Here is a 144,179-nt window from a genome sequence, read left to right as displayed (position 1 = left end):
TTCTGACAGGATGAGGAAATGAAATGTTTACAGTGAGGGGGCTGATAAGTGGGGCCACACGAGACATTCGAGAGCACTTGTTCGGACTGTCACTTTTTGCTACAGATGAGAAGCGGTCATTCTTAAAACAAGTGTCATTACAGGGCAGTGAAAAATGGCAAGTTGTGCACTTCCCCATTTAATTTACCCCATCTGTATGTCAACCAACCCCCTACAATTTCAATTCAATGCAGCACTCAGATCAGCAATTTGTTTCGTCTTTACAATGAAATAGAAATACTTTCCCACAGCATACCAATGACTTTTACCACTACTAAAAGATTTGCTATAGAAATATTTAATGTATAGACTGATTTCACTGGAGCCACATAAGATGCTATATCGCCTCTATCATGCAAAGACAACCTGAGGGGGCTGAGGACATTTGAATTATTTACATCAGTTGTCACACACTGGTGTGATTTCAAAGAATGCTCCCAGAGGCCCATTATCCTGCCCTTGTTTGCAGGGGGAGATGAGACATTTTCTCACTGATAGGCTGCTTTTCTGATTCCTGTGGGGAGAAAAACACCATGTTAATTTAATGTGTCCTGGCCCTACGCAATACACAAGCACGGAAAAAGATGCTTGTTCTCATCTTTGTAATCACAGCGGCAGGAGCAGAGGGCACACGTCCCCCGTGCCTCATTTCAGGGCTAATCTTTCATTTCATAGCCCATCTCTCCATATCAAACAACACAAATGGCTCAATTTGCATGACAGGATTTGTAACATGGCGAATCAGGTGTCAGACTCGATTAAACATTACACCGGCACACTATCATAATCAGCCGTCTAATGAGTGTGGCCGCTGGTGTGAGAGGCTTGGATGGATCAGGGAGAAGGGTTTCTCCACGCTGCCCAGCGGGGGGTGAGTAACTGAGGGATTAAATCGGAGGTGCGGTCCCTCTGGCCCTGACAGAGGGGCTCCTCTGGGTGGCAAGGCTCGAGCCCTGTGATGCTGACAAGACACAGCGACAGGCCCCACACATACATACACACACACAAACACACACACACACACGTCAGAGGGACTGGAGGGGAGAGCTGCTCTTATGGCTGAAACACACAGACAGCAAAGAGGCAGCACATCTAAGGACTGCTTACCCCTGTGTATCTTCAGCTGAATACTAATGCATGGGGCCATTACAGGAGGAGAGAAGCCCCGGCAGAGTTACCCCAGCCCTAGATCACATCAGGCTATCGTTGAAATGAGGCAACAGGATCATTAAGATGCAACAAGACTCCGGACCAGACATCATTTGTGTGAGAGGGAGCTTTGACAGTGCTTTCTGATGGTGTTTTTTTGTTTCTTTCCAGTATACAGTAGGGCCTACATTTACATACAAATTGTGAGGCTCATTACCCTGGACTGTTTTCAGAAGATTACTTAGATAAAAAAAAAAAAAACACACAAACATTTTAATAGTGAAAATATTCTCAATTAGTAAAATAAAAGTCAGGTTTTCAAATATACTCTAATAGATTTTTTTGGCATGCATTGAATTTTGGTAAAGTGGCAATGAAAAATAATACTGGTTGTGTTTTTGTTTCATGTAAACATCAAATCACATGATGGGTTGATGTCACTCAGCCTCCACAGAGCTGCCCCCTGCCCTTCCCACTGTCATCGTCACGCCCTCTCCTTGTGTACAGTTTGCACCTCCCATTGTCCAGCCCTTATTGTTATCTGCTGAATATACACTGATGCTAATTCCACTGTTGGCTGTGTTGATGTGCAGCTTTTGGTTTCTGGTCCACAGAGACTTCCCTATTGCCACCATCCTACCACCCTCAGCATCAAGGTCCCCCTCCCCCTTACTCCTTCCCCCACCCTCTGCCCTGCTCCCCATTTGGGGTGACCCGGGTGCTGTTCTGAGGGTTCCTCACACCCCAGAAGCTGTCAGTGGCCTCCTTCCTTCCCATGAGCGGAACACACAATAGAGAAAGGGCTCCGGCTGAGAGGTTCAGTAGCCATTAACCCCTACCAGCTGTTCCTGCCGAGGGTATTCTGTGCCACAATACGTGCCCCCGAGGGGGCCCTCACGTCCACTAATCTAGCCATTGTTGGCCAGGAATGCTGACAGAAGAAAAGAAATTTTTCTTGTGTCCATGCAAGCGTGTGTATCCATGTGTGAGAGCCGAGAAACGTAGGGCTAATTTCTATAGTTGCCTGTGAAGAAGGGAGACCATGAAGAATACCCTATTTAGCTGCTTGACAAAATTCTTTTGCTTAAAAATGGAAAAACAATGGCAATTGTTTTCAAGTGGACTCCTTTACACTGTCCAAGTCTCTGAATTTAACTAGAAAAAAATCTATTAATGTCTGCTATGCAAAAAGTTAAAATAACTTTATGAGACTTGAATTATTTAGTTATCTGCAATTCATTTTTAATGCATGGCCAGACAAACATCCTGAAACCACAATCAGTTCCAAAGCAATTTCTAAATGGATTAAATTTTGGGAAAATTATTCCATTTTGGTACTTTGCTCGCAGAATATATTAACAATTAGTCCATTTCAATTAACATGGAAATTAAAACAGCATTTTCCAGTCAATTTAACCATGATGCAGCCATTAGGGGCTTCTGGTGTGCTGAGCATGTTTGTTACTCTAGTCTCCAGGCTATAAATGAAACAAAAAAGAAAGAGATTCCTGCTGCATATCAGGTGAGCAATTTTGATATTCCAGTAAATGCACATCTTAGCTAATTTATTCTTAAAAAAGACTCTACAAAGTAAATATCCACAAAAAAACAAGATGAAAAAATCCAACCATTCATTGCAAAAACTACCTACAAATAAAATAGTGCTGTAATTTAACTTGAATTAAATAATGAAAAATCTAAATTTTGCCCTCAATTTTGTTGGATTCTTTAATGTAGAAGTCTTAGGGTGGTGCACACACACACACACACACACACACACACACACACACACACACACACACACACACACACACACACACACACACACACAGATTGTGATATCTGTTTTTCTTTTCCCACTGGGTAAAGTCAATAGATGTGATATCAACAGTGTTGACAGCAAGAGGAAGCAGTGCTCCACAGCCGTCAGTAGGATGCAACATTTGCATGAAGGAAGTAAACACAACAGCACCTACAGACAGGGGGAGGGCAGCTCTAATGTAAACTGTTAGGTAAGTTTTGAAGAGGATAGGTATTTTTCTGTATGTGCTCTGTCCCACAGCCTGTGTTGTGTTGTGACAGGCGGGGGATCTGTGTCAGTCAATTATACGTCCCAACAGACTTTTGTGCTAATGAGCTGGTCCAGCCATCGGCAGACTTCCCCTGTCGTCCAGAAAAGATCACTTTCATTGCTTGCAGAACTAATTCAGGGCACAAAAGTGGGAGCTTCACCATTGCAGCCTCTTTTACTGCTCCTTTTGTGGAAGCTTTAGAAGTGCGCTGAAGAGAGGGCCTAGCGCTCAGGCCTCTTCATCTCCAGTCCATTGCCTGTCATTAACATACATATCCATATGAAAAGTGGGGTAAGGCCGGAACAGCTGTCCAGTAAAGAGGCAGTGATTCCCAAATGCTGACAGAAGCCTTTAGCCTTCCTTGGGCAATAATAAACCAAACCATTTAAACAGTCTTTCAGGGAGTGAGAAAGAGATTGGGCCATAATGCTACATTCACAGGCATCTGTGGTCCTCATTGGCTTGCAACAGTTTCTAGAAGATTCACAAAAGTTAAAGGACAAACCAAGGAAAGAATCACAAATCTAAAACAATGTGAATATCAGCACTATATTTTCCTCTTGCTGTGAGAGGACAAGATGCAGATCAAAGCACAAATTGACTTCAAATTTTTTGTTCAAAACATCCAACCAGCACAGGAGCAATTGTTGCATGTTTTTTTTTTTTAAGTTGGATAACCAGTAGCAATCATATGCACGAACGCAGCAATTTCAGCAAAATTATTTATGTTTGCTTTAGATGAGACTTCTAGGGGTAGTCAAAAGTTGGGTATTGTAATAAAAAATGGTATGTTTGTTTACTCTGAGAGCTGTGTGTAGTGGGCTTTTCACCCTGAGCAAAATGATTTGGTGTAAGGGGACCCGAAGAGTGTATGGGGATGGAACTGAGCAATCCTCTTGTTTAAACTTGGGTGGTGGGCATGAAGACAGAGGTTAAGTGACTTGCCCCAGGTCACATGGGAAGTCGTTTACTTAGGGTGGATTTTCTCATCTAAACCCTCATCCACTTAGGTCAGAAAGGTTTCTAACTGAATCCCCACTGTGGTTCATTCACCAAATTATGGGAGAGAGAAAAATAAATCATTATTTCTTATTTATGCTTTTTATTATCACTTTTTTCTTTCTCTGAAGTCTAAAAATTACTGTTTGATGCGTAGAAAATCCGAAATTACGTTTTTAAAGTGTTTACCAGAATGAATCATATATTTTGTATAATTGTGATTTGTGCTTTTATTTGCATCAGCTTTGAACAACTTGGATTTGATTTGCAAAAATGTGAAAAATCACTGATAAGGAAACTGTAGCAAAACATCTGAGGAAGACACTGATTAAACACTGACAGTTTGTGAGCCGTTTAAAGAGTGTATAAATTGCACAGAGTGTATTTCATTTTTGCCAGTTATTTTGCCCTGACTCAGTTGTGATGCTGGTGAAAGTTGTGTCATGGCGACAGTTGTCTGGATGCTGGCGGAAAAGGTAGTTTTTCACACTTCACTTACTGAATCCACATTGTTGTTTTAAGTCTTTCTCTGTTTCACAAACAGAAAATTGATATTTGCACATGTTTTATGTAAAATATATCCAAAAAGAAAGTGATCAACAGCAAAACAACATTGGGTCGCTAATGATGAGAGGCTATTTTATAAAATAGGATTTAATAAAAAATACAATTTTTATGTTAATCCTTTTATAACTACTGTGGCAATATTTTTCTACATTATTGCATTTCAACATTTGTGAACTTTTTGTTTGAAGTGTTATGATAAGTGAACAAAAACATCTCATAATAACAATTATTATTATTTCCCCTCGGTCAGCCATAGAGGGAGACTGTCTATGACGTTATCCTAAACCTTAGTTCATGGATCTTTTTGAATTTTGTCTCCTTCCACTGACTGGTTTTCTATGCTTGAGATGCCTCCTTCTCTAGAAAAGGAGGTAAAGGGAGAAGCCAGAATCCGGATCTAATGAATAAGAAAAGCCTTTGGTTAAAAGGGGACTGGTTTGTCTCTTCATGGGTCGCTTTTTATTCAGCTTTAGAAAGACGAGGAGTCCTGATTGATAAATCCCCTCCCTTGCCCCCCTGGTGCCTGTGACCCCAGAGTCATCAAGTACAATACACAGCACCTTAAGTTTCTAAATCTGCAATTGAAAAATAGAAGGAGCGAATTTGTGTCCATTGGGGGAAATTTGACGTGCTTTTACAGCAATGATTATTCAGAGGCTGCATGCCCAGCGGGCTACCGGCAGCTAGCTGCATGCAGGATTTATTTTCCATCTAATCTTCCTACCCCCCACCTACATCATCCAAAACCTAGTGTAATGGCACTTGTTGCAAGCGCTTAAATCCAACGGAAGTGTTTTTTCATAGCTAACCAGCCAACACCTCAGGCCCTTACCTATCAGACTCCCCCTCCCCAGTCTATCCTTTATTTATCACGGTTCTGCTGTTTGTTGTCTCTCTAAAGTTCCTCAATTCATTAAAAAAGGAAAAGGGGGTGGGGAGAAGAAGAGAGGGAAAGAGTATGGAGAGGCAAAGCTGGGGCTGTTGTGAGGGAGCAGGGGGTAAAGGGGAGGGATTAGGATGACTTCTTGAACACATTTTCTCCGTTTTGCTGCAATTAAACAAAGTAGGCCTGTGATTAGTGCAGCGCAGGGAGCAGAGAAAAAGACACCCTTGAATCCCAATGGAGGGACCTGACTGAGCATTATTGCCTGACAATGCCTGAGTTTATTGCTGAAACCTGCTTACCCTCCTGCATGGCAAACCATGGGAACTCCAGTCAGGTGGAAACTTTTTCTCCTTTTCTTTTCCCGCTCCTTGTTTTTCTCCCCCCTCTGACCACGGAAGCCCTCCAGGAGCTCACAGTGTGGTTGAAGCCACACAACTCCCCCCTGGTAACTGAGATGTTTAGGATAAGCTCTGCCTGGTTTTTGTGCATGAGCTCACACTTGTCTGCTGTTGTTCGAACACAGTTAATGATGAGCTTCCTCTGTTTTTTCCACACCCCTTCCCTCTCTCCTGTCCTCCTCCTCCTCCACCTCCTCTCCGCTCCTTTTCTCCTTTCTTATTTGAAGCTAAGCGGCTGTTTAAGTGGAGTGCCTCCTCCCTCTGGCTCTTGGGAATGCTCTCAAGGGGCCCTTGCCTGGCACTGTGTGCATGACACATAATGAAAACAATTTTACGCTGCAGAGGGAAGTATGAGGCAATTACGGATGTGACAGCCACCTGCAGACTCACCCCCCTACAGTCTCCAACTGCACTCTCCCAACCACCGCACCATTGCCACAACCGCCGCACAGTGTCACCGCACTGGTAACCCCCCACCCCACCCCACCCCACCCATCCCTCACAAACACACACTCCACCAGCCCACAGCTTCATGAATAAGTGATGGCTTGATGATGTTGTGAATGGCTGGGGCAGGTGAGGGGGGGGTGAGAAAGACTGGGGCTGTAATAAGTTGCCCAGCTGGAGGTGGTGTTGTGGCCCTGTCGCTCTGTGGCAGTCCATAGAGGCATCTCTCCACAAGCACTGACCCTGGGATCGGCCTCCTGAGGGGAGCCAAGAGATGACGTGACAGGGGCGTGCAAAGCGCTCCCCCAAATCTCTTGTTGGCCAATTTTACACATGAAGCCAGGCCCAAAAGCCCAAGTGGCAGGCCTAACAGAGCCCTGATTTAATTTGATAACCTGCTTAGTGAATGCGAATTAAATGAGTATTTCACATACAAATTATCTCCTTTCAGTGCTATGGTTTCAAGAATTACTCTTTTGGTTTGCAAAACACAGATGTCGCTGAACCTCTTGGGCATTTCTGATTTGCTTTGTTTTATACATCCAGATAAATCTGGTCTAGTTAGTCTTGCTCATCTCAAGTGCCGTTGAGATATGAAACTAAGAGCAAACACTACACATTGTCTGTACGCGAGGTAACGCCTCTGAAAAAGCTCAAAGGCCTGTAGACAGAGAAAGCTGACCCATACATATGATGTGTGACTGTTTAAGTCTTCAGTCTGTCAGGTTTCTGTCCCACAGCGCTTGTTCTAAAGCCTCCAGCTATACACAAAGCCCCTCTGACCTGAAGATTATTCAGAGTGAGGCCAAAGGGTGTATTTTATGCCTGCCAGTCCCCACGAGCTGCCCCCTGATAGCCTGATGTGTCCTTAATGGCCCTGCTGAACAGTGGCGACAGCGGCGTGATGAGTGGATCCTCAGCAACAACTGACACATAAGAGACCAACTGATAAAAGCGCACACACACACACACACACACACACACACACACACACACACACACACACACACACACACACACACACACACACACACACACACACACACACACCACACACACACACACACACACACACACACACACACACACACACACACACACACACACACACACACACAGCCTCAGACAATGATGTCCCACATGACACAAAGCACAAGGGTATAAACAAAGACACTAGCTGGAGCTGTGAGCACCAAGCGCATCATGAGCGCTGATCAAATGAAACATAGGTGGGCACGTGGTGAAAAATGGCCCACTGAAAGTTGATATTATGCAATGGTTTCTGTAACCATCAATTCAATGAGGCAATGAGGACTATATTCTCTCAGTGCTCGGAAGAAGTGTAATATAAAAGATGAGAAGATCAAGGTGAAACAGGAATGAATAAGTGAAAACAGCATATCTAAGCATGAAAAATATCACAGGAGACATTGCAGACAGTAAACTGAGGAGCTAAGAGATGAGAAGTAGTAAATTAATCTTCCTGCAATATCTTGCGGAAGAGAAAAGTGCACCAGTCTTTATTTCTTATAACAACTCAAGACAAATGACCACAGCCGGTACATTAGTTCTGATAAGGGACATGGAAGAAAGACAATGGCTTTCAATTCCTGATTTAATCAACCCCTGGCATGATATACCTCTGAAAATAACAAAATAGATTCATCAGGAATCAAGACATGGAGGAGTTGCAAGGGCAAGTGTCTTATTCCTCTGCGTGGTTGTGATGAAATATACATAGTCTAATAAAGGGCCTGCTGCTGCCAGCGTAACCTGCCACTGCTAGGCACCTGTGAGATTGAAGCTGTGGATGCAACATTACCAAAATACAGACTGCGCTGAATTAATCAGACCAAAGCTCCAGTTTGTGCACATCCAGCCAGATCTGGGGAGTCTTAATTTATTTTCTCTTTCCAACTCATCCTTTACAAAAATGACAGTGTCTTCCTATTGATTTTACACTCAGAGATCAATCAGCTTTGCCCTGACTAAGAGAAAATTTACAGCCCCCTCCCCAACCTCCACATTCCCATTCAGTGAGCTCTGGTCTGCTAAAATGGCAGGAGGGGTTATATGACCCCCCTCCCTTACTCACACCCACATATACACACACTAAACCCATCCTCTGTCGGTGTAAAAGCCTGACCGCAGTTAAAATAAGCTAATCTACAGGAGAGGAGGAGACTGATTCCTTGTTCAGACTGATTTGAGTCCTCTCTCTCACCCCCCCACCCCCCACCCGCCTGCGTTACACTCCCTCACCTCAGGCAAAGACATGAGCACAAAGAACAGAGGATGAGAGCTGTTTATATACGAAAGCGACTACACGCAGAGAGCTGCCAGAGCAGAATATGACTGGACTGAAATAAAGCCTGTCATAGCCTCAAAGGTGCCAGTTTCCTGTTGTAGATGATTGACTATAACATCTCAAAGTCCTGTGAGTGTTGAATCGATCTGAGATATAAATGACAAACTGCTTCTCTGTATCTGTACTGTATCTCCATGTACCATCCATGTCCTCCTAAAGGATACTTTCCCATGTTTGTCAAAATGGACACGAGGCCAGAGAGCAGTGCCCCTTGTGATCCTAGTGGGATGGCAGAGCTGAGTATTATCCCTCCCTGGCAGTGGCACATGGACGCCAGCTGTACAGAGATGGCCATGCTGTCATACTGCCCCTCAGATGGAGCAAACGGTGCCAGCGAGAGTCAGTGGTACCTGGCATTGGTCACACACAGCCATTAGCCAAGGCCATTACCTTCCACTCAGGCCTGGCGGGTTAATCCAGGGTTAATTCTATTGGCCTGTCTGGCAGAGGAGATGCGAGCAGACTGACAGCACTTCAGTACATTCAATACAGGAATACTAAGTCTCCATGGAGGGAGGGAGGCACTTTCTCATAATCATGCTTTTGAGACAGTAATGAATGAAAATGGAAGTTTGTAGCTGACAAGCCAACTGATGAAACATTTTTTGGTTGAAACAGAATAAAAATGTATTTTCTCAGTGTTCAGGAGATTATCAAAGTTCTGGGCATGGCTGTGATTTGAGATATAATTTCTGGACAGCGTTCTAAAGCCACACATGGACACAAATAATGCTGTAAATATGCAAAAAGTATAAGAATAGTGTTGGAGTAAGTGCGTCTCAGAAGTGCGAGTGAAATCAGGATCTTAGCATCAGGAATCTTGTTGGTGAAATTTAGTTTAATGTCAGATGTCATTATTATCTCCACAGTCACTTGCTATAAGAACAAAAAAACTGCCACAAATGTTCAAATCTAAATGGCCACATCCAAAGTTTTATAAAGCCTACACAGTAGATAAACACACATGATTGATAGGGTGACAAAATATTTCTATATTTAACAAGTCTCTCACATGGACAAGGTTATTATCGGCTTATTACTGTCACATGGACAGGGTATAACTAAAACAGTCCATCTTTTTAACAGTGCTTTCTACCAAAAAAAAAAAAAAACACGCTCAACAACATCATATCAAACAAATGACACTTTGAAACCAGAAAGTTCATTTACAAAGGACTAGCTGTTGCAATCACAGCTCTAATGTAGTAGTGAGGAGAAAAAAGGGGGTAATTGGTTTGGTAAAGATCGTTTTCCATCGCACCATAAAGCACTACACAATAGAAAAGGTCGCCAATTAAGCAATCATGAATACCAAGTACCATAGCTGATGAAAATAGGCCAGTGGTTTAAATAGATTTGCAAGCAATTTACCTTTTCACAATGTTGGCAATCTGATGCAATTTGCTTGCAATTTTGTCTGCTTTCAGTAGCACTCTGAGCTGACACTACACGGTGCAAATGGCAAAGAGGACCACATAGAAAATGTAAAACTATCTTGGCCACATCAAGGTATCAGAATGGCGCTTCATCAGGAAAATTACAACAATTAGCATAAGTGCTCCAAAATCAACACTTTAAATGTCAGCGCCAAAGGTTGGGCCACAGATGAGCAAGGGTGCGCAATGTCCTCCAGGATGGACTTGCCGTGGAACGCAAAGCAATCACCCATCATCTCTTGCCAGTGATGACCCCACAATTGCTGTGACATTCTCTCAGGCCTGTCATTCTTGGTCACAGACTGTTTTTCCTCTCTGCCTTGATTTGCTCGCAGCACAATTGCGTGTACTTCAAAGTCTAATTTTTTTTTTCCCCTCCAACTTTTTTCTTCATCATCTTTCCTCCACTCAGAGGAGGACTATTATGTATCTCAAGGTCAGGTCTAGGTTTAGATATTTTTCCATTTCAATTTTGTGGGTTCACTGATTTCTCACATAAATGATGTGAAATTGAAATACAGAAGCAATGGGAGAAAACATTGTGGATCCCATGATGACCTGCCACACTTTTAGCTAAATATGAATAAACAGAAACAATATAGCTATATTACTTATGTTTAGGAGTGAAAAATACTAAGATATTTTTTCTTTCCTACACAAATAAGTTATCGAAAACCTTTCTTTTCTTTTCTGTCAGTGTGAAATGTGTGAAAAACATATTCAGTTTATTTAAAAAGACAGAATATGACACACTTATTCATATTATGAAAACATTTAGGTAAATATGAAATACTCTTTCTCGAAACAGGTCAAATTAAGAATGATACTAAACAGATTTGAAACGTGTAGTTAAAAAAAATCTGTATCATATCTTTCCAGTGTTTCATCTGTTAGCCACAATACGATGTGGCTAACAGACAGAGCATGATACAGATTGGATTAGTCAATCATCAAATTGTCTCAGAACTGATGGGAAGTTGAGTGTTTGAGTGTCTGTTTGAAGAGCACAGCTGATGTTTCTGACACCTGAAAGAATGTGAATTACTAATACTCCACTCTACATGACAGGCCGTACATGTCAGCTTTCAAATTAACCATCTGATTTTAAGGTGGCATGGCAAGGACGTCTCTCAGTTGTGGTTAAGTGTCTATGATAACCACTCAACATTATCTTTGTGTCTCGTCTGCTGCCTTAAGGCACCACTCCAGCAACTTCTAGCAGCTCCTCCCCTCCTCTTGCCGGCTCTCCAGCTGAACTTGTCAGAGATTGCCAAAGGGGACAGATGTGTATGCTGTCTGACGATGTCATGACAGAGCATGAGCCAGACTGAGAGGCTTGGGAATGGAGAGAGGAAGTTTTACAGTGTTTCAGCACTTTGGTGTAGAAAAGATGCAAGAGTTTGTGGACTAGGTTGCTTTTTCCTTTTCATGCAATTGACTGAAAAAGTGTAAATGGTTCTGATAAATAATCCTCAAAGAACAACCAAGGTGCCATTGATGGCAGTTCTCTACAACAGAACGTTTATTTATGAGTCACCCAGATGTAGACTATATTTGTCCTGGCAGCGGTAAATACAGGAACTTGATTTCTTTCTTTACTCAATTTATTACTTTCAAAGGCTGGTTGGTGAATTCAAAACAGTTTTAAAGTGTCTGGAAAACAGCACTGTTGGTCAATGCATTTGCTTCTAAATTTACTGTTCCTACTTTAATCGTAATAGTTTTGAGAACTCATATCCGTTTATGCATTTTTACTTACCTGTTTGTGTCGTCCCTATTAATTGTTTAAAAAAAAAATTATTGTACCCTCTTGGCCAGGTCGCTCTTTAAAATAGATATTTTAATTTTAACAAGTCTTTTACTTAATTACATAAAGGAAATAAATGACAATGGAAAAAAAAAAGACTTGAAGAATTTGATGCATGAAACACAAGAAGGAAAAAAAAGACAAGTATTGGCCTTCGCTCTGTTTTTGTTTTTTCCATTGTAAGACGTAAACAAGAATTATTGATTAGCTGCTGAAATGAATTACCTGACACACATTGTGATGACTAGTACTGGAGTTGACCTATAGCAATGGCATATTATGTACACAGTTAGTAATGAATGGAATGAAACTGATGCCGTCTAGAAGGTCAATGGGATGTTAAAAAGGAAGGAAATATATTCTTTAACATTTTGCTAAAAATAAACTATTACAGGTTTAAGAAAGTTGGGTTTGGTGCTAAGATCTTAAAGATATATTGTATTTAAACAAAAAGGCACAAAGTGTGTGAGTGAAAACACCATTAGTTGTGAGTGTCTCTTTGAGGCTCCTGTGTCTGTTAATTTGTCCATATAGATTTCAGCTCATTCCATCCCTCTAATGCTGTGTTTTGTCAATAGCTGGTCACTGAGTTGTCTGTTCCTCGCTGTCGTGCATTTAATATTTACCAGCATCTGAGCCTTATTAAAGCAAGATGAATTAGCCCGGTTGCAATAGATTTTCTTTCAGTGCAGAGCGAAAAGAGAGCAAAGTGGAAAAGAAAGATAAAGGCAGGGAGGAGGGAGGCAGAGGAAGAAAGTTTGTGTGCTCAGATGATCAGCATGCGGGGGCCCGGCTCGGGAGCGGCCCCCAGCGTTGGAGGAGTTGTGAGCTCGCTGATGATGGGGTTGCACAGATGGGCTCGAGCCTGGCTCCCAGCTCGCTCCTTTGTATGGACCCTGCTCTCTAATTACAGCTGATGAGTGTGTATGTGAGGGAGAGTAAGGGGAGAGGGGGAGGGAAAGGGTGGGGGGTGGGGTTGGGGGGGTTGGGGGGGCTGGAGTGGGGGGAGGTGGAGTGGGGGGAGGTGGGGAGGTGGCACACAAGCAGGTGACAGGACGAGGAGAGGAACCTGTGGCAGATCCTCGGCACCATCAGGCACAACGTAGCCGCAGCCTGACAGCTAATTAGAAACGACACGGATTTCTCCCAATGTAACAGATGTTGCCTAATCAGTCCAGCTCGGGAGAGCCCTGCGCCAGCAACATTTCATGCACAATTTAACCATCTAAAAGGGATGAAATACTTAATGCATTGTAAGGCCAGCACAGCTGTTTCTCTCGTCAGAAAATTTCCCAGTCAAAAATATGCATGTTTTATGTAACTCTAACCGAGTGATTATAATGCTATAATAGCTGAGAAAAAATTGCTGCCACACATCTGCCAAAGATTTCAGCTCTATTGGTTACCATAACATTGATGGAGCAAAAGAGCAAATGCAGATTTGACTTTGACTTGACTTGAATAGGCTCTCTCCCTCTAACAAATAATCAGCAAACTTTCATAGAACAGAAAAGATTTTCTCTGCAAGAAATCAGCAATTGCCATTTTAAATAGAACATAAACAAAGATAAAATAAACATATTCATACATTGTAAAAAAAAAAACACACATATATATATATATATATATATATATACACACATCGTTTTGATTCTCACTGATGTACAAATAGTAATAAGTTTTAAGCTTCAAGACACTGAAAAAAGAATTATAGTTTCATAGTATTTTGTATTCTAAGGCCACTGGAAGCTGAAGCTTGAAGACCATACAGGGCAATTCAGGGAACAGCAGCCCCCCCCCCCCCCCCCCCCGCACACAGCTAATCATATGTGTATGTAGACTGTACACCTTTTAAACCATGTAATATAAATCACAAATCCGTATGCCAAGAGGAAACGGTCTGTGATTGTGATGGTAATAATATGTTCTATTTGCCACGCTACCAGATAAATGTAAATGTGTATCCTTACTGTTTCTTTCACATCCAACATTCTCCATCCAGATCTTTTTCTTCCTATCTGCTCCAGTATTGGCTATATCTCCTCAACTCTGCATTTTTATCTGATGCACTGGATGACAGGTAATCTAGCTGAAAGTTCCAACAATTGCACACAAAGAAAAAAAAAAGCCCTGGCTGATGAAATCTGAGCAGTTATCACACTAACCATTACCTGTCAAGCCCTCCGCTTCAATTTAAGGGTGCATCAATTTTCTGAAGAGGAAATCAAGGGCGAGGAAGAAAAGCAGTCCAGATAAACAGTGACAAAGGCCTCTTTTCTGCTGCTTTTATTTATGATGGGATGTTGCTGCGTGGGGACCAGGGCAAGGGCTTTATCAGACCAACTGATACATCTCTGATAGCCCGGGAGTCTTCACCCTTGATGAAGTGTTGCACTTGCCAAAGAAGATTTCGAACTCAAATGACTTTCCTTCGAAAAACCTGCAGAGATAGGGGAGTCCCTGAACGGCCACACGCGGCTATGTGGGATGACAGACTGAACAAACAAAGACACAAGCTTGTGTATGTGATGTGTAAAACTTGTGTGAGAAAGCATGAATTCTACGGTAAATAAATAATCCCCGAGAATGGGGCACCGATGTTTATATGACATGTTAGCACCACGTCACTCTGTAATTCAGTGGCACTTTGCCCCTGGCGCTATATCTCTATGTAAAGGGCCAAACTGTTCATTTCCTCCCTTTGTTTAAAAAGGGTCTTTACGTGAAGCAAGTGTGCACAGAAATACAAATATACTGTTTTATCAAATACTCAATCTCTGTTCAATAAAACTGACAAACTACTGATATGACGCTCTCATGAAAATATAGAGCTGGAGAGGCCACATAAAAAATTCCAAAATCAAGAAAATTCATTGGTGCCGACGAGCACAAAGATACACAGTAGTACAAAAATACACAAAGTAAATATAACAGAGACAATCCACAAAAAGAACAACATAAAGCACTAAATCACTGTATAACTTATCCCTAAATGCCAATCTAAACTGAACAAAAATACCCCCACTTTTATTCTATCTCGTATTATTTTAGTTTTGGAAAATGATCGCAATTCTTCTCTGAGTGAAATAATAATTTCTTTCATTTAATTTGCATATTGTCTGTAAGGGGGATACAGACTATAGGCCTCCTTTTAGTGGATGCGTTAAACAGTATTGGCTCACAACATCCTATGCCGTCATCCTGTGTCATATCCAAACACAACCTGAGCTATAGGCTCCCAGTGAATTCATCTTTAAAGCATCGGTGAAGGGCGGTTTCAGATCATAAGAGTGACTTTGCTGTTTCTCCACAGAACAATATTTTTTCTCAGAAGATATCCAGAAGAAATATCAGTCAAAAAAAAAGCTTGTCGAGGAATGTCAACTTCAGTTTGCGGGTTAATTTCTATCCATATATGACAGAGATGTATCATATGCCATCATCGCCACTGATGCTTTAGCACCAGTGTAAAGGCTTTGTGGTGGGATGTTAAGGAAAGAGGTGGGACTCTAAGTCAACTGCCCTAATGTTGTGATAGGTCCGTGTGTGTGTGTGTGTGTGTGTGTGTGTGTGTGTGTGTGTGTGTGTGTGTATGAGCACATAAGCACATACAGGCTAAGGGCTCCCATGCTGACAGTTAATTGAGTAGACAGAGAGGAACTATAATTAGATTCATCTACTGTTATTGACAGACGTCACAAGACTCCAGTCTGATCAATACACACACTCACCATATTGTTCCAAATACCAATAACTCTGAATATCTGTCTTCACTGCATTAGTTACAGTCAAATAATTAAATGTACCCTTTTAAAGTATGGATGATCCCATGTGTCAGTGTAAATACAAAAAAAAAAAAAATCTATTTTTGGTTCACATGAAGGCGAGATCCTTACATCTGGTATATCTGAAAAAGATTACCTTTTCATTGGAATGATAAACAATCTAATCAATAAACAAGAAAAAGTAAAGATTTTAGCTGAATACATTTTCCGTCAAATTAAAAAAGGTACTGTCCAAAGAAAAACATTTAAAAAAACAACTTAAGTGCTGGAATGACACAGGTACAGCAGCTGGCTACTTTTACAGAGAAAAAGCTTTAAAAAAACAACAAAAAAAAGCTTTTAATTGTGACCAGTTGCACAGTCACATTTCAACTGATTTGAAGCTGGTGGGTTTTTGGTGAATATTTTAAAATCACTACTTTTAAAGATTAAAAAACCAAAATAGTCAATTTTGTAAAGAGAGAGACAGAAGCTCACATTTCTCGTTTCACAGAGGAAAGGAAGACACGATATCCTTCATCTTAATCATGTGTTTGCTCTGCTTTATCAGTATGTACATGATATAGTGTTGTTGCATGAGTGATTTTGGCCCACCACATCCCGCCCACCAAAAGCTTTTCGCTGTGAACGTCCCACACTCGAACAGAGAATCCATTATTGACAATACTAAACACTCTCCTACTCCCTGCCATTGACGTTTGACCCCCCTCAGTATTTTTTTCTCTATTCAGAATCACTGATAGCTTTTTGTTTGCCATAACTGCCCCACTTATATTTCCACAGACCTAGTCCTGCATTGACTGACTGCCTGCCTGGGAGTAATGCAGATAGCCTAGCAGTGCGTAGCACATAATCGCCACCATCTTTTAGCCTTTAACAATGCTGTTGAAATCAGCTCAATGGTGACATCTTCGCAGCTGTCAAGGATGTCAATATATATTTTGTGCAAGTCAAGGTAGAACTTAAGTTAATTTGCATGCACCAAAATGAGAGCCACGTGATAATTGACACCAATTAACCAACAAGAAGCGTTTACTTTCCAAGCCACGTTGGACATGTTGCTATTTATTCTCAGCGATCATTTGTGCCTTAACTAATGACTGAGATATGCACCAACACATGAAACTGACAAACCTGGTTCTGTTGAGATCTTTCACTACTGTGCATATCGACTGAGCCACTCTTACTTCCAACAGTCAAACAACAAGCCATTTGAAAACTACCGATACTTCATAAAAGAAATCTACAATACACAGCACTCAAGAGCCTGTCATAAACAATTATGTGGCAATTTGCAATGAAATAAAGGTTGAAAGATCAGTGTGAAGAACACAAATTCAAAGTGTCATATTAAAGAAGTTAGTGGTTCAGGAGAAAAGATGAGTGAATATGGTCATTGCCGACAAAGTTGGAGCTTGATGACTCTCAAGTTGTGACAGGTAATTACTCACGCTAAGCGGTCGCCACAAACAGAGGAGACGCTCATATTTGATGAATGATTCACATGTATTTTAATTTCGTCTGTCCTTTGACCTCCGGGGCTGGCTAATGTCTTTTGGGTCACACTCACACACAGACACTGCCGCCTTCACTCGCTCCGAAACACACACACACACACACACACACACACACACACACACACACACACACACACACACACACACACACACACACACACACACACACACACACAACACACACACACACACACACACACACACACACACACACACACACACACACACACACACACACACACACACACACACACACACACACACACACACACACACACACACACACACACACACACACATTAGGAGAGAGGGCTACAGGGAGTCACAGTTAATGGGATTACCCCAGCAGTCCTGAGCCATCCCTAACCTCACCTCCAGGTCCCACTGTGGCAATCAGAGGCATCAGCATCCTTAACGCATCATGGAGAGTGCTTGTGATACCACGCCGTGGGGACCTCTGCTCTCTAACCTCTTAACACAGCAGCACTCTAACTTAAGTGACCTCTGCTGCTTTATAGAGCTACCCCCAGAGGAGACCTAAAGGCAGCATCCACCGGGTCACAGTATAAGACACCATTAACCCGAAACCTCTAGGTTGGACTCAGTATGTTTAAAAATCTCTCTTCCGGCAATCACAGCCGCATCAACACCTTGTTAGCTGACCCTGTCACACAGCAGTCCAGATACTTGATCTTTAATGTGAGGGTCACATCTCTAATGGATCTGTACTTGTGCGTCTGTGATACGTGTAGCTGAAAATAAAAAAGAAATGCTAATTCTTATGCTGCTTTGATACTGAAAACACGGGAACAGGTACACATTCCTTCCTATCCACACTCCCAACACGATTACTTAGAAATGAAGCGGAAAATGGAAGCGATTTATTAACGAGACATTAGAGGCACTTTTAATAACCTTCCCATCCTGCTCAGCGGGGAGCTGCGGATTACACCACACAGGTTTCGGTGACACCAGAAAGGAAGTCCCCCGCCGGGTGTGTGAAGAGCGCAGAGGGACACAATACCCAGCCTGGGGTTCTCACATCCCGCTCTGGGCCCTCACCCCAGGGGGAAGGACAATGGGTTAAAAAGGCATGAATGTCCTGCCTATCCAGGATATAATGTAGGTGGCTGCCACTGGGTCTGAATGGCCTGACAGAGCAGCGGAGGGAGAGGCACAAAGAGCCCATAATAAAAGAGATTCCTCGGGTCAGTAAAGCATTGCATTCACTTTGGCCTCCACAGCTCACAGCCTCTCCTCTCACATTCACCTTTAGTCTAAACTGCAACAGCTAGCTATAGAATATATTTAAAATAGCAAATATAGCGGAGAAGTGTAAGTGTTGTTCTATAAATCTAAGTTAAAAAAAAAATAATAATTTCACTACTTTCAAAGCTACTATTTATCTCTTTTTTAGTGGAGGGAAGGGAAATTGGTTCAAAAACATTGATGCTACTGCTGATGGTGTTTTGCCGTGACTATAATAAGAAGTGGCAGAAGTTGTACTGGTACAAATTGTACGTGATAATTTTAGTAGGAAATGTAAGGTGTTCATCTGAGCTTGTTTGAGTGCACTTAAGAAAAAGGGATCCAGTTTAAAAGGAAAAGCGTCACTCCCACTACAAGTAGTGGAAGGATTAGAGGAATTCCACAGTATCAAGTGACATATGTTCGTGCAGAAGTGTGAGAAATCAACAGCTTGATGATTTCCTTTTAAACGCCTGCGTCGAAACCAAAAAATTATGCAATATGTTCAGGTTAACTTAAATAGTCAGAAAGCGCATTGATTGATATTTTATGTATAAAAAAGGAAAGAAAAGAATAGAAAGAAAAAAAAAACACTTATCCAATATCTGCATGCGTCTCCATTGACTACATCGAGTGAATAACCATTAAAGTGCGTAACCATTGTCCAAGTCACAGGCTGGGACAATCAGATAATGCAAGAAGACAAGGGATGATGCCCACACAGACACATGCCTTTACTGCACCCTTAATCTAATTAAAGTAAATAAACTTATAACTGATCTCCTCTGTGACAAAACACTGCTGAGGAAGCTAATTTGCTTCCTTGTTGTGGCTCCAGAAACAGATAATACTGTTTTATTACACAAAGGTCACCAGGGAAATTAACTTCTGGGCCAGCAAATAAAAGAAAGGCCCGGCACTCAGAATAACAAGTACATACTGATTACATTCAATCATGGGAGTCCCAGTTGGATAGGACGCTGACCTTTCTGCTGTCTTGTCAGGAAATAAGATATGTAAACGCAGGATGGACCACTTACACAGGCCCGTCTCTATGTTGTATTGTGGTAACAATCTAGCAAGGCAGCCACCACAAGGCAGATTGTGCAAGTTATCCGTTGGAAAGAAGTTTAATTTTAACAGTTGAATAGAAATTCATGGGTTTTTTTCAGACCCAAAGAGCACTAAATTGGATTAAGAGCACACCACTGAATCCACAATGAGTGAACAAAAAAAGTTTCAGTTTCTTTGTCTCCTATTTAATACAGCCAAAGTCTCAGGGTATTATTACCCTCCATTAAATTGATAAGACAGCTCCAGTTTCTTCTGCTTATGTGTGATAATTTACCATAAATCGACAAACCAGCAATCATTCGATGATTATCTTCATTAATTTCTGGTATTATTTATTTCAGTTTCTGAAACAAACAACAAACTGGATGTTTCTTTTATTGTACACTTTCATTTAATTTTGTCCCTCTCCTGCTGGTGCAGTTAGTCACTGTCTCGCTCTTTCTCCATGATTGATGTTTACAGGTCATAGCAATACTCTTAACTCATTAGTTAGAAAGGGAAAGATGGGAGCACTTGCTGGAGTGAGATATTGCAGAGGAACAGAGGGAGCTATTTCAATGGGGAGACAGAGAAACTTAGCATCAGTGTGATAATAGCCCCTGAACTATTGCATGTTTCAATCAATGGAGACAGAAGTAAATAAAAACCAGAGGGGAAGATTCACCGGGATCGATCCCAGCTCAACACAGACCTTGCTGACAATCTATGGTCTGGGCCAGTAATGCTCCCAGTCATCCACAAAATCAATGAAACTCATCCTTTCAATAGCATCCAATTATTAGCACAAAGTAAAGGCAGCCTTCCACAATAAATCAGAAAACTTTATTGAAAAGGGAAACAGACAAGATAAATGCTAATTGGAATGTGAATAATGTGCAATACTAAAAACAATACTATTAAAACAGTCAACTAGAATTTCCAACTTGGGTTTTTTTCTCATGGCATGAACAAAATACTTAGATAGGAGTTTATGCCACCTAAATGATTTCCAATAATATGGCTCTTTTAAGGACTAAGTTTTAGTATTTAAAAACTTAGTTTCCATAGATTTTAAACAACATTAATTTCATGCTCATTGGTTTATAAGCTTCAAAATACAGAAATGAAGCCCATATGAAACATGTACTTGCAGTTTGGCAAGATGCAGAGAGGAGATATTAAGGGGCTGGTTCACCCAAATTACCATTTCTTTAACCAAAAACATATCTGTAGTTGTCAGATAGTTTGGATTTATTTGTACAGGTTGTCGTATATCCATCTTTGCATCCCTGTCGCCTTTAAATTACATTTATATACTACAACAAATATGTAATGCCACAGAATATCATGCAGAAACATTCATTATTGTTTATTATTGAGTCAGTAAGACAGAAAAAATATCCCCCGGTGTTATTAAACTTTTAATGGTTCTGTTTAAGCACTCATAATACTAAGTTAGAGAAAGATCATGGTCTTGGTTTCAGTATAGAAAAACACAGATTTGAAGTGCAAGACATTGTTTTGGGAGGGAGAGGCTGGTGTTGATTTTTAACCATTATCTTTGAAAATACATTTAGTTTCATTATATTGGGGAGACTGCTGAAATCTCAAAGAGGGGAATCTCAAAAATCAGACAGATAAAAGCCAAACTATCTACCTAACTGGAGAGGTTGCTATAGAGATGTGATAAAGGATGTTTTTGGTATTTTAGTGAACTGATCCTTTAATAATCCTTCCCTACTTCTCTCATATGTGGTCAAATGATCTATGGGCTTTGTCATTTCATGAGCTGTACCAACAAACTGAGATGAATATTGAAATAAATCTTTACCACTGAGGAAGAAAATGATCATTTTGTAATTTAGGTGAAATGCCCCTTTAAGCTTGATACCATGACCAGCCGTATGTGTCCTGCCTCTCAGGACAGTTAGAGGTTTGTTTTTTTTTTTTTGCACTTGCTCAGTGTGGTTTACATTAGATGAGGGGATATCCAATGTTCCCCTCTGCTGCCCCCCGAGTAATAACCATTAATTTCCCATCATAGTTTGTGTTAATTAAAAAAGCTACAGGTTTAATTGCCGTTAAATGTAATGATGTTAGATCTCATGTTCATGTGTTCAGCTCCACCCATCAGCAGCTCGTCACTCAGACTCGCTGGATTTAATCAGATAGAGAAGGAAGACTTGTCTCTAATTATCTGCTCCGCTTCATCATTTAATCTTACTAAAACAGCTCCTCACATGTGCTGCAGCCTCAACTTATAATATATCTTTGCTATGATGCGCATTGATCAAACATCGCCATAAAGCGTTCTGCCAATGCAATTATTTGATTACGTGTGCTTTAATGTGTGTATTCAGAACCACTGTTCATTTCTTGAGTATATTTGATAATGTCTTTGTTGTTTTTCATCTTTTCTCAGAGAAACAAACCTCAAATGCAAAGTGAAGTGAAAAAAAATCCATTCAATTAGTGTAGACTCAATATAAACACGATTTGTGTGTCACCCTCTGCTTCATTTTACTATATCAACATAAAATCAACCACATTTGGGGCACAGAGGGGACAGTATCGTGTAAAATGAATGAGTGCACAATTGGATTTTAGGAGGTGAATTCACACCAAAAAAAAGTGTCCTCAGTGGAATCAGCTCACTTCCAAATTTTTATGTCAGAGAATTTATGAAAGAGTGTATGACATTAGTCTAATTATCACTTGTTTCACAGTTAACATCATCATGATCAGGGACTACAAAATGCTAAACTCCCGTGTAAGAGCTATCACAAGTCATCTTACTGTAACGAATTTTGGTAAATGAGCTGTAAATTTTTTTTGTGGCTTTGATGCTGACCCATACACATAAAGTATTACAGGTATTAAAAAACAATTATGTCCTATTCTTCCAAAATAGCCTCCCAGTGCTATGTACTGCATTGTAATTTAGTCTGTGCCGCGACAGAGCACAAAACCAGCTGTTGTGCAATAGTACACTAAACAGGACTGCTCCTGTAGCGAGTGTGGGAGGATCATGGGTATTACTGTGCTAATTTATGAGCCTTCTCCAAATGTCATAAATCTGCTCTGCTCAACAGCTCATCAACACCACTGCTGTTATAGAACAGAACCTGGTAACTGCGCACACATGATCAATCAACTCCTCTTCATCCAAAAATACTTTTGGGTGGTGTCACCATTCATAACAGAAAGCTACTGGAGGGCTGTCAATCCTCTGTTTCTCAGTCGCTCAAATAGTTTATATCAGTGAGAGACATTACAATACTTGCTTCAAAAGTCAGTTCCTAAATGAATGGATAAATGATACAGAAAGAGCCAAGTGCCACATGTATAATGCATGCATGCATGTATGATGCTGCATATGTGCATACATGTGCACATACGGTATATGCGCATTTCTTGTAGTTACCGGATTATATGGCTAAACATGACAGCTCTGCAGTATTTGATGTCTAGATATCCAAACATCCCCAGCCCCCTCAACCATCTCATATCAAGGGTGTGGGCTTCTTTCACTGCATTGTTGGATGAAGTCCTGGTAGAACACACTTGCTTGAAGCATGGAGGGGAAGAAAATCTGATTAAACAATTAGTGTCAATTAGCCCCGACCAAATCATTCTACAAACAATTGGTCTCTAGTGCCCGGCTTAATTACAGGCGACTTTCAGCTCCTTATCATGAGCCATGTCGCCCGTGATTCATGTCCGACTCACGCCTGTCCCTCAAGCACCATCAATTATCCACCAGTAAACAAATCCACCGGGCAAAAAAAAAAGAAAAAAAGAAAGAAAAAAAAAACACAGCTTCAGGTCTCAGGCCTGATTAGCATGCCTCCATGTATTCTCATCAGCTGCTGTGCAACTACAAGTGATCAAAGCAGGGATGTGATGAGTTGAACAGTTCACTGATAAAAGGATAAAATGAGATGATGATCAGGATAAAAAAAAAAAAAAAAGGTGTCAAAGTCTTGATTTGAGTTAAAGTCACAACAGGAATTGTCCTGATTCTGCAGGAAACTGCACCAGACTGAAGCTCAACTGCAAGCACATGAATTAAAATATACCACCCTGTATTTATACTGTGCCCTCATACAACATGAGTGATTCATTTGATGCCAGTCTCTGGAGAGAGTTTACAGTGATGACAAGGATTTTTTTTTTAAAGTTTGATCATGTAAACACAAAGGCATACAGGCAACAACCACATCTCACAACGTGAGGTCAGAGCCCTTGATTTCAACACACTAACACACACACACCAAACATACACAATGCAGAAAACGTATGAAGGGGAGCGACAGTAGGCGCGATGACATGTTAAATTACCCTGGTGATGTATAGCTTAATGAACCCCTTGTGTTGATCACGCTCCACATTAATCAACAGCCATGAACAGATTCCCTTATTTTCTCAATGCTGCCTTGATAAACTGCAATTTCATTTAACCTTGGACAGCAACTTTAATAGCTTCCACAGGACAACTGTCAATACTTCCCTGGGTATACAGTGATTAAATTGCAAGGCGAGAAGTGTGTCCCAGCTTCCTCCTCATGCTCATCCTGTGTCTCCCTCTCTTCAACCCCCTCCACCCCTGCCCCCTCCCCCTTTTCTTCAAATCACAATTTGTACTTTCTTACTTGCACAGTCTGCATTTAAAAAGCCAAAGTCAAAACGGACATTTTGGGACTCTCCTATGCAATCACCGGCATAACCTGTTACTGTTTGTTGTGGCTTTACTTTGAAACACGAATTCATTCGTCACTTCAGAAACTCACTGTTACATGATATTATTGTATTTTTATTAGAATAACCTGTTGATCCTTTTGGATTCTTCTGGTTTTTTTTGTGATTTTACTCATTCACATTCTAAAAACTGAGTATCAGTATCTTTTTCCCAGTTGTATCCTGTTGTTTGTGTGCTGTTGAACGTAACGCTCCACTTTAAAACTTTCACATGATGTATCAAGTATAGTCTAAATAATTATTTCGAAGACATGAGGTGAGCAGTCTCAGAGGATAATATTGCCATCACTTTTTTTTTTTCTTCTGAATTTCCTTGTTGTCCATGAGCTCAATGGACAGGACAAAACAAGATGGTGACAGGCAGTGACCTGAGCCCTGTCATAATGATTTTCTGTGATATCCTCCACCCTTGTCAATTTAGCATAAATTATCAGCCATGAAAGGCCTGCTGGCTGATTAAAACCAATTGTCTGGGTAGGGAAGGACAAGGCAACCTCTTTATTGTATGATAAACTAAGTTAATGGAAGAAGACAATCTCCCCTCTGGGAAATCGGACTGACTCTTAATTAAAGCATTGTATTTTCTCTGCTGGATAGAAGGACCTTTCTATTCCAACATACACTAGAATGAAACTTTAAAGATAATGCGATATATAAACAGCATGTCCGGATCGGAGGGAAAAAAATATACAAAGTTATTCTTCCTATGTGAATATCTGACAAGAGAAGTGGAAAGTGCAGCTTGCAAATGTCATCAACACCAATCCCTCTCAACAAATAATGCGACTGTGTGTTTTAACAGATTTGTTTATCAAAAACACATGCATGACACTTGGTAATTACACTTGATCTCAAAGCACATTATCACCTTTGGGGAATATGTTTCATTATCACATCCGCAGCTGAAAAGATTTCAAGTTGTGTGCCACATGTTAAACATGTTGTTGTTATGCAGCTTCATCTGCTCTCAGGGAACAATACAAGTTTGCCTTACTCTTGTGCTCCTCGGATGACATAACAGAAAAGCAAACATTTCTCTGTCCTGCGCCTCTCGTTGGCTTCCTCCACCCACACTTGAGAGGTGACAGCCGTACACCCGGACTTCCATTATTATCCAACACAGCAAGAATGCCTCCAGGAGGATAATTACTGAAACTTGAAGAGCCAGGGCTAATCCTAAGTACTTCACTTTGTATGACTGCCTCGCCCGCCTGTCTCTTAGACTGCCGCTCACACTGACAAAGTGCAATGTTGGGCTCAGTGAAAGTCAATAAGACGACCTCACGGCCCACAGATGTAGAAGTCGAGGCAAATGGCGGCAAAATGCACTGTTATCTCTGTTTATCATAAACAGCCTGCGTTTGAAACACTGTAATCTATCACCTCAGCCAAGCAAACGAGTGGCACGGGAAATACAGATCACAACATCCAACGACGCTATCCAACATATTCCCAAATAAATTATTCAACTTGGTTTATTTTCACAATAGACACACAGTCTTATGGTGAGAGAAGAGCAAACAACCCAGACAGACTGTGGTGGGCTCTAACGCTAGCAGGAGAGCACTGAGAGCCACTATATAACCTGAACTATAAAGTCCTGGCCAGAGAACGTCACTGCTGCTGCCGTCATCCGTGTTTTGACTGACAAGTGCTGAGACGGATCATTAGCACCCTGTCTTGACATATTTGCGTGACAAGACCCATCACATGAGACCCACTGCAATTCTGAGGATGTTCGTTATTTAACATACAATTATCTTAATACAGGGAGGCAAATTATGCCCATTCAAATTACCATTTACATGGTTTCCATGTAAACCAGCAACATGGCAACTGTGAACAAAGAAGCCAGCGCCCAGGGTTGTTCAATACAAAAAGCAATTTTAAAGAGCTGGACATGTTGATTCTATGATTTTATTTTATGTGAATGTGATGCATATAAAAATCTTTTACCCACTGCTGGTGATTAACTGCTTCTCGTTTTCATTTTTGTTTTTTGTTGCAAACAGCCTCAACCTGAAAAGCAAAAAGAAAGTTTTTTGGCTGCTCTTTCCATTCATCCCAGGAGGAACCATAGGCTCCCGTCCTGCCAGACAAAGCCAGGAACAGCTGGCTGATCGATACCCGACAAAAGCTCAGAGGTTAGAGCAGTCAAAAGATTGTTAACTAGCCATTTTATTTGCCAGACATTTATATCATTGTTTATGGTTCAGTGCACCCCTTCAGTGCGGGCCATGCTGCACACCTGTGCTTGGAACACTTTCAGGGCCTCTTCACCCTCTTTTCATGACCTCATGGGCGAAGGAAAAAAAGACACCAAGTCTCCAAGCTAGATAAAATACTGAGATAGATAGATAAATACATTCAAAGATAGATAGATGGATGTAGGTTTTACAAAAAGCATTAATGCGTGTATGTTTTAGAGTGAGTGCAACATGCAACGATGGCAGCGCAGGGTGGGATGGGCCTGTATATGTGCGCATTCCTGCATATGCGTGTGTATTTGTTTGTGTGTGTGTGTGTGAATATGAGTGTTGGTGTACCATGCATCCCAGCCGGTAACACATGGCTCTGCTGCCACTGCTCTCTGGCTCGTGTTGTGAGTGTCCCTGCAGGCTGGCAGGGAAGGGGAGACCCTCTCTGTGGCTCACCCAGGCGGAGAGGGGCTTCCTGCACATCTTTTGTCACACCATTTGGGCCCTTGTGTCTGTGGCTGCCCTGCTCCGGACCCACTTGGCAGCTCACCGTGCAGACGGACATCTGCTCTTTCCAACCTCCTGGTGAATAGAGAAAACAACAACCAACAGACCCTGCTCTCTTACTCTCTGCTCTGCATACTTTACTGCATACAGTTACACAGTGCCTGCTACCACAGTATCTATCTATCTATCTATCTATCTATCTATCTATCTATCTATCTATCTCTTCTTTATAATATAATAACAGTGCACTAAATTTCCTCAAGGATAATCTGTAATAGTCTGTAATTGTTATCAATTAATACCAGCGTTTTAATAATGTACCCTATATCTTTCTATTTTAAAAATAACTGTGCAGAAAAATGGAGTAATTATTATGACTATATGCTGCCTGAGCCACAGCAGTCTTCTAATTGCTGTGGAAAGACACAAGTGATTACCTTCGGTTTTCCTCCAGCAAAATCTTTGATAAGGAGGCCTTCAGATTATCGAGCTGCTTTGTAAATCTCCACACTAAAGTATAGGCTAGTTCTGCGTCTCTGGCTTGACTCCTTTTTCTCCCGGTTCTCTAAGCGGAGTGATTCTGGAGCACGCAATATTGAACACACTTTGTTCGTGCTCAGCGGCCCAGAATAACTCGGTCATTATGGTGGCGAAAGGGACAGGTTTTGAGTTTGATTTCATGATGGTAATATGGCCCATGTGTGTAGGAGAAGAAAGCCTTCAATAGGGACATCTGTTCAATGCGGCTTACAGTTACAGCCGCGCGATAAGAACAACCTGTGCACACCATATGAACTAGGACCGACCCTCTAGCTGCTGAACGCAACAGGCAACAAAAGAGGGTTTTTTTGGGGGTTTTTTTGTTTTTGTTTTTTTGGAGAAGTAGTACGTTAGGAATAAATTAGACAATCAGATTTTGAAAGCACACGTGGATTAAATATCTCTTGAATCTCTGGTGGCTTCAGCAGCAAGATGTTTCCTGTCGGGGAGTTATCACACTGACCTCTGACATCAGTCTTGCTGGTATGATCACTTGGTAATTTGTCATCAGCGGAACAACATGTCCCCTGTAGCTGAAGCCCATACCTTGCTTTCCAAATGCGTAAAATCACTATCATAATAGCATGAGTGACCATGCCCTCTGAGAGCCAGAAGAAAGGGGAAAAGCAGTTTCACCACACATATTTATGCCGAAATATAAACTTAAATAGATTGTAAATAACAACAATAATTATATGTGTATCTTTATACAACCGTTGTGAGTGTATGTGCATGTAGGGGAAACAGGGGTCGGTGGGAATTTCCAAAGTTAATCCTGACTGAATTGCCAGTGTAACATTTCTCTGGCATGGTCCACAGTCTCAGCGGCTGCAGGAGATGTGCTGTTGTATTCTGCTGAGAGCAAACGTCGGGGGTCAATCAATGCACTGCGGAGCGGAGGAGCAGGGTATGTAGGTTTTATTCTCGCCATTATACTTTGTCACATTTTATTCGCCCTTTAAACACTGTTACATAATGTTCGCAGCCTGTTATGATTTTTCGATAGCTGGTGTGATTGGTTAGTTTGACGGAAATAAAATAATGAACGAGCGACGATCAGATCGATACAGTTTCTTTCTTATCTGCAACGTCAATAAGCCAAGTGGACTTGTGTGTGGATGTGTGTGTGTGTACGTGTATGTGTGTGTGTGTGTGTGTGTGTGTTTGTGGAGGGGTTTTTCCCCCCCGATTATCTAAAATCTTTCCTTGCTTTAATATAAATTTATGGCTTATCCTGATTTCTAATTTTCCCCTAAAATAATTAAATCGACGCCTGATGCGTTAATTTGAGAACAAGCAGAATAACTTCAAATAAAGATAGTTAATTACCCGTTTGGTACATGTCAGTAAATTGTTAAAAATGGTCTCTATATTGGTAACTATTGTGAAATGGACATGTGAAACACATGTGCTATCAGAATAATAATTAAGATAACTGCATGTCCGTGTTGCTGCACCTGTTTCAGAGTTTGTTTTTTGACTGTGCAACATTTTGGCTGTTATATCTTTTTTTTTTTTTTTACAGCTGAAGGTAAAGCGATGTAAATTAATCCAAAAAGCTGTTGTCCAATCCTAGAAACACAAGAATTAATCAGATAGTCCATCGATCACGCTGTGTAATAAAGGAAGCGACATGGGTTAGGCAGATGATGTGATGAATAATCCCTGGTCGTTTTAATTAACTTTTCCCTGTCCTGTAATGACCAAGCTGGTCAACAGACCCGGTCAATAAGCATGTTAATATCAAACAAATAAAACTGCGGATGATTAAAAACCTCCTGCGTTATTAAATTTGAAATTCAAATGAAATTTATGCTTCCAGTGCAGACTGCATGCTAATAGCGCCCACAGAGAGTCCCAGGGTTCAACACACGTTTTTGCCTACAAGTTCTTATTATGTAACAGGAGCTTCCTCTATAGATTTAACAAATGTCAGTGGGCAAAGTGATGAGCCTATTCAATATAACCAGCTTATCATTTTATTTTCAGCCTGACACAGAGTGCAATCACTTACATTCATAAATAATCCCACTTATAACGTGAGGCACCAACATTATCTATATTGCCAATAACCCCTCCGAGAAAATTCCACATTTTTGAATTTTGTAATTTTGAGGCTGAAAATGTTCCAAGGTTAACCACATCAGCCCCTCATCCCCTGTTTTACACTAAATAACAAAATGAATCATCCTGCTGCGGAATGCCTCACCATCTACCAGTTTTAATCAAAACTGTCAAGATAATTGAACACAATTACAGTAATGTGAAAGTTGGAGACGGTGTAATATAGGTCCACGACTAGAACAATGCAGCCTTTATATCTTGTGTAATAGTTTGTGTATATTAACTCTTATGAGGTGAAAAGATTTAAAAACCCAGCGGGGTAAATTAAGTCAGAGCCAGAGTAAGTTTCTGATGAGCAAAATGCAAAATGCAAAATGCAAAAAAAATTAGAAAGAAAGAAAGAAAACATGGAATAAAACACAAAAAGGTGAAGTACTGCACTGAACCTGTAAACACACACACATGCAGAGGATGAGGTTCAGCTGACCCACTTAAACTTTACTCACGTTTATATTTGGTGGAAAAGAGTTTACATGAAACTTTTTCGCTTGAGATAATTTCGTGTGTGGTAAGGAGCATTTGAATGATCTGAAAATGTAAAAAAAAAAAAAAAAAAACGTGATAAAAAAGTGAATGTTTTGTTTTTGTTAGTGGTGCAGTCATACTTTACCAAGCTTTTTTTTATTTATTATTATTACCATTATTATTATTTACCTACCACCAGCTATAGCACCAGACACAGGTCATCATCCCTCTTCCCTCAAATTTATGGAATGTGATGTTCTGTAAAATTTCAATAAAGTGGCCCCCTAATTCCTCCTTCCTAATTCACTCTCATTTAACTTTACCTTCCTTCCGCTGTCTTTTATTATGGAGGGGGCGGTGGGTGGAGGAGGGTGGAGGAGGGTGGAGAGCTGTCTGAGGCGCTCTATTGATGACCTCACGGTAGTGTGTGGCAGTGCGGCGGGACAGAGCCGCTGATTGGTCGCCCGTGTCACAGCGGCACTTCAAAGCCGGAGAGGAGCCTACAATTGTGGAAGAATGGGCGGAACACATCATTGTATTGCACACCTCTAAAAAAAACAGTGCTCTGATTCATAAATATAAAAAGATCCTCTGAGGAGGGCAGTGTTTTTGTGTGATGGCAACTTCACTTCTAGGGGTGAGTCTAAAGGACTTTCTTACTGGTTTAATTAGTTCTTGTCATTGTCCGGTGGAGGGGGATTAAACTTACAGCCGGCCGCAAAGTAACAGCAAAGCCAGTGCGCTGCTTATATTTTCAGCAAGCGGTTCGTATGAGAAGGCTGAGGCTGTGTAGACGCGATAGAAGTTCCTACTGGTGCTCAAAACACGCATGTTTTTCTTCGTGTCTTGTCTGGCATGCGATTGTGAGCGCTGTGTGTCGCATTTCAGTTGTCTGCTTTCTGTTTGTCCAGGTAGGAAGTGATAATAATCTAATGTAATGATTTCCAGACTTAAAAAAAGAAAGAAGAAATCAAAGCCATATCTTATTAGACTGTTGTTTAAACTGCTCCTACTTCTGTGTCGAGCTGAAATGCTGCATTAAAATGTAGCTATGGAATGAACCCGTTCAACTTGTTGTTCAACTGATCTGTCACTTACAGCTTTTCTTGTCCTTTCAGGAGGAGCCGAGGTTAGGATCGACTCCTTTAGCCATGTTAGCTGCAACATGTAACAAAATAGGGAGTCCGAGCCCTTCACCGTCCACTATTTCGGATAATTCCTCTTCATTTGGAAAAGGCTTCCACCCGTGGAAAAGAGCCGCTGCGAGCAGCTGCAGCCTCGGATCCGGCCTGTCCGGTTTCGGGGTGTCCCGTAATGGATCCGGCATCTCGGACTCTTTCGGCACCAACAGCTCCACGGGATCCAGTGCTTTTTCCCTCACGTCTGGTACCTCGTCTAGTTCACACTTTGGAAACGACTATTCTGTGTTCCAAGCCTCCGTTTCGAGCAGCTCCCAAGAGTCCAGCCACCAGCCGGTTTTCATCTCCAAGGTGCACACCTCAGTGGACAGTTTGCAGGGCATCTATCCGAGGATGAGCGTGGCGCATCCCTACGAGTCCTGGTTCAAATCGTCTCATCCCGGCATCCCCACAGGAGAGGTCGGGACCACCGGAGCCTCTGCGTGGTGGGATGTGGGAGCGGGATGGATTGATGTTCAAAACCCTAATGGAGCAGCACTACAAACGTCCTTACATTCCGGTGGACTCCAGACCTCCTTGCACTCTCCTCTGGGCGGATATAATTCTGATTACTCGAGTTTAAGTCACTCTGCTTTCAGTACAAGTCCCTCTCCACACCTGTTGACAACCGGCCAGCACCTGATGGACGGTTTCAAGCCGGTGTTAAGCTCATATCCGGACACAAGCCCCTCTCCATTAACCGGGGCAGGGGGGACTATGCTCTCCGGGGGTCCACCTGCATCTTTAGCGGGGTCTCCGAGGTCATCTGCCCGCCGGTACTCGGGCAGAGCCACCTGCGACTGTCCAAACTGCCAGGAGGCGGAGAGACTGGGACCGGCGGGCGCCAGCCTGCGGAGAAAGGGTCTCCACAGCTGTCACATCCCCGGCTGTGGGAAGGTTTACGGGAAAACGTCGCACCTAAAGGCGCATTTGAGGTGGCACACCGGCGAGAGGCCGTTTGTGTGCAACTGGCTCTTTTGCGGGAAGAGGTTCACGCGCTCCGACGAGCTCCAGCGACACTTACGCACACACACCGGAGAGAAAAGATTCGCCTGTCCGGTGTGCAACAAGAGATTTATGCGGAGCGATCACCTGAGTAAACATGTAAAAACTCACAGCGCCGGAGGATCCGCCGGCTCTGGCTCCGGGGGCAGCGGAGGGAAGAGGGGGAGCGATACCGACAGCGAGCACAGCGCGCCGGGAAGCCCTCCGTGCCATTCCCCCGACCTGTTGCACCCACCTGAGTCAACCCAGGGAGTAGGCATGAACGGCCTCTAAAACTCCTACTCAGTGAAGTAAAAACTGTACAACAGCAAAGTGTCGTGGAGGAGTTGTCCGAGAGGACATGAAAGTGGACATACTTTGGTGTATGCCAAATGTTTCATCCTGAGTGTTGTCATTTAATGAGAAAATAGGCCTATGCGTTTCTTTGACTTTTTCCAAGTGTTTAAGACTACTAATTGCATAATTTCATAGCTGTACCATCAGAAACTTCTCATTAATACATATGCGGTGTGAAAGTGTAAACAAGTTATCGTGGGCACACTGGGACAGGGCACAACTCAAACTTTTTTTGCAGCCTGATCCTGACAACTCTTGATGTTTTATTTCCCAGGGTATGAGACACAAAAGATAGAAAACACTGCTGTGAAAAAATTAGGGCCTGCAAAGTTGTGTTACTGCTGTCATTCATATTGTTCAAAACCAAACTCTGGCACTTTATTATCGAGCAGGAGAAATTGTTTTTGTCCCCGTGGATGGACTGCTCGGTAGGGACAAATAGCCTACCTGTAGAGTATGGTAAGATATGGGATGGGGTGGTTTTTCATTATATATCTGTCTGATCCCATCAACCGTTTGATAATGGAGGAGCAGTTGTAGGTTTATATCACATATTGCTATTCACTCCACAGCCTACAGTTTGTGCTCCAAGTTTGTAAGTAGGCCATTCGAGGTCACTTCACTTCGCTGCAAAATGTGTTGTATATAATGAGAAATGTAGGTTAGAATAATTACAGCCCAATGTAAAGGTGAGTAATGTATTTGTCCAGGAGACGATTTTGTATAGGTATTTCTAGTTGTATATGGACTCTAGTAAATATTTGAAAATATACGGAAATGTACTTGGATTTTTCTTTGACATGATATGAAATGTATTGTGGGGAGTTATATTTAACCACGAGTTTTCTTGTATTTAGGGGTCTATCATTAGGCGCACTTTGAATTTATTTGTAAGGTTTTGAAATCATTTACTGTTTACCCACTCATTTAATTTAAGTAAGCATGTTGTAAAGTGATTTTAATTTTACAATGATATTTTTTTTCTCTCCGAGAATGGCTTTTTATGTAAGCCACTCAATAAAGTCAGTATGAATTCAGAAGCAGTTGATCGACTCAGTTTGTTTGATTGTTGAGTCGATAAAATCTATTTTTCACCGGCAGACCAGAAAGTTTGCAATCATAGTTGCCTAGAATTTATCATTTTATATTATATGATATTATGTATTTCTTTCACTAATGTGAGATATTGTAGATACTGAGTTTCATGATTTCCGTGTACAGCTGGTTTTTACAGGTTCTCCAGGCCAAGGTGGGAAAAGGGGCCTGTAGCAACATCAGGGCCTGACCCAGAAATTAATTTACATTTCAATCACAGAATTGCGCAATTAAATAGGGCATCTGTTAAATAAAAAAGAAAAAAAGGAAAAAGGACAAAGTCAGTGTTTTAGGAATTTAAATTCAGGTAAATCACATTATTCTCGCCATATGTCTGTTTTCTTATTGAGCGTGAAAATGAAACCTCAAATTTCTCTGAGGCCGAAGTGACCACAGATCAAACTACACGCGTTAACTGCTTTATTCATCTTTCATTACTGTGTGGTAAATATCACCTAGTTCACGGTCTTTTAAAAGGAACATACTACAATTTAAATTTTTGATTCTGATTTTATCTTTTTTTTATCTTTTTTTTTGGTTACAAAATTAAGAAAAAAAACTTTATCTTGAAGTGCTTATCTTTGTGATCAAACTTGGATGCGCTCACCGGACATTCTTCTAAAACACACTCGATTTTTGTTCAGTTTAAATTGTGCTGTTAATAAATGCGGAGCGGGTTTGTTTTAATATCTTAATGCTTATATTATTGACAACAGTTTATAAATATTTAAATATAGTGAAATAAACACAATTTAACAAAAACGGATTTTGTGGCGAGGAGTCCTGTTCCCTCTTAGGCTGGGCTCAGTCTGACTTGATCTGAAGTTATAGATTAAATAACTTTCCAATTATTGAAATTCAAAATAATCATTAGGTTATAAACTTTTAGAAACTACAACATATTTACATGTATACATTTATTTAATAGCAAATGGTTTATCTTTATTATCTCTTTTACGTTTTTTAAACAGGCTACCTGGACAGAGGTCACACACTTAGGTTATTTTCCTTTTATGGAAGCAACTTGGATTTTGTATTTTCTGTCACGCACATTTGATAATAGAGATAACCCAGGTTTATCCTATTTTAAATTATTCCCCACTTGTTTCTGGGGTTTTAGCACATCACATTTCCGCATGCAGTCATACGTGGTAGCGTGCCTTCTGCGGAGCCATGGATCATTTGAACTGCGTTAGAAAAAAAAGATCTTAAGATCATAAGATCTTTTTATTATCTGTTATATTTTTCATGTCTACAATGTCCAGTGTTTTCTGTTCCATGAGCTCTCAGTGAGGAAGAAACTAAAAGCCAGTATCTTTCAAACTTCTATTCGTCTGCTTTTCACACACAGCTCTGTAGCGCCATCTAGCGCTTTCCTCTTTCAACCAACAGCAATTTAAAGCCCGACGTTGAACCACTTATCCTGAGCAGCTTGTGGTTTGGGGATCTGGTATGGGGTTTCATAGAAAGCTCATTCTGAATTATTTTAGCAAGAATCTTTATACTTTTAACTGTTTGTTTAGACCAAAAAGTTTGATTTCAACAGGAGCAAAACACATGAGACTATTCCGGGTGTCTGTTTCAATATGATCAGATATGTGCATTAATAAGGGGAATATAAGTTGATCACAAGTGACTGGTTGTTTTGAATCACACTTGAATTATGGATGACAAGGAGACAAAAGTGCAACAAGTCTGACTTCGATGTGTGTCAGTTAGGACTGATGGACAGTCTGGAGACATTAGAACTTCTACATTTAGCTACTCTGCTGTCTCTGCGTTACAACTTACATTCAAATGAAAGATTTAAGGCCTTCCAGGTGTGTCACTCACCCTCTAGCCCTCCAGTGCCGAGGATGACTCATTTAGTAGCAGTACATTAGGACATCTCAAATCCCCATGACGGTACAGTGAACATTTAGTTGCCTTAATTTCCTTCTTAAACAAACTACTATATACGATTGCAGACACATGTGCACATACCTGCTCAGACAGATGAAGTTCTACCTTTATAGCCTGCTCTCCCGCCTGCTCTCCTCTGTTCATACTTTGTCTGCGATGGTGGAGTCAAGCACAAAATGCTGCAGGGACAACAGTCAAAGTTAAAGGTGAAACCAAATCAAGTTTGTGAGGGGGAAGTGAAAGAGAAGAGCAGATGGCCTTTGAAGAAATTCTGCGTCTGCTGGGTCAGTGAAGCCCTCTGCCGTGGGAGACTGGGTTAAAGAGACATTTAGTGCAGTTAATGGTCGAAGGCAGATTCCTCTTTTCAGATCAAAAGCCCCTTGAAGAAAATCAGTTTTCAATATTCATAAAAATACTAATGAATTACAAACAGAGATTAAGGTCAAAGGTTTTGTAGTTGGGTGCCTTGTGTACTTAAGGCAACTTAGAGGCTTTGTGTTGTTTTTGCTGTGCTCTGACTAGATGTGTTGCTTGCATTTATTGTTATAAAGGGACAAAAGAAAAAGACTGCTCACCGCTCTCACAAGAAAAAGGACTGAGGGGAAAACATGTATACTTAGCTATATTGCCAAGTTTTCTTTTCATCATAAGGTTTGACTTATTAGCTTTCTTTGTTTATTTCACACTGGTTTATTTTAGACATAAAAAAGGAAAACATTGTGTAATTCAAGGAAAAAGTAAACCAGCAACATACCACAGAACTATAACCTGCTATTAAAATGTGTGAAGTAATATATGTTTTACATTTAAGACTTGAACATTTGAGAAAAAAAACAAAATTTTCTGTCAAAAACACTCAAGACACTGGCTCAACACATGACTAAAATATAAACAGCCAAAAAGTAATCATTAAATATGGACAGAGTCATTTTGGCCCGGTGTCTCAGAGTGCAGCTTTGTGTTGTCATGTTATTAGCACCTTTGCAGACTGTTGCAGCGTCACCTGGTCCTCAGAGGAATGTCCCGTCGCTGTCCTCATTTGAATTAAACTGGCCTTAGAAGAGGAAGGGCATGGACGCCAGGATGAGGAGGATGAGCTGCCAACTGTGGATGAAGGCCACAGTAACAGCTACTGTGGGAGCCCACAGCGTGTTGGCAGCCAACCCAGCTGCAAGGCAGTCACCTAGAAAACAGGAAAGAGAAATAATATCATATACTCTGCATGTATCAGTGATTTTGAGGTTGCATTCTGTTTAATAAAATCTAAGACGGATCAGAGTCTTGACTGAGTCCACATGGAAATGCCAGCTGCTATTGATATGAAAAGATATATTGGGTTTTCTAGTTCAACCAGCAAATCATAGTGTTGTGGTAACACCTCTCACCGATTACGCATCTGTGGCCAATTTTGTGGTTAAAACCCCCAACCACACTGTCATTGTCATCAAACCGACCAATCTCCTGGGAAAGGCAATTTGACAAGGTTCAGAGTTTAGTCAAAATAATTAACAGTAATTGCTGTAACACTGACAGGGGTGCCCTTATACAATGCTTTCAGCAATTTACATCCATTTACGTCATGGGTGGTGTTTCACCTGTCTAAGTGAGTGGAATACGCACAGATTCAACCTCAAAGTGAAAAGCTCTGCGGGTTTGCTAGACTAGTGATCTCAGTTTAATGGCTTCATTGCATCAATGTCTAAAAACTCAGTGAGTTCAAGTTCAGTACAGAATGAAAATGATCTATTTTTCTACCTGACAACAAACTTCTGAGGGAACATCTTCATCGAAAGGGAGGCAAATATGTATTTTTGTCCTGTGACATCAGTGTAAATGCCCTTAAATGGCTTGAGGCTGTTTGAAACTCACATAAACCACAATAAGCACGACTTGAGATTAAAAGAAATTATCACATTTAATGCAGCACAAATGTGCTATAAAGACTGCTTCAGAGAAGACAGCGAGTAATTGACACTCATGATGAAGATTCAAGCCAGCAGGTAAGGCCTGAACCTTCATCCTGGTGAAGGTGAAGGAGATGGGTTAAGGTTAGGGTTTTTTTTTTCTAACAAAATGTCTAAACCTTCACAAATAGGTTTACTGAAACTTCCCTAGCACAATGACACAGACAAACAAGAAACGCCATACGGCTGTACATACTGAAAGATTTGTGACATCAAATTAGATGATTTATCTATTAGTAAATCCACTGACTGACTTTTTGCCAACAATTTTGATAATCGCTGAATCATTTAAGTCAATTTTCAAGCAGAAAATATCAAACATTTGATGGTTAAAGTTTTTCAAATGTGCAGATTTGCTGCTTTTGACAACTGAAGGCATCATCTTGGTCTCTGAGAAACTGTGATAGACAATCTTCACCATCTTCTGATGTTTTAGACCCAGTGATTGATTGAGTTCTCATGAAAATAATTAGCAGATTCATTGATAGTGAATACAATCCTTTAGTTGCAGCCATAATCACTACAGCAGAATTACACTGAAATGCTATTGCTGCATAATAACAGAGAAGCAGATTCCCTGTTGACCATCAAAAAGCTTCATCGCTGCTGAACATGAACTTGTTTGCCTTTTAATACCTATTGACGTGTATTTCATCAGCTCATACTTACAGTAGTACACCGAGTTTTACACAGCTCTGTTTTGGTCTTTTAAAACAACCATATATTCACCAGTGTTTTAATCACGACCTCTGCTTCTACTTACTGGTTGGATTGGTGAAAATCAAAAACAGACAAATACAACCTCAGCCCACTCTCTGGTTTAGGAATAATAAAATAAAATAAACCACTGACATGTCTGCACAAGTGAACAGTGGAGAAATGGCTCCACCAAGTGACACAAAAATGTAAGGCTACGACACCAACTCGAACTCATTATCTACAAAACATCAACTTCTCAGAGAAACAGTTATTCTAACTGTTGTAATGTATTTCCTTATTCAGGGGGTTTAGTACTTTGTTCAGTGGCTTTGTATAAAAGATTACATTAGCTCTTAACTTTATTAGAAACTTGACAATCAGCCTAATTTGAGAAATGTAAATGTTTTCATACTATAAAACAACAACTGTAAATGGAAGATTTATTGAAAATGAAAGATCTGGTGAGGGAGGAAAGACTTGGTTAATGTTGCTGCAAAAACAAAAGACATCTGTAAAATTCAATGCATAGTGCACCCACAGAAATATTATTTTCAGGATAAAGAGAAGTAAAACTATGTAGGGGGGACAATTGCAATGTGAATATTTAGGAGCTGATTGTTAAAGTATAAAGACAAATAGCAAAGGCCTCATTCCAATCATCTGCAAAATATGAACATGTTTCACTGTTTATATTTAGTGATCTTCTTATTCACAGGCAACATACAGAACATACAGTAACAGCACAATAATGCAAGTTCAAGCAGGTCATTTGTACTTACACTGTTGCTTTCAAACATACCAATGAATCAAGACAAACTTACTATTAGTAAAAGACCTTTCGCATGTTTTCATTTGTCGTAGAAATAAAAAAAAAAACACACTAACAATGGCTCTATTCTATTCAAATGTCCCAGTAATCCATGACAGTGTGACAGGGATTCAGCATGCACAACACCAGGACCCTGAAACTGACGCAGCTAAATAGAATTCAACCATCAAAAACCTTTATTATGTGGCCTACACCTCCACTTTTCCTGCTCTGACATGTAAAATTTATTTTGTGAGAAAAGCCTAATGTGTTAAAGGATGAGTCTGGCGTTACTCAATATTTTTCTTCTTTGTTTTGTCAACAAATCCCATAAGACTGAAGCCAAAAAGATGTTAATTTCTCTTTCAATACTTTCTTATTTATCTTATCTACTTTTTAAAAAAAGCCTCAGTAAATTCCAAAAGAGCTAAGCAATGTAGTTTTAGGCAAATGTTACTGAAGACAGGAGTAAATTACTACACTGATGTGTTTTTCTGTGTTAATGGCACAGAGGAATAAGCTATATCAAGCTCTGGATACACACACAACACTTGTGAGTACAAATCAATTCATTGTTAGTTTTGGACTTTTCATGGGATTTGTGGAAAATAAGAAAAATAGTGAATATTACACGATCCTGTGACATCTTCATTCTCAAAACAGCCACAAGAGAGCAGAGTTTTCTCACAGATGTACACTATCTTTTGTTTCAGATACTTGCTACAGAGTGATCAGACTCTGCGCTGATAATGAAATTACTGCAACTGTGTTCTGGTGGAATGTGAGAAGTACTCAGGTTTTGTCTATTTCATGTTAACTCAAGTTAACAACATCATGCATGCATGGAAATTTGGCTACAAAACAAAAGTAGTAAACATAACTGTAATTTAATGGGTTTTTGATGCTCAATCAGATAGTTTACAAAATACTTTCACTTCTGCACTAGGGGATGTGAATTAGTCATGCTAAAGTCCAGACTGTTGCAGCCACTGACCATATTCGCTACATGAAAATTCATAATCTACTCAAGAGTGCTTAGTTGCATTCCTTGAGAACAACTGCCTTTGGATGCCAGGGCTTTCATCCAAAGACCACAACAGCTCTGAAGGGACATTTCAACCTTAGCAAGGATATTCATCAACAAAGATAACAGTAATACAAACAACAAGCTTCTCCCAAAGGGATATTTGGAGCTAGAACTTTTCATACACTTTGGCATGCAACTGTTGCACTTAAGGGTTCAGCTGTAAGCTATCAAAAATTGTGATCTCCTGTTATATATTTTTTCTAATATGATGTAGCTAACAGTCTCAATTAGTGATCTATTCTGGCACTCATCACAGTTAATTTGTGTAACGTATTCAGTGAGATAACATGACTTTTTGTCCTTGATGAGATTAAGATCTGTTAACCTCTCAGTTCATGTTGGCTTTCATCTACACTCACTCAAAACAGCAGTGATAATAATGACACAGTAAAAATCAATAAATCCCAAGAAACTCTATATACTGAGTATCAGCTGAATGGCTGTGAAATAATAAGAGGAGGAAGTACTGACATGACGCTTGGCCTTCTTTTGTTAATTTACCACAACAATTAGCTATATAAACACCTGCTTTAGGTTTCCAAATTCCGCCAACGCTGTGTGGACTGCAGACGCTGCGTCAGTGTAAATACATTTAATGTATCATCTATCTTTAGTCTAAAATACTAACTGTGTGGATTAACCTTGTTGCTCGTGTCTCCTCAGTGACTCAGCCCGCAGCCTTCACCAGTGTGTGACGGCATGTTATTGTAGCCTTTCAAAATGTTAGCATGCTTATCACCGACCTCTGGCTCCTGTCGAAACTACAGGTATCGCTTAGTTTCAGGTGTTCGTGCGTAAACAGAGCGGTGCATTGTGGGTGTTGTAGTTACTAACCACACGAGGCCACTCCTCCCAAAAAGGGTTCCGGTGTTACTTTAAACTTCCAGTCCCAAAATGCTCCGTACCTAAGAGGCAAACAGAGTAAAGAGCTGTAACTTGAGGAGGTGAGCCTGAGGGCTGACCTCTTTTCCTGCCAACGCACCGAAAAGCTCTGAACATCTCATGCCGACGGTGAGAGCAGTCTTTGTTTTCTTTGTCTCGTAGTTAATAGTTTTTATTTCCGAATTTTATTAACAGGGAGTTGCCTAGAAAGGACATGCTTATTAATATGTAACTACAGACTATAGTTGTACACACCTGTCAGTGAGACTGTGGGCTGTTGTTGCTGTGGTTAGTGGAGCTGGAGCTCTTATGTCTGAATCTGTGCTGCTGAGTCAGTTCTTGCTCTGTTTGGATTATTAATGAATGTAACGTTTGTTTGGGAAAATTTGCAGCTGATTGAATCAAAATATAAAACATGCACATGAATATGATCAAATAGTTTATTTAAAATTGAACAGGAATAATACTGTACCACAGGAAATAGAGTAGAATGGCTACAAAGTAAGTCTGCAACGCAGTATTTCACCAGAATAGACGTTTTTACTGTCAGTAGTACAGTCACAGTGGCTCTGCACTTTGATCATAGCAAGAAGCGCCGAGAGAACCGACTACTGTGTCATAGGCTTGACAAGACCAACCTGTTTTTGTGCAGTGGTGTAATAAACCACATTATTAATGACTGACTCACTGTGACAAGTCATGAATGGGTAGTGTCCTTTTACGCAAACAAGTGTCAGACGGAAGAGTTCAGGCTTTATTCCACGTTTGGAACAGTTTTCTGTAACAGACAGAAGCCCTGCAGAAACCCTGGGGCTGGGAAGGAAACAGAGACAGAACAATAACTGTACTCACATGTCTTTCATTGTGTAGGGATTTGTTGTTGTCATGTGTCACAGCATTTCAAAATATATGTCTGTTTATAGATAAGTTTGGGGCTGCAGCTAACAATTCCTTTAATCAATTTGTCTGCCTATTATTTTCTTAATTGTTCAGGAGGGGAAAATGCCCATCACAATTTTCAAGAATCCAAGTTGACACATTGAGATTGCTTGATTTGTCCAACCAATAGTCCAAAACCCAAAGTTTATAGTGATAGAAGACAAAGAAAAGCAGACAGCATTCATATGTGAGAAGCTGGAGCCAGTGATCTGTGGACATTTTTCTTAAATATTAATTTAAAGATTATCAAAATTGTTGACAATTAATTTTGTGTTTAATAGGTAATAGATTAATTGAGTAGTTGTTCAACTTTAGATAAGTTATATCAATAAATAGGAAAAATATTGGGTATCCATTTTGACCCCTGGTTAGATCAATTAAGGAATAATGTAAATAATGAATTAATGTTTTTTTAGATTAATAAAAGCTGCTAGTTAAATGGAAAAAAGAGAAATGAAACTGTTGTTTTGACATTTTCAGATGAAAATATGGCAGCTGAAAGAACAAGGTCCTTCCGTCGTGTTGGTAGTCTAATGCGGAGTAAATCTGAGGGGACACTGATTGACCTGGGTGACAGTGCCTCAACAAGCGACAACCTGAATGGTAAAATTCTAATTTTAAAACATAAACAGCTTGAAATTACAATAAATCAATAATGATACAGTAACAGAACCAAACTATTTTTTTTTATTTTTATAGGTGGGTATGTGACACGAATCACACAGAACTCTGAGTGGCCACTTTTACAGCCAGAAGTCACTCATCCATCTCAGACAAAAAATCCCTTTTGGAACAAACTATCTGGATCAAACCCTTTCTTAGATGACATTGTGCATAGCGGCACAGACAAACATATTTCCAACACATCAAAACAAGACAGTAAAAAACACCTGGACACAAATAACGATGACGACATCAGCACATCTTCAGACGAAGGCAACTTGGGGAACTTTTTGGAAAACAAACACAAAGTCTCCAACAGATCTGGAAGGTGGAGGAGTGCTTCGGACATTCTGGATGATCTGGAGAGAAAAGTGCCAAAACGGGAGGACAGCTTCAAACCGCCCAGGCCAGTGCTGAACCCTGATTTTGAGTGGCTGAAGAACGACAGAGAGGCCTATAAGATGGCCTGGCTGAGCCACAGGCAGCTAACCCGCTCATGCCTGGACTTAAATCTGATGAGCCAGAGCCCCGGATGGGCTCAGACACAGGCCACCGGCTTTCAGGTTATCTGCAGGATCGGCCACTCTGGAGGGTCAGTACAGCTGCCGGACTCAGAAGTTAGCATCCATATCCCGGAAGGCCACGTTCCTCCTGGAGAAGTCCAGGAAGTGACACTGAAAGCAATGCTAGACCCTCCTCCTGGACTCAATAACAACTACATGACGACCATGAGTCCGCTTCTAGAGGTGGTTCTCAGCAACATCAACATAAAGGAGTGTATCTCTCTGGAGATGAAACTGTCCGGAGAGGTGAAGGGTGACCCGTTAAGTCAGGTGATGACCACTGTGGTCGGAATGGTGTCCACCAAAAGAGAGGGACCTTATATAAAAGTGGATGATTGTTACATTTACAAAAACATGATGCAGATGAAGCTCCAGGATCTGAAAACACATTTTTATGTGACTGCAGTCGCAGAGGCCTCTGCAATTCAGTCCCCTGCTACATCAGTATGGGATTACCTTCACCGCCAAATCACTGTAGCAGTTTATGGTCCCAGGTACATCCATCCATCATTCAAGGTAGTAATAGTGGTTTGCTGTCATGAGGAGGTTCCACCAAAGCTTCCATTTTCAGATATATGTAGAGGCAACAAGAGCCTGCCTCCGCTTGTTCTGCAGCTTTGGGGAAAACTCCAGTTTAAACCAGACAAACTGAATAACCTGCATGTCAGAGTTAGCATCACAGACTCAGGGTTTAAAATCAAACCTGAGGACGAACTGAAAGAAGTGAGGCAAAGTCAGCTCAAGATAGGAACAGTTTTGCATCTGCCAGTTGCATTATCTTGTGCCAGTAAAACAGAAATTAATTCCTTTAAATTAGACCTACAAGTGAAGGAATCAAACACTGCGACTGCTGCACATTTCCAGGTGCCCTCCCCTTCTGCAGCACCCATTCGATCAGAAAAGCGAGCGCCAAGGCAGATAGAAAGGCGGACTGAAATGCCAAAAACCTTGGCCATTCCTGAGGAAAGTGGTCCAGTTTTCCCCAAATTTGAAGACAAACCTGTGACCCTACAGTGGTACGGTGTAGCCCTAAAGTCCGTTCTACGTCAGCCACGCGTGGACTACCTTCTGGAGTACTTCAAGGGGGACACTGTGGCTCTCCTTTCCAGAGAGACCGTTAGGTCGGTGGGTAATTCAAAAGTAAAGGAGTGGTATATCGGATTTCTGCGAGGTAGGACTGGTTTGGTTCACTGCAAAAACATGAAGCTCATTACCAGAGACCAGGTGATTGACTTTACAGGCATTCAAATCAGCACAGATGTCCTCTTGGACAACATGACGCTGCCCTTCAAGAAGCTTACTTACATGTACTCTGCCATCCAGACACTGGTCACTGAGCACATAACCAGTTGGACAGGCTTTGCTGATGCTTTAGGGTACAGCAACCTGTCGCTGGACACCATTACACGGAGGCACGCTGAAACTGAAGCTGATAAGGTGGCGTGTGTTCTGGAAAAGCTGAAGGAAGACTGTCACGCTGAGAAGAGCAGGAAAAAGTTTCTGCATGAACTCATGGTGGTGAGTAGAGAAAGACAATAGATTTTCATTTCTGACAAATTCAAATTGTTAATAAAAGAATTAAAAGAATTCAATCCTTGTGTCAACTTACAAAGAAGCAAAGAAGAAAAATAAATTTGTATGCTGTGATATCATGTGCTTTCCGTGGTTTTGTAGGAGCTTATGTATGTGTTCTTCATCCTAGGGCCTGCTCAAGATGGACTCTGTGAATCTAGTGGCTCAGCTGATTCAGAACACAGTCATCCTGTCCACTGCTGTGGAGCTCGGGGTTCGATGGCGGGAGCTTGCTGAGAAGATAGGAAAACTCTCCAGCATTCAGATAGCCAGCTATGAGGCACCACACCGAGGGAGGAGTGGAGAAGTTGGTCCCCAGGTCAGTTTAACGGTATACATTGACAAAGCAAGTAATGGACATACAGCAGATGATACTGATCTGACAGGCTTGAATATGATGTGCACTTTATTTTACCAATCAATTCACCATCCACTGTTCTGTTGCAGTCAATGTGGAAGCCTGCCTACGACTTCCTGTACTCCTGGAGTCTGCGTTATGGAGACAGCTACAGGGACATGATCCAGGATCTGCACCTGGTCCTGGACAAAATGAGAAATCCTGCCACCAGACAGTGGAGGCAGCTGACTGGTGCCCTCATCACAGCAAACTGTCTCGACATCTTTCGAGCCTCTGCGTACCCGAAAAGCTAAGCTTTTTGCAAATGCAGTCTGGTGACGTCGACGACCTCCGCGCACTTGGGGAGAGGTTTTGTTACATAAGGTTTTGTTAAAGATGTTACTTAACTATTTCTCTTTCTGTAACTCTTTTCTAATTTTTTTTTTTTTTTTTTTTTTTTTTTTTACAAACCATTAGAAACAACTGAATTTGAAATTCAGTCAGGTACTTGCACTATATGTCCAAATCTCACTTGGTGATTATACAGATGTACTCACAATTGTTGAGCTGTGAAGGAATGTCACTTCATCTTGCAGACAGAAGGAAATTTCTCTGCCAGTGTAATAGAGCCTTAAAGTAAAATTTAATTTGGTGGATTATTTTCAGTTTTTGAAAATGCGGTCCTGTTTAAACTTAAATCTACAATAGTTAGGAACTGACGCCCTGCAGTAATCTCAACTATCATGTAGAAATGTGTTCAAATATATTATTTCTTTACCCTTGAAAAGCGGGTAATTATTAACTGAGACACTATTAACTCAGATAGATTACATTCTTTTAATCATATACCCAGTACACTGAGTGTTTCTGCGACTCTATATCACCCAAATGGCACATTGCATCTGATGGGTTTTTTTTCTATCCGATTATTTATGGATCTGATTTGATTTTTAATACTACACCGCTGTAACCTCTGCAGTGCCAATGAGCCTCTCCATCTTTCTTTAGATGATTTCACATACTGATTCAACAGAATGTACCTACAAACTATATTCAGTTCCTCTTTATTAGGATTCACCTCACTATTATGGAGCTTATCATGTTCGTATGAGTGGGAGTTGCAGGTCCTAGTTTTGTAGGGGGTCAGAAAACCAATAAATGTGAACACTGTTGCTGACTAACAGTCATAAAGGTTTCAATACATTAACTCATATTTACTGTAGATTTGTGGGCTGAATATGAGAATGTTCTTCCAAAGTGAAACGTGCCTTTTAAGTTTCCTGATGCCAGTAAACAAACTGTAAAGATGCTGTTTTACAGTACATGTGTCATAAACTATTGTTGTCTTTCGTTTTAGTGTACTCGCTATTTTTATACTTAGATATGTACAAAGCAGATAATGTCAAGTCCAGTGTAATCATAACATTTTGGCATTCTGGTTTTTATTGCCAAATGCAAACCTCAGTGTTTAGAGTGGTGCCATGTAAAGTACACTGTTCCTTCAGTCACTGAAATTCTAGACTAGACCATTGATGTTTTTGATACTGAAATGGAGATGTGTTGCATAAGATATAAATAAATATTGACTGCAGTAAGTTATCTGATCTGTTTACCTTTTAATAAAGATGTTATTCAGTACAGTGGCTACTACTAAAAACAACAAAGAGCTAATTCAACTTGAGTGCTGTCTCTCAATAAAACATGTGTGCAGACCAATAACAAAAACTGCTTATACATGTTATTCAACACCTTGTGTGACATTTGTAATTTTTCCCATTTTCGCAGAGTTAAATCACACCGTCAGAACAAATGTCTTTTCCCTGAAGTGTTTCCATTGATTTTCTCTTGACTGTTTGCTTTTCTCTACACTGTTTGTTTAAGCTAGTTTCAGCTGAGAGCATTGTGTGCTGGTTCTCTATCAAACAGAGAGCACAGAATGCTGAGCCGACTTTACTTTGGCTCACTGAAAGCACCTCGGGAAAAGTAAATCAAATAAAGAAAATGGTATCAGGCAACAAAGGGAACTGATTCAATCTCCAGTTTGAGAGTGATTGTCGAAGGCTGTACTTAAGAGATTTTTTTTGAAAAGGCTGATGATAAACAGTGTCGGATAATTTAGCATGAAGGAGTTGAGCGGGAACATAAAAGACAAAATTGCTGATATGAAACATTAGATCTGATGTTCATTGAGAAGCCAAACAAGAAATTATTTGCACATCAGTGCTGAGTTTTTTTCTCACTAAAATAAAGTTTGTGTGAACATCTGTCTGATATGACAAAGTAGTCACATCCTTTTTCTTTTATAACCCTGTAGTGCCTCCTTTACTGCCCAAACAGCCAGAACTGTGCCACTTCTCAGTATGTAAAGTCAGCGAACTGCACCACAGAATTTACTGTTACACTTGGTGCTAAGAAAAGCAAATTTTCTCAGTCATGGCAAAGATTTTCAGATTATCAAAACAGAACTTTAAATGATTCTGAAACAAATTGATGTACCTAAATTTTAAGCATTTAAAAGCATATTTTCCCTGGCATATGTACAGCACTGGTCTGTGAGCACTGGACTCTCTGTATCCTTTATGAGGGAACACGGAGAAGACAAAGGTTCACTGTTCACTGAAGGGTTCTCTGTCAGATTATTTACCTGATGCGCTGGCTCAAACATATGACTCAGTATAGATAAACGAGTTATGGAACCAAACATTAATGATTCAACATCATTACTGAATATTGTTGCTGTAGCTGTGAACATTCAAGATTAATGTACTCAGTTGGAATATGAAACATCAAATGTTACCAGAAATCATTGGATTTATAATTCATATAGAAACAACAAAAATGTACAAAAGAGCTTAGTTTAAAATGCATGGTTTAGTATTGCACGTTCAACTTTATTATATATTTTTACAGGGTGCTGCCACAACAAGATACAGGCTGAAGCACCGACATGTAGGTTGAAATGAGAGGGAAAAAATGAAAACTGTTAGAGGCGTCCAATTTAAAAATGGGCACTGCCTTTTTAGGTCCCCATTTTTCAGATGCAGTGAGGCATTAAACTTTGTGACTAATGAAATGTGACCACTTTTGTTTTGGGAGCCTTTTATAGCAGCAGAAAGAGTGTGGGAGTGCGGATAACATAATTATTATGAATATTGCAGCCTGTCAGAGTCTTAAGAGATATTCCATGTCCTGACATTTATTTTGTTCAACACCGTGGGCTATAATGCTGTGCAGTGTGTTGACATCTTTCACACTGATTTAAGTGAAAACTTGACTAAAATATGCAGGATAAACAACATTGTTCAAGACATTCTTGACATTTACAGCCCTTCACATGGCTGCAGTGGTGCCGCTGGATAATCTCAGTGTTGGAGGCTGCTTGCAGTTCAACTACTTCACCTGTTGGCCAGTACTAAAGAGCAGACAGTGTATTCTATAATGAGAGGAATGGGGAAAAACTAATCTACAACCAAAATAAAATCGGTTGAAAATCAAGAATCAGATTATTATTCCCATTATTTACTGGGGGGGGGGGGGGGGGGGGGGGGGGGGGGGGGGTGGATCACTGGGTTCAACAGCAAATGTCGCATGTTCCTAGCTGTTATTAGAAAGTAATATGCTTGTTAAAATGATCAACTCTTGGGGTTGGTGAGGGAAGGTGATGTTTAATCCAAATTAAAAGCAAGGATGCTACATTACATAACTCTCTTCGAATGTTTATAAAGGTGTTGTTAACTGTTTAGACAAGAAACAAGGAAACATCTAAATACAGAATAACGCCAGGCTATTCTTGCACATTCGTCTCCATCAGATGGTTTGATGTTGGCGGTATAAAATGCTTTCAGAATCTTTCACACTTTTCAATTGTTCTGAAATCAGGGAAACAGTTTTCTTTTTATTCTTTACTATTCAGTGAGCTGTGATTTCAATGGGTGAGAACTATTTTTGCTTACATTGACTTTTCTGGCCCTTATCCAGGCTATAGACTGAGACATACACTCCAGGAAAATTAACTCTGAGCAACAACAGAGCCGCCACATCAACAACTCGCCTTAAGCAACTTTCTTTTTTTTTTTTTTTTTTTACATACCACATTCACTTATCCACTTGCTGAGAGCAGACTGAAAGCTATGACTCATCTTACCATCCTTTTTACCCACCACACTGTCTGTCCTCTTTCCTCACTGCATTTGCAAAAGTGCATTTTTAGTTGTTGAAGGATGAACTAAATGGCATCTCTCCTCTGAACTTTAGACAGATGGCTCTCATTGAAACTAACTGATCAACACAGAGTATGCGTTTATGTCTGCAGCTTCTCCAGACTGCTGTTGTGTTTCACTCAGAGCTCCGTGCCAGTATGAGCCACTGCTCTTCCTCCTAACACATCAACACGTTAACACATTAAATAGTCACTGATGCTGCTGCCAAACCTGTATCAACACCAAGTCCTGCCATTTAGCGTGTGAATATCGAACCATGTTGAAGAAAGTACATGTTGAAGCTCCTTCTGTTTCCTATGCAATAAAATGCGACACTGACAATGTTCTCAGACTCTCAGACTTGTACATGCTTAAGTTTATCCCCGACTACAGCCCTGAAATTCCAGTAATGCACCGAACTAGGCACACATCCAAGATGCTGAGGTTTGTTCTGTTACGTACAGAAAAAGGCCATGTTTGCATAGCATACGTACTGAATGTATTTCGTGGTTTCTCAGTTTGTTCATTCAAGGTAAATACTCACTACAGATTGCATTTAAAGAACCAGACAGGTCCCATTCTTCATCAGAACGACAGACAGGGTGAGACCTCATAAACAAAGCTCATCTCAGCTGCTCGGTCTGCTGTGGTGATCCAGGTGGGATTAAGGAGAGGTTGACAGGATTTTTATTTTCTTTAAGAGGGAAAAAATGCTGAAATTACTGTTTCATTTGGCTCTCACCCCAGGTAACAGCCAAGAAAAACTTTTGAGCATTTTTTTCACAGAAATTTGGATGATGCACTAACTGAGAAGATTCTGACTAACCTTCATATTACAGTTATGAGTTTTTCTCTCTTTCTCCTAAAATGGCTTAAATCTCAGTAGCAGCTGAAATGAACTGGCTCAGTGATTTTGACCTGTTGCTACAAATGGCTGCTGTGAAGAACCTCAGTTCTAAAACCACACATTAATGACACATTGATACAATAATAAAGCACATTTCCTGTTCTTACTGAGAAGTTTCATCTCTAATGCAGAGTTTTCACTGTGTACCCAAACAGAAGCCATCTCCAGGCAACACAGAACCTGATGCTTTTAATCCAGTGGGTGGCGCCATTGTATTGATGTTGGGCTGGTTTCAGTGATTGTCCATATTTGTTCATTTGCATCAACTCTGATGTGTTATTACCAAACAATGCTTATTCAATACATAAATAATAACATAGCATAGTTTCATTATGTCCATGTTGAAGTAATAATCTTGATAACAGACACAACTTCTCTGCACCGTAAACATGTCACAGAGAAACAAAAAGAAAAACAATGCCAAACACATTACAACACTTTATTTACCTGATGTTTCCAATTTCCAGGTGACTAACTTTCAAAAGCATTTGGTAGATGTTATAAATGTATTTGTCTAAAAGATGACTGACACATTGCAATAGAACTGCAAGAATTTGGGGTTATTTTTAATATTTTCTTCCTAATAAACAAATGCAGATATACATCTATGTCTGACACACATGCCCATGCTGCAATAACAAAGCCCGCTCAGAGTCCGCTCTGATTTCTGAAGCCAACAGCCCTGGGAGCAATCCACAAATCACTGTTATGAACAGAAGCATTCCTCTGTCCTCTAGGGTATATAAGGCTTCATTTGGTTTGCCTCCATGATATATGTTGAGGCCAAGAAGTCATTTAGCTTTCAATTTATTAGCCTGGTGATTTATGCATGTTGCAAAGGTAGCGGTGGTGTCTCCTAGCCCATGCACCACCCCACCACCACCATCCTCCACATCCCTCCCACCCTTTTCAGATTGGACACTAATAATTTGGTAATAGATGATGTGAAAGCAGAGAAAGTTCAGCAATTAGAAGAGTCAGAAAAAAAAAAAAGAACATGGGTTTACTGTTTCTATGGCTGCACTTCATTCATCACCGGTGTTTTAGTCACTCAGAAAAGGATTAAATGCCGAGACCACAGCAACCTGCACTAAGGTTGGACTCCATATATTCTGTGAAAAGGAAAGTCGACCACGACAGCACACCTACAGCACAACTGCAGCAGACAATCAGAAATTTATTTATGCAATTTAGGTAAGTAGTTACAATAAAAAAAACTGCTCTTCTTCACCGAAACAGAGTTTTAAATGGGAACTAAGATTTGCATTTAACACATATTAATGCACAATATGGCTGAAACCAAGGTCTGCTTTAAAACATTAAAATCAGGGATCCAAATTGTTGTCAGGAATTCTTGAGGTTACGTCTGCTCCTCTGTGCAAATCCATATCACAAAAATAGAGAGACTGTTGTAGAGTGTAAACCTGTAATGTTTTTTTTTTTTCCCAGTTTTAGCTGAAAATGTTTGTGGTGTATGTTACAAGGTGTTGATTTTTGCCCAGAGTTCAATGCCTTTCTTCTGACTAACAGCCTGCTTGGAGCCTCTTCCCATGACCACCGCTGGGAAGGAGGAAGCTCTGTTACCAAATGACTCACAGGGAAAAAAACAACCTGAAGTGTTTGGCAGCGCTCAGAGCGGCTTTGTGAGTAATCACCATCCACATCCTTGGACACCTCACTTTGCTCTCACTCTCACTTTTTCCATCAACCAGCCTTACAGAAACTGAGTTTCGTCATGGCGGAACACTGCGATAAAGATTAAGGAAAATTAGAAGACACAAATAAACCCAGTATTTTTTGATAAACATCCGCATCTGCACCTCAGACCACAACAAAGCCCCTGATTTATAGAGATTACTTTGCCTTCAGTGGAATGATGGCAAAGTCTTTCTCCAGTTCCCCTCGTGTTAGATGGGTTTATTTTTGTTGATGTGATCACATCCTATCTCGCAGCAAAAGGTTTTGTCAGGTGCACCATGATGGCGTGGGGGAGGTGCAAAGAGTGCGTCTGCTGACAGGTCTGATGTACCAACCGTGACACCGCAGTCCGACAACTATCTAAAAACCAGATGGAGGCGAACTGGGAATGAGACATGGGAATGTTGCAGCACAACATTTTGATAATGACCACTCGACTGCAGAGCCTCGAGTATTCATTTTCTCGTCTTTTAAAAAGTGCATTATTCTCAGAACAAAAGCTCCAACAACAGGCTGCATTTCATCTTCAAATGTCAGGCCTTTTTACTATATGAGCAATCATTATAAACTACTGGCTTCTGTATATATTACTCAGAATACCACAGATGGAACAAGCATTCAGATCCTTTACTTAAGTAAAAAAAAAAAAGCACCAATACAACAACATAAAAAATACATTACAAGTAGAAGTTGTGCGTTCAATATCCATTAACTATTATCAGCAAAATGTATTGAAGTTAATTCAAAGTAAAAGGTAAAAGTAGTCCCTTCTGTAGAACAATTGCCCCTGTATTTTACTGCTGTAGCTGGTCGTAATGGGAAAAATCTCCAGTACTTTCTATACAGTTAGGTATCTTAGTGCAGTGGTTCCCAACCAGGGGATTGGACCCTTTAAAAGCATCACAAGATAAATCTGAGTGGTCATGACATGATCGTTTGGATAGGAAAGAAGAAAAAACATAGTTCTGCCACACAAATCTGTATATTTCAGGACTTCTCTTTAAACTTTGTTGTAAGATATTGGATATTTTTTTGAACCTCAAACAGATTTAAATGAAACAACCTGAGAAGTTAAGAGGGGGAAATCACTTTTGGCAGAACTGTTAAAAACTCATTAATCAATCAACCAATCAGTGAAACACCATTTGCTCCTTTCATACATATAGATTATTGCAATTCAAAGTTCACTGCCAAATTCAAAGCCTCGGAAACACTGGTTTGATCTTTAACAGTGTATTTTATAAGCTTATTATATGTTTTATTGTGTAAAACCTTCATTTGAAAAGTATAAACGTCAAAAAATATAGTGGAGTGAAAAGTAAGGATTTCCCAAAATATAGAAAAGTAAATATCTCAGTATTGTACTTTTACTTTCCACCACTGTAGAGAACCACACATACATGAGTTTTCACCAAACCCACAGCTGCTTATTCTTATAGTAAAGACCCATTCCTTTTACCAGCTATTACTTCAAGAATCCCCAGCAGATGGTGAGAACAGCCATAAGCTGCAGGTGTCTACACTTCACAGCAGCAAGTAATGTGTTTGACAGACCTGAGCTCTCAGCATCTGAATAAAGCTCAGACAACCCACCTTCACTCTTGTTTTGACAACCCTGGTCATCCTCATAGAGAGGTTATTTACTGTGATGTGAAATAATCAGTATGTTTGTGAGAATAAAAGCAACCACTTGAAACATACAGTCATTCCCTCCAGAAACGCTCCTCTAACTGGAAACACTGACGACGATAATAAATCTGAATGACTGAATGAAAAGAGCTGGGTGGTCATGATCACACAACTTCCACATTGATGAGTAAAAGTAAACAAGGCTGAGAGAGTGAGAGAGAGAGAGTGAAAGAGGGAGAGAGGGGTGAAAAAAAAGGGAAAATCTACAGTCAGCTGAGATTGGGGAGGAGAGATAAATCCGTCAAAGAAGAGTGTCTTCGTGGCTAATTTCTGTCAACCAAGAGGGAGAACAAGCAGGGCTGGAGGGCTCCCGTTCCAAAAACAACATAGCTGGAGAGGTAGCCTATTGTGTCCTGACAGATTGGTCGGACTGAAGGAGGAGGAGGAGGTCGCCTCTAACTGACACACTGGGAGGAGCAGAGGTGAGCAGAAATCTGGGGGAGATGGGAACACAGCTGCGGTTCAGAGGAGAGTTAGTGTCGTTACTACCTCACATAATTCAGAAATGACTGCCTGCAAAGGTTGTGTGAGTTCTTTGAATTTATCACGCTGTATGCTTGTTGGGATAGCTACCTAAATAGACTGTGAAAGGGGTGTGTGGATATCTATCTATATTAATATCTATATCTATCTATCTATCTATCTATCTATCTATCTATCTATCTATAGATAAGCGACCGATGTGATCCTCCACACTCCTCTTCTGTTGTTTTTGGGAGACCCTCCTCTGTCCTGATCACTCCCGAGGTCCTTGCACCCCGCCCCCACACCTCTGCCCATCATCCCCCTGTACGCTATTCATCCTCATGTGCAGCTGGAGCACTCTGTTTGACCTCCCCTCTCCTCACAGAGCCCTTATGAACAGGGACTGTGGTGGGACTTTGTGGTTAGAGTGAACAACCACACTGGACTACTGACGTTATGCTCATCACTTACATAAGTCGATGTGACATGCCCATGTTACGCTGCTTTCCACCTCTGCCAGGGTTATTTTGCTGGGCTTTAAGCCACAGATAAAGATAAAAGACTCTGTGGTTACATTTGGAACAGTTAGTTCTTCTTTTATTATTTCATATTGTGAGCATGACTGATGACATTCCAGCCAGAGGTGGTCTTTGCCAAGTCGTCTTGTCAGTTATGTTCAATATATGAAACAATAAAGGAACTAGCTTGTGGGGAAATGACAGCAGCGTATGAGAATAATTTCTTTTTTCCTGTGTTTGTGATTGTTACCCAGCATGCACCTGCACACCTGCAGTTAGTGTACTCTTATGAAAATACTGTACATTCCTCAGATGCCATCATTTACTCTAAGAAAAAATAGTTTAGAGCAGCAACAAGTTACAGGTGCTGCTTTATTTGTGTGCAAGTAATCTAATATGACTATTAAACTATATATTGGATTAAAAGGTCAGTTTATCTTCAGTACAGTGCAGCCATCTGTAGGAAAGTGGCACATTGGCTCCCTACTGCAGCACATTTGATCTGAAAAAGCAGAAAGAATGAGGTGCTGACTTTCAGCATTTATTTGAGGGCATTTATGTCCACATCTGATGAACCATGAAGCATCTGGCGCCTGTTTTATATTTTGATATACATTTCACTGGGACTATTTCATCAGCAGAAAATGATTCAAAAAAAAAAAAAAACGGTTGACAGCAAGATCTGTGGATTATCAAGAGCAACTGGGGCATTGTTTCTGGAAAAATATGTGGCTGTTGCATTTCATGAATGTTATTTTTCAGTGTCATGAGCAGCAGAAACAAAATTCCTCTGTACTAGGGTGGCTGCGGAAATCACAGTAGCAGATCAACTCAAACTTCAGCATATAAAATCAAAACTTTCTGCATAGATACCACTAGCTGTAAGTTATTTATCTATTTATTTATGTGTGATTTGGATGAAATTACCCTTTACAGTAACACTGTTCACTGAAGTACAATATTCAATGAAGTAATGGCTACCAGAGTTCACAGTTTTTTCCTGGCTAGCTTGGGTTTTACTGTACGTAGACTTCTTTATTACACAAACACATTAATGCAATATATTTGGTATCTATATCTACGGTGTACAAAAAAAATAGAAACATCCCTCAGAACAATACGAGCACAGCACCACAATCTACAAAATGCCAGTAAAGTCGAACTTTCTGAAACAGATTCAATCAAAAACCTTAATGAATGAGACATTACTCTCTAAACTCACAGTGGCACCTGTCAAGCTCCGACAGTCTGGCCAAAATATGGTACAACACTACTGGAACAGATATTTTCATTGCATGGGTCATTGCACTGGTCTCCACGCTGCAGAGGCCTGGGTGAATGTGTGTGTGTGGTCTGCTGGGTGGCAGCGGGCTTTATAGGCAGCAGAAGGCATGGCTCAGTGATATTGAGGTTTAGGTTTGAGCACAAAAATATATGAGTTGATGTTCATCTTATGGTCTTCACCGACAGAAATAAAATAAATCTACATGGGCTAAATGCAGAAATCAGTGAGTCTCCAACATAATTGATTTTCCTTACTACATAGTATATATTGTGTTGTTGTTTTGTTAGTAAAGTCAGACCAGTGAAACTCTTTCTCAAAGCCTTGGAGGAAGCCCTGTGTTTGTTTTGTGTCTATGTGTGTGTGTGTGTGTGTGTGTGTGTGTGTGTGTGTGTGTGTGTGTGTGTGTGTGTTATAAACAGAGATTATACTGCTGGGATGCCAGTTCCTCCACAGACCCCACATCACCCCGAGCTTCCAAGCTGTGAAAACATACTGGAGGTTTGTTGGTTCTTAGTGGCTAATAAGGTGTCATTGTGCGGTAGAGCTGTCTGATATCCCACAGAGTCATTAGGATGACACAAAATAGATTTAACAGTGGATCTATTACACACAGACACGTGCACCTCCTCATGCACAAAATCAGTCTTTTCGTGCTACAAAAAAAAAAAAAAAAAAATCAAGACTTCAGCAAGATAAGACTCCAGGAACAGGCGGGCTCTGCTGCATTTTCTCAGACCAAGTTAGATTGGGCTTTGCTACAGATATACAGACTTGAACCACGATTAGAACCTGCGACATCAAAGCACGTGGCTTTCAAAGGCTTTCTTTTACAGCTAACTTTAAGAGTCCTGGCTCCTATGTGCCCAGACAGCGTATAAAAGGCTGTTTTCATCCTCACCTCCCCAGTTCAACACCTTAAATCCTCTCTCGCCACCACTGGAGTGCTGTTATCAGGAAAAAAAATAAAAAATAAAAAAAACTTGATCTGATGTCTGGATTTCTCTACAGAATGGGACATTCTGAAGCTATGGCTGAGGAAAAATGCTGTCATCCAACTCTGCGGCTTGACCTTGTTAGTCCAGAGGGTTGATTAGAGGCTATCTGGGACTGCTCTTTGAAGAGCGCACCCCTGTCTTCTCTCATCCTATGCAGCTGATCCATCCTGGCAAGCTGGCATTGGTCTCATTGCGGTTTAACTCTAATGGAGTGAACATGAATATCACTGTCAATTGTGGGAGCCTCGTACATGTGGAGGACTGCGGTTTGTTATTTCAATAGATATGAGTAGGCTGATAGAGAAACACTGCCTTCCAAGGCTGGAGCAGAGAAAATAGACAGGTCTCTGTGGATCTGGCTCTGGCTCAGGACTTAGTGAGTGAGAGCCTGAGTAGTGTCTGCCTTGATGTGACCTCGGGGAGGGGTGGTTAATGACGCTCTGGGGTCACTCATGACTGGTGGTTCAAGTTGCATGAGTCAGTGACATACACTTGACTTTATCATAACACCCACTCACTGCTCATTGATAAGGACAAAGGCTTTCTTCATCTTGCCACTGCTCCAGGCCGAGCGGACGGCATCATACGGTAAATCACACTGAAAAACAATCGCCGCTGTTTATCTCCTTTTCATGTTCCTGTAATTGTCATGCCCCGACAGCCTGTATCTGACTGATGAAGGTTTTGTCTTTATTAAAGATCAACACTGGGAGAAGTTGTCCTGTGATGACATCATATTTGAGAGAAGCAGCTGTGTTTTCTCAGAGTCACTTCAGCAGCAAAGCGCTGAACTCCACAGAGCAATCTGCCAAGAAATGTAAATGTAGAGTGGGTGTAAATACGAGCTTTTGTGTAATTAGCTTTTAAAATAGGGAATGATGGTGGGTCTTTGCGGACCAGGGGTCTGAGACGCAGACTGTGCAATCACAACATCTCTGGTTCAAATCTGGCTGGAGTGGGAACAGTTTAATTGATATGTGCAGGAGAGAAAGAAAGTAAGGGGGTTCTACAAAGCCCTCCCCAATATGAACAAATCTGACATTCAATCAAATGTAATCATAAACGTCAGACAGCAAGAAACATTAAAAATCAGATCTTTGTTTGACCATTTACAGTGCTACAATACAGCACTATCAATAATACTGCATATAACATGTCACTTTAGTAAAAATAAAAGTAAAACAAAATGCACTACAAGTATCAAAAAGTACTCTCAATGAAGGGTAGCCCCTGAAAGTGTTATATTAACATACAGGCTCTTTATTATTGATGTACTGACATTTAAGCAGTACTTTATTGTTGTAGCTGGTCAAGATGGAGCTAATTTAACTGCTTGACAGTGTTTTAATCTATAAAAAAAGGTATCACTAGTAACTACAGCTGTTAAATGAATGTCATGGAGTAGAAATATTTCCCTCTGAAACGTGTTAGAGTGGAAGTATCAAGATGCATAAAAAGGAAACAAACTACATAAACTATTTAAATGTATTTGGTTTGGTTTAAATATATTGAGGGACACATTGTTGTGAAAAGTTAATGCTTTGTTAACACTCTACACGAAATAGATAACAAATTCAGGATTATAATTAAAGTAAAATCTACTAACTTGTTGCTTTGTTTGCTATAAAGATAAAGCAGTTCTGCCTGCTCACCTGTCTGGTACAGCAGGTAGAGAGTGGTGTATGTTGGGATCAGCACCATGGACAGGGCCACCAGACAGGTACACTCACCTTGAGTCTTAAGCTGCTCTCGCTCATGTTTTATTTTTTATTTTTTTCCTATATCATCATCATCTCCATATAGAAAACTAAGGAAGGTCCAAATTTTAAGTTATGAAAGTTCACATTTACTTTGTAGAGGAGTGAAACAAATGAATGAGTTTTTTAACAGGAAAAATGTAATAAATGTGACCACCTCTTTTGGTTTAAATGTTAGATGTTTGATTAGAAAAGAAACAGAAACAAGTCTCACTTAAACAAGCCTGTGTTTCTCCCTGGAACAATACTTCACTCTCAGGCCTCTGCGAAGATGTAAATGGATGTTCGTTGGTGTTGTGACCTCCGACCCCAACTGCCCCCCTGTTTCCTGAACCAGATGCTGCTCCTGTGGACCACAGCCTTCTCAACCTAAACAAAGTAATCCTCCACTAAAAAAGATGGATATTGTATCACCAACCCAGTAAATACCAGCGGGTCTTGTACACAGTGCTGCTCTCTTCTCATCCCTGACTGGAAGAATCACTTCTTCTATTGTTTTATGGATGAACAAAGAAATATAAACTTTATTTTAAAACAGTTTTACATCTATTTTACAGTAATACTACAGCATACAAAAAAACATGCCCTCTTGTGGGGGATATAATTAGAGCATGCAGCGCTCCTCCAAGGAAAAGTTTGAAACTTTGCAGCACTGGCTGCATGTCAAAAATGTAAGATTGGGATCATATGTTGCCTATATGAAAGTCCTTTGATCTCACTTGGTTTAAGAAAGACTAGATGGAAACATAAATCCAAAATCCATGTGGGTTAGGTCTACAGAGATGTGCCAAGGTTGCATAATACTAGCCTTAAAAAAATAAAAAATAAAAAAATAAGTGTCAGCTCTTACAATTATTGGAGATTATAGCGAACATGGGGCAGGAGTGGTATGAAGAGACAATAGGCTTTTTATTTGGGTGGCGATGAATGGATGAAGTGATAAAAAGAGGCATTAAATGCGCTCAGATCTGCAGGAAAAGCGAGGCAGTTACAATATCTGGTTTTAAAATATATTTACCTTTTTTTAAATATGATTTCAGTTCGAAGTCATTTTTGCATATGTATAATGAGGCAATTTTTAATTTTCCCCTCCCTTATATTAACTTAATCAAACGAAAATGACAAGATTGTTTTGTCTATTGGCGTCATAATGATTAATATCACTTCTATGTTTTGGTTGCTTTTGTTATAGTGGTGTAATGTTGTGAAATAGCAGTCTTAGCCAGTTATCTTTTTCCAACTCTGACTTTGTATTAAAAGCGTTTCTGATAGCTCCTCGGATGCTCCCACCCCTCGCCTCACGTAATTCATCTTCTTGGCCAATCCTGTCCCTCCCCAAAAAGTTTACGCCATGCAGCCTATAAGAACTGCCAAAGTTTCTCAAGTATCAGAAAAGACTTGTCCTCCCAGGAACTCATCTATGGATACTTTGGTGTCTTCAAAGCCACACACGCCTACAAGTGGACTAATTCTTTGACTTCATGAGAGGGAAATAATTTTTTTGGGACCCTATCTGGCCGCCATCTACCCAAGTGGAGATGTCTGAGGAAAATCTGGGGGAAGAGTCGAGCAGCTCCCCTGTCTCTCCTGTGGACAGCCTGAGCAACAGCGAGGGGGAGCTGGACAGACAACCGAAGAGATGTGGGAGGAAGAGGAGACCAGGCAGGAAAAACGGGGAGGACTCAGATAGCCCGACCCCTGGGAAAAGAGGGAAGAAGTCCAGCAGCAGCAGCCCACAGTCTTTCGAGGAGCTCCAATCGCAGCGGGTCATGGCCAACGTCCGGGAGCGACAGAGGACCCAATCTCTCAACGAGGCGTTCGCGGCTTTGCGGAAAATTATCCCCACTTTGCCCTCGGACAAACTCAGCAAAATACAGACCCTAAAACTTGCAGCCAGATACATCGACTTCCTCTACCAGGTGCTGCAGAGCGATGAGCTGGACTCCAAAATGTCAAGTTGTAGTTATGTGGCTCACGAGAGGCTGAGCTACGCCTTCTCTGTATGGAGGATGGAGGGCGCTTGGTCCATGTCAACATCTCACTAGCATCTGGAGAAATTATGCCCAAAATGGTACGATTTGGTTTGTCAAGAGAGCTGCCTGATCTGAGACTTAAACTGTGGAAAAAACAACACTATAAAAAATGTTTACTGAGGCTGTACTGTGGCCTAATGCAACATCATAGTAGGAACTGTGTTATTTTGTGTCATTTTCTGCAGAGATCAGTGATAATGAAAACCTTCTCTAACCTACAGGTGACTGCTGAATCTACTTATCACACTCTGACGGGACAAATCTGGAGTCCAGTGCTGGATACATGGGATCACTCTATTTAAGCCAAAGACGACATAAGGTCTGGGGGATGATTCCTGCAGAGGCCCAACAGGGACTTGCAGCCGTGTGTTAGCTCCATACACCCCATTCTGATGTGTTTTCATGTTGTTGACGACGAATGTTGAAAATATCATGTTTTTTTTTTTGTTTTTTTTTTAAAGCAAAGATTTTTTTTTTTTTTTTTTTTTTAATTCATGCCTTTGGACTTATTTCTGCAGGTCAAAGTGCATTGTTGAAGCAGTTGTCTCAGTATTTTGGTGTGAGACTGTCAACTGGTGGTGTAGCTCACATTACAGACTGACTGTGTGGACCTAACCTGTGCAAAGAAAAAAAAAAAAAAATTCAGAATACATTTATTTATTTATTGGTGAAACGTGTTGCATTGAGGAATGGATCCTGTGTCTGAAATTCAAATACATTCCTATTTTTTATTATCGTTTTTGTAAATGTTTGTATATTTTTTGCATTAAACAAAATGACGATGAAATTGCTTAATTGTGTTATTATTATTATTATTATTGTTATTATTATTAATAATAATAATCTCGTTTAATGACAAACGGCTGAAGAGGCTAATGTTAAAATAAAATACACACAAATTTAGTAAAATAATTTTGGATTAAATGACAACAAGTGCATCTGGATGATACTTTCAAACATTAATGACAAAAGCTTCTAGCAAGCCGCCAGTCACTTGGGGAAACAGATGGAGTTGTTATTGGCTCGAGTAAAACCGTTGGAGAAACATGCAGCTATTTGTTCATACTGTTACACATCCAAAAAAAAAAAAGGAGAAGAAAAGAAAAAAAATCAGGATTTCATAAATTCCTCTCTTGTTTATCTCAAACTATATAAGGAAAAACCATCCAGTATTCACACATAATTTAAACGAGAAAAAGTTGTATGACTGGTGTAGAAAAACCAAAGTCCATTTTGAATTAAAATGAAAAAGTCTCCTGTCTCATCTCTCGCTCTCTCTCTCTCTTCCTGGATTTACAGTTGCATTAAGGTCTGGGCCTGAAACTCACCATTAGGAGTAAATTACTTATACAGGGGTCATGTCAACCTGCTATTAGGTCCATGCTACAGTTTCTCCTGTGCCAGTAGCGGAACATAAACAGTGGTGCATATTATTCAGGATACTGCAGACTTTCAGACACCTTGTCACTAAAGAGGTCACGTACAAGCATTTTACTGCAATGTATGTCCAATATGAGTTCATGATGACAACAATAAATAATAATGAAGTCATCGATAACATTATCTGATTTATTATAGTGACGACAATCCCGTGTGAATTTGCAGATCTGCAGCGCAACATAATAACCAAGAGACTTTCTGCGTCCTCGCGCACGTCGTGCAGCCTTGAAATGAAGCCTATTCCCGATCAATTTTTTTTTTGTCACTAAATAAATCTTTCATTCCGTTATCATGCTGTGATGGATCTCAGTGATCTGTGGGAAGTGTTTCTCACTGTCCAAATCAAAGTGTGTGCCCGTTTGAAGGTGTGTAATTGGCTTGCGAGGCATGTATGGAATTCCCAGATGTCTATGAAATTTAAGGAGGCCATGAAGGTTGGCTGTGGGTCTGTACATAGAGGCTATTCTCACTGAAAGTTTGGAGGGTCGTGGTGTTGGTGGTGGTGGTGGTGGCGGGGGGTTGCTTCACAAACACAGTCTAGGCCTAAAGATCAATAAACAGCTTTTCTTGAAACGTTCACAGTTAAGGGGGTTTAACTCAATACCAGACAAATAAACAGAGCCTACAAGAAATAAAAGCTGTAACCTCTTCGTGACATGTATCACAAAAAAGCTCAGGTTTTTGTTCTTTAAAAAAAAACAAAAAAAACAAAAAAAACAAAAAAAACAATTTCCAATTCCGCCCTTATGCAATGCTATAGCCTCAAATAAGTTCCCTCTGCCTTTTTTTTTCCAGAGAGGAGTTGGCAATTGACACGATGCAGAGGCACAGAATGAAACCTATTTAGAACAGATGTTAGTATTTTTAAAAAAAGTCACGTGAAATGAGCAGATGTTCAGACTGTGCAGAGACTGGCCGTGCAGAGCATTTCTCTGCAGAGAGAGCTCGGAGGAGCTTTGCTTTCACACAGACACCAACTAACTAAGACGCCCGCAGTCCTGCAGTCACATCACCCGGTAGGTTTGATTAAAAATGGATTTAATAAAGGGCCACCTGCAGGGAATAACATGGATCTGACTGCTGTTCCACGCGGAGACAAAGGTAGGCTGGAAGAAAAGACACACACTCTGCTGTAGTTATGATGGTGTGACATGTTGACTTGCTGATTATTTGGTTGTAAGATGATACATGACGATCAGGATGTTTTTTTTAAAGCTTGCAACACTAACAGGCCGACTGCCGTCAAAGTTTCAGACTTGTTTGAAGCGGAGTGTCCTCTGTGTGTATGTGTGTGTGTATGTGTGTGTGTGTGTGTGTGTGTTTCGGGGGAGGGAGGAGGCTCAAAAAGAGGGGAGTAACTGAAAAATGGACGAGAATTTATCATTCAGCTATGGGGAGAAAAAAATACATGACACATGTAGAACATACAGAACTGTTGTGTCAGACATGACGATAAGTAGAATAAAAAATGAACTGTCTGAAATATGAAATTACATTTTACTTTATTCTCTTTATTTTTCATTTTATTTTACTCTCTGAAATGTTCCTATTTAGAAATTAATAATTTGTGGCTGATTATAAGACGGTAACTTATCTATCTCCCTTAATATATTAAAACTGATTTTAAGTTATTGAACTCTTTATTATTATTATTATTATTATTATTATCATCATTTATTTTTATTATTACCATTATTTAATGCATTTGATTCTTAGGAAAGTTGGCGAAAAAAATTTAAATTATTTTGTCGATTTGGTCATTCATAATAAAATCTCTCCGTTTTGCAACCCCAGTTAATTCGCGTGCTTCCGCAGCTGACAGCTGATATATCACGTCAAACAACTTATTCATAAATTAGATAACGATAACAGACTCATTATTTTTGTCTCTTTAGAAATAATTTCAAGTTTAGTCCTGTGTCATTGTTGAAATAAAAATACATTTATTTATTGCATTTATATAATCACTATTTGATTAGTTAGATTTTTCAAGTGAACCCACTTTTAAAAAACTAACTGACAAAGCTTTATGAAGGGCTCCTGAATGCAGACTACAGATAACTAAAATATGTTTATTTCTGAACCTCTCAGGTAAGAGCAGGTGCAGACTTTACTGCTTGTTCAACTATTTTAAGTGAAACTCCAGATTTTCCATTTTAAATCTCAGAGAGAAATGGAAAGTGCTCCAGTTGGTAATCAAAGCTTTTCAGGCCCCCACACACACAGTTTGATCCACACCTTTAACGATGCCTCAGAAAGTGAATATTAAACCCAGGAGAGGTCGAGCTGCATGGAGACAGGATCAGACAACAGGACTGCACTTGAGGCAAGGAAACAGAAGAGAGGCTAAACAGAAACAGACAGCTACAGTGCATTCCTCCTGCATCTGGAGTCTGCTGATTATTGAATACATTAGCATCTCTAATGCAGCTCTTTGTTGAGAGGGCATTTTATCTAATGCACATGTGAAAAGTCAGATCAGTCGCTGTACACAAAGAAGACTTCAATCAGCGTGAAAGCAGCCACATTGTGCACCATACACTTCATATGGATTCACACGTCTGTGCGAGATCTTTCATTTTATGCGTGACTGATAAAAGGTGTTTTAAAGAAGGAAAGTCTACGTTTTTTGGGGCAATATGGAAACTCTGTTATTAATGTGACTTCATTTAATCATAGCAGCACTGACTTCTTTGCCTGTAATGTGGCTGAGAAAAAGAGTTGCAGCAAACAACATGCCAGAAGAAATGAATTGGAATAAATAATTAGTTAGAAATATGATAAGTAAAAAATAAATAAATAAAAAAAATATGTATATTTATATTATTGACCCATGATCTTTATGCATCTCAGAGCAGCTGTCAGCTGGAAGTACCTGCTGGGTCCACTGACCTTTATTGCTGTTGAAAATGAGCAGCTACCTGCAGCTGCGTTTACTTTTTCAGATGACAGCACCATGAGATCAGACATCAGATTATGAATATCTCTGTGCCAAAGAATAAAGGATGGAATTTCATATTTCCAACCCCCTTTCTCATCTGTTCTCTGAAGGCTGTGGAGGAATGGTGGTGATAGTTGGAGCAACTGAGTGTGACTTTTCATCTTTTTCTCAGTTTAAACCAAAACTGAAACAGAAAAACAAAAAGGGAAAAGTTCTTTTTTTATTGTCAATTATTAAAACTTACCAAAGTTTACCTCTTGGGGGGGAAAAAAAAAAAAAAAAAAAATCACAGATTACACTCTTGTTCTAGAGAGTTGTCATCTGATAACAAACTGATCAAAATCACTGTGGAAACACACGGGAATCTGACTTTCAAGAGTTTTTCTCCTGAATATAAAACAGTCTTTATATATAAATCAGTTTCATCCGAGACAGACACTAATACTGCGTCTCTAACCTGGCATTGAGAAGTGAAGATAATGTTCATGCCAAAAAAACATTTCTGTGCAGTTTCAGCTGCATTTGATGTTTAAATAACGCAGACACCTGTGGTGCACTGACTTGATTTATGTAAACATATGAGAATAAAACAGTGAGCGAGATGATTGGTTATTTGGCTTTGAAAGAATCTGGCAAAATTATTGGCTGAAATGTCTTTTTCTTGTTGATGATTTACTGATTACTGCTCATGCTTTCTGACAAACCCAAACTGCGTTAATATGTCGTACCTTCCGCAAGTTGAAGAAAAACTTGTTTTGATGACTTTTTTTTTTTTTTTCTTTTAAGAATAAAGAATTGAACTGGACTTGCAGAGAACTGGCAGAAACTAGACCAAATACTTTAGTGTTAAATGAATTGTCTCCTTTCTTTTAGCAAAACATTCATTTGCAAGATTCAAAGATTTTTTTTATTCAGAGATCATATATCATATGAGCTTTTATCTGAGAAGCAGCGTGAGCCTTGAGGTAAATGATCTGTGTCGGAGTTACAATGCTGTAACACTATTTCTTGAGATATTTGGATAGAAGTGGACGCAGCTCAAGGAATCGCACGCCTTCGGCTGTTTGAGAAAAAGTTTACTGGCCGCTTGTTTAAATCTGGTTGAAGGCTTGTGGACACACACCATGTTTAAGTTGGCAAATTAAAGATTTCAACTGAAAATGTGAGACAGGTCAGTGCTTCATCACAGCGAAAGGCACATCGGTCCTGAAGACTGACGCCATGATTGAGGCATGCAATCTGATTGTATCCAGGACCAGAAACGTCCTTTGATACATGTCCAAAGGGCACGGTCGAAACGTTTGCACCTTGTGTTTAACCTTTTGTTGCGTGTGATGTGTGCCACCCAGGCTGCAGACAAGACACGGATCAGTGTGTTTTAGAGGAATACACAATGATGTCACAGACAGGAAAAGGCTGGAAAAGGGCTTGGCACCTTTTGGAATTGGCTGGATCCCCATTGGCTCAGCAGAAACGGTGTAATAATAAACAGGCAATCAGAAGGCAGCGTGAGCGTACACAAAGGCATTGCAAAACTTTGCAGATAATAAAAGCAGATTTTTCACTCGAGGGGGATGATTATTTGTGTTCTTCAGTTGTCCATAAATAGAGGGCCTCTTACAGGAAGTATAAACATACAGATGAGGTGGAGGGCAGTCCAAGTCCAGCTCAGTGATTTCAAACATTCCTGTTTATGTTCAATCAAGACAGAGTACATACACACACATATATATATATATATATATATATATATATATATATATATATATATATATATATATATATATATAAAAAACTGCAGCCCCACTTTGAGCGTGAAATACAAAAGATTATTTTCTGAGGGAAGAGGGAAAAAGAATACCTCACTATAGAATGTAAACTGCTTGATGAGTCTTTCACTCATTTTGGAAACTGAGCCACACATCTAGCAAAGCTTATAATACACATGCATTCACTAAATAAATGTCCCAATACACTGAAAATTTACACCTATTTATATTAATATAAATTCAATATCATTATATTATAATAGCACGTGTGTGGTGTGAACCTTTTTTCAATATGATATTAGAAACTTAAAAAGTGGATGTGAATAGAGTCAGAGCACAATTTGTCCCTTATTGAGGCAGTGAGTGAAACATGCAGTCCTTGTGTATTGCCTGGGGGTTATTAGGGCTCTAATGATGCAGCGTCCCTGCTCCTGTCCCTGAGGGCGCCCCACTCCCTGGGTATTAATCCCATTGCCTTCATTAACTTGCTGGCCCACCAGCCCCACCAACACTGAATACCGGGAGGCTAATGTCAAACTGATAATTGATGCGTTGTTACCTAGAGTTACAATGATCTCCTTATTCCTCCTGCACCATCTCAAACACTTTATTCTTATCGGCTTTAGTCGCTTCTTGGCATGTGGGAGGATTTGGTGGAAGCAGAGAAAATTTAATTGGTCATCACTGCAAAACCTTGTTCTAATAAAAATTTGTGGTTGGTTATTTTTGTCATATAAACGGTCAGCAAACCAACTCTTCACAGTTTGCAGTGGATAATATATTTAGAAATGCACAGAAATCACAAAATTCACAAGAATGTAGCAGTAAAAAACTTAAGTGTATTTAAATGTAAACTCAGCAATGAACCACATTACTATAATGGACTTGCATGCTGTAAAGAAAATGTTTCATTATGTATTTAGATATCTCTCATTAGAAGTGAAGAGAGTTTGCATCTTTAGTTTCAGAGCAAAAGTCCAGAGGATAGACAGATTTTTAAATGGCTTAAACAATGATGAGCTCTAATTGCACAGAAATTGTGCTAAAATCAAATCTAGCACCATCAAACTGATCTAACTGAAGCACAAGTGTACGAGTTTAAACAACAAACTCTTGCGTGTATAGAATAAATTTATCTTTGTGAAATTTTATTCTGTGATTTGAATACTTGCTGAATCATCTTGTCCTCTGTACAGGTTGCTGAGCAGCAAACGGCATCAATTTTGATTTGTATTGTTTCAGGCAAGTCAAGTTCTCACCTGGCTTTAATGTTCTATAGAAGTCATGACTCATCGTGTGTTTCCTCACATCCCAGCAGGAGCGGCGGTGCAGGACGCTGACTCTTCACACATGGCGTCAGGATCCTTCGGTCCGCCGACATAGGAGCCACCTGGTCAGATGACAAAGACAATGACGTCAGGAACAGCAACAGCAACGATATCTTCAACAAGTTTGTTTCTGTGTCATCACTGCTCATTAGTCTCATGGTTGTTCAGCTGAGAACACTAAGGGTTTATGTTAATTACTAAAAAGCAATTTGTCAAAGTGAAATATATTTTCCTGATAACTTGTACTGTAATTATTATGCATTATCATGTTGGTTTAAAAAAAAACAAAACAAACAACAAAAAAAAAAAATCTATCAAGTTGTTACCAACTGTTTTTTTTATCTTCAGGTGAATTACTACAAAAATCAACCAATACTAGTTTTAAGTATTATAAGTCATTTTAGTGTGAATAAGTAGATCTGAAAATTAATTGTAAACGTTCACATATGCACAATGCAGTGAATAAGTCTGATCTTAAGAAGTGAAAAACTATAGCTTTTGCAGTGCTGGTTAACAGTCTGAGCTGTTATTGGGGATGTGCTTGTTTGTCCACTGGTTCCTGCAGGAGACCCCATTGAGACCCCACTGATGATCTGAGTGCAAGACAACATAAACCTCATCTTATCTCCTCTGTCTCTGTGTCATCAGGGTGCTGGCTTCGTCCTCCACAACAGAGGACCGGCTGTTTGTGACCTTAGTGCTAAATCAAGTTCAAAGAGGACCGCTGGTGTTTGGCAGATAGCTTTACATGAGGGCAGAGCGTGTTTGGTCAACCTCTGGCTCCCCCTTTGATTCGCAGCTCTCTGTGACCTCTGGCAGAGCGACACCACTTAAAGCCGTTCACTCAGTCACACTGGTCAGTCTGATAAGATCTGGGTGATACCCAACTTCACTGTGAAGTTAACCAAATTATTTTCATTAGCTAGCATTTTAACACAAAGATCCAATCCTTTTTTTTTTTTTCATGCACAGTTGCACAGAAGGAAAATCCTTTGGCGACATCACATAGAACAGCCCCACTCAAGTAAAAGACATAAATTAGATTAGAGAAATGTTATATGAAACATTAACCGTGAGCGGTTGGGCCCACACTGTCGCTGAAAAAGACTTTCACTCAGGCCTTCATCAGTTTTACGGAAGTTAAAGTTATTATAGACAGACGAACTGAATCGATCAATTATATGTTGAGAGTTTGTTTGAATTTCATTCCATATATATCTGTAACATCACGACAGCATGAGCGTATAAAATCATCTCGTGCATAACTTCAGTGGCTGTCATATGTTTCTTTTGTATTCATCCCAAGGAAATAAAAAGAGGAAATGAAGCTTAAATCACTGGTGCAATGAATCAAATCTTTGTTTGTCATTTCGAAAGTCCTACTTTGGTGCAGCTGATTGGCAGTCGTTCACTTTTCCCTTTTTAAAATATATGAACAAGATGTCAGAATCACAGTATCTACCGTGTGAAAGCAGCAGTTTATTCTGGGCCATGTTCTGCTGTTTTTGAACCAAATAGTCTGGTACCAGCGTACATTATCCAAGAGCAAAGAAATACATGTGGCACATTAAGTTTCCACGGAAGACGTCTGAACACAACTGGAAACCCATCAGGAAAAACAGCAGTGTGTTTATTTTGTATTACAAGTGTATTATCACATTATAAGAATGAATAATGTATTGTGATTAGGCTGCTGTTTTCTCAGGACAAAACTCAAAGTATTAATAAAATAATACTCTGAAGAAGGAGGATGGTGGTTTATTTCACAATGCACACTCTCTCCTTCCTGTGCTTTTTATTTGTTTGAGTGAAAAAAAAAAAAAAGTAAAAAAGGGACAAACTATTTAAAATTTGTGCAACGTTAGCAAGACAATTGAAAAATGTGGTGTCTGTTAGTAAGAAGGGGCTCTTTGCTATAACCTCGACAAAATGCTCCAGAAAGTTGGAGTTTCAACCGTCTTCGGGAACATATGTTTAAGTAAGTAATCCAAGAAATGTTTAACAAAAGAAATGCCTGCCAAAGTATTCGATGTGTTGCAGTGAGTCACCTTTTCTCACACAGACACACACGCACACACACGTTTGCTCTGTTGTATTCATATTATGTGTTATTTTGGTTCATTTCCCTGACCTTTAACACTTGCCCCAGAGAGATGCAAATGCCCAAAGAACATAATGGCTCCCTTCCTGTGTAAAAACTTGGCCGTAAAGGAAGATAATTGGGGTTGTCATGACAACGGGGTCCAGCAGGCTGACGGTGCCGTGTTCGCTTGCAGAACTTCAAACGATATCAAAGCTCCACCAGGGCTGGTGTGCGAGCTCTGGTTTGAATTAGCGACCGACTTCCACAGTCTCTCGTCAAATTCAAGATCAATATGGAGCAACCCCCTTTAAAAAAGGAGGAAAGGGAGAAAAGGGCCCAGCTAGTCCTAGTCCAGACGGACCAAAAGATCTGGATTTCATTAGAGACAATTATCTTATCTGTTTCATCTCAATGCTGCCCCAAGGGTTGGCAGGCAGACCAGTGGGTTCTTTGCAGTTTGAGAAAGCCTGCAGCCAGCCAGAGGCCTGTGGATCAGGTCATTAAAACACTCCTGCCCCTGCTGCTAGTGATAAAATATTTTCATGCTTTTGTAAATAGATTTTCTTCTTTCAACCCCACAGGACACAAAAAACACAACTTTTCTTCTCTGGATATCCCAGGATAAGGATGCCCCAAATTTTGAGAAGAGTCAGCCAAAACATTGTTAGTTCTGCTCTTAGGTGAAGCTGCGTGAGCGTGTCTGTACTTCTGTAGCTGCACTTCATCATCAACATGGAGCCTGGTTGCTCTCTGGTGCCCAGTCACTTTGTCACAGCATTTGGCAGGGACACCTGTCAAAGCAGCGTGTACAGCACAGTTACAGTATGATGTGTAGGAAAACTCTACTCCAGAAATAATAATATCAGACAGTGAAGCTCTCCAAAAGGCACTATTAAAAAAAGAACATTGTCATTTTGGGATATACGCTGATTTGAATTAGATAAGAAGATTTATACTACATTCACATCCCTCCATTTGATATGAAGGTAAAGGTAGGAGACGATTTGTTTAGCTTAGTGTAGCTTAGCTTAACGCAAAGACTGGAAACAGAAGGAAACAGCCAGTCTGGCTGGTGCCAGCACCTCTAAAGCTAACCCTGTCACCTAGAAAGTACATTAATACATGAATAATTAACAACAGCAAAACTGTTTTTCTGTTGTTTTGAAAGGAAGATTGTGTCACCTGATTTTGCACATTATTTTTGAGCATAATTGGGAAATGCTGTGGCAAGTCACAAATTGTTGATGACAAATGTGTCTCCTAATCACTCACTGACAATGCATTTGTTTTAAAGTTTTTTATGGTTATGTTAAAGCCCTCACAGCACTTGGTTAAGGTTAAATATGGTCTTGGTTTAACACTGAAAAAGTCTCGAGTGACTTAAATCATGACATGACATGTTCACTTAAAAAACATTTCATTGAAACAAGAGTAAAACTTAGACATTGTGGGTTTTATATGGGGTTATGTGAGGGACTAATACTTGGCCAGGCACAGTCTCCAGTGTTGACCTGACAATTTTATGGTGGCAGCAAGACTCCAAGGAAGTTTCTGCGCCAGGCAAAGAAAAACAATGTCATTTTTACTCATGTTTTTCTACGGATTAAACAAACTAGATATAAAGGTAGTGATTGCTGATCTTCAGAGGCGCTAGTAAATGGATTTTGTTACCTGCAAACAAAGGTGGACTAGCTGTCTCCCCTCATTTCCAGTCTTTGTACTAAGAAAAGCTACCATACAGACATAAGAGTGGTATTGATCTTCTCATCTGACTCTCAGCAAGAAGACAAATAAGCAAAAATTTCTTTAAACTATTTCTCTAAACAAAATGTCAAGCAACACTCAGGATCTGAAAACCAGCACTTGATCTCTTTGAAAGGGTTTAGACAATCTGGTACAGTTTGGCTCAGAAAAGCTGCTTGCGCAACGAAATGATGCCCTTTGTGGTTGAAAAGGGTGGGGGGGCGGCGAAGGAGCAGAGAGGGATATGAGGCCCATGCAAGACCTGGAGCTGAAACTGAGAACTCTCCTCATCAGGGGTTAGGGATCATGGGCAGAGACTTCCCTTCATCACAGCCAAGCTGGGAAATGCAGAGGACAGCATGGGTCAGCTCAGACAGCCCGCTGTGTGCTGTTACCATGGCAAACATCCCAAGGGCCAAGGAAAATAGATGACAAGTACAATAATATGAGGTGTAATCACGAAGGTCAGTTGCCTGCAATGCTCTGCCTCCACTTTCAAGGCCCCATATTCTCCAAATTTAAAAAAAAAAAGGGAGTTTAAGGGAAAATTACTCAGTAATGTGGTCATTTTTTCTCCATGCCTCTAGAAATCAGGAAACCTTGAAGGACATGCTCTAGAGACTCTCCATGAGCAGCCATTGAGAGATTCCAGTCCACTTCCATTGCAAGATATTTACTTTCCGGTTCTTTGTACCGGGTGCCCTGCAGATGGAATCTAGCATCCTCTTTAAGGGGAAATTTTATGACTTATTAACTGTCAACGGTTCATAACCTCCAAGGAGCTATTACGCTTTCTCCTGTGGTCACACCAGAAAATGCCAGTGTTTGATTTGGACTGGAGAGATATTTGAATGTTTTTGCTCTCCTCCACCCTGCATGCAAGTGCAACAAGATACTCAAATCAGCCTCAACATCAGATCATTGTGTCAAGATAAGGATAATAGTGTGTTCACTTTGTTATGAAATTACAGAAGGCATAGTGTGGATTTATTGTCTAAGACACACTTAATCACAATAGAGAAAACACACCACAGAGACAAATCAAGCAACGAAGAACGCTTAGGGATGATCCAACCCAGCAAACATTTAATTGCCAATAAGCCATGCAATCCAAACAGAATATAATTTTTTTTCCCTCCAGTAATTTAATCATTCTCCTCACAGCTGCAGGTGAATAACTGTAACATTCTCTTCACCTAAGGACCAAAATTGCTTTTTTTTTTTTAATATATACATTGAGCTATATCGGAGTTATATTTGTACTTGAGAAATGGTGTCAGCAGTGTGACTGAATCATTTATCACCAGCCAAAAACAACCAGGATGAATAATTGAGTCCAGATGTAGCTGATTCAAGCGAGATACCAGAGTTCATTTCCTCTCTGTTCTTTGTAAGACAACCTATTACACCTCCCAGGCAGCTGCCGGGTATACTGGCCCAGCCTGAATATCAACACTCCTCAGGTGTCAGTGCAAGAATCACACAACATACACAAATGCTAGACTCCTATTTTTAAGTCATATGCTCCACAGTGTTGAATATGGAGGGATACTGTTGCATTTTGTTCCACACAAACTATGTGTCCTGTTTTATTCTTTTGATTTATCCTGACACCTCCATTAATACATATTAACTATGGCTAACTTGTGATGGAGTGTAACGAAGACCTGTGCTTACGTGCAATTTTGAGATAATTATACTTTTAATATGTCCATTTTATGCTATTCTACATTTCAGATGCAAATATTGGACTTGTTTATCAGCTACATGTATTCGACGGGTAGTTGCTTGATTGTTTAATATTAAGATTTTACGTATAAAACATGATCAGATATGATGCATTGATGCAAATTAAAGTATTCAACACTGAATAAGCAGTTCAAATGAGCTCCCGGACAGCTTGCCAAAACATTAAAATGCCACTTACACCTCACATAAGTAACAGTAAGTCAGTGACATAATATAACACAGAAAAAATATGACTTGATAATTAATGCACATTTTGCTGCTCATACTTTTGTACTTTTGAGTGTTTTTACAAAGGTGATACTGCTACTTTTACTCTAGTAAAAGAGTCTTCTACTGTGGTAACTAACCGTTCGTATCAGCAAATCTTTAACTGCAGTCTGCCAGAAGGTATAGCGTAGTTTTCAGTCAGCAGCATGTGCAGGTATGCTATATAGTTATCATAAAATGAAAAATAAAAAACACAATGGCTACAAACAGCACCACAAGCACATAAACTTGCATGCAGTAGCAGTTCCCTTGTTTACTTTATATAGTAAAAGATCTGGGAGGCCATAACTCTCCATCTGCCTTAAAAGCGTTCTCTTCCGGTCCTTTGGGCCCATGTGGTAGTAATTAAGTCCTCTGGCTCGGCCATGCAGGTGACTGACACTGAGTGACCACTCCTCAGCACCCATGCATGTGCTAATGAAGCACAGTTTCCTGGTTGTCTTTTTTTTTTCCCAAGGATTGCGACATTCACTTTTGTGTTCAGCTGCCTCCCCTGAGTGTCGTACCACTTTGACAGTCACCAGTTGTAAAAATGTACTGTATCTGTTGAATGTTTTGGCAACTTGAACGTTGGTATTTTCTACTCTCTTTTTCTGGAAAACCTGGTTAAGGTCAGATGTAAAGTGAAATGAAGTTGCATTCGCAGGTGGGACCAACTCTGCTGTCTTTCAAACTGAGCTACGTTAATCACGTTCTCACTGAAATCTGTATCCATTCATTTGAGCATGAATTGCATGCCAGTCTCAAAACAAATAAACACCAGCAGCGGAGGTTTCTATGGACAAAATCAATCTGTGGAGGGATGTCAGGATTGTTTGGAAGAAAAGGTAAATAGTGAAGTTGAGTGGGCTACAGACTTTAATGTAGTGTTTACACTGTAATTAGTCTTTGCAGAATGAGATTCCTGACAGAGGGTCTGAAATGGTGTGGCATGATAAAATAAACTCTAAACAGTGCCGTTTCAAGACATCCCTCCATGGACCATAAACCAAGACGGTCTCCACAGACTACAACCACCCCGCTCTGATTTTCAAAATGGGTGGTCGAATTTTTTTGCTCTCGCTCATTCTCTGTCTGTCTTTTTCTCCTTTTCCACCCCGTCTTATGTTCTCCTTCTGTTTATGCCTCTCATGCTCCGAACTTCTTTGCATTTGTATTTTCCCTCCATTTTTTGTTTTGTTCCCCTCAGTGTTTGTCCCTCAACTTCCTGCTCCCTCCCATCCAGGGTGAACCCAGGTTTCAGATTCAACTTCCAGCTCTCTGCAGGCCCCTCCGGACTCTGAGTTGATGACACAGTCTACAGCCATGCGTGCAGAAGGGGGGGCGGCGGCTGGGGCTCGTTCAGAACTGTGTCACTGTCCACCTGAGCAAACAGAGTCTTGGGGAAGCAGAGAGAGAGGGAGAGAGGCGGAGGAGAAACTGGTAGGGATACTAGGAACCAATTGGTGAGGGAGGGCTGGCAGAGTGACAGTCAGTGTACAATAACATTAGTCTTCCGCTTTGGCCCAAGTGAGCGCTCCTTCTGGACACATCTCTGCCTCAACGTTTCTTCTTATTCTTTTTTTTTTTTTTTTTCCTCTTTTTCTTGCATGGAGCTCCCTCCAATGGAAACACATTCCTGCCATGCCTCACTGCGGTTCCCTGTTTAGATTTCTCATTACAAACAGCATTACACGCATGGGCTGGAGCTGGCCGGAGCACAAGCCGGGGAGAGGCCGGGGACCTCAGTCCTCCACAACCTGCAGGAGGGAGATGAAGGAGCTGGGTCTATCACATGGAGACACAAAACCCAAAATCACAGATATTAACTTTTTACATCCATTAGTTCTGACGGAAAGCAAAAACTATCTATCATATTAGTCTATCATCAAAAGAAAATGGTTTTTGCAAAATGAACTTGCATTGAACTCTAAACATTCTGTAGCTTGCTTCTCTTGTTGCAAAACTTCTAATAAAACCGAACAGAAACCTTGGGAAATCTCAAAATTTTTCCTTTGATATTAAACTGTCATGAGAACCGCCAGTCCATCTTTTGATTTTGAAATTTCCCTGTTATGTTGGGTTATGACGAACCCCCAATTTCCATCGAGACGATTTATGATTATGAAGTGGAGCTGCCTCACAGGATACCAGAACTTTATGGAAAGCAGACCTCTTTCTCTCTCCCCGCGCTCTCTCATCTCAGTCCAAGTGCAGCACCAGAGGCCTGGAGCTGCCATGACTCCCCCGGCTGTCTGGGTATTGTTGACTGACACCTGACTGTGTCTATTAGTGTGAAAACCTGGGGGTTACAACACACGCTACCTGTGCAAAAATGATGCTAAAGGGGAGCAGTCTATGGGAGCAACCACTGATCACCAGCGATTCTTTCTGTATTTCTGACATTATCAAGGGGATTTTCCTCATACGGCAGCCAATCAAATAAGCCGTGACCTAAACATGTGACTCACAGTGGGTTCCACCCAATATAGAACCAAAGAGTCGTTTCCTGTTTTAATTCGATTTTCACCTGAATCTTTTCCAAAACCCCACACACAGAGTCCCTCATCTCCCAAAGTAAATAAGCTTTCTGATTTTTTTTTACCACTTTGTAGAGAAAACAGTTGAATACAGTCGTGATGCGTTACTACCCATCTTCTTGTGCCAGATGAGCCTCAGAGACAATCTGCTATCGATTTCTTCAAATCCGTGGAATCACACTCTGTGCTGCAGCCAAGTTATAAGTGATAACAGTGGACAAGGTCTTTTGAAGATATGATGTGGACATTCTTTCAAAACAGACTGCCTGTTGTCTTTCATGTATAGATGGAGTCATTTATATACAGTCATATTTATGTTCTCTTTTTATCTCAGGTATAACAGCAGACGTTTTATTTATGGAGCTGTCAAAGATGTGTTGAGATGACGAACTGCGCAATCCAATGCATTTCTCTCATAAAGAGTTGTATGACTCAGCGCAATAAACAGACAGCAGCATATTGTAACTTCTTCGTATGTGGATATCTGTGCTACAAAACATAACTCCACAAGAGTTCTCTCATGAGATCGTCACGTACTGTGAGCGTTATTGGAGAAGTGACTGATGGGAAATTATTATATAGAGAATATAGAATTATTATAAAGTTTTGATTTTACCAAACAGATCAAAAACTATCAAGAAGAAATGTTTAGATTTTTTTTAAATTAATAAATAGACCAAGTGCTGGAAAATACACTCAAAGGTTTATGCTCAAGTGTAAAAAAAAAAAAAAAAAAAAAAAGATTAAAAAAAATAGCAGCTTAGTTAAATAGCTTAGCTTAAGCACAAAGATTGGCTATGTCCAAAAGTAAAAATCCACCTACCAGTGCCTCTGAAAGTTCAAGTAAACAAGCTATGAAATGATAATTAGTGAACTTTAGAGGTGCTGTTTCCAGTCTTTGTGCTAAGCTAGGCAGCTACTGCTTCCTTCACACTGAACATACAGAAATGAGAGTGGTATTGGTTATTGGTTTTTCTCATGCGACTCTGGATAAGAGAGGAAAATGTTGAACTTTTCCTTTTAAGCCCACTCACTAAAACTGAAAAGACTGCATTGCACAAATGCACACATGTAAACATTTGAGTGATATTTTCACTCACTAATAAAGTGGCTTGGGAGGAAATTCCCCCAAAGAATGCAAGCTGTCCAACTTTGTGTCCAGAAGCCAGAGCTCAGACCAGGAATGAGAGAAAGTCGAGGCCACCTGTTTCCCACTCACTTCTACTACACTCTTGGCATAATGCAGGCTTGTTCATGGCAGATTAACACCAGGCCATATGAGGTGGCAGTGCCAGCTGAACTTCAAAACATGAGGGGGAACTGCCATTAACTTCAGTGTACCACAATTTGCGGCATCCTATGCATTTAAATCACATGATCCCCTCATGTAGATGGTGATTTTCCCACTTTGTCAAAAGAAATGCTCTATCACGACTCTTAGCACCAGCGTGGGCACACATTCCCGTCTGCTCGGGTAACACATTCTTACATTACTTTAGTAGTGCGTTATGTTCAGTCAACAACATGCCTACACTGTGCTGTTCTGTTAAAACTGTGATGTAGCACCGCAGATCTGTCACAGTGCTGTTTCACAGTCTGGCCTCTACCCAAACCAGTCACACAAGATGAAACTGTGTAGTTCAGTCCTCATTATGAACTATGTGAATTATACAGCGACTCTCCAGGGCATATCAAGGCTGTGCTGACTTCTACAACTCTTCAGAGCTCATGCATTGTGCAGGAACGTTTACTTCAAACTGTTCACAGTGTCCCTCAGGTCACCACAGTGGTTTCACACAGCAAAGATAAACAGCTTTTGCAAAACTGAAGCATAATTTAAACACATGGCTGCCTTAATTTGATTTGTCTCCAAGAGGAACAGACCTATAATGAATTCCATACCTCATAGTTTCAGTTAAACACTCTCTATGTTATTAAGCTTGAAAGACTCATTCAATTTGACTAAAGAAATCTCAACACAAGGTCCAACTTTCCTCAGCTTTCAAACACATCTTCTGGCCTTCGTGGTTTAGTTTAGTTAGCTCAATTGTTCAATTCCCTGAACATTGAATCTATGTCAGTTTGTTGTCATGCATAAACTTTTCAAATTAAATTTAATATTTTGGTACTTAAATGTGATATCCACAATTTTGTAAGAATGACACTTTTACAGAATGGTTGATAACACATAAAAATTTATTTCTGAATATAATTTCATGGGGGAAAATTGTGACCTGAACATTTTTTTTTTTTTATGAACACCTTTTTTCCAAACTGGATCTTAAACAAATAGAATTTAAATAAACTGCTCGGACAAAATATACCTCACTTTACCGCAGTAAATTTAACACGAGACGGCCCATAGCAGGCATCAGACATGTCCTCTTTTCAGTGTATTTGAGTGATGACGTTATTTGGAAATTGCACAGATGAGCGAACATGGCAGCAGCAACATTAATGGCGCTTGGAGCCCTGCTTTTCCCACTGTCTGCGACCTGCTACTCAGTTGCACCAACACGTGCCTCATGTATCCACACGCAGATGTTTCCCTCAGAGATTAGCCTGTGATATAGTGTGTGGTGTGAAGGACAATCAACTCCCTTGCATGCAGATGCTTCGGGGACCTTTCAGGGGCCCTCATTTTATTCTCTCAATATATAGTGATAATGAGAGAGCCCTTAAACCCTCCTTGAAAAATAATTCCCTGGAGCAATTCTCCCTCAGGCTGCATTCCTCATACCTATCTTGCGTCTTAAATCACCGGCAATGCCTTTAAATATAGAAATGAACCACAGGATAAGAGATTTGTCATGGCTTCCACAACACGGACAAGGTGTTGAATGTATATTTGTTGAATGATTATTTATTTGAATGATTATTTATTTAGTGGTTAGAATTTGATGTTGATTTTTCAAGGGCAATTTTCCTTTCAAGAGTGACATTATTATCTGGTGTTTCACTCAGGCCATTATTATTGGCTTTCTGCGTTTCCCTTATGATTATGTCCCCAGTTAATACAGAGCATTTGCCATGCTATATAGATTATAAGAAAAACCCCAGTGGTTCATGGTCACAAGCCACAAATGGCAAAGTTTTAGAAGTGAGCTGGAACTCAAAATGTTCTCTTGGCATGGGCTTGGAGGAGAAATCACAACTCTTACGAGCCCTCTGGGTGTCATTTCGCCTGGCTGTGCATTCAGGCAACACTTACAAACACGTCCTGTCCAACTAGCTGGAGAGTGGCAGACTTGCTTTATGGGCTCTGGGTTGGACAGCGTGAGGGAGGCAGGCACGTAAAAAGTGCCTGGTCACAGGAATCAAAGGGGGGAGACGGCATCCCAGGGACGCCAGAGCCCCACTGATGGGATTCTCACAGACAGGAGAGGCCAAGTTTGCCAGTCCCCATCTCCTCAGTGGAGAGGCCACTTCCCTGGGCCACTGTGGTTCCTCAGTATCACCTATCAGCCAGGTCAATCAGTGGCTGAGATAAAGCAGGACCTCAGGACGGATGGTCTTTGAACACAGCAGGGGGAGAACTCCCCCAGGTCTCTTATCTCATTAAACTTGAAAAAGGTATATTAATCCTTTAAAGACTAAGATAACAGTATGGATGACAACAGTCAGGGAGACTGACAGTAATATAAACACTATCTATGTTTGGCCATTAACGTTTCATCTCTGGAGACGAGGAAAACATGTAGAGTTCTTCCTCTGCTCTTGAAAGGATGTTTTTTTGAAACCATTGTCTCCTGTGGGTCAGCTTGTTTTACACAAAGAGATTAACAACATATATATACAATTTTTTCTTTAAATGCTTACTGAACAAGCTTTATTTTTTAAATGCAGTTGTCAGAATGCAAATGTATTCATCTCCTAAAGTGTATGATTTAATGTTAAATGACAGGCACACAGGCCTTCAGAGAAGGAAATTTTGGCTTCACAGGCCACAAAGAATCCGACATCCAACATCAGTCCCCTTTTTTTTCTCCTGTTCTTTTTGAGGTGCACTTTTTCACACCAACACACAAAACAGTCTCCATAGTTTGTTGCCAGCGCTGCACTGTCCTACACCTCAAGCATGGTTAACAGCACATGGAAAGAAAAACACCACGTTGTACTGCGATATGCCAGATTCATACAAATCTTGACATGCACACACAAGAAAGCTGGAAAATTTCCTTTATGTGCCGTTTTAGCCCTTTGTCATCCTCAACTTTGGTGGGCAAGGCATGAAATAGTAGAAGTTAATCTCACAAATGATGATGAAAAACTAATCTAACAAATTTTATTAGTTAACAGCCAACATCAAACAAATCCTTCATTATAGCTTTGTTTCATAAACATCATGTCCATATGATGTTTTTTATTTAACCTCCTAAGACCCGAACTCTTGCATGGAGTGCATTTTTAATTTCTCTTTGCTATTTAGGCTGATTGGGACCTGATGAGTGTAACAACAAAGAATTATCTTTTTACATGATGTAGTTTCTGAGAAAAATGATGTCCACATATGAGGACATTAGTTTTAAATTTCGATAGAAACCAATAAAGAGACAATTGAGTAATGATGTGCAAAACTATTTATTTGGTGCCAGAACACAGCAGCATTTTCCTGAGTACAAAAACAAATGAGAAAGAAAAATTGTGCCCCTTTGAGCAATATGGCTCATTTGAAGTACTGCTAACAGTTGCAGAAAGACGTATGTCTGTAACAAAGTAAAAAACATTCTGAACATTTTGCATTGTTACTGTTCTAAACTGTTCATTTCAATTTCTGAACATGGCTCATATGTGGTCACCAGGCCCTTGTTGAGAGAAAGTTAGTATTGTGGTCTAGAGAACCCAAAATGTGAGGTCCACATATGTGGACGCCAGATCCTAGGAGGTTAATACAAGACATATCATGAGCAAAATATGCAGTCAACACCATGACTGCGTATTTCCACCTTGGGACTGCGGTGAACCAATGACAGTCTTTAAAAAAAACAGATTCAAACGTCATATAACTAAGGAACCAATCCTGTCAACTTGCAGAGACAAGGGGCGGGCAAAAATAAACCCGAAACCTTGTCAGTTCAGAGGCAAGAGTTTGCATTAGCACAACTAACAGTGTCAGCCACTGCCAGTTGCGAGCTAACAAACACCATAAACAAATGAAAGATGCTAACTATGCTAACTGTTCTGATGCTAGTCATCGATTTTGGTAACAACAGGCTCAAACATGTGACTGAGTTCCTCCAATATTTCCTCTAACACTAACCACATTGCCACACACTGCTCCTTCACCAGTCACCGAAATCTTCTCAGTACAGAGAGCGAGAGTTTCCATTAGCACCGCCGCAAACACTGTGTTAGCCACTGCCAGTTACAAGCTGACAAACAACATAGGCAATTAACTGCACTTACCGTGCTGACACCTCCTTGAATCGCTGATTTTGGTTCACAATAAACTCCTCAAACATTCCCGAGTCTAGGTCTGACTGAGGCTCTCCATTACTTCCTCCAATCATCTTGATACACACTGCTATTTCACCTTTGGCAGTTTCACCTGTAGACCTGGCGAATGCGGCGGATGTGGGCGGGGCATAATATCCAGATTTTTCAATGAGGAAGTAAGCTTAGATGTGTCTTCCAGCCCCAGTTTTTAATTTATTTTTCTTGTTTTTTTTTTCACTTTTTGTTTGGGAAAACCATGTTAAACCAAATATTAGTCATAGAAGATTATTTTTTAAGTTTAAGTTTAAAACATGTCTGCAGAGGAACTTAAAAAATGGGGAAAGGTAAGGTTTCATTCCTACCTGCCAGTTACTGGTAAGTCAGTTGCTACCGGCTCACCTGGGAGATGAAGAAGAGGAGGATGAGAAGGAATTTCACCCTTTGGATCCCTTTAAAAGATCACGATGTGCAAGCTTCTGTAGCCAACCAAGTTTATTCATCCATTCCATCTCTGTACCTGTTCATTAGTATTCAGGGGCTATGTTTTAAAGATGGGGTAATTAGCACATTAAATTATTCAAATCTATTTGTCCACTGCAGAAAAATTGTAACACGATCCAAAAAGCATGCATAATGATTCAAAAAAGAGTAGCACTTTAGTAACTTCAGAGCACTAAATTGTCCCATAAGGTTTTTACTACAAATGTATTGGTTTTAGACCTCTGACTTGCCCACAAAATAAACTGCTAACAGTAAAAAAGAGCCAAAATGGTCCAGAGTAGGATTTAGAGATGTCTTGAAATTATATGGAGCCATTGTCAGACACGAATTTATGCAGGATTTCATATGGTTGTAGTGCCTCTTTGGTTCCAGCAACATCTTTGGGTTTTCATTATCATCAATCATACTGTTTGGAACCAGATAGCATGATTTGATTGTCAAATTCATGATCTGCTGAGTTGGGTCCAGAACAATTGGCTGGAGAAAACACAGATGCAGGTCAATGCAGTTTTTTTCCCAACTCCAGCTGAGCGAGGTGGTAAACTCAGCACCTGAAGAGCAGCCAAATCCAGAGGGGATCGCTGTGTATTTAGTGGCATGAGTTGACATCTATTGATTAGAGGCAGAGAGTTGAGTTTCTACAGCTGTTCTGTGTTAACTGGGAAACTTTGGCTCGGTGAGGATGACCAGGGCTGCCAGGTGCACTTCATGCCTCTACTTTAGCAATTTAACTCCATTATCATGTGTGAGTTCATCTTAGGCTGGGAATTCTCCTTGCAGTTCTTCTATTATTATTCCAAAAAAAAAAAACTAAACTGTGCACATTTTACTACTAGTCTGGGGGCGATTAACTCATTATTAGGTTGCCTAACTAGGTTAACCTCTACTCATTTATGACCTTTACATCCTGTCATAACATTATATACACATTGGACGTATAGGAATCCAAGTCAGAAAGAGTCTGTCGTAAGGATGTGTCCAGGTGGTAACATCATGGTTGCTGGATCTAAAAATCATTTGCATTGTTAAATATGTGGACACTACTAACACAGTCAGGAAGTGAAAGTCTGCATCATTGTAGCTAATTTCAGTGAGAAGTTTCATCTCTATGGAAAGGTGCACTTGAAATAGATGCTCAGGTAGACCTGGATCGTCCTTGTTCCAGAGCCTTAGAACAGGATTTTAATCTAGATTGTGTAAAGGATGAAAAAGTCTATATTTGTGTGTTGCTCTCTGACTTGGGCTCTGGAGGCTCTTGATTTATTATCCTTTTGACCATGTTTCTGGATATAATTGCCAGTTGTGGTCAGGTGAGTTGCAACAGAGGGTTTTGGTCACTCAGCTGCACGACTCTGGTGACACATGACAGTGATTATCAGGTGAGCTGTGATTACACTGAGGAGTTGACCGGCTCGGCTCTGAGAAACAGATGATGTTGATGATTAATAATGAACTGAGCGCTCTATTAACTTCATAACTCCATCACTGATCACATCAGTCTCATCACACTGAACAGCTGACCACAATTTATCCTCTCTGTATGTTCAGCAGCATACCGTGAACTGATCTCTAGCTTCATTCATATGATGTATCTGGCAGATCGGATCAAAACTGTCCCTATCTAAGCTCCCTCCCCACATCTGAATGTACACAATCTGAAGCTGGAGCACTTCCAATTTAAAAGGCCACAAGATACAACTTGAATTTATTTTTTCATTGCAAGAGAGAGGAACTCAGAGACTGGATACTTAAAGTAGATAAACTAAATGATGAAGCAGAAACAAGTGAGAGCCCTATTGTGGTATTTACTCTCCTCAGTTTAGGTTGTCATGTGCACAGCAATATAAGCAATTCTTGTCGTTGTCTAAATCAGTAATTAGCAGTTGTCAATGGCAGCTGAATGCATTCACTGGTAAAAATCAGATGTGTAGGCTATAGTAAGATGAACACCAGAAGGACACGATGTTTGGCGACGGTAAAGTAGTTTCAGTATGAATAATTTCCCAATTAAATTAAAGTCACTAGTTAAACTCACATAGAATTAGATGCATTTTATTTGACCTACTTTCTCACATTTTCAGCTATGAAATGTATTTTTGCAAAGGCAGTAAATCACCATAAATACAAAGCTGACAGAACAAATGAATCCTGGTGTATGTGTTTTGAGCTATTAGGTCCAGTTCATGTGTTATGAATCTATATAAATCCTGGGTTTTAACTGTTGTCAGCAGTACAGTGCTTAGAGTGCATTTTACTGTGACTATGCTATTCTTACTCAGTGGCTTCAGAACACAGACATTATTTCATTATTTGGCAGCAGTATAAGAATGTGATTTCTTATTGGTGCTCATGTATTAGAAATAAAGCCATTTGAGTTGCCGCCTTGAGATTTTTGACTCTGCAAAGTTGTCATCACCATCATCTATCACTCATTCTCGTATGTATGTGCATACTGCATCCAAATGCCTATTTTTATAGCACTGCAGGTGATAAAAACTCAGGCCTCACTTAGGGTCTAATCCATTTAAAGGAAATAGGTGGGCTTACGTCTTCCTCACTTCCTTACACCTTTAAAAATGCTTGTTTGCTTTTACAACTGGCTCTGTGCACAGCTGGGGAGGGGCAGTACAGATGGATTTAGGCTTCGTTATTTTTTCTGCCTTTGTAACAGCTCATTTAAAATCACAAGGGCCTGAAGCCCAAGACAGATGGAGTCTACTTAAGAAAGAGTCAGTGTCTAATTTAACTCAAATACTTCCTAATGTGAAGTAACACTACACCTTTGTGAAAATACTTTAGAAGCTCTCATGAAAGTTTTATGAAAGAGTGTTCCTGTTTGGATAAAATGTATTGTTTTATATAATATACAATCTAATAAAGGTCTTTATCTATCACATGTGTGGTGCACACACACAGATGCCTTCTAACTTTGAGCAATCATAATTTGGTCACTTTTGCCATTTAAAAGATGCTCTCAGAGTGGTGTTTTGCAGAGAGCAACATTAGACTATGAGTGAACTTTTCCAGTCTCATCATTGCGTGTATAGCATATCAGGCCAGTCCCATGACCTAAGCTTGCTGTGAAATTGCTTAAGCTTGGTTTGAAAGTATCCGCATAAGTCATATATCACCCACTCGCAGCTCACCTTATCTTGACTGCTCAAATACTGCCACAAGAAGCCTTGCTTGCTCACATCAAAGAAATGTTTGGAAAGCCTCTTAAGCTCCCTGTAAAGGGTTACATAGATCCCCTGAAAATAAAGAGCTGGGTTATAGGACCTAGTGTGGGAAAGGCAAGCTGAGCTAATGATTTAGGCCGTCCATTTGAGAAGCTAATTTCAAAATAATCAAGAATGCCATTTGCGAATAAGACAAAAAGTTTCAAAAAGTTTTTGAAAGCCTTGATGTATGGTGTGTTTTGCTTCCTTTCCTCTGCATGCATCCTCACAATGAGACGAAAATACACAAATGATCATCATGAACATCAGAGGTAAATGAACTTTATTTTAAAAAAAGAAAGGTTTATCACACAAGGCAAAAAAAGAGAAGAAAACTGCAAACTGCTATGAACAGACCACAGGACCCGTAACCCCCCCCTCCCCCCACCCCTGCCCTCCCACCTCCACCACCCCCACTGACAGCAAAGGGGTTCTCGTTACAACCAAATCAAAGGAGCAAGAGAACAAGACTCACATTGTTCTGATTGTGTTTACTTACACTAAAAACATTAAAACCGGACAATCTGAATGTACAGTATAAGACAGACAGTTTTGATTTTCACATGAATCCAAACACAGAACCTCATACTAGCATTTTTTTTTACATTTAGTTGACGGTACAAATGAAACAGGAAGGTTTACAGCTATGCAATACATTTGATTGATCACTTTAAGACAGACTATACATGTTGCAATGGGCACTTTCAGGGGAAAACAGGCTTGAAACAAAAAAAGGTCCCGTCCAGGGTTTTTTATTGAAGTAACATCAAACCTGCATATTGAGGTAACCAAGCCACTAGGGAATACGAAGGAAGCGATTCCCTTTAAAAAGGACTCCCTTAACCATATCCCCACTCACTTTGTAATTCGCCTTGACAGTAAATCAATTCTCAAGCCTGGCCCCTTGGACTCCTCCAACCCTAGGTCCTCCTCTCTCAACATTCCTGCACACATGAATCACTCCAACTCCTGGCTTCTAGAAGGCATTTCCTGCCCGGCCCTCTCTCTCTCTCTCTCTCTTTCTCTCTGTCTGACTCCTCTGCTGAAAGCTGGGCAGGAACCCGGCCCGAGCTTTGATTTGGACCCAGAGGGAGAGAGGGGAGGAGAGCTCGGCTTAACACAGGGCCCTGGCTCTGGGACTGCTCAGAGAGAGAGAGAGAGAGACAGAGACAGAGAGAGAGAGACAAGGAAACCTGGGATGTGTCGGGAGATGCCTGCACACCCAAGCAGGGATTTAGTGCTTTATCCTTCAAATTGCAATATGAGCAGTGGACCATATTCCAATGGCAATATCACTCCCAGAGCAAAAGTTTGCCCCGAGGGAGCGTCCTCTGTTAGGATTTAAGTATACATTCTCTCTAAGACAGATGTTCATTATTTCAGTTTCTGAGACCACTTAACATGGAACATCATCACAGATTTTTTGAGAACAACAGAGCATGTAGTGTTTTAAACTCTTAACATACTGTCAGGACTTTATGATAATTCTCCACGCTGAAGAGCATTCAAATATTTTATGGCAAAAAATGTACACAGTGGGAACACAAGTTGGCTCTTCGAAGCTGTACACCTGTTCGACCTTCCCTCTAGAAATCATCTTTGATGCTAAATCCACAGTATATGTACATACAACTTTATGTCACTTGATGACCAAAGCAGCTCTTAAAAAGAACGGTCTAAATTGTCTTCATATTATATACACAAAAGTGAAACATACATATTTTACAGAGATCACTACACAAAGATCACAAACAGAGAGTCTTCGAGCGTGGGACGAGTGAGGCTGCAGCTGAGTGAGAAGGGGTCATATGTAGTGACAGGGAGAGCTGGCCTACTGTGCAATTGCTGCTGTATGTGTGTGTATATGTATGTTAATGTGTGTGTGTGTGTGTGTGTGTGTGTGTGTGTGTGTGTATGTGTGTGTAAGGATGTAGACGCACGTTTGTAGAGACTTGTTTATCTGCGAATGTTGTGAGTGTGTGATCTCATCCTCTTCCCTTCTCAGATCATTGCTCTTATCACCAGTCTCCCTTTGACCTGGTGAAGATAGGTGCTCTGCTCTGACTCTAAGCTCTGACTGGTCAGAGACTCATCCTCGCTATCAGCCGGCTCCTCCTTGACCTTAATGACCCCGCAGTGAGCGTCGGGGAGCTCGCCGCTCGAGCCACTGCTGCTGCTACTGCTGAGCGTGTGCTTCCGGATGACTCCTCCAGGGGGCAGCCTGTCCTCCTGCATGCTCTCCGTCTGCTCTCCGTGCTGCTGCTCCTCCTGCTCCTCCTCCGACTCCTGCAGGTGTGCGCTGGGCTGACGTAACTGCTCAATGGACTTGGATAACAGCTGCAAAACACATAGACTCCACATCAGTGATGATATCACGCAGTCAATGAAGCAAAAAAATTTCAGCTACAATAATAATAATAAGCATGTAAATAACATCCAAAGAAGGCAAAGATACAGTTCTCATTGGCCTTTTCACAGCCATCTAGTAATACTAATCTGGCTGTCAAACAATAAAAAATGATATCAAATTATATCCTTTGTCAATTTTCTGATGAAATCAAACTCTTACAACAACATAAATAACCCGTAGCCTTCAGGCTATTTTGTTAGAGAAATCAATACCAAAAGCAGCTGTGATTACAAAACTGCAGGAAAGAAAGTAATTAAGGATACACAAGCCATACGTGTGAGCATTTTCATGTTGGTAAATCCTAGTCTGACACTGTGTTTTGCTAAATAAATATGTTACTGCTACATTGGAATAAAACTAGACTATAAAAACAAACTGACATTTACACAACCATTTATACGAACAAATATCTGTATTCAATAAAGCTACTGTAACCTTAATAATACCACAGAGGGGAATGTCAAACTGATAATGTGTCTGGCTGGTGGCTTTTGTAAACTACATTTTAAGGAGGTTTAAGAGTGGAAAGAGATTGGCCATTGTTCATGCCTTTTTATGGGAGTTAAACATTCAATAATGGTGGCTGCCCCAGGTAAGTGGATTAGTGTCACTCACTTGCTTAATTTTTATAAAATACCGTTCAGAATGTACAAGGTCTCATGTTCTGAGAGAGAGATTGTGGATATATTCTGGAGCCAAGGTACCGGTGCAGGGAGCAAGTTACTGTATAGGCTTTCTGAAGAGGATATCAAGAGAGCATATCACACACAGCTGCATCAAACCCAGCAACAGTCCTCTCCACAGGCACCAGTGAGCACATCAAACCTCTCTCTGAAACTCAGCAATGCTCAGATTTTCCCCACATCTGTCCATCAAAAATATTTTAATCAGTCAAATAGAGAATTAATTATCCATTCTGATTTTCAGCTGCACCTGGAACTTAGTGAATCACATGTTTCGCATTCACGGAAACATGTTATAAAGCAGCGATAGTGCAAAATAACTGAAATATTTGTTACCAGAAACAGACACATGTGAGTTCAGATTCAGCCTGACAGAGACGCTCTCTGCAGAGGACTGCTTCACTGTCTTGAAGCTTTGTTAAATCAGAACCACTGTAATGGTGCCATGATATGATTACTCGACCACAAGAGGGCTCCATAAACAGGCTGAGAAGTGCCTACCCTTGACAGCTGGTAACCAACAACATTACTGTCTACAGAATGTCTCTTCAGCTATAAGAATTAGCCTCCTTAGTTCAGCATTAGTAAACACTGTTCATACCTCTTCCTAAAATCTCTAAGCTCTTGTAAATTTCCATCAGTGCCCCCTACTGTTGCAGGCACTGAAGGACGTTTAAAAACAACTGCAGACAAGCCTCTGCTAGGAAATTAATTAGGGCAATGTTTCGGAGATCCCTCTCAGTAAACACTGAGGGCTCATCCCTGATTAGTGGCCATTTATAACCTTCACTTAAAGAGGCTTTACTTGCGATCTCATTGGCCTGAGTGATCACAGCAGGGCCTGTTCACGTGGTTCTAGAGGAGATGTCGCAATTATTTTAAAGCTCTTTTCAAATCACAAAGAACTTTTCAATAACTACAGCTGATATTAAAACTAATTTCACCTGGCAGTGACACATGTTAGTTACTTTTAGTGTTACAGAGGAATTCAAACAGAAACAAAGTTGTACATCTGTACTACACAACTCAGTATGTCCTTGTGGTACTTTGTGCTTTTTATTACTTCCAGGTAAGAGCTCCTCTAGGGTTCCCATGGCTCTTTCAGGGACCAGCGTTGGGACACATCAGTATGTGAGCTCACACAATGCTGCCTTTCACAGTGTCTGCCACCTCACATACGTCCCTCACCAGAATAATTACACTCTGTGTATAGCGAGGTCACCTCGGCTAGCTAACAGAAACACAAATATTGCCACAGAGGAACAAAATGTATTCTGGGCACTTTTTCCTTCATTTGAACTTAGCTTGAATTGAATTTCACAGAGTTAGCATGTGCACAGCACTGATGCCTTAAGCTATGATAACAGAATTAGTGCAGGGGAAGCATTTCTTTCCCATTTGAAGTCAGGCAGAAGTTCTTTGCTTCGCAGAAATAACACCAGGATTCCAGGGAGGAACAGACTACGGCCCAGGTCTGTAAACTTGAGCTACCACAGATGCTTTTACAAAAGGCTAAAAATAGATCAGCATTTGTGTGCTTAAAATGATTAAATCAGACTCCCTGCTGTAAAATGAGATCTCAAGAGACCTAAAAAGGAATGTAGAATGCTGCGAAAAGCAATCTGAAAGTCAAAATCATCCCCTGTGATTTGAATATTGATGAACAGCACAATACCTTATTTATATGGACCTGCTGCTGGTACTGTTTCTGTTTCTCCAGGAAGTGCTGGTGTTGCTGCTGGATGACGAGTTGGGCCAGTGTGTTCTGGGGCAGTGGAGCCGACTGGGTCCGGTTCAAGGGCCGGTGTTTTGGTAGTTTCGGCCGACTGCTGGAGGGCCGATCCTTCATGGCCAGTGGGGACTGAGGGTGGGACGACATGGAGCCTTGGCCTTGAAAAAAATCAAAACTTTTATTTTTAAATATATTATTATGTTTCTCCAAAAAATATATTGTAAATTTGTTACATAATGCTTGAAGACAAGGATAGAAGACTTACCAGAGGAGAGGATCTTCTGCTGCCTCATCTGTTCCTTCTGGAGGAGGTGCTGGAGGAGAGCCTGGTGACTGGGGCTCACCTTGGACTCCAGGCCTGTCTGAAGGGGCACAGGGCCCAGGAGATGCCCAGGCAGCCCTTGCCTGATTTCTGTTGATCTGTCTTTCAACCCTATGGCCGCCTGAGAGAAAAGGTGATAAAGTAATGATTATTCATGAATTCACATTACATGTGCCATGCACTAGGACTAGTAATTATTCATAATCATTTGTATAAATTCAACTGTTATTTGTGAATGAATATGTGCTGAAATCAGAGAGCATCAATGGGTAGAAGTTACTGCATCTGATGAACAGGCCTCTGTGGAATGTGCCAAAGACCTTAAAGATGATATATCATCTGCTATGTTATCAGGAGTTGCACTTGAGTGGACTTGGACTTTTTAAAGCTGTGATAAATGAGGTAATAGGGGAAGATAAGAGCATGCCTGACACAAGACACTGCAGAACAATATTTATCTAAGGGCGATAAAATTATTTGGGGCAACAGGTCAAAGACCTGCAGTCATACAGAGAACCCAGACAGCCACTGCTGGCAGGTTTTGCAATTTACAGACTGAGTTGAAAAGCTTACCATCACTGTACGACTAAACCTGTGTATTAAGCGAGATTTCATGTAAAACATATGGGTTATCTGAGAATGTATGCAGAATTTGTACTCACATTGATGGGTGAGGATGTAGTCGAAAGCCCCAAGGAGATGTTGGGTAAGGAGGGAGATGTGTATAAGCTCAGCATGGACACGGAGCCCTCAGGTCGGAATAATCTCGGCTGTGAAGGCCATCTCTGCATCAAACACACAGGACACAGCAGAAGACAGAGAGATTTAGGAGGAGGCGACAGATTTAGAAATCCCACAATGGACAATTTCAAAAGGCAACATGTGCAGTGGCATAAACCTTAATGCACTATGACGAACAACAGCCCTCCTTGCTGCAAACGGAAAGGTATGAGTTTTCATGATGGATGATATAAAGGTGTGGCAGGCAGCAGAACTCCCCTGGAGCTTCACAGAATGGCACCAGTGAGGATGATACGTTATTATAAAACATTGCAAACCTCTAAATCTATCACTCCACCCTCAGTTCTTCAGTCCACAATCCTGCTTGCTGCCTTTTCTTACTCCCTGGTCCCCACCCTCAGGCTACTCTCTCAGAGAACATCAGCACTGGGGCATACTTCCTGTACCCAGCAGAGCAGTGGACCAGCATGTGGTTTTGGAACAGCCATGTTTATCCTTCCAACCCCTACCAGTACTCAGTGACCTGTATGTGGATATCCGGCCCATATTTGACCCGAGGGACCCGTTCCCTGTGAAAAAGGATACCTAATGTAACGGTGCACAAACACGCCTTGCTTTTGCAACAGGCATGAGGTCTACGGGCAGCCCCGCTGTCCACCAATGACTTTCATGAGAGCCTCAGCTTGAGCTGATACAATAGCAATCCTGTGTGTTTATGTTGTTAGCATGTGGGTGTCTTTGGCTACTAGTGCCTGGGATATCAATTAAACTCCACAGTTCGTCCGTCTCCCTAAGCCCCAACCTTCGGCCCGATGTCAGGGCGTCTCTCCATTCTCTGTGTCGCTGGAGGTCCCTGGGAGAGTAAACAGCGATGGTTAAGAAAAACACAGCTGTTCAGTTAAGATTGTTCAGAGATGTGTCATATCTGCCACCCTCTATAATGGTCTGCTTTGTGAGCTCGGTCCAAGGGGAGCTCTGGTCAGTAACTCAGCCATGAATCTATTGGGAAACGCCTCAGAACAACTCAGTACAGGCATACAGCCAGGCCAGTGACAGAAACACCATTACAAGCCAACAGCAACCTTACAGCCAAACCAAAGATGGCTTTTTTTTTTTTTTTTGCAAAACATAAAATTGATTGTACAGCACATCTGGAAAAAAAATGTTGGATAGAAAAATGTGCAGCATTTTAATTTCTACTGTTGTTTTTGCAATGTCTCTGTTCAGAATTTTAACACTAATAGAGTCCATTTATTTTTTATTTTTAACCATGACATGCGGGTCAAACTGTGCCTCTTTAATGTCAGTGTGGGGAGCCATTTTCATTGGAGTGTAACAGACAGGACAACTGGCTGTTTTTATAGCTGCAAGCAAAAGGGCACACAGGCATTTAGTGCCCTGACATAAAAGTATAGTTTTAATATTCACATAATTTCCATGCAGAACAACATCAGAAATGCAAATCATTCAGAGTGTTTGATGATTTATGAACATACCTCAGTTTTTGTTGTAGTAGGCAGAGAGGAGGGTCCATTTTCAGCCCCCAAGGCACTTGAGGCCCCTATGGGAGAGCTGGGGCCGGAGCCAGGGGCACTGTTCGTGGGTGTAGAGTCTATGAAACATCAAGGAGTTAGACACATAGTATGCATGCTCACTCACTACACTCAACACACAATACACAGAGACTTTGCCTAACAGCTGCAGCCTAACAACAGTTTAATTCTGTACTGTCATGGCTGCCTGATTACAATGGTCTTTCTTAACACTGAAGTGTAATAGCCATTATATGCTACTGCATTGTAAAACTGCTCATTATTTTCCAACTCTGTAATAATAAAACTAGGATATAGGCCTGTATTGTTTTCAGAGAACATTTTAAACACCTGATAATGTGATGTAGACAATTTTCCACATATGTTTTTGCAGGAAAAATACTTCAGGGAAAAAAATAAAAATGTAATCTATAATTACACACCCATTAGCTCCAGGGCCCTCTTCTTATAAGGAGTCATGATGTTTCCATCTCTTCTCTTTAGCATTGGACTGCTCCTCCTCTCTGCAACCTTCTGCTTCAGTCTGGATCGTACCTTCAGGTTGGGCTCGGAGGCTAAAACATAAGGGACAGATATTTTTTCTGTAAGTCTCAATTCACAGTATTTGCAGATACAGTGGGTTCCACAAGCCTGAGCCCACTTTCCCATTCATTTCCCATTCATGGGAAAGTGGGCTCAGACTGCACTCCCATGGAGATAAATTATACAATCCTGTGAGTGTACTGTGGCTATTTTTTATAGAGTCAAGCAGTATGCTTTCATACAGCCTGGATGAAATGAACTTTATCAAAGAAAACAGTAACATCATAAAATAAGAGGAAACTAAAAGAGAAATAAAAAGACCATAAATCAGTTAAAAAATAAGCAATGTTGTCACGCTTTGACGTGTAACAATTTCAGTTTCAGTGAAATTCAGAGCAGGTTTCAGATAAATTAAATGAGTCAGGATTGGGCGCAATTCCACATCATCTGGACTAAATTAGGTCGAGCAACACACAGGCTCTAAGTGAAATAGTCCGCTACCTGCCGCCCTGGTGACCACAGTCTGATACAGTAGCAACAGTTAAACTAACACAAAAACATGGCAGATGTTTCAGGCTCTCCCCACGCCCCCTCCTCCTAATGCAAAACAGAGATACCCGAATACACAGTCCGAACACACACTCACACACAGCCTGGCCTGAACTGATCCAGACTTACAAATCCAGTCCATCAGTATTGACAGAAAACCTGACGTAATATTCCTCACAATTGACATATTGCTTTTATACTTATCAACTGGTATTAATGACAGATTTTAAGACATTTGTCAAATATTGGCATTTTGTCTCACTTTAGATTATTTCATTATTTTTTAATCCTAATTTAACCAGGGTAGATTTTGTCCTTTGCATGAACACCCAACAACACACTAACACTGTTACACACAGCTGATAATTACCATCCCTGACACACCAAAACAAGTATGATGACACTGAATTTGATTTGCATATGCCATTCTTTTTAAAGGACCAACACAAAAGTTTAACTACTGAAGGCATACCTCAGCAGGGTTAAGGTATTGTGCACCACTGAGATGAATATGTTCTTTATTTTCCTTTAATTTGGTGATAAAATTTGATAACTTGGAACATGGATTTAAGAAGAAAATATTATAGACCATTGAGTCCCCTGCTAAATGAATAGTCACTTTAGAATGAACACAAAAAAAACAAAAACACAAATGGCATTGAGGACATGTCCCCACATGTGAAGCCCTGCAAACCTCTGATAAAAAAGACAATATCACTAATTAGTCCAAAAACACTGCTCTAAAGAAAAACAAAAAAATTGTATATACAGCAGAGTTGTGACAAAGGAAAAATGATATGATGCTAAGAATTAACGAAACCAGGTGGTTGAATCAAGTCAAGGGATTAATTGTGAATGATCTAAGCAGCACTTATATAAATGCAAGCAAATGCTTGTGTGTCTGACTGTTGAGTCGTGCTCCTGTCTACTCACAGTGACAGTGACTCACTAGGTCAACACGTCTCATATGGACTTCCCATCAACCCTTTGGACATGGAATCCCACAGCTAGCATTACACACTCAAATAAACAAGCAGAATAGATAATCTGGTCTTTTGTACGAAAGCCAGAGCACAAAGCTGTATTGAAGTTATGTAAACCTTCTGTTACACAATAGCCAACCTGTTTCAATTATTTAGTTCCGATCAATAATTAAATAGGTCTTTTGCAATGTGTACAACATACAGCTATACATACGGAAGTGGGGCTATGACGTGGGCGCACTGCAGGGAGGAGGAGAGGGAGCGGTGATGGGGGCACAGCTAGGAGAGTGGGCCAGATGCTGCTATTTCTGGCTTTTGTCAAAAGCAGCAAAACCCTCTTCCCTAATACGTGGCACAGACCTCTAATCCTGTGGGTGTGAGGTAGAATGAAAGAGAGCGAGGGAGGAACAAAGGAGGCAGGAGAGATAAATGGAGAGAAAACGCTGTTGGGAGTCGTATGAATCTGCTTCACGCCCTGCTGCCTTGATTGCTTTCTATTTTTACACACTGCTGCCACCAAGCTACGCATCCCAATTGGTCGCCACGGGAACGCCAGACAGCAGCACAGGAACAAACACTTTCTCACTGGTCTCCATGGAAAAAATGCCCTGGTGCACAGTGCAACAGGAGGCAATGATGGCAACTGCAAAGCATATACACATGCACACCTGGGTCACTTCTGCTCCGACTTCTCAGTTAGCAAAAACATACAGTAATGCCTGCAATATACCACAGTCATAAATCAATCACCTTATTACATTTAAAAGTGGTGCTGCAGGGCTAGTGGCGTGTGTTATGTTATCTCAACTTAATCAGAATTTTACCTCTGCTGCCACTGCGAGTGTCAGTGTCCATTAAAGCCTGGACCTGGACAGATGGCTGCGTGGAGAGCTGAGGTGTGTGTTCAGTACATGAGGAGGCCTGCTGTGCATTTTGCCTGATATTCTTATGTATGAATTAATGCTCGATGGTTGCTGTTCTTTTAACATTACAATATAACATTTTTAACCAAAGCTAAATTACAGTTTCCTCAGTGTTTAGATATTATTTTGTCGGATTATCATCAAGTTCATATCTTATCTTATTATATTCTTAACATAGGGAGTTTACACACAAACTTTACTTTGATATGCTTTGGGCTTTACAGTTTCACTTTTGTAGGATTATTTTTGAAAATCTTTCCTGCACCTGCTGAATGCACACATTTGGTAACTGGGTCAAGACCAGAGAGGGTGTTGCACTTCTTACTGCTAAGCTGCAACTATTCTTGGCACAAACTACGACGTGCCCTCGGTCCGGTCTATTCTAGTTTCTTGAAGTGAAAAAATGAGCATATATATCAAGTAAACAAGTTAATCACGTGAAATTCTTCAAATGACTTTTTAGGTGAGGGAAATGAAAGCAAGGATAACACAGCTGTCCTTTGTATTTAAGGATGTTTCTACTGTTAATAGTAGAGATCAAAGCACAGATTGTTTCTTTAGCGGGATATTTTCTGTACTGGTTCATAGTTGAAACTGTCATCTCTACAGATTACATATATGTATTTGTTTGTTGTGAAACAATATTGTCCTCTACCTGTGCATTCTAAATATCAACATGGACTGAAACTCATTAATTCCTATTTCTAGGAGAAGGAATGCAAATACATTGAGCTTACTTGAATAAAATTCACATTTCATTAACTGTCCACTGAAACCTAAATTTCATAACTAAGCTTTAAAAAGGATTTACTGATCATCAACTAACCAAGTCTTACACAATATACACATTATGACATGCACATCATAAACCTCAGTGTGAACCTCAAACCCAACCAGAAAAAGATGATTCTTTGCCCTCTGGCCAAATGAAGCAGTGGGAGTTTAACGTGGAGCATTCGAGTCATCTCCACTTTGTTTTGAGAGAGCTATCTTTGCTTAAACAAACAGTCCCATCGAGGTTCATCCTGCCAGTGCCAGTCCTAACTCAGCAACACCTGCCAATCAGCTATCAGTGACAGCCAGTGGCTTGAGGAACAACACTACCTTTGTGTGTCCCCCTCGCGTGCCAAGCTCTCAGAGGACTTTAATGAAGACAGACAGGAAGTGGGGGAGGAAGGCCTAAGCAGGAAATGACCACATATAGATTCAGGAATCCACAGAGCAAGAAATAGTTTTATCAGTGCACAGAAATAGGGAGACGTTTAACCATGAATGAAAGCATGAAAATGTCAGGTGTGAGCAGCAGAGAGACTGAAATTCTATCTGTCCAATGATTTGTTTAAACCTGCCTTTCTGTATTCACAGTGAAAGGCAAACAATGCTACCATAAACGGTCTCTCTGTTATTTTAGAGAACTGTCTTCAACTGGTTATTAAACTTTTGAGGCAACTCCTTACCTTGTGGGTCTACAGTCATGTCTCAGAGGTGTAATTATATATTTAGAAGAGGCATTTCTCTGTTCTGATGATGGTATGGTTCACAGCAATTACAATAAAGAAAAGCTCTCAAAGCTTTCATTCACCTTTCTAATATTTATCCTTGCCATGCAGTTACTTTATTTTACAAGATATAATTCCTTTGCCTGATCTCTAAATTGTGTATACATGCAACATGACAGGCCTGTAGTTAAATAACTCAACAAGTATAATTGTTTTCCAATGTAATTAAAAGAGACACAGAAGGGAAAAGAACATAATGTAATTTGGTGACCTCATTGCCGAATTATGAAGTTTTTAGCTTGGCGAGCACTTGTGCTCGTGCAAACCATGAAAGGCAGGAATTATTCTTATTTACACAGCGATCCCCAAAGGGTTCCTCAAACTTTAAACCAACAAACCTGAGCTGCTTTTCTGGTGGAAACCTGCGTCTTTTCAAAATAGTTTTTAAAGCCCATAACTCAGGAGAAATTAATCGGCTTTAATTCTCTCATTTATCACAAAAAGAGGCCTTGGAACGTGGTTTATTATTCTAACATAGGGAGAAATGTGGTTCCTTTTAAATAATGGCAAGGTAATTTCAGTACAAATAACAGTAATTAAAATTTAAACTTGTGAAGGGAAAACATGCAATTAAAGTGTGTTGTTGCCTGTGTTCTGCTGGTATGTTTTAGAATAATCCAAATAGGAATGAGGAAGGTTTAAGCTACTTTTCTGGCATGTGTCACCTCTTGTGAAAGTTTTAGGTTGAGCCCTGGAGGAATGAGGAGGGGGCAGGGGTCATAATGAGCCTAACTGATGTCATTAGCAGGTCATCAGCAACCTCAGGAAGTACTCACCGGGTACACCGACCTCTTGATTGACAAGGGTCAAAAAGAATCTCACTGTATTAACAACCCAGCATAGTAAACGGAAAATTACTAACACAGGGCCACATCTAATACACTCACAGAGATATCTTTTTACCTAGCTGTGTGCCTGTGCAGATTTATGTATGCATGTATGTATGTGTATTTGCATTTTTATGTCTGCGCTGTGTGTGCGAGCGTGTGTGAATGTGCAAATTAACAAACCTGTCTTCCTCAAGGGGAAGTCGTCCTTGCTCTCTATGGGTGATGGCAGAGTATACTGGCAGGTGGGGGATGTGCCGCGTAGAGGTGGAGAGCTTTGGTCCAGTGATGTGTGGTGAGAAGACCTGATCACACAAAATTAAATATTATGATATAAACTATTTTCCTATGTGATTTAAATATAGTATTTGTACCTTCATCTCATTCTAAAACAACAAACATCAAGCACTTACGTGTACCAGAGTTTCGGGTGGTGGATGAAAGTATGACTGGTTCCATTACTGGCAGGGTCCTTGGCTGATTTGCTTAACAGAAACTCTTGGAGTTTCTGCTTCACCTCGGTACTAGCCACTGCACCTGTGAGACCAACAGACAGAACCAAAGGGATTGGGGTCACCCTAGGGCTATGACTCCTGATATATTACTGCCCAGATAATATTAAAAAACCTAGCTTTAACCTTACTGTAACTTGCAGATTTCCTGATCTGTTTTCCTATATCACATTTAACATACTGCTGGAATTACAAGCTGTACCAAACCAAAACTCATTTTTTCCCTCTATAATCTCAACTGATTCAGTTTGCTCCATCTTCCCAAGCACCCACCACTTATGTAGGGAGATCTCCCCCTAGTGGTATAAGAGCACTACATTCATTTCAAGCTGCTAAAGTGATACTGCCGAGGGATGTTCTCATCCCTCCCATTGGAGGGTTACAGTTTCAGGGCACAGTTTCAAATTACCTGACCTGACAAAGTCATAAATCTGATCTATTATTAGCTATAAGGTAAAAACAGATATGAAACACTATATCTGAAGCTATTTTCATCCTTGCTATTGAAAGATATTTTCTCCTAAAATCTAAGCTTAAATGTCAATGGCGAACCTTATGTCATCAGGTGAATGTACTGGTTAAGTACCATATCATCATCGCCCTCATATTGTTGGATATTTCTCTTTATCTGATGAATAAAGTTAATTTCAAGTTTGCAATTTGCCTTGTTCCTAGACATCCTCCGGGACAGTTAGATCTAATATTGACAAGTCTTGTCTCCAGTAGCTAGAGACATGAAAACAGAACAGTTTTCCCTGCGAATGCATGGCTATTATATTGTCACACGCAGTAATAACGATTTACTATACATGGATTTTTAAACTCACAGCTATACTGCTGAATATGATCCAATAGAGAGTGCCATTAGTCCTGGTCAGTGAGAGGATGTGGTCTTAAAGGGCTGCCAGATGGCAAATAAATACAGAAATTAAAAACACCCCTTTTTAAAAAAAAATCACAGTACAAATATATATGTATAATTTCATGGCTAAATCATGGCTAATGTGCCTACAAAGGCTATATCGGACCTTGACTGCAATGCCAACTTGAAGGCTATTATCTTTGCTGAAATACTGGCTGCTGCGTGAGAAAATAAAAAGGTAAAATAAAAACTGTCAAATGTTATAGTATATCAGTTGTTTTTTTGTGCTGGCAGTCTGTCCGTGCCATCGAGCTCAAAGAGCTTAAGCAGCTGTCATGACCATCCATCTTCATAGCAACAGGATGCCTGAATGTTATAAAATCATAATAATGATGATAACAGAACATGTACATAGCACTGTATGAATATTTTCTCAGTAAGTGTAGCATTCAGCTACAGGAAACCATTCCTATCCAGCTGTTACATGCATATTTTGCTTAGGCCCCACTCTAAGGTAATGCATTAAAAAATGATTGAAAAGGTTGAGGGTTAAGATTTCAGGGCCTCATGCTTGCTTTTGCCTGAGGCCGCCAAAATTACTAATTCCGCCCCTGATGGTAAAGCGATGGTGATGATGACGGTGTCGAGCTCTTACTCTCTCTGGAGCGCTCCTTGCCCCTGAGGCTCAGGCTGGAAACATGCTGCTCTCGCCGAAGCCTCTCCTGCTCCTTCTCCTGCTGGTTCTGCTGCTGCTGCTGCTCCAGACGACGCTCCTTCTCTGCAAGTTCCTGCTGCTGTTTCATGGCCTGGAGCTCCTGCTGGAGCTGAGAAACATGCAGGCCTCAAGTCAGCATGAAGAGAGCACACTGATAAATATATTTTTACAGCAAGAGTAGCTTCTCTGAACTTCTGCAGTTTGGTACTTGGCTGTGATGGACTATTCTGTACTTGTCTGTGAACACAAAACTCGTCAACACCCTGCCATTCTGTGCTGAATTGTTTCTTCTTTTCTGTACTCTGTAATGTTGTCCTGAGCTATAATGTTTTCTACTGATGTGCACTGTGCAATGCTGTGCTCTGCTGTTTTGTACACTGAGGTGCTGTGTTGGGCCATTGTGTGCGCTGCTGTGCTGTCCGCCATACAACTGTTCAGTGCAATACTGACCTTGAGGTGCTCCTGGAGCTGAGCCTGGTGCTGACGGGTCAACTTCTCATGCTGCTTCTGGAACTCGCTGATTAGTAGCTGCTTCTGGATCTGTTGCTGCTTCTGAATGAGGAGCAGCTCCTGCTGCAGCTGCCTCTCCCAGAGTCCTGGGTCCGAGCCTGGCCCCAGCATCCTCAGATCTGTGCGCAGGTCCAAAGGGGATAAGGGCTCCACAGCCAACGGCACGTCTGGCTTAATGTCCACTGAGGTCCACAGAGGGAAGAGGAGATAGAATAAAAGAGAGAAAGAGATTTGTCAGTCCCTAATTGCAGCTTTACCTTTATCATTCCAATCAGGCAACCAATGATGTACAGTATATCTGTATATTGTTGCAAAACAAAATTTGCTAGGAATTAGGAGGAACAGGAAAATTAGGTTTCTAAAAAAGAAACACAGAATTTTAAAGGTGAAAAACAAAGAATGTAGGGGAGAGTAAAAGAAGGCTCAAAAATAAGGAGCACATATTTCTCTCCTGTGATCCTCAGAAACCTGCAATTATAAAAGTTTCTATAAACAAACACAAGATCACATCTGTCAGCGTACAGTCCACTGGGAGCAGCTGTATAACAGAGTCAATGGACACTTGGCACGAAATGTTGAAGTGGTCATTGAAGTATTTACACAAATCCTATCTTTCCACTGTTTGATAAATAAATAAAGGGAGTCCTCCCCTGTCTCTGCTAGAACATCATGCAGATATCCCTTCTTAACATCAATGATTTAAGGCAAAGTAGTTTGCGAACAGGATGTGTTTGTGAATTCATAATACTGTTATGTTTCCAACTCTGTTCTTGAGTGCAGATGCTGCAATGTGTGCACTGGTAAGAGCTGCCTTTGTCTTTGACAACTGCCTCCATTACAAGTAATTGCCAGATACAAAGTGCGAGGGCATCCCTTTGGTCTCCAAGCACTATATATAGCCTGCTCCACAGAGAGAATCGATTTCCGTTTAAGAACATAGGAGACAGGACTACTTCATCACTCTATTCCATAGAGGATGATTAGTAATTGCCCAATATTTTTCTTTTTCCTATTTATGTTTCTGTTCCACACTAATCCGCACTTCTGTATCCAGCCGAATTTATCAGCTGGCTTGAGTGAGGGTTTTTTTTTTTTTTTTTTTTTTTTTACGGAATCACATCTTTGAACCAATATTAGATATTAAATAAGGTATTTAGGCCTACAGTATATTTGGCCAGTGATTAAATAAAAATGTACAATTCTTGGAAAAATAAATGACATGTTAGTTATGCTGATCATGGCATGACATTCAAGGAAGGATAAGCATTGTCCAGACTGTATAATGTCTCATCCATTTTGAGACCAGAGAAATATTCAAACCTACTTAAAATTCCAGTGGCTGGCGGGAGATTTATTGAGTGTATTCATTGCCTTAATCTTCTCAAGGGTCACATTTAAGAGAACAAGCGCAGGCAATGTTTCTACACCACCTGTTCTTTGGAAGCATGAGAGAAAAGTGACACGTTACACTTTATATGTTCACATAAATAATCTTGTGTTGGTCCTGTCATGCATTTATCCCCAAAAACTATAATAAAATACCAATAAAAAGGAGTTTAAACCTGCCAAAGGAAGCAGCTTCAGTCTACAGTAGCCATCAATTAAGAAGCAGTGCCCTCCTGTTCACTGATGCTCACTGGCGCCCGTTTTGTCATGTAGTCTGTTTTTCATTGCCACCATTCCATGTGTATGCCGCGGTGATGATTATAAATAGAAACATAAAAGCAAGTGGCGCAATCCTGGTCTGTAACAACCCCCACACCCTAGTATCCACCACCCTAACTTGCCGCTGCCATGGCAACGCTGGCGACGTAATTACGTCTCCCCATCCTGCAGATATCGAGTCTCACTGCATGTCATCTCCTGCCTACAGTGGCAATGTGACATGTTGACTATTATATCAGCTTTTCAGCTCTTATATAAGAAAGGAGTCCCCAGCAGAGAGAGGCAGAGAGAAAGCATTACAAAACTCTCCAAAACACACACGTTCTCTGTAGATATTCAGTGGCTAAGTGATAAGTTGTCTTGAAACATGTTCAAAGAGTGAAGACAGCTAGAGGGGACTCCTGTGCTGTAATTTTTCTCTCTATGTTCTAAAAACAGCTCCAATCAAATGACAGAGGAGGACAACAGCTCGGCAGGCAGAGAGAACAGGCACCTGTAGAACAGACTCCTTCTCTCCTGACAGGGAATATTAATCTTAGCTTGTAAGTACTTGACAAAGGACTCTTTTGTAGCAGGTGCTGTTCCAGGGGTAGCCGTGAACCTGTGAACCACTGAAGGGCTCAGAGACTCAGACAAGCCTTAGTGCTACTTTTTGCCTAATGGACCTAAATATAGCAACAAAAACACCTGCTGCCTGGGAGTATTCACCACTGTGATATCTAATTAATCTCATATTTCATTCTGTACCCTCACTGTGACTGGCATTAAGGATCTCCACTTTGATCAGCACATCAAGCTGAGCCTCCATCAGAAAATCTCAGACAGCGGTTTAACAGGATGTGAAGGGGGAGGAGGAGGAGGAGGAGGAGTGTGAAAGCTTAAGCCACCTTTGATAACCGAGGCTGTATGAAATGGCCCTTGAGGAAACCACAACAGCCTCATGTGCCTGTTTTATTCTTGTCCACTCTCTGTCCACTGTGTCGGCAAGAATAACGCTGGATGGAAGGAGGGAACATAATGAGGTCCTAAAGGTAGATAGGCATTGTTCGAGCTCTGCTGAAGCCTCTACCTGATGTATAATTTACAACTTAAATTCTTCATGATTGACATCATTCTCCGTGCTGATTGAAACACAGAGAAAAGGTCAAAATATGCCTCTGTCTGTGTACTTCACTCAACCACAGAATACATTAGACCTTCGCATCTACTGCCATACATTTACAGGAGATACATGTGAAACGAGACAAATGTACCCTGAAACTACCCGAAACTGAAATCTACTGTTTCTGTGTTACAAAAATACTCCCTAGGCAGAGGAGAATACGGAACCACCAGTAACTAGGGCTAAATATAAATGCTTTTCTGAGCAGGGTCTTAATATAGACAATGTGCGAAAGACTGTCACAGTTGTGAGGCCGCCTGCTCAATTTAACACGGGCAAAAATAAAAGCGCGGTGTTGCATTTATACTTCTGAAATGATCACTCGCAAAGAAGAGCCTGCCACCTCTGGTTCAGTGTTCCTATAGTGCCATTGCCGATCATGACCCTTGATATGAATGTTTTATTCCGGGTGAGAGTGAGGTGTCTCCTGATTGGTGGAAAGTGCACAGAAGTGTCTCTAGGCACTGGTAAACAAGAGATTTATGAATGACAGGTCCCAAATTTGTTTTTAGCACAAGGGTGCGACAAGCAGCCTGCCCCATGCCTAAATTCCTCCCTGTGGAGAGCCAGCCAAGGGGGGATTGGGTGACTCATGGCCTGTGACCACACTCCCACTGCAGCATCGCACCGCCAGTGTCCCCAAAGTGTTTATTTCTATAAGCAATCTGCCTCTCATTAGCCTTGGTGGTGGTTAGAGTGACAATCACAGCCTTAATTTGAGATGTTGGATGGCTGTCTTTTTTTGCCCCAGGCCACATTAACAGTCTTCCCACCCTGAAGGGAGATGGACGCACATCACCATTGACATTACTATAACATAGTAATATACATATACATATAGTAAAACATTATCAACATAAGTCATCAAGCAGACTCAAGTTGGACTTTAGTTTTAAAGAGGACCTTGACATTTCAATGTAATATTTTTTTTATCTCACTAAAACATAAACTGACAACTAACGTGAGAGGAGATATTAAAATTGTAAACATTTTACCGCTGAATATAAATTGTGCTGCTATTTTTAAACCTTTAACAAGTTAGGTTGCACCTAGAGGGACCTCTTGGTGTCACTGAATAAGGCTAATAATATTCAGATTGCATAATAAAAAAGAAATAAAACTTAAATGCTGTAACACACAGAACATGTTGTGTTTAGTGTTGAAAGGTGGGTGTTTATGAAATTAAATTAACAATTTCACTTGGTGGTAAAAATCATTAACATGGATGTTTATTCCGGAATTTAGGTTTCGTGGAGTTGTTTTTCAGTTTTAGCACATATGTACTGTGAGAACAAATGTTTACCTGTAATGTTCTGAATTAACTCATTACTTGATATTAATATTGTTGTCACAATTATGCAACAGTCATATTTGCATGTTAGGAATTACATACTGATGAGTTCATTTACCTTTTCATTAGGCTCAGACAGTATAAAAATACTGTGTTACATATGTCACCTGCTTTTCGCAGAATTTCCTCATAACTACGAATTAGGACCAGTACAATCCCCTAAACATTTAAAGTGAAGTTGTTAAAGTGAAGTCTTCAGTACTGGAGAACCCGATGCTCCATCAGTGTTCAGTGTGTCCAAAGGATATGTGTTCAGAGTACCTTAACCCAACATGATCTAAACACACATCACCATCTTTAGTGCATATTTATTACTGATTAGGCAGCTGTGAGTAAACATAATGCACACTTTGTGTTTACCCCATAAGCATGTATGTTGCGAGCATTTAGTGTGCAATACAGATGGTTGCTGATCTAAATTCCCTGTTGACAGTATAAATAGAACCAGAGATACAGAAGATGTTTGAGGGCAAAAATAAGCTGATGCTTCGGACTGCAATGTGGTGCTGGATCTCTCATTAAGTGCCTTGTTATTTTGAGCAGCTGGCATGTCTAAAGCAGGAAACAGGTCTTATTTTTAAGACTCAGGCTCGTCCTTGCAGCTAAGCCAGAGCTGCGGCTTGCAGGCTATCTGCTAACAAAGAAAGCTGAGCTGAACCACCACGGGTCTTTTACTGAGGGGAGCCAGGGGTCCAGTCATTACCTGTTCTGCCATCATGCCAAACTGTCTTACAAAACAACTACACACAAAACGACAAATGCTAAATCGCTATCCAAGCAAAACGACTAAGAAAACACGGGAAACTGTAGGTGTCCCTCTGTCACGACTTTTTATCATTATCCAATACTCTGTGGAAAGCACTGGCACCACATCTTACAATCAATAAAATTCCTGATGAATCAATCAGCAAGAGTCAATTATCTTAACGCCCTGAGCCAAACCAAATCCCACCAACCAGAGGAAAAGCATACGTTAGCATTACTGATAAAACATTACTGATAAAACACAAGCTGCTAAGCTCCGCTTTTCAACAACATGCCTTTAAGAAAAACAGAAAAAATTATGCAAAAAGTATTATGTATTTTCATTTGGGCTTTTTGTTCAGCATGCTCTTCACTCCATTATGGTTTGGTAATGGTTTAAAATAAGTTACTTCATTCTCATAATGAGCAATTGTTAAGTGATAGTGAATATATATTTGTATTATTTTGCACGGGCTCTTTAGCAGTGAGCACTTGAAACACAGACAGTGAATAGATACAGGATACAGACAAGAGGACTTGAAAGGTGCAGCATTGTTACTGTCTGAAAGGTCCCTATTGAAGGGAGCTTGCATGATATTTTACATGATATTTTGCACTCAAGGGGGACTAATTAGTTTTCCCTTGTTGGAGAGCCCGTCTGAGGGCTGTTTCTGTCACAACTTTGATGTTACTGGCACTAATCAAAACATTATGCCCTTTATTTTCATATTCCACTTGAAATGGAACAGCAGAGCAGCAGAGTGTCATATAATATGTCAAGAAGTTTGCTTTTGAAAGTAATTCACAAAGAATGCATTCAGCTTACACAAGGATCACTTCATAAACAAAAGACTAATATCCTAAAACACTGATAATAATCAATTCACCCCCGGGGCTGTGTTAAAGGTCTTAAATGTCTGCGCTACAAACAACACTTACAGGGCACCCAGTAAACTCATACAAAGGCATCCTGGAGCAACATTTTAGACAGATAATGTTAGTCACTGTCAAGTGATTTACTAAAGAGTGGAAAGAACAAATTAAACAGGCAAATTTTCTATAAATATCTGTTCCAACCCGCTGTTATATCAGGAGCATGCAGAGATGGAATGATAACGCACATACGCCTAATCTTAGCAGGCTAATGCCATAAGCTGAAAATAACTCACCTAAGAATAGCTGACCCACAGAATAAGCAAGGAGCCCGAATTCAGGCGCTCGGTATATCTGTTGTTTGGCTCAGAGGCCGCTAAGACAGTGTAGCCTGATAGTCAAACCTGCTCTATTGACAGAGATGGAATGTGTCATCTACCTGTCATCCTCCTGTTTTATTTTTAAATCTCCTCACGTTTAGCCCACTGCCTGTGGATGTTGTCAGTCACCCATTTTGTTTGCCTGAAGTCAGACTGAATGCTGTGGGTTTTTGTAACTTATCTCTTACACCAACAATACTGAGCTGACAGTCAGTGTAAAAACATCTAAACGCACATTTAACTATTAGTTTAAATTATTCGACATTGCAACATGTCTTTCCCTCTTGCTGCTGGCTAACTGTAGACAATGCAGTGACAACTCATAGGTCATAATATATTTTTCAGTAAATTTAGCACTCCAATGACTCAATCTGCACTTTGTCGTTGCACATGCTTCTGAATAGCCCACATGACAATGTTTTCACAGAACACAATGCCTCAACTCGAAACTCATTTCCAGAGACAATTTTCACATTTTATCAAAAGCCACATGCTAAAAAAAAACAAAGCAAATAAGGTGTGACTCATCTTGAGTCAATTCAGTGAATAGATGTTACTCATACTGATGTCAGCCATGTACTCTTCAATTCAATTCTCAGGTCAAAAATAGAACAGTCAATGTCTGTGGTAAATATCCTGAGAGAAACCTTTCAGTTGTTTCCTCAGTATTTCTCTCACAGTTTTTCCTGTTCCCTGAAAAGTGCACTGTGACATGGAAGCTCACAAAACACAACACCCCTTTCATGTTCACAGTGACTCATTTCAGGCAAGGAGAGCATGGTAATAGTGTTAACACATTTCCTCCTTTTAGTAGAAAAACAACACTGTGCATGCTGAATATATTAGGATAAACAGCACTTTTTAAACTCATCGCAAGACATCGTTTAACACAGATTAAGGTAACAATCCCTCCGAGAAACAACTCATAAAGCCGCGCATGTCATCACAAGAGTAAATACCTTGATTCAGGAAGAAGTGCCTGATCCTACCACGTTGCTGTGCTGAGAAGCTTTGAGTTCTCTTTTCACACAGAATGAGAGACCAGCTGAGCGCAAAGAGTTGAGAGTACGTGAGAGAGAGGGAGAGAGGGACGGAGTGAATGTGTGCGAGAGAGGCACAGAGGATGTAAGATAGCAGAGAAGTAGGAACGGATTCAGCAGTAGAGGAAAGACAGGGACTGGAATGCAAAGACGGTAAAAATAGAGAAGGGTAAAAAACTGAGATCCCTCAAGAGGAGTAGAAACACCGGGGCTGTGTGATCACCTGAGTTGTTCACGTTGTGCATCTTGCTCTGGTTGGGGAGCTGCTGGTGTCCAACGCGCCCCTCTGTTGTGGAGAAACTTGACTCGCCCTCGTAAATCGTCTGCAGCATACTCCACTCAGCGCTCAGGTCTCATCGCAAGCCTTGCGTTTCCTGTCACCAAGAGCCACCCCTCAGCCACTCAGGGGAGAGACCACCACAACAGGCAACTCTCTCCCTTCCTCTGCCTCCTCCTCTGAGAAACCACTCTCACTGTAGAGCAATAACACAAACTGCACACTCTCTCTGCAGGCTCCAAGTGCCCTGCCTTAGTCTGGTCCAAACACTAACACAGTGTTAGGAGAAGAGTCCAGCTTTTTTTTTTTCTTATCTGCCTCTCTCCCTATTTCTCTCAAGGCTGTGGCTTTTTCTCTTCTAAGCAAAGTGACTGAGCCGAGACCGAGAAAAATGTAAAGCTGAGTTGCCAGGAAAGCCGCGTACCACGTACTGAGCACCTCGCTGAGGCAGTAATGCAAGCCAGGGAGGGAGCAAGCTTCATTTGCATGTGAATCAACAACTGCGTGGCCCACAGGTGACAGAAATAGAACAATGGCCAGCCCTGGCTAAAAATAGGTCAGGCGAGGCGCGGGGATTGGAGCAGCATTGATGCGTTTAAAAATACCACACCAAACACAGCTGTCTTCTTCAGCTCCTGCCAGAAGGCATGTCTCCTGACTCCCTCTCTGCAGATGGAGGCTTGATTCCTCTATCTCTTTCTTTTCTGATTTGTGTCTCTCTCTCACTCTATTTATGTCTTCATTTTGTTCTCTCAGGTACATGGGTAGAATGATCCATTTTTGCCTTGATGTACTAAAAGAGCCACATATAAACTTTACAATTATGCAACATAAAATGGCTGTCTTTTATGTGATTCACAGAACATGAAAATAGTGTATTTAAATTTTTTTGGGCAAATACAAAAAAAAATGATGATGACAAAATTGAACAAACCCAACCTAATACAAATGCAATAGCATTTGGGTAAAATCTGACAAGATGTGTTAAGTCAAATCAGATACCAAATGAACACTGTGTTCATTTAAGTGTAACCTCACTGCATTAGCTCAGCGTGTGTGTGGGGTTCAGTGTGTATCCAGGGCAGTGCTGCTACTCAGGAAGCATGCTTTCAGCTAGCTAGCCAAGGAAGCCAACTGTAAGATGCCATAACAGCATGATCGCAATTACATAAACCTCTCAAACTGTGTCAAGAACACCTCTCCGGGATTACACTTCCTATTCCCTTGAAATACCCTTGATACTGTTTTACGGTGGATTTAAGAAATAACAAACGAAAGACTACAGAAGACAAATACATACATTTGAAGAACTAAATTACACCAAGTAGCTACATAGTGGGACTTTTTCAATTAATATTACATCCCAAACTGGCCAAGATCCATAGTTAATATAATCTGACTCCAGCCCATAAAAGTCAAGTCAAATGTTCTATCTGACCACTGATGTGGGACTAGGTTTGTGGCCAAGCAGCCTGTGCCTTTAAATTTTTCATCTTCCTTCATAATTTGACCTGTCCCCCAGCCAGGGGCGTGGAGCCAGCACGGCTATTTTTAGGTCCTGAGCTCTGACGACTGGGCTACAGAGACACAGAGAAGGAGTTTTACTGTGTTGTTTCAGCTGGACAAACATTTAACCCTTCAATCCTTTTATCACAGTGCAACCAAGTAGCCAAGAAGGAAATACACAGCTTGCAGGCTCGCCCCAGACATAAAACAACTCTTAAGGTTAATGTATGATAATTGTTGTGTAACTTGATTACTTATAAACAGAGACAACAGGGACTATGCAAATAATAATTTTTATTCCATACATATATATGGAATAAAATATATTTACACCATGGTTATATAAAAACTAAAATAAATAACGGGAATATTTTTTTCATGTTTCTTTACTCTGTTATAGCTGAAAGAAACAAAATAGTCATAGAACATTGTGAACAAGCTATCAAATTTTATTTATTTTTTTTTTTTACAAACTCCTGATCTTTGTGAATTACGTTTTGACATTCAAGTCGGAAAAGATGGTGTGAGAGATAACAGGCTTTCATGACCAAGGTAACGATGGCTAAAGACCCAGAGTTCCATCTGTCACAGTATCTGTCAGAGCAGGCGAGCTCTGACCCCGTACGCTGACCTCAACAGAGGCGAAGGCATAATTGATCAAAAGAGGAAGTAAGGCTGTCACATGAATGGCAATTATCATGACCATGGAATCCCTATTTATATAACATGACAAAGTGATTTTGCCTGAAACTTGACCAAATCCTAAAATGAAAAGCTTAAAATGTATTTTGCAACATCCCTGTTCTTGTGGTTGGTCATTATTGCACAATAAAACTATTGGGTAAAATACTATATGTTGCAAGCTCTAAATTATTCATTACTGGATTTGATTTATTTACTATCTTCGTTGTTGTAGTTGTAGTATATATAGATTTGTGGCTTATTTAGTCTTATAAAACCATGTAAAGTCAAACAAATCTCTCTGCACTTGGAAGTAAATAATTAGTTCCTGGTATCGTATTTGCAGTCCTCGAACAACCTGCCCTACTGCTCCTCAAGAAAAGAAAAAAAAACAAAAAAACAGAGACATTCACTGGGACAGGTTAGCAGCGATTAACCTACACTTTTATTTATAACTAGCTTCCTGGCGCTGATGAGGGATTGTGGGATTGGAAATAGGCAGGGTCCAGTAAACCTGCAATGTGGCAAGCCCATTATAGCTCCTAATGCGTCACCGGCGGCCTTTGTCTACTTTAGTCCTATTAAAGCATTTAAGTGTGAACGTCAGCGTCCCTGCTGGAGAGCCACTCCACTCTGCTCTCCAGGGCTGGGGCTCGACTGTCTGTCACCTCCCTCATATCAAACAGCAACTCTGTGTATGTGTGTGAGTGTCTTCGTACATGCATGTGTGTATGTTTTGACATCAGAGCACCGACGTGGAGTGGGGGAATATTAGAGTTGAGAGAACAAGTGGGCCAGAGTGTTGAAGTGCCCCTAGCACTTTCCAAATTTAAACAAAAGGCTGTTATAGCCTATTTTAAAGAGCAAAAGATGTCAGTATACATACACACATACACATGCACCCATACACACATTGTTGTTATGTTGTTTACTCCAACTTAGTCATTTCAAATGATCTATTGGGACTAGAAATATAACAAAGACATACTTCCCGCTATGGTGCTTCAGCTCTTTCCGTTCTATTTCAAGAGACTGTGGTCATAACCTGGAGACTTGTTTTTTATTCTACCAAATAAGCCTACTCACCACAATTACTGTACCAGTTCCAAATCAACTCCCAAAGTTCTGTGGCTTAATCACCATAGCACTGCTGCCCTGTGACACACTGTGCATGATGAAACCCAGCGGGGAGGCAGACTAGAGGAGCTGAGCTTAAGTGTTGCAACAGATATGAGGGGTGGTTGTTCCGTGTTCTCTGAAATTCAAAGCACCCATGTATCGGGGGGGGGGGGGGGGGGGGTTTGGCTTCACAGCCCATGATCTTAATAGATACACATGTTTATTACAGTCTGTTTTAATTGAGTTCATTTCATCCACCTCTCTGCCTTCCTACCTATTGCTGCCTGTGTGGATGCAGGGTTTCATCATGCCACCCTGGGAGAGCTGCAGCGGATGTGATCATTGCCAGGTGCTTATTCCTCCAGTCAGAGGGGATGTTCCTCCCAAGAGAGGGGCTGCATACTAACAGCAACTTCTGACGTAACCATGCCCCCGTCCACACACACACTCTGTCCCCTCAGTTTCTTTTCTCTAGCGGCCGCCACATCTCTGAGGGCAGCCCTGGAACAGGAGGGAAATTACCTCTCCACACCAATTACCTCAATGCCTGCCATCTTACTTACATCAGCCCCTGATGAGTCACCACCATTGCTGTGGAAGACTTCCTAGATCAATTTAGGGAGTGAAGCCATGGCGCATTGCTGCTCCAGTCACTGTATGTGGAATACAGCATGCACTGTTAGCAACCAAGCTCAGCCACTCTACCTGCTAAAAGCCACAGGCAAAGTTTTGTCACTTCAAACAGCCCACTTTCCGTTTACCTTGCGGTCAGTCTCATAAAAGCACAAAGGCACTAAAATTGTTGATTTGATGGTAAAATCCAATTAGCCTCTACATCTGGATGTGTTATGTGAGTGTGTTTCCCCACTAATGATTAGGGCGCTATGGCTTTTATTGGGTTACTCTGGCTGGCATCCTGTGGTATTTCCTGTTGGACTTTCAGGGTGATATAGAATGCACTTAACAGGTTGGATCAAATAACATGAAAAAGCATATAAAGGAAGTCATGTTTGGTACTTAATCTCGAAACACTAGCAACAAAGTTTTGCAATACAGCTAATAATAACGCAGTTGGAGGGAGACTACGAAGCTTTATGGGTTTCTCTCTATCCTTTAAAGAAAGACAGACAGAGATGGTGCAATTCAATGAGAGAAATGAATCAACCAATGTCCTTTAAAAAACAAACAAAAAAAACTTTCAGAAAAATATGTTCATTCATTTCCTGTGAACCTTTTATCTGAGATGTGAGACAGGGTGAACTATAACAGAGTTCTAAAAAGGCAAAAAACACAACAATTTCAAAGCATCCTATTATTGTGCACCGACCTTGAGGTCAGTTTACTTTCTAACTTTGAATAGGTCCCTGATGCCGTGCCTTCATCTGCTGCCATAGGCTTTCTAAAAATAGATGTGGAGCACAAAAGCCCACTGGAAACAGAGGGCAGCTCTCAGTATTTTTACTGATCAATGTGCTCATCTCGGCTGGAAACCATTGATCCATTGTTTGTATCAAATTGACCATGTTGTTGTTGTACAACTTCCACCCTACACTCAATCATCACAAGCCTTACTTTATGTTCCACTTTCTCCCCTTGCCCAGCACCTGCTCTCAAAGCAACACAAGCCATTGATCCGCTGATGATATTCTAACACCAAAAGGCTTAGCATTGATTAGTCTTTGAAAGATCATTCTAAATGTCAGCTGGCATTTTAGCGAGCTATTACCCAATGAACATGAAGCAGGACTTTTCTGCCTGAATCCACAGAATTATTGCATCAGTGGCTTTTATGCCTACATCATTGAAATGCCTCCAGAAATCAAATGCGTCATCCGTATCAGACGAACACACTAGCCCAAACAGACACATGTGACTTTGATGGAAACCAGCCAAGTTTAGCTGACCTTAGAAAATCCCTGAGGGATTAATAAAAACAAAGGTTCTCTGTTCAGAGGCATCCTTCCAATCCACATCCTGCTAGTCGAGCCTATTTATGAGTGGATAATCATAGCATCCCCCCTCCCAAGTGATTTGGAGTTATTATCTTATGATAACAAAATATATTTTGTTAGCACCACAGTTTTTGAGAAAACTCATTTTATCAGTCTTGTTTGTCATTTGGAAAAATACCAGAATTGTTATTTCAGTCACAGAAAACATACAGGCAGTTTTCATCGAATTTCCAGATTTCTTTTAAAGGGACAAACCTGACTTCAGTGACCTGAATATGTTAGCCAAACTTACCAAAGAAAAAACCTGACAGCATAACATAATGAAAACTATAGTTGTTTAATAACAGGGTATGCTTACTGCTTGACTGCTATTCTGGATTTGTCAATGACCTTTAAAGACTCAAGCGAAACTCCATTCATGGATTTTAAAGGTCCATGTAAAAAAAAGTACAAGAGGAAATCTAGTTTACTATGGGAAGGGTGGGCTGATGCTTATTGTCCAGGCCACTTCCACCTACGCCAACACTTCTTTACTTGACCACAGCACAGTCACAGTGCTCTCCTCCTGTGGTGTCTCAAAGGTCTAAAACACAACAATGCCTCTGAAAAATAGCTCTTCCTCTGATTATTAAGGTAGTGCTATGCATACCAGGAAATGTCCCACAGTGCACCCACAACCTCTGTTACAATGCTAATGTCTGGGCTGCTCCATATGCATAAACCTGGAGGGGATCCAGATGTATTTTTAAACACTTTGCTTGGGTGACCTTGAGTTTCTGGATCTTATTCCAGCATCACATTCATATATATATAGCTTATATTTTTTCCACCATAGTTACAAATTCACCCTGATGGGCTACCATATTTTTATGTAGTGGAAGTTACTGGCTTGTGTTACACAAACTACATTGTAAAGACAATGTTCTACTTTTGCAATTCCTAAGAGAGCACCTAAACAAGTCAGACACCTCCCTATTTCCTTAGTCCCTTGAGAGGCAAAGGAATGGTTCAGGGGTCATCTCACTTGTTTGGTACAAAAACAACCAGTAGTGCTACAGCCGCTTCAATCATGGATGAAATTCTTGTGTGCAGTAAGCAATGAGTCTCGTGCTGTTTTTTCACTATTTATAAATCTCTCTCTCTCACCCTCTCTCCACACTCTGGCCAGTTTTTGTTGTACTGTGGTGTTTGTCATTGCATCGGTTGTAATAAGGAAGATATTACAAACTCTGCATCTCTCTTTTTGTCAATCATTTCTGCTATTTGTGAGTTTCATTAGCTCGGTTGAGACTGGAAAGCGTAACAGTAACTAAGGCAGCAGGACTTGTAATTGTGGGACACTGTCCAATGGGGTAAAACCCCTGGTGGATCCTTCAGCAACAGTGCACCCTGCAGGTTGATTAAGGACAGGAACGCAAAATGTAGAGACCAAGAAATTGCTAGAGATATTACTGTGAACTTTCCAGAGCAAACTCCAAGGACCAGGAAGACAAATACTCTGACACACAACAAACACTGTGCTAAAGCAAGTGTACTCAAGAAGAGAAGAGAAAATGTTGCAAATGCACTGACAGCAGGTCCAAGGAGTACAGATACTGTAGAAAAACATCAGGACACTTACTCTGCAAACAAAAATACATGCACAGACAAACCAACAGACACATGCACACGCACATTCACATAGCAATGCCACCATGCTGTGCTTGGGAGTGGCTGCAGCGTTCCTGACCTCTGCCTTTCATCTCGGATCCAGTAACCAAACTGATTTTTCAGCCCAGCCTCTTCAGTAACACACGGCCTAACAAGCTTTGGCTCTCTCTTTTATTACCAGCACAGAAACAAAAACAGTTACAGCTATGTGATCTCCTCAAAGCTGTCAGTGAAACTTTTTTTTGTTTGTTTTTTTTTTTTTTTTACTGATGCTATAAGCAAGCCCCTTGTGTGTGTGAGAAATCAAAAGATGAAATGAAGCTGACAACATGGATGTTTCCTCCTGAACAACAAAATATGGAGACTCCTAACTTAAAGAGCAAAGCAAACCTAATAAGTAAGAAAAAGAAAAAACAACTCTGCTCTCTGATAAAACATGCCATTCATTGATATAATTATGTGCTTTTAAATACATACAAATGCCATGGGTAAAACCTCCTTTCCAGATGTCATTTTTTTATTCTAAAGAGAACACAAGTAGCTTTCAAGCCTCTCCTTTTGGAAACCTTAAATGTTGTCACCAGCTTTGAACTGAGATAATGCCACTCAAAGCTAAAAAGGAGAACTTAGAGTATGCTCTGAGGTTGTCACCTGAAAGGGGGTAAAATTTTCTGTTTTGGAAACAGATGGGCTGGTAACCTTTTCACACCTATCTGGCCAAAGAGACCTTTACGAGGGCTCTGCTCTTAGATATGCAGCCAGTGTGTCCAATCTCTGTGTAATTCCTGGATCCGTTTGTTCTGCACATTTCACGCCAAATGGGGAGGGGTTGCGGCCATGACCTCCTGCAGTCCCATAACTCACAGAATGGACTGGCAGGTACCCCCAGATGAAAGGTAACAACAAAGAGATGTTTAGTATGATGCATGGCAGCGCAGTCTGGGCCCCAGTGGATGATGGGATGGCATGGAGTGACAACTAATAGGCCTGGTAAGTCTGAGTTTTGTCTGTTTCCACAATCGACAATATGCCCATCAGGCTGGGCATACCGAGAACTCTGAAGCACAGCTCATTTATCACCTTCACTGATTTTACCATGCAGATTTGACAGACCAGGATTGAGTTAGGGCAGGGGCACCCTGCATGGCGCCTGTCAGTGGGCGTACTGACAGACAGATAAGCAGATGGGTATAAGTAGATAGGCAAGATAACAACACACAAATACTTCAGTTAAAAATAGCAAGCCTTTTAAAATACTTGAAATGAAGAAAAAAAACTCAAATGGAAATCATAAATGTGTTGCTTTAGCAAAAACCTAAAGTAAAAAAAGGATTCCTCAAAAAGCATTGCATATTAATCTATCTTAAATACTCATGGCAGGAGCCTTAACTCTCCCCATTTTTCATCCACACAAGAGGCCTCTCAAAGACATGAATGATTCATCTCTCTAACTCCATTTGGACAGGAAGTGAAAACAAATGGAAGTACCTCCCCCTCCATCGGAGAGCCCAGGGTCTACTATGGAGCTGGATGAACAACACTGAGAACACCAGGCTTAACCTACCAAGCTCTGTGTCCCAGCTGCAACAGGAGCCAGATTCCCCCTCTGGGCCACTGCCCTCCTCCTACTATCTATATAGAGAGAAAATAATTCCACACACACACACACACAGCTCCAGCCCCAACTCTGCACTGTGAGAACACCTCCGACTTTTTCAACCTGCAGGACATGTTTTGACTTGTGCTTGAAAATTTGTTTATTATTAGGATTTGACATATGAGATAAATCATATAAGTTTGGTTTAAGGACTGATTAAAATATTTTCTGTGTATGCAATGAAATTGCATTGAATAAAGTTGATGTTAATAACTTGCAACTGCACAAAAAAGAACAGAAAAAGGGAACACTAAGAGTGTGAGTGAGGAAAAACTTATATAAGTCAGAGAATAGTTTTTTGGCACTTGGGCTTCATTCAGATTGTCTGCACAGTGTCTGCTTTACAGCCACACTCATGGAGCAGCAGCCGGGAACAGCAAAATAAATAAAGGTGTGAACATGATTTTCCATTTCTTTTTCATGACAACACATGGAGATAAAGCCCAGGATTGCACTCCACATGCCTGTATTTAAACTCAAAACACATACAGCACACGCAGAAGAGCCTAATCAAAAACAGAACTATAAAGTATAAAGTTATATTACTTACAACTGCTTCATAAAGTAGGTCTGTAGCTGCTCATCAATGTTTCCTAGAACGATGAACTGATCTTAGCTGACGGACTGATTTCTAACATCACCTGTGAATATGTTGTGCCCCTGCCAGATCAATGAGGCCACTCCAGGGATGTTCCCTACAGACTGACATCAAGCTACTGTCATTTGTCAAAACCTGGAATTTCCACCATGTCACGTTGTCAGCAGTCTTGTTTTCAGTTGTTGACAATGTATTTAACTTTAGAAACTATAATATAAGTTTTACAAGTGTTATGTGATGCATGTACAAACTTTTAACCTGTGACAGTTTGTCCTGTTCTTATGGGTAACTTGTGTGGATTACAGTGATGATTATCTGTTGGAAGAAAGTCCTGACAGCCCTTTGTGTAGCAAAGACTGTGTTGTATTTCATCACATATAATTGCTAGTTTTATCCTGTCATTTAAGCTTCCTGTACTGTAAAGATGAAGAGAACATAACAATGAGCCACTGCAGAACAGAGACCAGCACCTTCCTCTGAGCATCAACAGCACCCCTCCTCCCGCAAAAACTCACTGACCCAAACCCATTTTTTCCAGTCTAAGAGAAATGTCAAGTCCAGACCTAGAACTCGTCTCTTTGAAGGGAACATAGCAGCCAAATATAGCCTGCTAGTCTCTACGCCGCCTGACATACATCAGGCTCTACGGGTTCTGCGAACAGTGGTTAATTTTGGCCGACTGCCATGTAGTCACTTACTATTAAACATCATAACTATACAAAGAAAATTATAACCACACAGTGGAGTGTACACTGTTGCCTGGTAACCTAATGCCATGTTGAGGATTCATCTTGCTACAGAACAGAAAACACTTACAGCCAGAGCCAATAATAGATCCTAGACCACACAAAAAGTAGTTTAAGGGTGTCAACAAGCATAGCCTACATGGAGCTGAGAAACATATCATGAGATGTATGTTTAAGAATAAAATCTCACTTCTCAGCTTGCGTTTATAAGAATTTTGTGAGTGTTTTTGTAATTGCAGCCACTTGTGAAATTATATAATTATTATTCATCTGTCATTTTACAAGTGAAATGATGGATAAAATGAGAGCTTATTTCCAAGTGTGAAATCCAGCTAAAGAACACATTATGCTGACTGGCAGTGGAGGCTGGGTACTAATTACCAAAGCTGTTTTAAGTCTTTTGGATCATAAAGAATCACAAAAATTGCCCCCTCCCCAGAAATGTGTGAATTGTGACAGATTTTACCTATCACAGAATCACAAAGACATATCACTTAACACTCAATACTTTGTAATGGTCCATGCTCATGGTTGGTTTTAATATGTCTTTTATGCATCCAATATGAGAACATTACAATTAGGCTTGACATCCTAACTGTATCAGAAAATGTCACAAGCTATAATACATTATGAGTTTGGTGTTATGTGTCTTTTGGGCATCATATCTTTACCTATAATTGCTTTGTTCATACACAGTATTTCATCATATTATGGGTCTTGGGAATCTATTGTACTCTATTGTGGGTTTTGGAACTCTTATTAATGACCCATAGTGACTTACTGCATAACTCATTAAATTATAAAGCAACATCACACAATCTGTAGTAAAAGCAGCAAACAACGAACAAATTAATATAGAACCCCCCCTGTGTTAAAACAACATGTCAATGTCAGAGATATTAAGCACTATTAATATCATATGACATTTTCTGTAATAAATGTCATATAAAACTGAACTCAGCTTTATTTTGGGAGGCTGTTATATCAGCCATGGAGGTTCTTAATCATAATTCACAACCTTACTTCATTACAACTAATATTGAAATACTGATATCTACTGAAAACTTTGTTACTGAGACATCGCTGCTTCACAAAGCAAATATCTTAAATCTATTCTACCAACCGTCTTTCAACTATGGACTAGAAACACAGACACCCATAGACTGTGCACACCCACACACACCTATACACAGGCTTACACGTGTGTTTTTTCTACAATAGCCCAACCGTGGCAGACGATTGGCTAAAACATTTTGTCATATCATACTTTTTGTCACCCAGCACAAAACCCCAAAGCATCCTTTTTCTCTACTAGAACTGCAATTTCTGCTGAGTGACATGAAGGCAGCCTTCACACCGTCACAGTCAGTCAAGGATGGCACACAAACGCAGGAAATAAATCCACAGTGACAAAGCGTAATTCATCACTTTCATCACTGTAGTTGTGAGAAAAAAAAAGGAAAAGGCGTTGTATTCTCTCTACTTTGAAAAACAAGCTCACTCTCACATCTTATGTCATCTCTGCTGGTAGCTGACTGATTATTCTGTGGTCTCTATAGAATATATTTACTAATACAAATCTGCCAGACACCAACTTTAGGACAATATCAAGTCACCATGGTTATAATGCATTACAAAGCAGTGCTGCGACATGCTGCTACAGTGAATACTTCTTGCCAATTGTATGTCCGAACATGTTAACTTATCAGGTCCAGTGAATAACTCACAGACGCCTGCCAAGATTTGTTCTATCGAAAACATTTTGTCTCATTAACACATTCATTGGTACTATGAAATTATGTGTTAGGCTAAGTGTAAGGTACTTTCTCTCTCTGGCACAGCTCAGATGGTACCTGCCCCCTCAAGCCATCTGAGCATTGCAGACATCTGTGAGCACTAACCTGCCAAGAACAAGTCTAATGTAAAAATATCATAAATATTCTGAAATGGAAAGACAGCTGAAGGGTCATTTGGAGTGGTTGTGAAAGGCTTTCATGTCAAGTATGAGCAGTGTTTTTCTTGTGTCACCATCTAAGTGAAAAAGTCATGTGTACACTGGAGGGTCTGTGGTTCTTGTGTTTGAAGAGCAGAAAAAGCACTGGTGACCAAAGCCATTATACATGAGCCATTTCAAATGTAACACATCTGCTAAAAGTTTTTGTTGGAGTGACAAGGTGTTCAGCAAAACAACCGAGAACCAAACTAACATCATACGTATACAACCCTCATTACAACAGCTGCGCTGTCAGTTAACTTACATCTAGTGTAAAAAACAAGCTCCTTGCTTCTGACTCCAACATGTTCATATCATCGTCTGCTTGTGATGACAGTCTAGGTTTTTCAGTATCTGTGAAAAACTAAATATACAGGAAGGTAGCTGTAGGTTAAAAGGTGTATTCGTCACATACAAAATGCAGTGAAAAGTCCAAACTCCTGTGGAGATACAGTAAGCAAGTATACTACTGTTATATTACATTATTATCATCATCATAATTATTATATTACATGAAAAGAAAAAATATGCAGGTTTTTCTAAAAATGTACAGTAAGTATGTACAATGCAGGAAGCAGTAGAATGTAAGTACTCTACATAAATATATACTTCAAAAATGAATACGGAACATGGGATATGAAATATTCAGCCAAATGGGACATAAACAAAATGTGATATAGACATTGTAAAGGATAGATATATAGAAGTAAAGTTTAAGATGTTGCAAGTGTTGGAAAATAACTGATTGCATTTACTGCTAGGTCTTGAGTTTATGTACAATTTTGACATACTTGTAGTATTTTCATTTATATGCTACTTTACACTTTTGTTCTACTTGATCTCTGAAGCAAATATTGCATATTTACTACACTACACTTATTTAACAGCTATAGTTTATTTTAGAGTATGATTTACATTACATTTAAAAAAAACATATGATCAGTTTCTAAACTACAATGCACTGCTATGGATTAAACAATGCATAAGTACAAAAGCAGTTAAAGTTGAACGTTACAATAAAGCAGTATAAGTACTGCTTACATGTTGATGCACCAATAATAATGACCTAGTAGTACACTGATGTAACACTGAGACTTTCCGCATTGTGAGTACATTTACTTTCGATACTCTAAGAACATTAATACTTCTGTTCTTTTATTTGACTAAAAATTTGAATGCAGTATTTCTACTTGTAATGGCGTATGTGATGTAAAACAGCTCTGGGAATTATGTGATTTAGTGGGTAGTAGCCTAGTATGGATGTACATCACACTCCTCAGGATCCCGAGAGATTGTTACATCCCATTCAGTTTCTTATTTAAAATATTAATCAAATCAAGTAATGCGTAGTCTGTGACAAGGGGTGATGCATCTGATTAATAGACGAGTTTTTGAATAATTACTTTCACACTTCAACCACGTTTAGTGCGATCATACATTCGTAAGCAAGTGTATTTATAGATGGCAGTCTGACAACAATACCCTACACGTTGGACCTAATAACAGTCTGCGAAAGCACTGATGGTGAGGACAGTCAGTACTTAGAAAAAAAACCATTGCAGTTCTGTGATTGTGTGGAGTGAGGGAATGAGACTTTTCGGTCCACTTTTATTGGCGGACTCACAGCAGAAATTGATTACAAAACGACCACTTGTGACCGCAGAACCAACGTGACTTAAGATATTAATCCGCTGACCTTTTGCTTTCTAGCTAACATGATGCTAACCTGGTGGAAAAAAACATATTTGTTCTGAAAAAATTACAACTACAATACAAATTGACCCTTTGCTTTCACTGTTTTGCCCATGACTGTCGTGTTATAAAAGTAACTTTGCGGTTATATTATGGAGTATGGAACATATTATTATTAGCGTGAACAGTAATACGTTTTTTTTAAACATACTGTAGTTTTGCAGACATGTAATGTCGAATTTGTTCTACTAACATACTCACAGTCGATACGTCTACCTCGGGGACAGGGTTGAGGCTTTGACGGGTGTGCTGCTGTGTTTGGACTAGAGGACGTGCGGGATGCGGTCAGTGTTTGAGGCAGTATGACGACTGGGCTATAAATAATCTCGCTTGGTCGAAGGTGGCTGTGGAGAGAGGGAGGGGAGGAGGGTGATATAAAATCTGCGCCAAGTTAGTGGCAGCCTGAGCGCCCTGTCTGGCCACTGTCTCTGATAATCTCTGTGATGGAGAGACGAGGTCAGTTCGACCACTGTCTGTCCTCAGCAGGTGCACTCGTCTCTGTCCAGCAAGTTCATCAATCGTCTCCCCTTACTAAAAACAAGTGAAGTAGAGAAATGAGGCGTTCATTTTCACTGGTGATTTAAACCATTGTATAAAGCTCGGATAATAGACAGGTTTGCCTGTACATATTTTGTGCCTTTTTCTCTATTCTTACAGTGTTTCATTTTTACCATTTTCAACCGTTCTAGTGTTATGTTCTTCCTCATTTGATAATAATAATGATACATGAATGCACTAGGAATTTTGATAATAGTTGTATGGGACACTCAAGTAGATCGCCGTTTGTAAAGAGGCTATTGTTTGCTTGTTATTGCATAATACAACATTTCCGACATGTGAATGCTATGACAGCTGTGTCCACAGACTAGTTTGCAGTGATGCACCCCCTAAAAATAGCACCTGTAGCGTCCACAGGTCCACAAAAACATCATCAAAATGGAAACAGTGCCATCTACTGGTGATACTACTCATTAGCTTGGACTCCACTGGGAGGTTTGAGACAAAGTGTTTGGCCTTTGTCGCATCAGTTGCTCCAACAACAATATTCTTTGCACACTGATAAATACATTTCATCATAGATGTCCAGTGGTCTGCCACATATTCAGACCAGGTTTGTGATATATTGTGAATCTGTGGCCAATATTAAAGATAAGCTGAGAAACTACCACCTGGGCACTTCCCTACTGTTCGGGTTACATGAACACACTGGTGGGAATTTTAGTAAAAAAGCGAAAGAAAAAAAAAAGGGAGATGCTTTCATCCCAACCAGGAGCAGGGTCTGACTGACTGTGTGATTAGAAGAGATTATATGCAGATTTGTCATCGTCATAAATCTACAGCTGTCCGTGGTCTCACATTTTTATTTGTCACTTCAAAGCATTCTTCAGTAGCTCTCCTTAGTTTACTGTTTGGCCCAGTGGACAAATGTCTTCCATTTGCAAGAAGAACAAAGCACGTCTCTCGTCTCTGTTCACCTGTTTCCCACATCACTGCTCATCACGACACAATGTGTTTGGATGTTTGGGTACAGCTCAATGATTATTCCTCTTGAAATATTTTGAGCCTTGACTTTTTCTTGTTTATGCCCTGTTATACCCTACCTTTAGACTTTTAGGGAGACACAAATATATTACAGGAATTTGTATTATGTGGCGTCTGACGCTACATCAACACTCCAGGAGCAGTGGTGGGAAACAGTGAAATTAAATTCTCTCCCTTCTCATCTTGCTACTGTCCTGCAGCAGCTGGGATTGACCCAGTGGGTGACACCACTTTCATTCCAGGACCCCGACTGGCCAGCTGTTTGCTATCCCTCATCCTGATGGCTGGACAGACAGGGGCACAGCCAAACATCAGCACATCTGAGGCATGATCCTGCATGCATGTCACTGTGGCTGTCTCATCGCATGTGCAGGACCCCACAGCTGGCACTAAGGGCCATGTCATTACTCAGCAACAGCTAAGAATGTCATGAGTTTTGCAGTGTTCACAGATGTATAAACATCTTATTGTCAGAATGATATATTGCAATATTGTGGAGGGGTATGTTTGAGCAACAACTTCATCATTTGATGCAGTAAAACCGCTGTCCAAAAAATTCCACACTTTTAATAAAAGTTGAAGAAAGTGTATTCATCAATGTCACTTCTCTGTAACAGATGCAAGGTGAGGGTGGGTAATGGCACTTACCTTTTTAAAACCTCCACACCTGGGTTAGGGTTAGGTAGCACTGGGAGGACATCTTCCAATGGTTTTCTGTGGGAGAAAGATACATGTTGATGAAGAGTTATCCCCTTTTTCCTGCTCTGAAGAGACTTCGTTTTTGATTTATGATGCACAAGAAGTACGGTTTTTGTTATGGTTACAGAACTAGAAATCTGTCTCACCGCATGAAATGCCATCCTCTCAAACCAAACTGGCTCTAATGAACATTTTCACAGGTTCTGGGGAGCATTTTCTGACCAGGATAAAAATATTACTTTCAACCCTGATACAGTAATGACTTCCCAGCATGTGACTTTTTCCTGTAAAGCATAGGCACATATTCTAATATTTGTTCTGTCTGGTATTTTCTTTTTCTCATTATTTCTATTAATGTTACTATATTGTTCTGTTTCAGTGGAAGGTGGGGAGAGCTAGAAATTGGTGCTTTGGATTTTTTCTCTAGCAAAGAGTTTAAAATGTTATTATATTTGACTAAAGAAACCAAAAAGTGCTCCAGAAGAAAGGATAGCTTTCTTTTTCTCCCTCTCTCTCACTTTCTCCCACACATTCATACAAAAGGTCCTGTAAACATTAAGGGTGTAAACACAGGGTCAGGGTGCAGTTTTAAAGAGGGGTGGAGATTGGTGAGGTATGTGCATAAGCATCTGTTTTCTTCATTTATGCATTTACTCCTTTGTCCATAGCTTCTCCTCTTAATTTAATTTGTGAGAACCCCTTTCCATCACAGCCCTCCCCAGTGAGAAAGTATTCCTGCAGGGGTTACTGTGGTCTTCGGGGGGCTTAAGGACAGATCCTGAAGGATTACCCCCAGCAAAGGCGACCAAACCTACACCCAAAATCACCAGCATAGCTGCCACAACCTTTTCCCTCTCCCCTTTCTTTGTTTCCAGGGCCTTGAAATGTGAGACTACTCTGGAAAGTTGCCTGGTGAGCATAACGCACATTCTTTCGCAAAGACCCCCCTACCTCCCTCACTCTCAGAGTAACTGTACTATTTTGCTTTACTGCTTTTTTTTTTTTATTTCTAATTTTGTAATAGAACTGGTTCCATTTGGTGGACAGTAATCACATCGTGTAATCACCTCTGCACCCTGCATGGCAGCTTGAGATAGATAGCTGCCAAGATAGTGAATGAGTTACAGTGGGTGCTTGTTACTGACATGTTTATGTAGAATAGTGGCATAAAGACTTATAATCAATGCCAAATGCAGTAATTAATTGTTAGACATCTGCTGTTCTGCAGCAGATGTCTTAAGTGTTTTTTATGCTGTAGCATTCACAGTTACATATTATCATTATGCTATATTAATATGCTATATTAAAACTGTTCTGGTTTTATATCTATACAGGACTGTAAAAGCTGAATACTCTGTATTACAAAAATCAAATGAAAAGTCACAATATGACGTGACTGTACAGTAATTTATAAATATGTCTACCACTGGTAATATATAGCAGCAGTTCTTCCACTCCTGAATTGCTACTCTGTTAACTTTTAAATCGAAGTGTACTGGGTCTGTGTCAGTGACAGGATCATTGAGTCACTGAGTGCACCATAAACAGACAGTTTTGTGTCCAAGCCTTTTGGCACTCTTCCATAACATCATCCCCACCAGTCCTGTCTGTGGTGTTTTCACTGCACAGAGGAAATTACTGTCCCACATCATCAGCTGTTGTGGATGTAACATTCCATGAGTAATTCAACTATTCCATAGCAGACACCCTTATTTTCAACAACGCACAAGCTTATCATATTATTATATATCATATAAAGTTTATAATGTCTGGATTATATGTGTAGATCTGAAATCACTAACACTCAGTGTGCATATTTTTCCTCAAAGTTTTTTAAGTAAATGTGAATGGCTATCACCCTTATGCATCAAAAGGTTGTATCGTTAACTAAGCCACCAAATTCACCCTGTGTAAATTCAATGTGTCCAAATAAGACCTAATAAGTACCGATAAGACGATTAGGCTCTAAATCCACAAGTCTATTTACTGTATTTGTATTTTCCATTTATTTAAGCATCTGTTCAGTTCGATCAAGGTCTGCTTGTAGTTGAAGGGTAACTCACTAGAGGGCCATATTTCACCACATTTCAGTGTTTGGTCACAGGACCTGAAACACACTCGTTTTACAATAAACCCATAAGATATGTGTAAGAGTTCATTGTCAGCAGACATAAGTGTGTTTAAAAGGCATACAGGAGTATATGGTTTAGGTTGTGTCCATTATGATGTCCAACACAGAAAACAGCTTGTGTAGCAGATGACAATTATTTTATGTGGAAACTATGATCTGTGGGTGCATAAAATTCATTTTTACCCCATCAGCTACACTTTTTTATATAGCCTGATTGTACAGGCTACTGGCAATGAACAGCTTACTGTTTATTGAGCTTACTAGTAAATGTATTAGTTAAGAAGCCGATGGCAGGCACCACCCAAGGAGTTTGTATTGTTATTGAAAGATTTTACCACTAAATTAAGTGTCTTGGAAGGGTGTGACCAGTGTCAGAATTTGTCTTTAAGAATACTACTTGTCATGGCTGCACAAAATGTCAGAAATGACAGACCAGTTTCCATGTGACCAATTAATTATGTATCCTGGTTGTTGTGTCAGTATTGCTACCTTCTTGAAGAAGGGTGAGTCAGTGACCAGCCGTATGTCCGGAGAAACTCCTCTTCCTGACAGAATATTGTTGTTCACATTTATCCCCGGTGGGTCCTCTTCCGCGTGCATTGTTAGCATCGCTCTCGGGTTTAGTGCAACTTCAAGATGAGTCACAGTGTGTAAATAGAATAATAAGTAGCTGTTACCAATTAGCCGACCAAACGGAGCCACACACATGCATTAAGAGCGCAGTAACATTTTGCTATAATGTTAATTAATTTCGTGCCGGATAAATAGATCAAAAAATGTTCATTACATACATATATTTTTACATGAACATAGACCGCGATGTAATATTCAACACAGTGCGTCTGTCATAGAGCGGTGTTACCAACAACCAATCACTAGCTCTCTTACTGGCACGTCCGGCGAGTTTGACCTATGGTATTGCATCTTCTTCGGAGGGGAAGTATGGTGGCGGCAATGTTATGGAGTTTCCGCTACTCCTCTGCTTTCATGCCATAGGTTAGGGAGCTAGCAAGAGAGCTAAGTTAGCGTCACGCTAGGCCTCCAGTGGACCAGCGGGAGAGCTACCGAGATCAAACACTGCTATTCGGAAGGAGACAAATATCCCTTTATGAATCTGCATGAGAACAGTTAAAATCTCAGAAATATGGTGGTTCTCAAAATTCGAGACCAGGTAAGTGTTCGTTCTGTCAAAAGCAGATCTAAGTTTAAGCTAATGTTGGCTGGCTAGCGTAAGGTAGCTAGCTGTCCCGATTTCAACCATCGCCAGCGGAATGTAATTCGAGTCTCTTAAGCTATTCTCCGAAACGGAAGGGTTTCCTAAAGCCTTTCATGGAAATCTACATATTGAATGGTAACTTTAAGGGTGAAAGTGAAGCATAGCGCTGTCAGATGAATCACATATGGAGTCATGTTTTTGGCGATAATAAGAGCCATCACATTTACACAGACACATGGTCAAGCGGTTATAGAGTTGTAACCAGCTAATGAGCCTGTGTTTATCTCCAGCAATTAGCCAGAGCCTGCGCAAAATGCCACCAGCTATTCACTTGGAAAGTGACTACTTAGCATATTGTGACAAAACAATACAAAGCTGGGCTTATGTTGTCGCTTGCAAGTGATTCAACGATTTAATAATAGACACTAAATCTCTGCAATGTGGATTGAGATGATGACCACAACAACCAAAGTGATCTGTTGATTGTGACATTACTGTGACAACTGGACGTTTGTGACATATATATGTAAACTACCTTAGAAAGGGAGGTTTTGTGATAGCTGGGAAATAGGATAAAATGTAAACACTTAATAAATAGCGTAGTATTTTTCAACGGATTCACCTCACTAAATGTTTAATTTTATTTGAATATCACTACCGTTTTGTGGAAGGGGGGCTCTGTCATAACACCCTGTTCTGTTCAGTGATTGTTAATGCTGTGAATGTTAAATTTTGATAAAGCAGCTTGATCACAACCCTTTGTGTGATCAACTGTCTGTTGTAAATACTGCAAATAAATAAGCCGTCTCTGTAAGCTGAATAAGGAAATAGTATTTTAGCAAAATGTATTTATTTCTACTATATAAATACATGCAGGCAAACTGCTGTGTAATGGTTATAATAAATGTTTGAGGTGACTGGCAGTGTGACAGTATTAGACATGTGTCCTCTAACTGTATTAAACACTTGCCACCTACTCATGAAAACGAGAATAGCTTTCTGTTATCATCTAAGAACTGTGTTTTGCACATGCCTGCTATTCTTGTAACATATTATGTACGTGCATGTGTCTTTCATTGTGTGTGTGCTTGAATGATCGTGTGCCTAGGCTCCTGTGAGCCAGTGGAGTTGCCAAAGAGCTGTCTCCATGGTGATGGTATTAACTAGGCTGGCTTGTATGAGGAGAGGAGGTGCACAGTCGTGCAGCTAGAGAAGCATAGAAAATCTCCTACACCAATCATGCAGTACTGAAGAACTGAAAACAACAAAATGCAGATTTGTCCTTCCTTGTAACTGTGGGGGATATTCAGAAATCGTCAAAATGAAACAGTATAAGAAGCACAAGTGCCTGCTTGTTACCCTGAATTAAATCCTCAGTAACTGTAACCTCCATTGCACCCTGCAGATATTCATGGGCATTATAATAAGTGAATGAAAGGCCTGTGCTATGTTTTTAAAATGGGGCTGTAAGCTACTGACTCCCTGAATGGTAATGATAATTTTTGTCTTGCTTATTTTAAATACTTATTGAACATCAATCCAATTGCTGAAATACATCATGTGGCTCAAATTTGTACGAGGGCAAAACCTATCTTGTCCTTATGGTTTCATCACATGTCAAAAGGAATAATTTTACCCAAGTCGCCATGCGTAGTAATATACTATAGTATAGAAGCCTTACAGTACAGCCAAAGGTGAAAGTATTTTGGCTCCGTGCTTGACTTTAAGTACCTTGCTAGCTACTGAAACCTATGGGGAGGCAGTTCAGTTCAGCTAGTTCTGTTTGATACAGTTTGTAAAGTATGTGGCTCAAACTGTGCCGTGTAAACTACACATTAAGTATTATGAGGTACATGGCTGCACATTAGCTAATTAGCTAGCTGGGCAGCCTGATGGGTTAAATGAGGGATGAGATCTTAATGAACAAATGCACTCTGCATGCTACATCATTCTGAATGTATGCAAAAAGAAATGCAACTCATGGAAATGGTTGTTTCCAGAGAGCTTGACTGTTCAAATTAAAGATTTTCCTCCTCTTTTTTTTCCACCAAAGGTGTTTTGATGGCAGATAAAGGCAATGCAAGATAATACAGTTTTCATTAAGCCAAATGTTGCAGCAGGTGATTTTTAAACTCTGCTGACTCTTGGCACTTTTGGTAACAGGAACCTCCTGCTTCTTTATCTTACATTTTGCACAACATTTGAGTATCACCAAATTTCACAGATGTTACTAGTGGAAACAACTTCTAACTGGTTGCAGCTGTAAGCTCACCACGATGGCTTAAATTGTTTTTTAGAAACTTGACTATAGTCAGGAAAGGGTTAAGTTTTTGTGGAAGCTAGGAATGTTCCATCTGGGTCTTTCATGGGTAACCAGTTGCAGCCTCTGGAAGGGATCCCCTGCCCTCACTGTTCTCCCCATCCATGCCAGCCTCCTCCCACAGGCAGTGGAAAACTGCCTGATCAAACACTGTGCTGGTGTTATGGAGGATCAGATAGGGGAGCACAGTAATTCTGAGCTGGCCAACATGATGCATGAGGGTCCGTTAGCAGACTTAATTGTACAGTTTGTGACTGTTTATAGTGGCATTGATTTCAGCATTGGTTTCAGGTAAATGTGATCAATTTTAGAGATGAAACACTAAAAAAAGTTGATGTTATGCTTTTTAGCGGTGACAAACTGATTTTCACCCAGCTTGGTATTTTATGAAGGACCAGGCCATCCAGAGATGAAATGAAAGATGAACTAGTAATTTTAAGTTGACTCTCTTTGGGGCTCAGACTTTTGTATATGATGTGGCAAAACTACGCTTTACCAACAAGTGAGTGACCATTTTTTATTCTGAACAATTTGGTGGCCAAAAGTACACGTTTGCAGTGGCAGCTGGAGTTTAATGTAGAAGTTATCACTTTTGGTTGTCATTATTCTTACAGTGAGCACTGCTGAGCGGACTGTTGAGCATTTGTAAGCAACTATATGGATAAGATGCTGTAGACACTCTGTCAAGTTTTAAGCCTGCTGTGTTGGAGCACTGGTTTCTTAGTCCCAACTCACTCTTTAGGGACATTGCGAGTGTTGTGAGAGAGCTCTGTCTTACAGGAAGTATTGGCAAAATGCTGCAACAGTGTCACAATAAATCACTTAAGCTACCCACACATGGACAAATATTGCCTTAAATCTTTATGGTTTTAGTTGCATGTCTTATAAAACACAGTTACTCTCTTGGAGATCTTTGATTTTTTTTTTTTAATTAGGCATACATGAATGTTCATGCCAAATGGAAATAAGGAAATATATACATATTTTTCTAAAATACACAGCAGTATTTTCCCTGTGTATACTCCCCTAAGAAGGGTGGAGCCAGCTAAATTAGAAGCCAGGGCAGGAATGGCACGATCTTTAAGAGTCAGACTTCACAAAGAACTTCAACAACTTTCTCCTTTTCTCCAGTTTTATTTTGGAAACCTTGTTTAACTTTTATCATCTTTGCCACCTGTTGTAATAGTGACCGAGATCAGCAGAGGATAGTTTTCTCTTTTTTCTCGTTCTTGTTTTTTGTCAAGATGCACACCGTCACAGGAGGCTAGTCATGCTAAAGTTTAAAATCTATCTGGACAGAAAGTGAAGATGGGCAGCACATCAGTCATATGGAGCACATTCCTGAACTTGTTTCAATTTAAAGATTGTGGTAATTCTCTCTGTGGCATAGTGTACACATGGCTTTCTGTCTTACCAACAGATTGTAAACACAGAACAGAATTAGAAAGTAGCTTCTCAGCTTTTGTCAGTATTGATCCTGACAGTCTGCCTCCATCAAGTTCTGATTTGTGGAGTCATTGTGTTAAAATGCCTCTGTCAATATTTAGTGACTTTGTCGCAGCCTAAACATGACTGTTTAATCTCAGTGCAAATGAATCGTGTGTGTATTGTGGTGCTTGATGACGAGGATCCAGAAGTCTCTCTAAGGTCTAAGGTCTCCAAGGTTTGAATGGTTATTGTTTTCTCAAATGTTACCTATACTGTTGGTGTTTCATGTCTGACACCGTCTCTTTCTTTTACAGCCTGCTTTGCTGAAAGCTATCTTCAATGTCGACCCAGATGAAGTACGCTCACTCATATTCAAAAAAGAGGATGTGAATGCACAGGTAATCCCAACAGACTCCCACTAAAGCTGCACCCGTTTTCTCTTATTTATTTTAAAAAAAAAACATCCCAACAACACTGAATTTAAAACCTCTCGTGTATAATTGTCCTTGAAAAGCCTCGTACAACTCTTTCAATTAAGAGTTGCAGAGTACAAAACAGCACCTGGTTGGTTTTTACAGTTCCCATTGCATGATCTGGCTCTACTTATTTTATTGCATTCCTCACAGTTACTGCGGGGGGGGGGGTGTTTGTTTCAAAATATGGCTGGGTTATACTTGCTTGTATTTCACTGGAAGGCTTTCACTGAATTTATGTTTTAACACCCTTTTTGCCTTGAATGGCGACTGTGTGGCTGTCAACATTTAATTGCTATTTCTCCTTTTCATGCATTCCTGATCTGTTGGGACATAAAAAAATACACTTTTTCTTTAATGTCCCAACAGGTCAGGACAGACCATATTTGCGTGTATAAAGTAGAGAAAGAACACAAGGTTAAAGTGTAATGCAAGCTGTTATGTGTCTTTTTAGTCATAGTATTGTTTTTCTCTTCACATTCCTACAGGACAATGAGAAGCGAACTCCACTGCATGCTGCTGCCTATCTCGGAGATGCAGAAATTATAGAGCTGCTGATTCTTTCAGGTATTTTTTTTTAGGAGAAATCTATGTAAATAGGCTTTTAAAGTCAAATACAGCCATATTATTGAAGGAGATAGATATGGCCAAACTCATCATATCAATTTGGGAACGTTCCTCGTGATATTTGCATCCACTGAAACCTTAGAGAATCACCTTGGGCAAAGTCATTGTCACCTTTCTACTCCCCACCATACATGGAGGTCCTGACATACTTGGTTCTCTTTTCCGGGTACTGGAGGAAGTGGTGAATGATAGCAATGTTACCCTGTCTGACAGCATAATGACATGTTTCAAATGTGACAATCAGTTGAATATTTATACGCCTATGAGGCCAGATGGTGCATCTGTATTCAATATTGTGAAATAGCTCTACATGCACCCTTTGCAGTCTGCTCTGCAAATGGAGATATTACAAAACAGCACTTCATTGCTGTTGAAAAGGCCTCAGTCATTTTGTTGAAATGCTGCACTAGATGTCATGTAACTGCATGACCTTAAACAGTCTCACAGCCAATGTCCTCTGACTCGTAGGTGCCAGAGTAAATGCCAAAGATAACAAGTGGCTCACTCCTCTGCACCGGGCTGTGGCCTCCTGCAGTGAGGTATGTGAATGTTTCTTTTATTCTCTATCACACATTGTTTTACAAATCAAAACAATCCACACCTATATGTGATGACTTCTTGCAGGAGGCTGTCCAGGTTTTGCTGAAACACTCTGCAGACGTAAACGCCCGAGACAAGAACTGGCAGACGCCGCTTCACATCGCTGCAGCCAATAAGGCTGTCCGCTGCGCTGAAGCCCTCGTCCCACAGCTTAGCAATGTGAATGTGTCAGATAGGGCAGGCCGGACTGCGCTGCACCATGCAGCCTTCAGCGGTCATCTGGAGGTAAAATTAGTCCCGAAGTATTGTTTGATTGTACTCTGTACTGATTGGGCTGTACTCTTAAGAAGTGCTTTAATTCCTTTAGTATTGATTTAGTTGTACCTTAATGGATAGACATTTGAATATCAATCCCCTTAAACAAAACGTGTGCTGACTGTGTGGCTGTACAGTCTGTCCTGTCTTTATTGTGTTTTTAAAACTGTAACCACCTTATTACTATTCATATTGATGAATACAGTATAATTCTCCTCTCAAGAGAGGATGTACTTTGCACACAAAGTTTTTACTCGCAAACTATTGGTTGGGTGTGTTACCTAGCTGTTACTGAAAGGAAGTGTTTCTGCTTGCCTCATAAATGTGTAAACACATTGGGCATTGTACAATGTTCTGTGCAGAACAACTGAACAATGGCTACATTTTTACCCATTTAAGAAATATGAGATGAAACAATCAACATGTCCATATAAACCCGCCACTGTTTAACAGTCATAACCACAGCTATTAGTTAGACAAACATGCAGACATTAGTCAGCTTTTCCTTTTTAGAAATAGTTATTTCTCTTTGTCTATCTTTTGTTTTGTTTTGTTTTTTAATACTGTATGTAATGAAAAATATTTTAACAGCAAATTAAGTTACTTTATCTTCAGAATTTGGCGTCCTTTGTGACTTAGTCTTACAGGTTTTACATTCCATTTTAAACAAATAGCTAAGCTCAGCCTTTGCTGTATTAGTGAGTGTATAGTAAAATCGAGGTTGGGTAGGATGATAATAATCCCTTTTGATCTGGGTGTCAGTTGCACAAATCCAAGCATTAGGACAAACCGGAGAAGCCACAGCTCAACAAACAATAAAGTTGCTTTCAAATGAACCAGTCATAGCTTTTTTAGAAAATAAAATAAATTTCTCTCAGATCATCATTTTTTAGACTGACACTGCGAGTTGTCAGTCATAAATTGTGGTCACACAGTCAAGGGCACAATATGTACAGACAGTGCTCGCCTAATCGTGCTTGCATGCAAATAACTCATTGCAATCATATACTTGCATGTAAAGTAGATTAAAGTTTCAATGTTTTATCCAATTATGGGGTAATGCAAATCAATGCATAAAAGACATTCAAAGAACTTTTTGGTTATTTAGCAATATTCCAGTAAAACGCACAAGAAATAGCGAGGTGAGGACACGCAGTTGTAGCCTATGTTCAATGTCATAACATAACCTATGCATATGCTGCAATATGGGCACTGAGTGAAAACTGACAGTTTCATACTTATGTCTTCTCATTCTGTTGGTTTACCTGCATTGAGTTTATGCTAAAGGTCAAAAAGTTTTTCAACCCCCATTTGTTTATGGATTTTAAAAAAAGAGTTTAAAGCCTTGTGGATGCTCCTAATTCATGAGATTAGACTGAATTGAAAGTAGCTGTACACATGTATGTGGTGTACAGAGCATCAGTAGGATCAGTACGTTAGCCCTAGTATTAAGGCATTAAACACCATGGTTATATGAGTTGCCACATTGACTCAAAGGCAGCAGAATTGGTAGTCTTCAGGTTGCAACTCCCCTTGACATCTTTCCTGATTGCTCTTTTTTCTCTATTGATGTTGTTAGATGGTGAGGCTCTTGCTCTCCAGAGGAGCAAACATCAATGCCTTTGACAAGAAGGACCGACGTGCAATCCACTGGGCAGCCTACATGGGTAATAAATCAACCACATGGATTTTTACATCAAATTACATTCGGAATTCATTTCATATGCTTACTAAAAGTCACCAGGATATAATTATAATATGTAGTAGTGTTTTTTCATATTTGTTTTAACTATATGTAAAAGCACTAAAAGTAATACACTCTGAAATTAGTACTTTTATTTAACAAAAATACATGCATATATTTTTTTTGTTGATATGTAATATGTTGATATATTTTAGTTTAAGGCCCTTTAGGAAAGATTGTATATACAGTTGCTGCATGGAACATATGTGAGAGATGCATATGAAGTTATAACTAACTTACTTCAACTAACTACCTACTTATAACTAACTTCAACAAAATATACCAGCAAAGAATCTTTTTAAAATGTTGCCATTGACGTCAACATTTAGAAAAGAAATTTAACATTCAACCTTGAAACTGTTATTGTGTTTAGTTTTCTGTACTGTCTGCTGCAATAATGTTGCCCAGTGTAGCCAAATATGACTGTATGATATATTTGATCATATCTTGATAGCATAGACATGTAATGAAATCATTCTCTTTTTGTCTTCAGGGCACATAGAAGTGGTGAAGCTGCTGGCATCTCATGGGGCCGAGGTGGCCTGCAAAGATAAGAAATCTTACACCCCCCTACATGCGGCAGCCTCCAGTGGAATGATTAGTGTTGTCAAATACCTCCTGGACTTGGGGGTGGATGTAAGTTCCACCCACCTTCATTACACTGTAGACACTGCCAGATCTTATTATCTGATCGAGAGAGATATGTTTTGAATAATGACTCAACAGATTTCTATATTGTGTGCTATAAAAGTAACAGCCCTGTATTAGTACCAATTTGTACTTTGTGTTTATCTTCCTGTCTAGATCAATGAGCCCAATGCATATGGCAACACACCCCTCCACGTGGCCTGCTACAACGGGCAGGACGTGGTGGTGAACGAGCTCATTGAATGTGGAGCTAATGTCAACCAGGTGAACGAGAAGGGCTTTGCACCTCTCCATTTTACCGCTGCCTCACGCCATGGGGCGCTCTGCCTGGAGCTGCTAGTGTGCAACGGGGCTGATGTCAACATCAAGGTGAATAAGAATGTCTCCTCTCACTGTTTTAACACGGATTACTTGGAAAAGAGATGCACATTGTGAACTAGGAAACTTATACAGTCTCGTGTGTCGCTTGTGTTTGGATCCAAGTGTAAAGTGGCCGTAAGTAATTGCACTGCAACATAACTGTGCCTTTTTTCTGCAGGTCAGAAGTAAAGTTTTATAACTTCTCATTTTTTTTTGGAGCCTGTTGATTGGGCATTATACTTTATAGCTGAAAGCCATAGTAATGACCATTGCTGATACCACTATGATCTTGCTTGATTCCAGAGTAAAGATGGTAAGACTCCCCTCCACATGACAGCCATCCATGGGAGGTTTTCTAGGTCGCAAGCAATCATCGAGAATGGTGAGCTTCAGCCTAACTGACGTTATTTCCCTCACTGGACAGCAAAACTAAAACTGCCTCGTAGTGTAACGCTTGCTGAGTGCTTGTTTTTATTTTCTTCTGAAGGTGCTGAAATTGACTGTGAAGATAAAAACGGAAATACACCACTGCACATTGCTGCCCGATACGGACACGAGCTCCTCATCAACACTCTCATCACCAACAGAGCTGACACAGCTAAGTAAGTCAGCCTGTTTGCCCTTTTCCAGCAACTGTTCCAACTTTATACAATGTGAAAGAGCTCCATGTTTAAAAACCTTTCCAAAGCTGACAAGTGTTGACTGGTATGTAGCTGATATGGATGATTACAGATGATTCTATACTATGTACTATGCACCATTGATACTGGCTAAAGCACTATGATTGTGTCTTTTTTAGACGAGGTGTTCATGGTATGTTCCCGCTGCATTTGGCTGCTCTCAGTGGATTCTCTGACTGCTGCCGAAAGCTCCTGTCCTCAGGTGAGCAAATCTTTATTCAAGTTGTGAGGCTGTCCACAAAACAAAATGATACCAGTCCTGTATTTGAATTGTTATGATACTGCGTTTTAATAGGCCAAAATTCTTGACAAGGTTTTTCCTTTTGTTATCCAAAATTTTAACACTTCAACACATCTGTACTGTAAAATATCACATACAGTAAGCAGTATATGTAAGATCATGTCCTTTACTCTACGCAGGCTTTGATATTGATACTCCTGATGACTTCGGAAGGACCTGTTTACATGCTGCAGCTGCTGGGGGGTGAGTACAGGAATAGCATCTTTAATATTAATAATTAGTAATAAGTGTTAAGATATAGTTCATGACCTGTAACAAAAATAATATTGTAATTATCACTACATCATCATATAAATCTCTCTAACCCCTTCAGAAACCTGGAATGTCTCAATCTTCTCCTCAACACGGGTGCAGACTTTAATAGGAAGGACAGTTTCGGCAGGTTTGTAGCATTTACTGGTCGACTTAGATCAAGAGTTTGTCCTCTGCCAGTTTCTGTTAAATTTGAACAGTGAACTGAGCGATGTTTGCTTTTCCAGGACCCCTCTGCACTATGCTGCTGCCAACTGTAACTACCAGTGCCTGTTTGCTCTGGTGGGCTCTGGGGCCAGTGTCAATGACTTAGACGAACGGGGCTGCACTCCGCTCCACTACGCCGCTGCCTCTGACACAGATGGAAAGTCAGTAATACTTTGAAAAATCTCTTTTTTTAAAGGAGGTGGTGCCTGTGTGGCAGGCGGGTTATGTTTGAGGGTTTTTGGGATGAAAGCTCACTTGCATTATCGGTTATGCTAAGTAACAGTTCAAAGAAGATCTTGTTTCCTTGACGACAGCTTCTTTGTTGTGTGTGCAGGTGCCTGGAATACTTACTGCGAAATGATGCAAATCCAGGGATCCGGGACAATCAGGGCTATAATGCTGTGCACTACGCCTCGGCGTACGGACATCGCCTCTGTCTGGAGCTGGTGAGAACTTTACTCCAGAGTAAACGACATATGATGATCAGCGTGTCCATATTTACGTCTTGCTGTATTGTTATGTTTAATGCCTCACTGCTTCCCCCACTCCATTTTACAGATTGCAAGTGAAACACCTCTAGATGTGGTGAGTAGAATTTGTGCTGTCTTCCATGTGTATGTTTGGGATTTTTCATGTCTAAAATAGGCCACAACTCACATAGATCAGTGTCATTATATGAGCAGGAAGCTCTAACTTCTGCATTTGGTTTGTTCAGCTAATGGAAACCTCAGGGACAGACATCCTCAATGACTCTGATGTCAGAGCTCCCGTCAGCCCCTTGCACCTTGCTGTGAGTGTATTACCTTTATATTGGCATTGTTCTCGGTCTCAGTTTATTTATGTTAACTTATTCATGGTAAATTAATCTTTCAGGCATACCATGGTCACCACCATGCTATGGAGGTTCTGGTACAGTCTCTGCTGGATCTTGATGTGAGAAACAGCCAAGGGCGCACACCATTAGACCTGGCTGCCTTTAAGGGTCATGTAGAGTGTGTGGATGTCTTAATCAACCAAGGAGCCTCCATCCTTGTCAAAGACTTCACCTTGAAGCGAACCCCCATCCATGCTGCAGGTATTTACCTGGAGTTAGTAGGTCATGAATTTGCCTACATTTGACTCTTCAGACCCAAATACAATATAGTGAGTAATGCTAATGGAGTTTCCTTTCCCTACAGCTACCAATGGTCATTCAGAATGTTTACGTTTGCTGATTGGAAATGCTGATCTTCAAAGTGCAGTAGATATTCAAGATGGGAATGGACAGTAAGTAAAATGTAGTGAAGTGATTTGTTTTTCCCCACTTATGTTCTAAAGTAATTGCTGACATTATTGTTTCTTATCTCTTAGAACCCCTCTGATGCTGTCGGTCCTGAGTGGACACACAGATTGTGTGTATTCTCTGTTAAATAAGGGAGCCAATGTAGAAGCCAAAGACAAGTGGGGCAGGACGGCCTTGCATAGAGGAGTAAGGGGATGTCATTATTCTTACATGCATTTTTTCTCCTTGTGGCAAGTAATAGTCACCTGAACCACATTTGTTTTTGAATCTGGGTGGAGCAGCCCTGCAAAGAAACCATAAGCACAAACTTCCCTCTCTTTGTCTTTGGAAGGAACCAACTGAAAAACACAGCTCTTGTCATTCAATTACATCATCATTCAGGGTATAATCAATCATCAGTAAAAACTGCTTTCTTTCCTCAGGCGGTGACCGGTCATGAGGAATGTGTGGAGGCCTTGCTTCAGCACAGCGCTAGCTTCCTGGTGCGAGACTGTAAAGGGCGCACACCGATCCACCTGGCAGCAGCATGTGGACACACTGGGGTACTGGGAGGCCTGCTGCATGCTGCCCAATCAGTGGAAACACTCCCTGTCTTAACAGACAACCAAGGCTACACCCCACTGCACTGGGCCTGCTACAATGGTACAGAGATGAGGCTTTGAAGACCTCTTAAAAAGAAATGCATATAGTTATGGAAATGTTTGGCAGTGTATGCTCTTAAATACAGACATGCGGCCAAGAAAGTTAATTGGAGCGCTTCAGCACTTGTAGATTTAAAATACTCATCCACATTTTATTTTTCATGTTTCGTGCTCGTTCTTTATATTATTCTTTTGTTCAATCTCCTACTGCACCCAAGTTTGAATTTTGAAGTGTTGATAAGGAAAAATGTTGAAGAGAGCCCCGGCTGTGAGCACCCAGAGATGAAGGCTGGTGCAGCTAATGCTTTCTGTATTCTTTCCTGCAGGTCATGATACATGTGTGGAGGTTTTGCTGGAACAGGAGGTTTTTCACAAGGCTGAAGGCAATTCTTTCAGCCCCCTCCACTGTGCTGTGTAAGATCCTCTGCTGTCCTCTGTTTCCATCAGTGTATGCAAAGACAGAACCTTCAACAGAAAAAATAAATGGCACTTTTCTCTTCTTTAGGATCCATGACAACGAAGGTGCAGCCGAGATGCTGATAGACACTCTGGGCCCTGCCATTGTCAATACCAAAGACAGTAAAAACAGGTATACATGCTCATATAAGCAATGTACAGCAAGAACTGCAGCTTCAAGAGTTTTGTAACACACCTGATTCTGAGCACCTTTCTTAGGGAATCATTATTTCAAATGAAAAATTAAAGAGTAAAATCTTGTATAGGATTGCTTGATTTAAAAGCCTTATTCTGATGTTATTTGTGCAGGACCCCCCTGCATGCAGCAGCCTTCACTGACCATGTGGAGTGTCTCCAGCTGCTGCTGAGCCACAACGCTCAGGTCAACAGTGTTGACACTGCAGGGAAGACCCCACTCATGATGGCTGCTGAGAATGGCCAGACCAACGCTGTCGGTACGATTGCTTCTCTGCTTTGACCGGCAGACTGGGAAATATCACTGTGGGCATAATAATCGGCGCAGTATTGAATTAATAAGCAATGTTGCATTGAATTAACTTTAATTCGCGTTTCGTTGTGATGTGCCCTCTCACCCTCACTGTTAGAACTGCTGGTGAGCAGTGCAAAAGCAGATCTCACTCTGCAGGATGCTGTGAAGAACACTGCACTTCATCTGGCCTGCAGTAAGGTGTGTATCACCATATGGTGGCACTATTATTACATTCTACCGCAGCAAATATACAGTATGCTCCCTAATACTGACAATCTGTATCTACTATACATTTTGAAGCTACTGTATATGGTTATTTTGACATTCAATGTTCTGTACCTCTTTTCTACAGGGACATGAAACCAGTGCCTTGTTGATATTAGAGAAGATTACAGACAGAAACCTCATAAATGCCACTAACGCCGCCTTACAGACGTATGTATCACTTGTATTATATTATTGTCTTGTCTCTTCCTGTATCTGAGTGATGGAATGAGTGGTAGTCTTTGAAGATAACTGTGTGGATTTGAATTATTATCAGTGATGCAGAACCAACTGAAAAATATTAACCTGTCTGCGGCATATTCATGTTGAATCTTTTCTTTTAAGGCCCCTACATGTGGCTGCAAGAAATGGTCTGACTGTGGTGGTGCAAGAGCTGCTTGCAAAGGGAGCCAGTGTACTTGCAGTTGATGAAAACGGTAAATTCAGAGTAACATTTCTTTTGGTATATACAATCAATTATATATTTTCTCTCTTACAGTACATTCAGAAGTGGAGACAACAAAATCAGAAATTCATGGATACTTAAATGGATTTAATAATGGCTTTGGGCTCCTTTTTATTTTCCAGTTTAAAATAATTCCACACTTCAAATATTTAAGTTGCTTGTCAAACTTCTAAAACCTTTGCCTTATGGATATTGTTCCTTTAGGAAAAATGATAGCTGACATATTGGATAAGACTTTGATCAGTTGAAAGGCAATTAAATCACTTGCTATCACCTGCCTGGGTGATATTCAATACTAATCTTTTAGTTTAGTTCAGCTTGATTAGAAATTCTCAGACTCACTGGTTTAAAGAGGATGTGTTGTATAGTCAGATTTGATATTAAATGAATTTGATAAAGCTCATAGAGCTCCAGCAGTTTTAATCAAGTGAATGACAAAGTCCTATGGATACCCTATGTTGTATAGCGCTTAACAGGTAACTAACTGTTATTTATACTCTAGCACTAAAACTAACATCAGTACAAAAATGTTTAATTTAAGCATCTATACGGTTAAAAGGGAAATTCAGTCATGCAGCTGAAAATACACCAAATATTTCAGGTTCTCAGTAGTTAGATTTTGCAGCTTTTCTCGGTCTAACATGAAGCTGTGTATTACTTGTATAAAATGTGTAACACTGGTGCACTGTCATTGTTTCAGGTTATACACCCGCCTTGGCTTGTGCCCCCAACAAAGATGTGGCAGACTGCCTAGCCCTCATCCTGGCCACCATGATGCCTGTGTCCCCCTGCACCCCGGCACCAACCCTCCCTTTCAGTGCCATTAACCACTACACCACCAGCCCCTCCAAGAGCGTCACCTTCGACAGTCTGCCCGTGCTGCGCGGTGAGCACAGCTCCTACTGCAGCTTCAATAACATCAGCCATCACGAGGGCTTCTACAAGGACGAGGAACTCAATGACTCTGATTCAGAGACGTACTGAGGGACAGGAGGAAGTGATAAATGCATAAACACACACACTGTGTCTTAAAAATCACCCACCGCCAGCTTGGGAGGGCAGAAGAAGAGAATAGCCGCCACAGGAGCCTTAAGAGTCCCCCTGACAAGAGAACAAGAGAGGGAGGAGGTGCAGCAGGCTGGCCCACATTCATCCCGACCTCATCCAGCACCAGGTGTCCTTCCAGCTGATACTGGACCTCAGCTGCTTTACCAACACTGACTTCTTGCGTGCTAAAAACTTTACTTGTTGGGCAGACAGCGACCTTTGTAAGGCAATAACATGCTGAAGAGGGATGGTAGCACTTCACAGAGAGCTAAATGGACAGGGACCAAAAGACATGGACGCATTTTAACCCAGTTTTAACTGTGTACATGAGATGAGAATTTGGGTTGATCAGTTAGCGGGGGGGGTAGAAGGAGCCAGTTTTCATTTTGGAAATTTTTGTGAGGCGTTTAAGAAGGTTGATATCCTCACACTACATTCGTCAGACTACACTTGTCCTTCAAGTCTGTAAGTCATACAGGGGGAAAATCATTTATTTTTTGAGATCAAAATTTTAATATAGCCATGTTCATGTCTTAAACTCCTTATCTTCTAGGAAAAAAATCAAATTTTCTGACCTGAGTAATATAAAAACATTTGATATGTGCACCAGGTAATTTTTAAGTTGATCAACCTTACCTTTGTATATTGACCTGTCCATTGCGGTTTAGTCTTTCAAGAATAAATTATTTGTGTACTTTTGGTTCCTATTTATGTGTTTATTTTGTGCCTTCATTAGTTACTGAGAAAAGATGGGTTTGTAGAGGCAGCTGTGAAAGTACAGTGATGCACACTAGGTAAGTAATGATACAACTGTAAGAAGCACTGATCCAATACTGAGGTAGCTGAGGCTCAGCTTTGTGAGGAGAAACACTGTAAACCAATGATAGGACAGCATTTGATTTTCTTCTGTTTGAATGATATTTTTTTGCTCTTATAGTCAATGTTTGTTGACAGGTTTTGCTTGCTTTAACTTCAAAAAAGAAACCACTCAATCCTACCATGATTCAAAATTCCCTTTTCTGTCTGTTGAAAGATCCTTTTAACTGGAAATGTGTACAATACATTTGCTAGCTTCATTAGAATGGAAAAGATTTTTTTTCTTTTCCTTGATTTTTCTTGAAGAGGGATGAAACTAGCATGTATATAGAAATTATGACTGTGAATTCAAAGCTCCAATGAATTCTTTCAGTACTGAGATTGCTGTATATTTTATGAGTAATAAAGAAATGAGTTATTTAATAATGAACACGAGTCTTTATGGAGTATTGCCTTTAATTCTGTTAAAAACATGGCACACATGAAGCAACTTGAGAGTCTTTTCACAGAAGACATTTTGTCACAATAGGAAAATCACATGTAAAATGTGTTGTTTTCAAAACTTTTTCTAATGGTATCTTGAGTGATGTTTATCAATTTGACATTATCTATGAGACTTAATTTAAACCTACACTTGATTATTTTCTATAAAATGTTATAAATGTGTTTTTTTTGTTTTGTAAATTCTATGTTGTGTTTGCAGCTTTGGCCAGGGCACTCCTGTAGAGGAGATTTATAATTTATAATAAGTC

At 40.4% G+C, this 144,179-nt stretch overlaps 5 protein-coding genes and 1 long non-coding RNA gene across 9 annotated transcripts; 4 read left to right on the top strand and 2 right to left on the bottom strand.

Annotated features, from left to right (window-relative positions):
- Nucleotides 1-30,860: 30,860 nt before the first annotated feature.
- Nucleotides 30,861-34,854, top strand: sp8b (sp8 transcription factor b). Of its 2 annotated transcripts, none has more exons than XM_056379833.1 (2): nt 30,861-31,000; nt 31,482-33,923. In XM_056379833.1, the coding sequence occupies exons 1-2, from the start codon at nt 30,980-30,982 to the stop codon at nt 32,817-32,819; spliced, it is 1,359 nt and encodes a 452-aa protein (XP_056235808.1). In that variant the 5' UTR covers nt 30,861-30,979; the 3' UTR covers nt 32,820-33,923. The 2 variants fall into 2 exon arrangements, with proteins under 2 accessions (XP_056235808.1, XP_056235807.1); XM_056379832.1 differs by lacking the exon at nt 30,861-31,000 and adding an exon at nt 31,048-31,274 and having other exon boundaries at nt 31,482-34,854.
- Nucleotides 34,855-36,531: 1,677 nt separating this feature from the next.
- LOC130172597 (uncharacterized) lies at nt 36,532-41,205 on the bottom strand. Its single transcript, XR_008828300.1, has 2 exons — nt 41,079-41,205; nt 36,532-37,062 (listed from the first exon to the last, which is right to left on the bottom strand). It is a non-coding gene; the product is annotated as an uncharacterized LOC130172597 (long non-coding RNA).
- A 103-nt stretch (nt 41,206-41,308) lies between these two features.
- macc1 (MET transcriptional regulator MACC1) lies at nt 41,309-47,031 on the top strand. The gene is made up of 5 exons (XM_056381417.1): nt 41,309-41,448; nt 42,739-42,861; nt 42,958-45,002; nt 45,187-45,375; nt 45,504-47,031. Exons 2-5 carry the CDS (start codon nt 42,747-42,749, stop codon nt 45,705-45,707), a joined length of 2,553 nt encoding a protein of 850 aa, XP_056237392.1. The 5' UTR covers nt 41,309-41,448; nt 42,739-42,746; the 3' UTR covers nt 45,708-47,031.
- A 12,646-nt stretch (nt 47,032-59,677) lies between these two features.
- Nucleotides 59,678-61,720, top strand: twist1b (twist family bHLH transcription factor 1b). Its single transcript, XM_056381419.1, has 2 exons — nt 59,678-60,977; nt 61,161-61,720. The coding sequence occupies exon 1, from the start codon at nt 60,445-60,447 to the stop codon at nt 60,949-60,951; it is 507 nt and encodes a 168-aa protein (XP_056237394.1). The 5' UTR covers nt 59,678-60,444; the 3' UTR covers nt 60,952-60,977; nt 61,161-61,720.
- A 24,467-nt stretch (nt 61,721-86,187) lies between these two features.
- Nucleotides 86,188-127,691, bottom strand: hdac9b (histone deacetylase 9b). Of its 3 annotated transcripts, XM_056380375.1 has the most exons (12): nt 127,344-127,691; nt 124,673-124,738; nt 101,277-101,518; nt 100,767-100,935; nt 99,151-99,274; nt 98,921-99,042; nt 93,797-93,928; nt 93,318-93,433; nt 91,743-91,865; nt 91,024-91,201; nt 90,702-90,916; nt 86,188-88,270 (listed from the first exon to the last, which is right to left on the bottom strand). In XM_056380375.1, exons 3-12 carry the CDS (start codon nt 101,445-101,447, stop codon nt 87,935-87,937), a joined length of 1,686 nt encoding a protein of 561 aa, XP_056236350.1. In that variant the 5' UTR covers nt 101,448-101,518; nt 124,673-124,738; nt 127,344-127,691; the 3' UTR covers nt 86,188-87,934. The 3 variants fall into 3 exon arrangements, with proteins under 3 accessions (XP_056236350.1, XP_056236351.1, XP_056236352.1); XM_056380376.1 differs by lacking the exons at nt 124,673-124,738; nt 127,344-127,691 and adding an exon at nt 122,684-122,795; XM_056380377.1 differs by lacking the exons at nt 124,673-124,738; nt 127,344-127,691 and adding an exon at nt 108,775-108,883.
- Nucleotides 127,692-127,818: 127 nt separating this feature from the next.
- On the top strand, nt 127,819-143,857 carry ankrd28b (ankyrin repeat domain 28b). The gene is made up of 28 exons (XM_056380374.1): nt 127,819-128,025; nt 132,133-132,216; nt 132,780-132,858; nt 133,387-133,457; nt 133,543-133,743; nt 135,353-135,440; nt 136,011-136,153; nt 136,322-136,534; nt 136,829-136,907; nt 137,013-137,127; nt 137,325-137,407; nt 137,626-137,689; nt 137,820-137,888; nt 137,986-138,126; nt 138,300-138,411; nt 138,524-138,550; nt 138,681-138,755; nt 138,839-139,040; nt 139,144-139,231; nt 139,316-139,433; nt 139,670-139,889; nt 140,215-140,302; nt 140,394-140,477; nt 140,654-140,799; nt 140,950-141,032; nt 141,187-141,269; nt 141,444-141,535; nt 142,265-143,857. Exons 1-28 carry the CDS (start codon nt 127,999-128,001, stop codon nt 142,546-142,548), a joined length of 3,159 nt encoding a protein of 1,052 aa, XP_056236349.1. The 5' UTR covers nt 127,819-127,998; the 3' UTR covers nt 142,549-143,857.
- Nucleotides 143,858-144,179: the final 322 nt, after the last annotated feature.

Source organism: Seriola aureovittata, chromosome 7 (genome assembly GCF_021018895.1).
Source record: "Seriola aureovittata isolate HTS-2021-v1 ecotype China chromosome 7, ASM2101889v1, whole genome shotgun sequence".
Lineage (NCBI taxonomy): Eukaryota > Metazoa > Chordata > Actinopteri > Carangiformes > Carangidae > Seriola > Seriola aureovittata.
This window is presented reverse-complemented; position numbering and strand designations above follow the sequence as displayed.

Excerpts from the sequence above, each read along its gene's own strand:
- hdac9b (XM_056380377.1), bottom strand. The coding sequence starts at position 108,883 with ATGCTGCAGACGATTTACGAGGGCGAGTCAAGTTTCTCCACAACAGAG. Across the intron at positions 91,202-91,742 it reads CTACATCCTCACCCATCAAT|GCGGCCATAGGGTTGAAAGA; the intron begins GTGAGTACAAAT and ends CTTTTCTCTCAG. Across the intron at positions 90,917-91,023 it reads GCAGAAGATCCTCTCCTCTG|GCCAAGGCTCCATGTCGTCC; the intron begins GTAAGTCTTCTA and ends ATTTTTTTCAAG.
- sp8b (XM_056379832.1), top strand. The coding sequence starts at position 31,134 with ATGAGAAGGCTGAGGCTGTGTAGACGCGATAGAAGTTCCTACTGGTGC. Across the intron at positions 31,275-31,481 it reads TCTGCTTTCTGTTTGTCCAG|GAGGAGCCGAGGTTAGGATC; the intron begins GTAGGAAGTGAT and ends TTGTCCTTTCAG.
- macc1 (XM_056381417.1), top strand. The coding sequence starts at position 42,747 with ATGGCAGCTGAAAGAACAAGGTCCTTCCGTCGTGTTGGTAGTCTAATG. Across the intron at positions 45,003-45,186 it reads TTCTGCATGAACTCATGGTG|GGCCTGCTCAAGATGGACTC; the intron begins GTGAGTAGAGAA and ends TCTTCATCCTAG. Across the intron at positions 45,376-45,503 it reads GTGGAGAAGTTGGTCCCCAG|TCAATGTGGAAGCCTGCCTA; the intron begins GTCAGTTTAACG and ends GTTCTGTTGCAG.
- ankrd28b (XM_056380374.1), top strand. The coding sequence starts at position 127,999 with ATGGTGGTTCTCAAAATTCGAGACCAG. Across the intron at positions 132,859-133,386 it reads AGAGCTGCTGATTCTTTCAG|GTGCCAGAGTAAATGCCAAA; the intron begins GTATTTTTTTTT and ends TCTGACTCGTAG. Across the intron at positions 141,536-142,264 it reads ACTTGCAGTTGATGAAAACG|GTTATACACCCGCCTTGGCT; the intron begins GTAAATTCAGAG and ends TCATTGTTTCAG.
- twist1b (XM_056381419.1), top strand. The coding sequence starts at position 60,445 with ATGTCTGAGGAAAATCTGGGGGAAGAGTCGAGCAGCTCCCCTGTCTCT.